The sequence below is a fragment of the Harpia harpyja genome, chromosome 10 (genome assembly GCF_026419915.1).
Source record: "Harpia harpyja isolate bHarHar1 chromosome 10, bHarHar1 primary haplotype, whole genome shotgun sequence".
Classification (NCBI taxonomy): domain Eukaryota; kingdom Metazoa; phylum Chordata; class Aves; order Accipitriformes; family Accipitridae; genus Harpia; species Harpia harpyja.
This window is the reverse complement of record NC_068949.1, coordinates 17371132-17492648: the sequence shown is the minus strand read 5'-3', so window position 1 is coordinate 17492648 and position 121517 is coordinate 17371132. Positions and strand designations below refer to the sequence as shown.

General features: G+C 38.6%; 1 protein-coding gene across 1 annotated transcript; it reads left to right on the top strand.

Annotated features, from left to right (window-relative positions):
- Window positions 1-23524: 23524 nt before the first annotated feature.
- SH2D4B (SH2 domain containing 4B) lies at window positions 23525-94927 on the top strand. Its single transcript, XM_052800089.1, has 8 exons — window positions 23525-24369; window positions 38013-38172; window positions 39283-39430; window positions 50918-51062; window positions 59461-59671; window positions 63104-63231; window positions 88722-88942; window positions 92330-94927. Exons 1-8 carry the CDS (start codon window positions 24186-24188, stop codon window positions 92420-92422), a joined length of 1290 nt encoding a protein of 429 aa, XP_052656049.1. The 5' UTR covers window positions 23525-24185; the 3' UTR covers window positions 92423-94927.
- Window positions 94928-121517: the final 26590 nt, after the last annotated feature.

The window sequence follows — 121517 nt, the reverse complement described above, 5'->3', positions numbered from 1 at the left end:
TTCCACTTCTCACTCACCTTTCAAGTTTGTGTCTGAAACATATGGGAGTATTCTTTTCTCTTCCATAAATATAACATTAGAGCCTGAAGCTGCCATCTCTGGTTTACTATTTTTGATCAAGTGGAATTTTTTTTTTTAATATTCTCCTTTTTTTTGGTAATTGTTATGAAAAAAATGCTGTCTTTCAAGCAATAGTTTCAAAAATGTACTTTTTTTTTTTCCTGTTGCCTTTTTCAGCCCACTTTATTGGAGAGTTGAACCTATAACAAATAAGAGCCGGTTATAGGATGGCTTACGAGGTATGTGCTGTGTTCTATTCAGGATGCATTACAACCCCCTAGCGTTGCTGCAGTATGAGTTAGAGAAAACACTGTCTGCCAGTTAATACTATTTAAAGATTGTTCCAGTAAGCAGATTGAGCTTCCCAGTGTGGTGCTGCCTGATGGTGGCTGTGTGTTGCGGTGTTTGTGGTAGTAGCAGTGAGCTCCAAGTCTGTAGCATTCTAAAACTTTGCTGCACTGTGGAGCCATAATTGTTGTGGTGATTATAACACTGGAGGGAGTTTAAATTGCTGACTCTTAAAGAAAAAAACGATCTGATAATGAGTTTGGAGCCTGAGGATCCTGTTAAGGAGGTTGGGATGTTTTACTGACTCTCTTGCTAGATAATTAAAAAGCTAGTCCCTTTGGCCGGACTGATGGAGAAGGAGGGTGAACTGAATGCTTTCTGGCATTTTTTTTTTAAATTGTAATGGTGTGTTTTGCAAAGTTGCAAATTAATTGGAAAATAAAAGTCCTAAGATAAAGATTGCTACATTACATCCTGTAATGGGGAAAATGGCTTATATGTTGTCGTGGTTTAACCCCAGCCAGCAACTAAGCACCACGCAGCAGCTCACTCACTCCCCCCGCCCCCCAGTGGGATCGGGGAGAAAATCGGGAAAAGAAGTAAAACTCATGGGTTGAGATAAGAACGGTTTAATAGGACAGAAAAGAAGAAACTAATAATGATAATACTAATAAAATGACAACAGTAATAATAAAAGGATTGGAATGTACAAATGATGCACAGTGCAATTGCTCACCACCTGCCGATTGACACCCAGTTAGTCCCTGAGCGGCGATTTGCAGCCCCCAGCCAACTCCCCCCAGTTTATATACTGGGCATGATGTCACATGATATGGAATATCCCTTTGGCCAGTTTGGGTTGGCTGTCCTGTCTGTGTCCTGTGCCAACTTCTTGTGCCCCTCCAGCTTTCTCGCTGGCTGGGCATGAGAAGCTGAAAAATCCTTGACTTAGTCTAAACACTACTTAGCAACAACTGAAAACATCAGTGTTATCAACATTCTTCTCATACTGAACTCAAAACATAGCACCGTAGCAGCTACTAGGAAGACAATTAACTCTATCCCAGCTGAAACCAGGACATAGGTGTATCGATTGTTTGCATTGTGACATTCAGAAAACATGTGCTCTACAGATACTGGAGAAATATAGCATGTGTGCTTGCTTGAAAGGGGCCAAGATCAGTTGTGGATTAAGCTGCATGTCACAAAATGGTGAGACCTTCCTGCCAGTTCAGGGATTGACAAGATGAATTGGTTCTTGACCACTTCTGGGTATCAAAGGTACTGCTGTTTATTGAGGTTAGAGTGCAGATCAAGTCCTAAGCAGGATTGCCACATGCTGTCAGCATGGGCAGAGGTTGTGATATTTCTGAAAAACAAGCAAGAGGTGTAAATGTTAGCATTTTATGGGCAGACATGGTAAACTGTGAAGCCCCAAAAGAGAGTGTATTGGGTCTGGCTGAGATGGAGTTAATACTCCCCATAGCAGCCCTCCTAGCGCTGTGCTGTGCATCAGTAGCTAGAAAGGTGTTGGTAACACACCAGTGTTTTGGCTACTGCTGAGCAGTGCTGGCACAGCATCAAGGCTGTCTCCAACATTTTTGCCCCCCCTCAACAGCAGGCTGGGGCAGGGCGAGATCTTGGGAGGGGACATAACCAGGACAGCTGACCTAAACTAACCAAACAGATACTCCATACCATATGATGTCAGCTTAGATATAAAAGCTAAGTAAAAGGAGACAGAAGGGGGGCATTTTTGTCTTCTGGAGCAACCACTACGCGTACTGAAGCCCTGCTTCCCAGGAAGTGGCTAGACATCGCCTGCTGATGGGAAGTAGAGAATAACATCATTTGTTTTTCTTTGCTGTCGTGTGTGACCTTTGTTTTCACTTTATTAAACTGTCCTTATCTCGACCCACGAGCTCTTTGTTATATTTTCTCCCCCCGGTCCAGCTGAGGAGGGGGAGTGATAGAGCGGCTTTGGTGGGCACCTGGCACCCAGCCAGGGTCAACCCACCACAGTCCTTTTTGGCGCCCAATGTGGGTTGACCCTGGCTGGGTGCCAGGTGCCCACCAAAGCCGCTCTATCACTCCCCCTCCTCAGCTGGACCGGGGGGAGAAAATATAACAAAGAGCTCGTGGGTCGAGATAAGGACAGGAAAGATCACTCACCAATTACCATCACAGGCAAAACAGACTCAACTTGGGGAAAATTAACTCAATTTATTGCAAATCAACCAGAGTAGGGTAATGAGAAATAAAACCAAATCTCAGACCACCTTCCTTCCACCCCTCCCTTCTTCCCGGGCACAACTTCACTCCCGGATTCTCTACCAACCCCCCTCAGTGGCACAGGGGGACGGGGAATGGGGTTTACGGTCAGTTTATCACACGTTATTTTCTGCCGCTTCATCCTCCTCAGGGGCAGGACTCATCACACTCTTCCCCTGCTCCAACGTGGGGTCCCTCCCACGGGAGACAGTCCTCCACGAACTTCTCCAACATGGGTCCTTCCCACGGGCTGCAGTTCTTCATGAACTGCTCCAGCATGGGTCCCTTCCATGGCGTGCAGTCCTTCAGGAGCATGCTGCTCCAGCGTGGGTCCCCCACAGGGTCACAAGTCCTGCCAGAAAATCTGCTCTGTGGGCTCCTCTCTCCACAGATCCGCAGGTCCTGCCAGGAGCCTGCTCCAGCATGGGCTTCCCACGGGGTCACAGCCTCCTTCGGGAACCCACCTGCTCTGGCGTGGCGTCCTCCATGGGCTGCAAGTGGATATCTGCTCCACTGTGGACCTCCCTGGGCTGCAGGGGGACAGCCTGCCTCACCATGGTCTTCACCGTGGGCTGCAGGGGAATCTCTGCACCGGCGCCTGGAGCATCTCCTCCCCCTCCTTCTTCACTGACCTTGGTGTCTACAGGGTTGTTTCTCTTACATGTTCTCACTCCTCTCTCCGGCTGCTGTTTCTGTCTGTCCCAACTTTTCTTCCTTTCTTAAAAATGTTATCACAGAGGCGTTACCACTATTGCTGATTGGCTCGGCCTTGGCCGGCGGCGGGTCTGTCTCAGAGCCGGCTGGCATTGGCTCTGTCGGACACAGGGAAAGCTTCCAGCAGCTTCTTACAGAAGCCACCCCTGTAACCCCCCGCCGCTACCAAAACCTTGCCACACAAAGCCAATACAGAGACAAAATACAAAGTAAGTACAGAGGGGATGAGTAGGTGGTGTTACTGCAGTATTAGGTATGCCAGAAGCGTTTAACCTCCATAGAGGCCAGTTCCGACGTCTTTTGAAGTCAGTGGGAATTTTTTCAAAGGAACACTGGATCAGGGCCATGGATATGTAGAAAATGGTAATAATGAAAAAAAAAAACCAGCTTTCCTTTGTAAAAGACTGAAGACAGCAAAGGAAACAAAATGAGGTATATAGTAAATGGGTGAAGACAAGTAAGAAATCACATCAGATAAACTCATCTTCAGTGTTATTCATCATCTTGCTGCAGTGAATACTAATGGGAAAACAGGGGTTCATAATATTGCACAAAGCACTGACAAGCAGCCAGGTGTGGAAACCCTGTGCCAAATGAACTGTGGTTTTATATGGAAACTAATCAGTTACAAAGATTATGGCAAAATAAGGCAGTATGGGAATCCAAATTTATAGAACAGCACTGTCAAGCTAAAATGCTCTTTCTGTTTGAATATAATCCTGCAAACCTGTAGTAAGGGGTACTGTAGAAGGTTCTTACCAACATCAGGTGCTGATTACGGTAGGTGCTGTACAAATGCACAGTAAGCAATTTTTGTGCTGGGAAAGTTTACAACCAAACTGAAAAATCAGAAAATACCTTATCAGTAACCTGGTGGAGGGTCAGTGGGAGAGGTGGTGAGAGGACCCAGCAGTGTTCCTCTGGTGAGGAAGGCCCAAGCTCTGCTCTGGTGATGCATTAGCTAGTCTGCACTGCTCAGAGGGACAATGTGCTTGGGTCTGAGACTGACTGTGTGCCTGTACAGCTTCTGAAATAAAGCTTGGTCATCAGGGACTCTGCCTGGGGAACCTGAGGTATGATTATGCCTCCTCTTCTAGGCATGTCCCAGGACTGACAGACACAGAGAAACTATTTTCTCTGCAGATGCCAATGAGAAAACTTCTTTGCAGCAGAAGAAATTAATCTACAATAAATGCAGGAGTGTTTCTGTCTTAGTTGATGGATTGCTCTAAGTTAAATTAATCTAATATTCTGCATTGTGATGTATCTCTCATCTGAAGGTTAATTTACTGCTTTTACTGCTTGAATTTTTTACAAGGTGGAAATGTGATGTATTTGATCATGGCTTCAAGTAAACTGGCCTCTTTTTAGAGTGGACAGTGGATACCTATGTTGATCTGAGAAGTAAAATGACATAAAAATATTTATTGGAAAGGACTCTCTACACTGGGGAATATACAGTGCTTCCATATACAGTATTGTTTTTCTTCTCTGCCTTTGAATGCTTGTGAAAGGATATTTTAGTCTGGTTTACAGGTCTAGTAGATGCAGTTATTTTGGGAAAATCAAAAGATTTTTAGAAAAGGATCTATCATCAGTTTAGTTGCTCAGCATGGCATTTCTGTAACTATGATGAAAATAAACCTCACAGAACAGAAAGGAAGTGGAGGAGTTAGAGCAGAGGGTGATCATATTGGAGAGTAGAGCTAGGGCCTGTGGTTGTGCTTCAGCAAACTTTTTGGGGGAAAGAATTGGAAATAAGTTAATCTACAACATCCTGTTAAGATCTACAGTGAGTCCTATTCTTTTCATGGGGGCATATCATCGCACAGAGAGTAGTGCACATCTCAGTGCTACGAGAGATGTGGCTGCAGTTCTCCCAGTGTGCTGCAGTGCTGCTCTAGCTATGTAGAGGACATTAAAGATTTATTACTCTCTGCAATTCAGATTACTCTGAAGTACTTTGATGGGGAATCCATATTAGTAAATGCCATTACTGGGCTTAGAGGTACACTTTTGATTTATTATGAGAATAAATATTTATTCTTATTTGTAAAAACAAGTAACCACAGTTACCAGAGTTCTGTCCAAGATTTCCTGGAAAGAAGCGTACACATCTGTTACAGATGCACGACTAACCAAATCCAACAGGTGTTAAAACTCAGATTTATTCTTCAGCAAAAGTTAGTTAGAAGTCCGGTAACATTTTGTAAAACCACAGGCTCAATGATGTAAAGAGGATTAATACTACACGGCCGACTTAAGAATCCCCAAGATTTAAAGTGGTGGCTCAAAACGCATGTATCACTCACCTAAAAGCTGAGGGCTCTCTCCCTCGAGGAGTTACCTCTGGCGGTGCCTCGGCCCAAGGGGGAGTCCCCAACTGCAGACCCGCTGCTCCGAGGAGGACTGCCCATGTGTCCTCCAGCAGGACCCCGTTTATACACCTGTCGAATCTGACCTGTGGTCATTTAATCCTGTTGGCCAGGAGGGTCACCTCAGTGTACCTGGCGCATCTCGATTGGCCAGTTCAAATTTCAACCTGCGGCCTCCAGGGTTTCCTTCCCCTTCTCCCTTCCTGGAGAAGTTTCGTTTCCTGCTGGCAGGATGGGGGGGGGAAGTACTGCCACAACATCTACTGTGCTTTGGATTTTCTGTACATGCTCCTGTGCACATTGGACGTGAGCTGAGCATGCTTTTTGTCTTGGATTTCTTGATGTTTTACAATTCTCTTGTAACTCCAGCCCTGAGTGGGCTACAGATATCCCCAAATCCAGAACAAATTGACCTTACGTATCTGGAGCATTCTGGTCCTAATGCACATGCTGGAGACCCAATTTGTGCATATTTAGGGGCCATGTTTGGAGTTCTGGCAATTTGGTCAGGGTTGTATTGAGATGTACCTAATGGTCACGTTCTCAAATTAAGTACAGTACTTCCTGATGGCAAAAAAAGGACTTCTCAATGAAAGAGTGTATGAATTGCTGCTGTCACTGCTACTTCTTTTCAAGCAGTTTTTACCAATACACCTTCAATATGATGAGAAGAATTTGGCCACCAAAAGCTTGTCTACCCATTAAGAAGTCATGGCTTTATGAAACTGAGGCAGTGGGCCATCTGAATACTGTTATTTCACTTTAAGACTGACATAGGTTGGTATTCCTAATTAATTAAAAACAACAACTCTTACGCTCATGATGGAGACACTCCTACCAAAGATTTTAAATGAATTGCTTAAAAATGGATTGCATTAAGTTGGAGCCATGGTTCAGCATAAACAAGTTCAACTGGTCATGGCATCTCTTTGGACCTTTTTTTCTTCCTTGGCTGCCAAAAAAAAAGGTGATTGCCTTTCCTTCTGTATGTGTAATTAAGTGTCCCACTCAATTTAGGGATATGCTCTTTAAACTTTGGGTCATTAAAGTTTTTCTCTGGTTATTTTCGAGTTGTGTTTTTGGCGGTTTTTTTGGTGTTTGGTTTTTTTTTGTCACATGTACATGTAAGAAGTTTTATCTTTCTCTGGATTAGGGTCTTCCCATCATAGGAAAATGTGCAGGTGATAAATTTGTAGTAATATGGTTTCATCTTCTTGTGTTATACAGCTGTACTTTTTCTATAAAGCATCATCCAGGGTCCAGGATTCATTTAATGCCGTGCAATTTTAAGCAGGTTAGTAATCATATTTACTTATAAGAGATGGTGTCTATATCTACTGTAAACTGAGAACCTTAGAGAATACATCTAGGCAATATCTCTGCTGAAGATCAAACTACTCTTGAAAGTCTGCTTATGAGTATCTGCTGAAGAGAGTAAGGGCTGATGTTATAAACTCTTTTCTAATCCTTTCAATGTTCATGTTTTGACAATGAATAATCAGGAAACTCTACAAGGAAAAGTGTACTGACCAAAATGATGAAAAATAAGATGTAGAAAAGGGTGATATCTTTTAGTGAATAATGTGTTAAGTGTGAAAAGCTGGATTTACTACTCAAGTCAGTCTTTGTTTCCTGTCCCATCTTTACTACTTGAATGCAATCTGTAGTACTTCAGGGACAGGAGGGTTGTCCTTTTCTACGCATTCATGAAGTACCTAGATCCTTCAAGCCTATTCATTTTTCGATAGTTTTGTCTGTTCTTCTGTGCTGCAATTTTCATGTACCACTTCTTGCTTCCTGTTTTGTGTGGTGCTGGTGCAATAAAAATATACATACGCCCACAGATTTTTATGCTTTTTAGTACAGAATAAAAATATCAAATAGAAAAGCAGCAGATGCCTGTCAGTTAGCCTGAATATCTTCAACTGAGAAAAAAACACCACCATTATCCTGCCTTTTCCTTGACTCGCATTTCAAAGAAGCTTATCTGGAGTTTTTCGACGACGGACAGAGACCTGAAGGAATTGAAGTCTGTGATTTTGGGGACCAGAAAGAAACTCACCTTTTTATGAAAAGGCAGATGAAAAATATGAGTCATTTCAGTTCTCATTTTAAAGAGGTGCTTCTGGAAGGCAAAGATATGACTAACAGGAATAGATGCGATATCTGAATTTAACTTCAGTCAGGAAGCTTGCATGTGAAGATTCAAGTTGGTGGTAGTGATTTAATGCTCTGGTTTCTTATTTTGTGTGAGTCATTTTTATGAGGCCCACATACTAACGTTTCTCAGAGTTGTCAAAACACTATTCCTAGCCTTGTTTGGTGCTGTAGTGCAGTTGTGGAAGAAATTCAGATTAGCTCTAAGTCATAAGCACCATTAGTCTCAGGATGATGGCCAGATTACTGTGTGCTAAAAAGTAGCTCTATTCCACGCATACTGGATTTGGATTTATTATCCTTCACTCCCATAATGTTTTAAGGAGTGGTGTTGGGACAAAATGGTTGCTGTGATTTCAGTCCAGAAGGTCATTCACACTCTCGAGTTCCACTTCTGATTTGGCAGTCTTGTACTTCTGTTGTGGACCAACACAAGCCTTTATTGTGATACTGTTTCTTGCTATTGTGTATGTTTATTTGGAAGTCTGGTGGTTTTGTACAGGGGCTGCCAGTGGAAGTCCTCAGGCTGCTTGAAAGGCCATTGCATACATTTTCACATATGGAGCTGCTTCTGACCTGCTCTGTGGTAAGATTTATTTCTTTACAGGTTTTAGTTAAAGGGGTTAAAACAGGGTTAATACTTTCCCCTCTCCCTGGAATATTGAGGCCTTACTAATTAGGCAGTGAATAAGCTGACTTGTAGTGAGTTAGAAATCTGTGAATTGCATTAAGGTAGAGAACCTATTGAATCTTAATGTGCATGCTCTTGAGCTCTGCTCAGTGGGGAAGAACTGTAGATCTGTGTGACCAAAGGACACTTATTAACTAGTACAACCTTCTTTTACCTAGGAATCCTTTATTATCATGAATACAGGTCAGATTTCCATTCCTTGGTTCTCTGGCTGTAATGTATAGCATAAGTGAAATCCTAGGCTGTCATTGGTTCACTGTGAGAGTTTTTATTCATATAAAAAAGAAAAAAAAAAAAGAGAGAGAAGGGATTTTAACTTTTCTATAGGTTCCCTAGCTTTGTTGAGGCTGGGAGATGTCATGACCTTCCATATAACTCACTTTTAAATCCTTTTTCCCTCAGGACATTGGTCAAGAAACTTTCTGAGAGAAAATTAATGAACTTTCTAATTCCTTTTCACAGACTAAGGAATGGTTAAAGGAATATCAGTGATGATCTGGAGGGTAACTGAGCAAATCCCTTGCTTAGGACAACTGTTCTGCCACTATGTATCTGCAAAACATTGTAGGTGGTGTGTGTACCAGGCAGATTTTAAATTAGCTGTAGATTTTTGATTCTTCCCATCTGGTTCAGTAACAAGATAATCTGCCTTGTAACATGTGTTACAGTAACAGCTGGCTACACAACACCAACTTGGTTTCAGAAAAGTTTTTTGAGGTTTTGACATTTCATTTTCTACTATGTTGGGAAGATTTTGGCTTCATTTTTACGTTTTCGCAACCAGAACTGTACTGGGGTGTCATGTCTGGAATCTAAACCTTGGGATTTCAATTAGAAGACTGTGCATACATATCCAGCTAGGCTGCTAAAGCTGGCTTGGGAATGGGAAAATATACACCTGTGTTCTGCCTGCTGTGTGCTGAGAGTAGGTTTTAAATGAGAAATCACCCAGGTACATCAAAGACTTCAATATTAGGGCCGGTACAATGAGAATATCTGACTTTCATGAAATGAAATGTTAGGTGATAAGTCTCTGAAATATTTATGCTTTCACAGAACTTTCTTTAGTCAAAACCATTCTGATAATCTCTAATTATTTCCACCCATGTTCGACAGCATGTACAGCGCAAAAGGAAAGCTGGATCCTGCTTTCTACAATTAGTACCTTTATTGCTCAAGGAGAAGCTTTAAAAGCAGGCATTAGATTCAGTTTTTTGTACTTTTTCTCTATCAGGCTCAGAGAACTCAAACATTTGTCTCCAGAATCAAAACAACACTGTAATAAGTAATATTAGTGAAATACTCAATATCTTCTATGCGACTTTTTAATTTCCTATTGTTATATAAATCCTGCTGTTCTGTATTATTTTATAATGGAGATCAGAGGAACTTCTTCACTGCTGAGATTAATATTTGGTGTCAATTCTTTTCTTAGGTCCTCTGAGTATTTGAGGGTTTACTTCCTGTAATTTTTATTAATAGCTGGTTTTTTTAGACTGGTTCTCTTTCAGTTGCACATGCGGATGTTCAGGAGACGGTTTTCAAAGCCCACAGAACAAATTCGGACTTGAGGAGCTCTGTTCCCAGCTCTCTGCCTCGTGAGGCAGAGAATATTGTAACATCAAGGGAACGAAACAGATAGGTCCTACAGCTCAGCTGTATAAAAAGTGACCAGAGTCCTTGCTTAGGGATATTGGAGGATCATTCAGCTGACCTTTGGAGAAACTGTAGAAGATATGGAACACCCAACCATGCTTGTTCTTTGTTATAACTTTCTGACATGAAATACTCTTCAAATCATTTGAGAGAAGAATTGCCTACTCTTAAATAAGTATCTGAAGAACAATAAAGCAATCCAGTAGCTTCTTTGTTCAGAGAAAACAGCTGGTGCATTATGCTTATAGTATTGTAAAATTGCTCGGAAATTAAAAAATTTGCATTGGTATTGTTGTGGTTTAACCCCAGCCGGTAACTAAGCACCACGCGGCTGCTCACTCACTTCCCTCCAGCCCAGTGGGATGGTGGGGGGATGGAAAGGTAAAACTTGTGGGTTGAGATAAGAACAGTTTAATAGAACAGAAAGGAAGAAAATAATAATGACAATAATAACAATAATGAAATGATAATAATAATATAAAATAATTGGAATATACAAAACAAGTGACGCACAGTGCAGTTGCTCATCACTCACCGACCGATGCCCAGTTAGTTCCTGAGCAGCGATCCGCACCCCCAGGCCAACTCCCCCCAGTTTATATACTGGGCATGATGTCCCATGGTATGGAATAACCCTTTGGCCACTTTGGGTCAGCTGTCCTGGCTGTGTCCCCTCCCAACTTCTTGTGCCCCTCCAGCCTTCTTGCTGGCTGGGCATGAGAAGCTGAGAAAAAATCCTTGACTCAGTCTAAACATTACTTAGCAACAACTGAAAACATCAGTGTGTTATCAACATTCTTCTCAACTGAATCCAAAACATAACACTATACCAGCTACTAAGATGACAATTAACTCTATCCCAACTGAAACCAGGACAGGTATTAATATATTTTTTAAAGAAAACATGTGAAATGATTGAAACTACCTGAACCTCTGGCTTTGTAGGGCATAGAAGAGCCTGTAAAATGCATTGTAAATCCACAAAAAAGATTTATTGCTGGTACGTATGAACTTAGAAAAGGCAAAGGAAGGATATGTGCAAGTATTTATGATGCTCAGAACTGCTTTTATTCTTCTGAGATTGTGGATTTACTTCATCTCATTCGACTTTGGTGATGACAATATATCATTAGACATAAAAAGTTATGAGATTAGGGGTTTTCTTTTAGAGTGGAGTTGCATATATAATTTTTTACAATACTTGTCAGATAAAGGAGTGTGTAAACACAGAAACATATCCTTATGTATGATTTTGCTTATTGAACATTTAGCAAAGACCACAAAATATCTTTGCTCACAAGAAGATCAGGTATCATTAATGGTACAAGCTATTTTGTTGAAATATAACAGCTGCAAAATACAAAGATATATCAGTAATGGAAAGCCACCTTTGTGTTAACCTGCTGTTGAATTTTAAAAAGGAGAACTTGTTCATAATGGAGAATAGGCTATAGTAAGTCTAAAAGTTTATGAATTCTTGGGAGGCAAACATCATGGAAGTCTGGATCTTGGTTGCAATTTCAGAATTTCTACCTGTCCAGCACCTGTAGTCCTTAACCACACAGGGATCCCTCTAGTAGAAGAGTTTCTGATTGCAGATCCAGATTACAATATTATTTTTGTGGTTAAAATCTGGGATGTCGCTTCATTAAACCAGGGTGTAGTCTGTTTATTTTATTTTATTTTTAGTTTGTAACACTGTTAGCTCTTCCTTTCTCCCTCTTGTTTTTTAATGCAGCTCTGACTTAAAAATTACTTTCTATATCAACCGTCTGCATCTTCCTGCAGCTGCTTTTTTTTTTCTAAATATGCAATTTAGTCCCTGTTCTACATACTGAATGCCCGTGGTATCACTCATAGAGAATACAGATACTGTCCATCTTGCTCCACAGTGGATTTTATTTCTAGAAAATAAGAAGTTTTAATGCAGCATTTTTGTAATGGAACAATAACAGCTAAAGAAATATGGTCTCTGAATATTTTTGTTGAATTGTGTGAAAAGACGCTGAAATAGAAAGGAAGAAAATGCAATAAATGACAATCTCAAGGACCTAGTCTTCAGTTTAGCTGAGCCAAACTCTTTATATAGCCTTGGGGTCTGTGGGAGGGGCCTGGAGCGAAGTTGGGGCAGTTCAAATTCCTGTGTAGCCTAGAGAAGCCTCAAGGTTGTTATAGTGCTCTACCTACTTTTTCTTGGCCCAAAGGGACCGGGATATATGCATCTTTTCTCTAAATAAGCCACCTGTTCTATAGCATCCTGCAAATGCCTTGTAGCTTGCCCTTTAGCTGATGTCTGCTTGTTTTTGTGAGCTGCCATATAGACTGTACGGAGCAACACAACCTATGGAATGGGGAGTCCTTTGGAAACTAGTGAAGCTGGTTGTATGGTCTTTGTGGCTTCCAAAGAGCTATATCGGGGATAAGAATTTGGCCTGTATTTCCCTATTCCCCTACATATCACATAATATTCCCTTGTACTTATTGGACTTTTTTCATGGAAGATGCAGTGTCTGATCCCATTTCTTCAGTGACCTACAAAGCTTTTTAATATTACACACTCTGTCTAATCCCATTGATTTTACTAGAGTTGACTATACAGCATAAAGTTAAGTGCCTGCTTCAGTCTATATTTTCATTAACAGCTGGGCCTACAAAGAAAGAAGACTGCTGGTGACAAATCTGCAGGCAAATACAATAAATTTTAGAGAGGGATAGAAAGCTGCTTTGTTTTGATTTCTACAATAGTTACATTTATAAGGATTATTACTTTATATGATCAAAGTAAAGTCTAAATAAAATTATCAGCACAAGTGCTGCATTACTCCAGTGCCTTCTGGCAGTTATCATGTTTAAGTGCTAACTTCTTTGTGCTATTTGGTGACAACTCCACTTGGGAGCAGTCTGTCTCACTCTTGGGTGAGTTTATAGATTCATAGTAAGTAAGCCAGAAGGGACTATTAGATCATCTTGATCATCATAGGCTATTAAAACTTCACTCAGTTATCCATGTAGCATTTGTTCTTAAGGCTGGATATAACAGGTCTGTGCCTTTTCTGAATTCCATAGGAGAAAATGGAGTGGCTTCATGGGGATTGCTGGAGCACTCTAGCACTCAGAATTGATGGTTAATTTAGTTTGCAAAGAACTGTTTGTGGTGCCAGTAGAGAAAAATGAAAAACTTCCCGCTAACCTGGGCCTTCAGCTTCATGTGAGTGTATGACTAGTCTGACTGTGAGACTAATGATTATCAGTATAATTTAATCAAAGGAGCTGCTTGTATCCATAAGATGTAACCTACTGTATGACTCAGTTGAAACTCCCAACAGTATTAATGTAAAAATTTCCTCCTCTAGTAAATAAATCACATTCCACCAGTCAAATCAGAGGGACCAGGTCTTCCTCCATAGTTCAGACTCTGAGCCAGATCGCAGTTCGTTATGCTAACTATGAGAACTTAGGAATGACTAAATTCCCTGGTGCCTCGCTCTTACTTCCATAAACTGATCTCATCTACTTGCTTGCTCTTGTGAGGAATAAATGATCTTTTCTGCCTAACAAGTTTAGCTGGGAGGTAGCAACACACTCAAGGGCAGCGTAAACCCAGCTTCTACGGAAAGGCCAGCCTTGTGGCTAGTATGGAGAGCTGGGCCACAGGCTGCACAGGCAATGGTCATAAGATTGTGTGCCAGCCTGGCTTGGGCAATGGAGTTGTGAGGAGCGGAGTGAAAGAAGGCTAAGGAAAAAAACAATGAGTTTCTTTGTAGTTTGGAGCAGAACGGTTAGTTAAGGCTTCCGGAGTTCATGGCAGTGTGGATGGAGGAGATCTCTGAGCTACCTGGTTGTGCAGTTAGGGCAAGTGGTCTGTGGAATAGAAGACAGGACCTATTAGGATGGCAACTACTAGTGTGGAGTATGGCAAGTGAGCCTTGGTATGGAATATCAGAATCCTGAAATATCACAGGAGCTGAACCAGTAATGTGCTAACAAACTTCAAGGAGTTCTAGTTATTCCAGCTGTAATGAAAATGAACCTATAGGCAGCTGCAGTCAACTGTGAGTGACTTTCAGCTGGAGACTTTAACCATTGCAGGCATGACTGTGCCCATGACTAGAGTACATTTTGACAACTGAAGTGCAGCAGCTAACTGAGCTCTACTCCAGCATTCTGAGGGGAACTGACAGCAGTTTCTTTCATTCAATACTTTGCAGAGAATGCAAGAGATCTGAACTGCTGATGAACTATACAAGTAGCAGTGAGACAGTAGAAAAATGTGAAACAGTAGTGCACTGTCTCCCACCTGGACTGCACACTCACTGCCTGATGGTAAGATAAAGAGGTACTTAAAGAATTCTAAGATGAGCACATGAAAATAATCTTGTTTGGCAATTGGAGATAGTATTTTTTTTTTTGAAATCTCAGAATATCCTCTTGAGAGTATGTAGGTGGCTTAAGATGACTTAGTAAAAGGAAAGAAAGACCTGGAGCAATAGCCATAACCTGCTCGAATCCATTGTTACTCAGGAATGGCTAGAAAATTTGGCCAACATATGGTAGTTGTCTCTTTGCAGGAACTAGCTTGTATAGTACAGTGGCAGTTTTTCCAAAGCAAGAGTTTCTGTAGGAAGAAATTCCTCAATCACCTGAGTACTTTAGTAATTTTGTGGCCATGTTGTGTAATGTATTTAATACAACAAAGTGTATTACTTCTGTATATTTGCATCATGGAGAATGTAGAGGGGCTCATCTTCCTGTTGGGAGAGAGGAAAGGTGGGATACCACAGGGACGGTACAGTCCTCTGTTGCAGTGAGAGAAGCGGGGATGAATTTACTTGAGCTGGTCCTCTTTCTCAGGAGGTAGCTACTGACAGTGGGTAGAGGCTTAGCGCAGGAAGCAGCAGTAGAAATCTAAAATGCAGAGGCTTAGAAGAAAGGAGAAAATAAACAAAAGCGTGAAGAAGCACTATGTGGCACTGTTGGAAAAGAATGAGGAGGTAACTATCATGACTGAGCATACGACAAGAGAAGAGAGAATGAAGAGAAATAGAGCTGCTCTTACTTCATAAGTCTGCCATAAGGGATTGATAGGGGCACATCCCTATTGTGAAACTTGGATCCGTCATGACTTTGCAAATAGCTTTGAAGAGTGTATTTTCTGTCAGGTGAATGGAGCACAGACATGAATGCCAAAGCTGCTAAGGCTCGTATTGTGAAAATGAGTCAGTGGGCTTAATCCAGATTTTGTGATTTGAAACTGTGAAGGTGATTAGAGGGGGAAAAAAAAAATCAAGTAAGTTTCAACAATGTCCTGAGCTGTTCTTTGTCCCACAGTATGACAGGAATGGAGAAGGTCTTAAAAAGGCTATGAAGAAAAAGGGAAGGATTTTCAGAATACTTTAGGTACTGCTTTTTAAACCTTTTGAACAGCACCTCAGTGTCAAGACATGGAAAGTGCTGAATATGATCTGCAGCAGAAACTTAGGGGTCTTTTGTGGCAGAGGTTTTGCCACCTTAGGAGGTTGGCAGCAATGAAGCTGAAAATTAAAGGGCTTTAAAGAACAATACGATGCCAAAATGATGTTAAAGAACAATGTGATGTTTGTGGATTTTTCTACGTGATCCTTGAAAACAAAGAAAAGTCTGGCTTCTTATGGTGAGTGAAATATTAAAAAACCCCCACAAAACAAACCCACAAAAAACCACACCAGAAACAAACCCCAAAACAGAAATCATCAAAAGTTTGTTGATGTGATTCACAATGGCAGCTAGCTTTGTGTAGCTGGATTGTTGATCAGGTCTTGCAAACAAGAGTCTGATAGTCAAGAGAAATCCTATATAGCCTCCATGCAGAATATGCTCTGCCTTTTGTAAATCTTTAGGACTTTATTGTCAGCAAAGATGATGAGAATAAGAAGTGGCTTAAATGGGCAAAATGCTATGCCCTGAAAGAAAATCACTTGCATGATGCCACTAAAGCAAGACATTTTGTATATAAAACTGATGAGTCATTTAAATGATTAAAAATTTTCCTATTGGTGGCTTTCAATTACACAAGTAATCAATTTAGCTGCCATAATGCAGTGTCTAATATGATGTGAAGTTGATATGATATGACTGCTACATTATACATAATGCCGCTAAATTGTACCATGGAGTATATTAAAGAAAATTAGCTCTCACGTGATATGTTTTGATGCACTTGTGGTTAGATGGAAACAGGTGAACTTACTGAGCATCTTTGTAAGTTAATATATATCTGAGAGAAGAAACTCACATAATTTAGAGCATGATATCTCTTGGGTAGCTTATTGTAATGAATTTCATTGAAAATGTACCAAACGCTGGAATAATTTCATGTAGCAATTAGGTCATGGGATCCACAGGTCTCTTGGACTTTGCAGATACACAAAGCGAATAATTCATGTAAAGGAGAATATTGAACTCCTGCTTGAAGATACGTATCCGGTAGTTATGCAGACAGGTGGGTCTTGGAAAGGTGTGTGCTGAGGGGCAGGGGCAGAAGAGCAAACTGTGCCAGTATTCTTTAGGTACCTGTCTTTACTTGGAGTTTCATCCTAGGTTAACAGTTCATTATAAAGATCAGATAGAGGTAAATCAATAAAAAGGCAAGGTGTGTAGAGTCTTAAGAAAAGCCTATCACTCAGGAGTTGAAAGGCAACCAGTTCTGCTTTGAAGAGTCATGGATGGCCTCCCTCAGCTACGGAGACTTCTGCTGAGAAACAGATGGACTGAAGTATTTTGTACTTAAACAGCACAAAGCTGAACTGCAGTGTGCAGTGTAAGCACATGCTGTGTTTAATACAGTGAGGTATAACATCAGGATCTGACATGAGCAAGGAAGTGTAAGTAGGAGAGCAGGGGGTAGTGCATTCTGCATATCTTTTTGAACTAAGAAGTTCCTTGGAGACTGTTGCCAGTGGGCCTTTTAATCTATGTTAAGGCTAGATGCCTACAGACACTTAGTGAGCTGTAATTGCTCCCTAAGTAGAGCCTGCTGCCTGCCAACCAAGTACACCCCATTCATAGCTGAGGGTCTGACCTGAAGAGCTTGATTACTGTTTTGTAAATAAGATACACACCAGTTGAATTAGACAGCACAAGCCAAGTGAGAGGATGGTGGAGTACCGAGAGCTCTGTTGTAGTTAACTGCAGTGTGTGCGAGTGTTTCGCTGCCTTTTTCTGCCCCTCCCCTGCGAAGTATTTCTCTACAGTGCTTGGCTTACAGGACACTAGTTGTTGCTTGCAAGCCTATGTACCATGTTTTCTCAGATGAATTCTCTCAAGGAAGCTTGAGTTTTTTTCTGTTTGGTTTACTTTACTAGCTTTCATTCTGAATTATTTTAATGGTGGATGTTTCATTCTCCGTTTGAAAAATTATGATGGGACTTGCCCAGCTCTTTGATGTATTTTGCTATTGTGAGTGTATTAATAGCAATAAACATTAAGTATGTGATCTTCTAGTTTGGGTTGCATCCATGTCTATTACTATAGAAGTATTAAAATTAAAACAAGTCTAAACTTAAAGTTGACAAACTGGTATTGACCTCAGACCTTTGTAATGTAGGTCAGAATTTCAAATATCTACTATCAACTTGAAGAAATATTGGAGTGCTGCCCTTTCTACCCAGCTTCCCAAATCTCTGATAAATTGTGCTGAACCATGCAGGCATTACAGGCTCCGGTGTAATTCTGTGTACAACAGCTGTAGCACAGAACACAAAGGGATAGACCTAAAGTAATCTTGCTGGGTAGGATTGCCATGCTGCCAGGCAAAAATAATCACTGATGTGACATCTTCTGAAGGGCAAGTAGTGTTGCAGAGTACAGAATTAACCTTGGGAGAGTAGAGTAATGACAGATCACTCTATTGTCTGCAGCCCTGAACTTCAAATACTACTTTCTCTGGGTTAGTTCCCATCCCTTTTCTGTCCTTACTGTTAGTGCTATCTATATTTGTGATTGTCTAATTTCTGCGAGGAGCTGAGGAGTAACAGATTTGAATTTTGGGAAAAAAAAAAAAAATCTGATGAGACTCCTGCTACTGTAAATCACCATTGCACCATTAAAGTCCCAAGTTAGCATCACTTCACTTACAGCTATGTGACTGACAGTATGATAAGACATCTTTTCTCATTAATTGGTTTATAGTTCTTCTGCTGCATTTAATTTCTTTAAGATGGGGTTTTAATCGATTTCATTCCTATTTTGCTATACAGACCTCAAATTTTTTCTTTTTTTTTTTTTTAAATTATGGCAGTGCCTTGTAGAAATACCAGTCTTGAAAGAGTACAGAGAAGGTGACAAATACGCAAAGCCAGTCCATGCTCCAAAACACTTCGTAGTCTGATTTACTGATACTAGCCCCGTATGGAAAAGGAAGGTCGAGGAAAACATACCCTCATTCTTGCTTTATGTGATGCTTTGTGATGGAATAGCAGCTTCAGGGAAATGATCATTCTGATCCAGCTGCAGATTGTGCTGTTGAGGAGCTCATTGTAGCCCTTAGAGGGAGCTACAGACTTAACTATGGAAAAGGAAGAAAACCAGGCAGGTTTTGTTACATCCATCTGTGATAGAGGAGGTGGGGAGGGGATGGTTCTCAATTGTTTTTGGTTTTTTTCTAGTTTTTAATTGAACAGCAGTGTGTAAATCAGACACAAGACTGGTTTGTTGTGGTGACTGCCCTAATGTATTTGCTTTTCTAGTGACAGTTTTGTAGAGTTTAGAAGGCCTCAGACAAATGTTAATTTTACTTTTCTCCTTTCACATTGTCAGCTCCCTCCTGCACCATTCAATTCCAGATTCCACTGTTCTCCTTTTGATGCTGACACAGCAGGACTTGAAAAATTCAGATACCGAACATTGCTTCCTCTTAAAAAATGAAAAACATAAAAAAAGACACAAACCACAAAAAATTTATTAAGGCTATGGAGTTCAAAGTCTAGAAAACATATGATTGCCTTTAAGGAGCGAGGTTCATTACCCCTCTCTCTTTCCTTGTAATTCGTAGGTTATGGCAGAACATTTTTATGTAAATGGCTAAAGTAGGTTATATGACTGTGTTGTAAAATCCAGATGAACGTGCTGTTCTGCTGGCTCAGCATTCATCAGCATTGCCAGTGAGCTATTCAGTTCAGGGAATGGAGGGTGCACATGCTCGGAGGAAAATGGATGAGGAGATTTGCAGGCCTTGGCCAATTAAGCACTTCCCCTTTTCTTAAAAGTAAAATTAAAATGTTTTTCTCTGCCTTTTCCTCACCCTTCCTCCCCCTTCCCCAGCAGATGAATTCTAGTGGCAGTGCTGAAGACTGCTTAGCCAGAAAGATGCTATACCGGCGATGGGACAGAGTGTGTCTAGTCCCAGAAGATACCGTTAAAGATTAAAGGAAACTCCAAACTTAAATTTCAAACAGCTCTGAGCTGCTTGCAGGGACTGCTACTAATTAGAGCATTGAGTTGTGTGGCAGTTACCATAAGGTAATGACTGCCAACAAAGAGGTACATTAATAGTAATCTCTTATTTTGTGTATAGGCTGTTGACATGTAATGTCTTTCTGTAATGGTTTTAGCTTAGTTTGGACTGTTGAACTAGGGGTAACCAAGATGGAAGAGCAACGGAGAGGTCATTGTCCTTCTAAACTATTCAAAATACTTCCTAGAAAGGCTGGGAAGATGCTGAATGTCCACAATCAGGAAGGGGCACCCTTACTTCAAGTTTCCCTGCTCTTCTGAGTCATTAATACATCCATATCTTAATCAGGTCTGGGAAAGGAAGGGAAGAGAGAGAATTTTTATTTTGCAATAGAAAGTTTTGTGTTTTGTCTGAGTTATGTCCGGTTCCTGGCTGGAACTGCAAAGCTCATCCATTGCAAAATATGAGCTAATCCTAGAAGTGGCAAGAGTTTTTAAAGTAGATTTGGTGTTTCATCGAGGTTGCCATTTTATGTTTTGGACCTCATAGATTTTATGAATTTTCTGAGAAATCAGGAGAGTTCATGATAATTTCTTTGTGATAACTCAGACTATTCATTTGGAATGTTTATGGAAAAGTGAACTATAATGAGAATCAGTGTCTACTAGGTTAAAAATCCAGTCTTGGATTTGCATAGGATACTGCTGGGAATATTTAATATACAGACAAACCAGTTCACTGAGATATCCAAGAGAGAAGCAGCCCTTTTATCTCTTTAACAGGACCATGTCTTCAATGAGGAGAAAAATCCTTTTCTAGTAGACAGGTGCTTTCTTTCCCTCTGACAGGAGGTTTAGAACTGGAAATTCTGTTCTCATTTATGCAAGGAAATCTGTGACCTCTCATTTTTTGACTTTAACTATGGTGAGTGAGTGTTTTCTTTGAACTTTTGATTGTCAGACATCTCGCTTATCAGAATCTATTAATTTTTACCTGAGGTCATTCTAGAGATCGTCATTCATAGAGGAATCAAGTGTCTAGCTTTCTCTTAGTGAATAAGGTGAGCAGGAAGCAGACCTACACAGATGCCTGTGTCTCGCTGGTCATCTGGTCATCCTGACACCTCTGTGGGTTATGAGAGTGGGCTGTGAAAACAGTCTATTTTAAAGATCACTAAAGGCCAGATGTGAGGAGGGCATTAACATCTAAAATGATGCCTCCCACAGGAGGACAAGCAGTGTGGAAGGAGAATGTTTTTACACATATGTTCTTTTTCCATCTTCCCCATGATGGTTATTACAAGGGGGCAGATGACTACATTTTGTGTAGTCAGGTTTTTTTATTCCTTGTAGTGTATGTTTGGGGTCATTCTGCCTGTATCAGAGAGATCATTTAATTGTTTTCTAATAGTTCTTCAAGAGTATTTCTTCAGAGAGGAGAAATGTGATTCTGAAAGGATTTGTGTCAGATACAGAAGAGATTTGAGGTACTGGAATGGTGGTTAGTGGCTACACTTCATTGTCTGAATTATTTATTGCTCCTTAGCACTTTTAGTCTGGCGAGGGTATATGGAAGGTGGACCTGCTGTCAAATTCTTTCATACACTGCAAGGTGCTCAGCATAGACAGGTTGGGTGTTGCCAGCTCCTGGTGAAGGAGCTTTAGCTCCTGATGAAGCCAACAGGCTAGGCCTAGTTTGGGCCAAATACTTCATTGGCCCAAAATATTCAAAGCTTGTATTTCTGGGAACACCATCCAGCATTAGTCTTTTCTGATAAGTGGAACATCAGATGGTTTCTCAAGCATGCCTAGTATTTACTTACATGACTGAGGTTCTCTATACCTTTGGGATCTGCAGGTAGGTAACCATCTCTCTCCTTCCATTCACTCCATTCACAAATTGTTATCAAATCAAATGTTAATTAGGAAGGGACTGGTGAAAACACTTGATTCTTCCCATTGGTCCTCTCGGATTTTCCACCCCATAAAGAAACATAAGTCTTAAAACAAACATAGCTACCAGTGGAAGCAAAGGGAGAGATTTGATGAAAAACTGCCACCCGTGTGAGATTTCAAAGACCAAGTGTTCTGAGGCAGAGTATTTTTCTCTTGGACAAGAAACTAATGGAAGACTTTATGATGTATCTTTCTACTTCTGTTGCGTGTTGGCTTATGTCAGATAGAGTATTTCTTTATCTTCCTTATTTCTCCTTTGCATTTCTGCAATTTTTTGTTTTTGGGTTGCTACAATCCAAAGAAGAAAAGCTATGACAGAGGAGGTTGATCAGATTTATTGCTGTGATTAGATGATAACACTTCCACATGTGACTTTTATTTTAAAAAAAAATTCCCACACAGATTAATTCCACTTGATCATTTGGTTACCATTCTTAAATATTTTTGGTGAATAATCTTAGGCAATGGTTTGTTCGTGAAGTATTCATTTCATCTCCTTGTTCTTGCTATTTTTGTTGTGTGATCGCTCGTTGAACATTACCAGTAGTTTCCTGAAAACTTGTTTGTATGCCATCTTGTATCTCCATCCTGAGCTACTTCTGCAGCTAAATGCAGTTCAGAAATGGTTCTTCTTATCATGCTTAAATGCACATAATCCTTGATGAAGAGTTTTGTTCTTTGCACTGTGATCGCTTCTGATCGGGATTTGATTTCTGTTCTGTGAAGTCAAGTAAAATAAAATAAGAAAGATGGCAAATGGGTAGAACAGCAAAACTGCTTGCCCTGAAGCCTTTGCAAAGGCGAGTCTTTTTCAATTAGTGCCAAAATGTGGAGCCACAGCTCTAATATAATTGAATAAAAGCAGAGATACAAAGGCCGAATCCCCCAGGCTCTTACCTTTCTATACCTGACCAAGTAAAATAGAAGAAAGAAGCAGTAACAAAGTCTTTCTTACCCTAGTTTTTTTCTTGCCAAACTGTATTTCTTAAAAAATAAACATAAAAAAATTAAAGCATTTTATTTTAGGAGACAAAATCTGTACATAAGAAGAGATCCTGAATTGCAGAGTGGCATGCATTTGAACTGAGCCCTATAAAGCCCAAACCTGATGGGTTCTGAAATTCTGTTTCAACTGAAGGCATCATTCAAGTATAATCTTTGGATTCCTGCTTCTAGGTGATACAGTGTCTTGTCTTGAATTACAGTTTAGGTCAGAGGTATTTTATGCCTAAATTAAGATGATAGTATTTTGCATACATCAAAAGAATGTTACATGAATAGATGCATTAACAGTGTAAGGTTTTGAATATGAGGATCATGGAAATCATTTGACAGATACCTATCTATAAAGAAGGCTTCTCGTGAGGAGATCTCACAGATCTGCTTTCGCTCTTCATTCTTGTGTAAACACCATGCAGTGGGATGCGGCTCAGCCTGCACACGTCATCTGTGTTTTGTTGTGACTCCAAATGGCCACATCGTGGTTCTCCTGAGAAGATGTCCCCTTCCCACAGAGTACCACTGCTCCCCGGGGGAGCTGGGCCCCTGCCCAGTGCAAGCTGGCTCCGGAATCCAGAGGGTTTGGGGTTTGGTTTTTTGGTGTGTTGGGGGGTTTTTTGGACACAATTAAGTGGCTGTTGGCCCTGGTGCTGAAATCAAATTATTTTACTGATTTTGGTGAAACTCTCTCACATAGTGAAAAGCCACAGTTGGCTTGAAGAGCAACATTGTAACTTTCTCCACTCACAAAGTGGAAAATAAATCAACAGCAGGACTTGCATAGTCTGCATGAACTGCTGAGAATTTACTCTTGTTTAATTGATATTAATTTACTATTTATAAAGTGATAACAAGAGTCTTGTGGCTTTTGTTACATCTGCTTTTAATTTTAGAGGCGTTTTAATCCATTTGCTGCGTAACAATATTTGTCAACACCAGGTAAATAGGACCTCTAATATGACCTACCCTGCTGAGACTAGTTAACAGGCTAGACTGGGAAATAATATGCCAACTCATTTCTTCTCTCTTATCAGAAGAGATCAGTTCCCAAAGTGACATAGATATTGTTGGTATAGGTGATACCTTTAACCATGACATCACTTTAAACCCCTGGGCAACACTTACGCCCTTGGGAGTGTATTGCTGCTAAAGGAAACCACTTGAGCTGGAAGTCTGAGACTTTCTCTACATTGCAATTCCTTCCGCTCAAGGGAGCAAAGCTGATGGGTTCAATCAAGAATCCCTTATTTTTACCAGCTTTCAGTCAGGAGCACTGAAGTGACTTTTTTCCTTATCCTTGTTTGTTCCTCCCCCTTCCTTTCACTTGACACCTGTCCCTACCTTTGGAAGATGAGATAAGCAGAGAACTCTGTCCCTGTAAGAGACGAGGAGCAGAATATGCCTACACAAAGAGGGCCAGAGCAAGAATCAAACCTCTCCTGGGCAGGCTGGTGTGGGAGAGCTCCTTTGCTGCAAGTTGCATTCTGGAGTGCCGTCAGTGGGCTTTTGCCACTGTAGTGAGTATAATTGGAAGCAGGTTTATCTTCTTGTTTTTTCTTTTTTTTTCTTTTTTTTTTTTTGGAGTCACCATGCTGCAGCAAATTTTGCATGATATGTATATTGACCCTGAACTCCTGGCAGAGCTGAATGAAGAGCAAAAGCAGATCTTGTTCTACAAAATGAGAGAAGAGCAGCTGAGGCGCTGGAAGGAGAGGGAAGAAAAAGCACGAATGGAGGAGGCCGTGCTGAGAAAGACAGCGAGGCGCAAACAGAGTAAGATTTGTGACCTCCTTCTATACTTAAGAGCTGGGGATGGTGGGTGTGCAACTGGCTATGGTGCAGCATGCATCTGGAAGAGATTACAAGGAAGAGTGCCAGCTGTCCCCATAGGCAAAAAGACAGTCTGAGGCAGCAAAGGCACTATGTTCCTGCTCCTTGTCTCTCAAGGCTGGTTCTTTCTCCAGGGGAATAGGTTAGTGTGGGAGTAAGGGGAATTGTTTTGAAGTGCCTCTTTCAGTCAGGAGTCACTGCTCCTATTCTCTCAGTGGTAACAGATGTATCATGACCAAGTTTCCCCTCCACTCCTAAGGCTTTTTTCTTCACCTACCATCCCCACCCCTCACCCTCAGTCAGGCAAATGGCAGTCTTGCCTGTGCTGTTGAGGTTTCTTGACTTGACATTAAATGTTTCCAAGTGGCTGGAGCAGGAGATAAATTCATGATTTTGAGCTTGTTATGAAGGGCTGTTTGTGAATAAGATGTGGCATCAGAACAGCCATACCATATGCGACTAAATTTCCAACTGTACTAGTAAACACTCTCCAAAGATTATGGCTACAGAATAGGATAATAGTGGGGCAAGCATGTTAAAAAAACCCAAACAAACAAACAAAAAAACCCAATAAAAACCCAACCAGCAGCCCAAACCAAAAAAAGAATAAAACAGAAATGTGTTTTCATGTAATATGTAGTTAAACTGTGGAGCTCCTTCTACAGGCTGCTATGGATGCTAAATGTGTGTGTTGACTTAAAAAGCAAATAAGCTAAATCATGGAAGAAAACATCAGAAAAAGAACTCCAAAGGTGATTTCCAAGTGTCTGGTCTTGGGTCCAAGTGGTTTGGAATAAACAGAAATACATATTTCCTTGCTCTCTTCTCTGAACAAGTGGCTTCCAGCTCTTTTCCCATTCACAGGATGAAGTTGTTAGGCTGATGCAAGATAGAAAACATTTTCATCTTGGAAATGTAGTTGCAGTGATTCCTCACTCAACAAGGAAATGTCACAGAGATATGCCAAACATTCCTTTCCCTGTGAAATGCCAAAGACCTTATCCTATCTTTAAATCTATTAAAACTTGAATATTCAAAATTTCTAATAATTTGGGGTAGCTGATTTTGAGAAAGCACTCTAATAGCTATGTGACTCTGCAGTCAGTGTTTAAAGTGTTGCTCATCTTAACACACCCATGCTAGAAAGCTTTGCTTGGAGCACCTCAATACAGATAGATTATTGGATTCAGTTGTCAGGCTTCTTAAAATATTTAGAGCCTCTGAACCCTACAAAGTGCCCATTAGATAGTTAACAATTCAAAGACTATCATTAAAGAAACGTGTTTCAAAGCAAAACTAGTTTCCAAGACTCACTTGAAGCAAAGGCCTTTATGAAATTATTCTAGAGTAAGTTACAATGGTAGCCTTAAAATAAAGGGTGAACATTCAGAACACCCTAATCAGCCATAAAAGGAGTTTAAAATGGCCCCTCAGAGATGGCAAGGTGGATGTTGGAAAGCCTCATCCTGTTTAATTTCTATTTTCTTCATGTTAGTGTACTTACTGTGAATGGCACTATCCTAAGAGAGATGGCATCAAAATAGCTTCTCTCATACAACACAAAAACCTTGTTCATTTTGATTGATTTGTAGCCGAGAAAAAATTAAAAATGCAGTTCAGCTCCATATACCAAAACAACATTATATCATTGAGATAATCTGTATTATGCTCATTCTTTGAGGAAGACAGATGCAGAAAAATATAACTGCAAAAATATTTATGTGATGATTTGTCACAGTGTTGACACCTCAATTTCCATATATAAATTATACATGAAACCTGTTCAGCTTCCTACTACAGGAGACCGTTTTCTAGGTAATTAATTTTCTGATTTATAAAGAATAAGAGAAAGGAGAGCAGCAGAGTAACCTATAGATTATATTTGCTCTGACAAAAGTATTCACAAATACACATGGAGTTAAATTTCACAATAGCTCATATCCATTCTACCTTCTTAAATTGCCACTTTAAGGTATCGCTTAGGTTTGACTTTTGCCCACGGTTAGAAACTTTCGACTTCCTTCAGAACTGTATGAAAGAACTGATCTTACCGATTTTTTTATAGAGAGTACCGTTGGAATTAGATTTGCAAGTCAGTTATTTGGTTCTGCTGAAAATATATTTTGACTTCCATGAACTGATGTGGGCCAGAGTTACAAAAGATAACTTCCATCTTTCAGGCATGCTGGTCATCAACTGTACAGAAAATTGTAAGTGATTTCTACTGTACAGTTCCATAATATGATGGTAAATGGTCTCATAGTGGAGCTAGTTTCTTGTAAAAGAAAAAAAAAGGTGAAAAAAGTCAGCCAGAAATTATGGTGTAAGATAGGAATTACTGTGCAATAGTTTTGCCTATATGACTCAAAGGGTCGGAGTAGATGACTGTAATAATCCTTTCTTATCTTAAAATATGTGAATTTTTTTTTTTTCTAAAAGGCATTTGGCATCATCAATTTTTGGACCTTGAAGCTGCTTAGTTTTCAGTTTCTATTGGTGTATAAGCAAATTCCCAAACATTGTCCCCCTGCTACACAGCATAGAATATGTGGTATTTTTATTCCTGCTTAAAATTAGTGGCTACCAGGAAATGTAGAGATACTGCAATTACATGTTCTTTATTCCTTTGAAACTGAGGGATTCGAGCAGTTTCATCCACAAGGTTTTGGTTTTGACTCTCTACTGCATGACACAGTTTTTATGTTTCTGCTATTTTGTTGAAGCCAAGAGTTACTCTGGCTTTACAGAGGTCTTTGTAACCTGACATATAGTAGAAAAGAGAGATGAGACTTCAATATCTCTAATGTTGTGCCAAGTTTCTGAAATTTTCTAGTTGACAGAAAAAATGTATATGTTGTTTGTGAATACAACATAACATTTGTATAAAATAAGTTTTTACTAATTTAATCAGAATTATCTTTATAGGACTACCTTTCAAATCCTTCTGTTTTCCTCATAGTTTGAATAGCTACATATGAAAACTTTGCCCCCCTTGTTTGGGATGGGATAGGGTGAGATAGAACAAAAGGAATTAATGACAATGGGCGCTTCTTTACTTAAAAATGCTCAAAAAAGTGCTTGGGCTTGATCTGATTCAAGAGCTTACCTGCAATGGTACATGTGAACCCAGCAGCATAGCAAAAGGGGTGGATTTTTTGAAACAGAGCAGTGATTGTGAATCCAATTTTGATTTTCTACAGTGACTTGAGGATGAAGGGCTCTTGTGCAAGGTTTAGATGTGTTGTCTTACAGAAACCACAAGTGCACAGTTGGGGAGGAAAAAAGTGGCATATGCAAGTCAGATTGGCCTTGTGCTAGAGTTAAAATTATCATCAGCTTTAGGAAATGCTCGTTAGTGTGATAATTTTTTAATTTCTTGGAAACTAACTAGCAAAGGCCCAAAATCTGCAGTGGTTTTTACAGAAGAGCCACCGAACACAGATTGTCCGTAAATGTCTGATTCAGTACTATGAAATTTGCTTCTTAGAAAACAAAAACAAGTCCAAACCATGAAATAAGATGTAAGTTGTTGAGAGTGTTTAGCAAGCCAAATAGTGCAACAGTCTATGTGTAATTAGTCTTATTCTTCATTTCTAAAGAAAATAATATCAGTCACCTTCAGTAAATGCTGATTTGTGCCTTCTTTTCCATTTGGATTGTTTAGTTTCATGAGTCTTGAGGAGAGGTTAAAACTGAAATTTGTATCAGAGTGAGTCAATATTAATGAAATTATTTCACTTTGGGGAAGAATGAAATGTTTTGAGATTATTCAACAGTTTTAATTTATTCCCTTTTTAAAAAACACAGATCAATGTCTAAAAGGGAGCAATATCTAAGCATCACTTCAGAATGAGATATTTTGTTTAGAAGATATTGAATAAACTGTTCCCATGTTTTTGCTGTTTGCACCTAGCTTATATTTGTACCTTGCCTAAAAATATTAGTAGAATTTGAGCATCATTTGGGTCCTCCCAAAACTGCAGTGTTTAGTGAACTTATTCCAGGTAAAAGAAGTATTTCGTAGCTTTAATTAAATCATGACTACTGGCTTCTACTGAAATAGCTTCACAAGTGAGTTGAATTCCTGGACGTCCATCTCCAGTTCATTTACAAATTACTCCTGGGCAGATCTTTCAGGAACATATTTTCATTGTAATAAAACAGGTTGCCTTTTCTTATTGTGCTAAAATCACTAAGGGAAGTCTCCTCAAAATTTCAAGATCCCTTTGGGATTTGCTGAGAGTTGACTGACAGGCAGCTTTACAGTTTGCAAAGAAACATATTTATTTGATTAGGCAGGAGCCCTTTAACTCAGCTATATGCTGAGTTGGGAGTAAGTGAAGGATCCTGCCAATTTGGATTTTGACTCTGATGCAGTATCCAGAGCTGTCAGCATACCCAAAATGAGATCTCAAAAACTATTGAGCATTAGGTAGCTGAAGGACAGCCATGTGGGAGGGAAGACAATGCTGGTCTGCTGCTGCTTATTCTGACATTTATTGATTGTGAACTGGAGCTCATGATGTTCAGACAGGAGCTATTTGTAAACACTCTTATTTACCTGTCCTTAACAAGAGTAGCTGGGAGAAAATTAGGCAGGCTTATCACAGCATGGCTAGAAAATAATTTCTTTATCTAAATGGCATTTGTGTTAGAAAATCATTAGAGAATAGATGAAGCTGTTTGGAAGCATGTATTTCAAATATCACAAGTGGATGGTTAAAGGATGCATCAGTGTCACATGTGAAGGCCAGTGCGTGGGCGTGTGTTTCAGTTTATGTATGAAGGGTGAGTGGGTGTACATGCAGTGACATTTTTTCTATGTTTTTGAACTCAGAAATGTATTCCTTATTTATACTAAGGCCTCTAGACACCCTGGTAGTGCTTAGCTAAGATTTCCTCTCCTACGGAGACATGCTCCTGGCAGTGTTCATTCTCTTTCTCTCTCTTATTGGATATGGGTCTAACCAGAGACATCAGACTTGAGTATTTCTGAAATTTCTGGCTTGAATTCTGTAGAGCCCTGTCTTCTTTCCAATTCAGATACAACTGAAAAAGTAACAGGACAACATTAGCGAGAACGTTAGAATAATTTTTATTAGGGGACTGAGCCAACTAATTTGAAGTCATTGGAAAAGTTTTAATGTAATATTCACAACATGTATAGCAGCTTGTGACATGATGCAATTTTGTTTGTACTGTATACCTTGGGGCCAGAACTCAGCTGCTCAGAGCTCGAGCTCAGTGTGGCTGTGTACTGAGGTATGGTTAAACAGCAGCTTCTAAACTGTCTGTTCGCTTCTCCGAACCTGGGGCTAGAAAGAGACCTCCAACCGCCATATGACCTAAATATGTACCAGATGGAACAAATCCAGAGGGAATTCTCTGCCCTCCTAAGATTAGCCATAAGTCTGTGCTTTTTAGTCTCATATCTTGCCCTGCAGCCGGCTTCCATGTTTTGCAGAAAAGGGACAACAGAATATCGCTGAATGTTTCTCTTGCACGTGTGCGATCCTCAGCGCTCCTGTTATCTGAAGCATCTGGCATCAGCCGCTTTCTGAGAGAGGCTACTGGGTTAATTGAGCCACTGGCACGGAGAGCATTCCTGTGTTTCTCTACGGCATTGTGTTCCTCAGCCTGTCTGGACACAGTGGTGTTAGATGGGCTTTCTTGTACATACTAGTGCTCTGGTAGTGATACAAGGTTGTGACTGTCTGCAGGCTCATGAATACTTGATATGGAAAGAGATCAGTACTGCGGCCAAGCTAATTCAATATTTCCTTGCCAATTTTGCCAGGTTTTAGCATAAATGACTAAAACATTCAAGGACAGAGGCAGCAGGATTGGGAAGACATGGGAAAACTCAATGTATTCAAGTCAGCAGTGGATTTAGCCAGACGCTGATGGTGGTTCATTAACTTTCGAGTCCACTCATGTGCTGTGGCACTGGAAAATCTTGCTGTAGTGGTATAGTTCTCCCTGCTTTTGTGGTCCTGTGTGCCTGACAAAAGGAGTCACGCTGCCATTAAGTAGGGGAATCTGGTGCAGAACGTGATCCATAGTTCTCTGTTCATTCTGTGACAGAGAACCCTTATCTGACTGCTTTGACTTACCAGCAGACCCTGAAGTAGCCATGCAGGCTTGTTTTTGTTTATTCTTCAGCAGTGGGAAAATCTGGATGCTTTGTGATGCCTCTGTGTGAGAAAACAAGCCCTGTATATAGCTTTTGCTCTTTACAAGAGACAATTGGGATCAGGAATCAGAAATTATAGTGCTGTGTTCTTGTCTTCATTTTTTTTGTGAAGAAAAAAAAATTGAATGAACGATACTGATGAGAATTTTACAACCTTCAACTTTGATCTGATGTTTACCTGCATTTTTATACTGTTTACAGTGAAAGGGTCATTACAATGGACAGAAAGAGACTACCTCTAGATTGTACAGAGTTAGAACAATGTCTTTAAGAGTGAGTTTTGAATGTTATCTCCCAGTTGAGAGTGGGCAAATTACAAAATTTTTATGCGTAACAGTATGCCTTGGCCAGGGAGCCAAGAAGATATCTGGGACATACTAGACAGACACCACATAAATGATACTTTATTTCTCTGTTTCTTTTTTTTTTTTTTTCCTTCTTTTTTGGTTTACAATATGCAAACCTGTATATATGTATTGTATATATACATACCAGGTGATAATGCAAACCCACTTACCTTTGAGAGTTATGTACGGTTATCTTTGCTACATTTGTTAATTACCATAGTCTTATTTGAGTAACTGTTTCCTCCCTTAATGTTTGCTCTCTTGCAGTCACTCTTCCTTTATTTGATCCTGCAGGGGTATATTGCAGCATAATTATTTCCATGGTAACATTCTGTAATTCCATAAACAGAAGATTGAGTTTGTTATATGATCAGGAAGCAGCTGGAGAGCCATGAAGGCTGATTTTTCAGCAACGCTGAGATCCTGCAACCCTTATTGATATAGTAATGTAAATCAGCTGAATTTCTTTCTCCCTCTGCAAATCCTTCTTTAAACAAAAAGACACAAAACACAGTGTTGAAATTGGAGGGTGTGTAAACTGAAATTTTGGGGGAATGCTTGAGAAGTTCAGAATTTTTCCCCATTTTCTTCCTGTTTTAAGAATTGAAGTAACTGGGTTTTTTGAATGTATTCTTGGAAGAAAGGGGTTCATGGTCCTTTGACTATTAGCAGGGGCAGACCACAGAATTAATTATATCAGATCTTCAGTTTATTGTGGGATTATGTTATTTTCATTACTTTCATCATTACCACCTAATTATTCTATATGTATTTTAATGGATTTATGGCAGTTAATGTTTGGAAAAGTGCATTCTGTCCTTTGAACAGTCTGTCAGAAACATTCACAGTAATTTCCTAGGTTTTGTCCTTAGAAAAAAGTGAAATTATGTGTGTGTATTTGTGTGTTCATATAAAAAAAAATGTAATTAAATAAAATACTTGTACTGGGTAAGCTCAAGGAACTGAGAACAGCCTACAGCTCACATTCTCATTTTCATCCTAATCAATGTGCTTCTAACACATGTCCTGCAGCTAATGAAACTCTGAACGGAACCTCATCTACCCTGCAGACTATCAAAATTCAAGCTTCTACTTTGTCCTGGTTTCAGCTGGGATAGAGTTAACTGTCTTCCTAGTAGCTGGTACAGTGCTGTGTTTTGAGTTCAGTATGTGAAGAATGTTGATAACACTGATGTTTTCAGTTGTTGCTCAGTAGTGTTTAGACTAATGTCAAGGATTTTTCAGCTTCTCATGCCCAGCCAGTGAGAAAGCTGGAGGGGCACAAGAAGTTGGCACAGGACACAGCCAGGGCACCTGACCCAAACTGGCCAACGGTGTATTCCATACCATGTGACGTCCCATCCAGTATAGGAACGGGGAAGTGGGGGGGGGCAGGGATTTGCCGCTCGGGGACTGGCTGGGTGTCGGTCGGCGGGTGGTGAGCAATTGCACTGCGCATCATTTGTACATTCCAATCCTTTCATTATTGCTGTTGTCATTTTATTAGTGTTATCATTATCATTATTAGTTTCTTCTTTTCTGTTCTATTAAACCGTTCTTATCTCAACCCACGGGTTTTGCTTCTTTTCCCGATTTTCTCCCCCATCCCACTGGGTGTGGGGGAGTGAGTGAGCGGCTGCGTGGTGTTTAGTTGCTGGCTGGGGTTAAACCACGACATACTTTAAGGAAGCCATTAAAATCATTTGCTCAGAAAGTCAAGGGTGAAACCTCATGTAAAACACATTGTGCTTAGACCAAAGTATACCAGATATCTAAACTCCAAAAGAACAAAAACCCCTCAACCCTACAAACACACCAATCTCCACAAGCTACGTTTTGTCTCTGAATGACAAAAGTAGATCAGGCTGATCAGCTTGATGTCAGCAGTGAATGTTCATGCAGCCTATTTCAAATACAGAATAAATTTCAGGAGCCTTTTTCTAGTGCAGAGAGAGAAAACAAAAGGAATATTTTCTAAAGAGAGAGTCAAAGGATGTTTGTATAACTACATAGCTTTCCAGCGAGTAAGGAGAGTCAATTGCTGTTGCAGAGATCTGTGGCTTCCAAGCAGGAGGACTATGGTGGGAAGCCCAACCTCAGAGAAACAAGACTTTTCATGGAAATAGCAGGCTCTTTTGAGAAAGTTTCAGGAGACTTTGAATGCCATTCCATGTTTCTCAGATTATAAATCAGTGATCTTCTGATTTTCTGAATTTACACTTGACACAGCCTGTAATATTCCCTATGACAGAAAGGCAGTCAGGGTTACTTGGTGCTCTCCATCATTTGGCTGGACTAAGCAGGCAGACGGTGGTCAAGTGACAGCACAGCTGGGAGTCGTGACACCAAATGAGGCCTCCAGTGGTCCTTGGAGTAGTTTCCATGTAAACACGGGAGATGGATGACAAATGGGAATTGTTAGGGATTCCGTAACTGTTAAAGCAATGGTGAACAAGCTTGGAGGAAGGAAGCTGGCTCCAGCAGTATTCCATTTGATTCCATTCCATAACCTGATCACTGTTATTTTTAAAGTGCTTTTAATTAGAAGTCTGTGTGAAAATGAAGCCAGATAGAACCCCAAATCACAAAAACCAACCCAAAACCCCAAACCCCATAAAACACCCAAATGCGCTCTGTGGTTCTGCTTCTCTGTCCCGGTTAGCAGAGGCAGTGTAAAGGCCCAGTTCTCCTTTGTTTAACTCCATTTGTTTTTAAGCCTTAGTCACAGTGTGGAAGTCTGAGCTGATTGGAATTGAAGGCTGATTTAGCCTGAGCATTGCGCGCAGCCAGGATTCCCCCTGCCATGCACCTTCAGGTGCTGTTTTTCTCGTTCTCCTAAGGTGGCTGGCAGTGTTCGTATTTTCTGGCAGCATTCAGCCCTGACAGTAATGGTACCGTGCCTACACCAGGGACTTCCTAAGGGTAGCAGAAAGGCCAATAGCAGCCTGTGGTGCTATATAGCACAACTTATGGTTGCACTCCAGCACTCTGTGTGTGTATGAGATTAGTAGTGCTGCTGGTAGAGACTAATAATTCTTAGAGGAGAGCGCCTTGAGTTTACTATTGCTCTCTAGGGCATTGTTTTATACTTTCATTGCTGTTATAGAATTGACTGCGTAAATACAAACAAATAGTAAACATGATTTGGTCTTATTTTTGATTGTGTGTGTTTATACGTGCAAATTTGTGTTGCTATAGGTTCGGGCTGTAGGTCTCCAAGAAAGTTTTCACTGTGATCCCTTTGTGCTGCAAATTTGAGATACCTGATTTTGTATTTGTCTGGAGTAAGGACCAATACCCAGAAACCAATTTACTTGTCTTAAAGCAGTATAGATGTAGGTTTAGGGGAACTCCATGGGAGATACTAACTCGTGGAAGAGCTAAAAGTGAAAAGAACTGCAAGAATTAATGTTGCCTTCTTGTGGTGCTACAGAGTTGTTTTAGACAAAAAAACTGGTAGAATACTACAGCCAATAATCATTGGTCTGAAGAGTAGAGATGGAAAAGACTTGGTAAATTATTCAGTACATTTCCCTGATAAAGCAGTGTTTGTTTCTAAAACACTTTCATTTCTAGTCTCCAATGTAGACTAATTTTGATGTCCACTACTTCCTAATGGTAATTATTTGCAGCCTGCCACAGTCTCTCCGGGAAAAGAAAAGTGCTTTTGTGGTCAAGGCACAAGACTGGGGCTCAAGAGATTTAATTTTTATGTCCTGACTCTGCATTAGGCTTTGTGACTGGGCTCAGAAGCCTGCTTCTGAACAGGAAACACGAAGTTCTCTTGCCTCTTTCTCACCTAGATTTGTTTAGTCAGGACCTGTCTCTTCCTTTTAGATTTAGTTGAATTTTCCTATTTTTTTTTTTCTATTTCTGTTTCATTTGGAAATGAAGTGTGTTAACAGAATATCTTGTTTTGCAGAAAAATGTAATACTTGAGAGGCATCTTAAAGCAGAAATTATTTTATTATAATCAGCCCTCAATGGTAGTCATTCTCTGCTCGCAAAGCAGGCAACACTAGTTTCCTAAAAATATTAAGGAAAATAATGTTCTGTACTTTCAGCTCAGATCTTGCAATTGGTTCTACAGTTTAAAAGTGCAAGTCCAGTATCGTTAGCCTAGAAGAGCTGACACTGACCACTGTGAACTTGATTCTGCAGGCTGCAAAGACTTTTTCTATGACGGGAATTCCGTTTTCACATTGCCAGATTTTCTCCCTAAGCTGCTTTTTTCTCCTGCACACTCATTTTTGAATGTTATTCTGTGCTAAGAATCTATCAAGTTTCATGATCAGATTATACAGTAAAGCCCATCTCCAACTTTATGGGAGCGTGAGTTTAAGGGAAGATTTGCATGGGAGTCATCTCTTGAAGTAAAATAGAAAGGGTGGTTGGATGTGAAGGAGGCATTCTCTTTTTCTAAAGAAAAACCTGAATAAAGGCATATGTGCTCAAGTTGAGTTGTTTTAAAATTGTACATCTGGAGGTCTGTCTGTTTAATACTGAAGCTTAAAATTGCCAGATTGTTTGATACTGCTATTATCTTTCAACTTGAACTATGGATGCATATACAGTAGTATACTGTACTGTTGCAGACAGTAGTTAGTGCTGAATCAACAATATGTTACACTGATGTTTTCAAAAAAGTTTATACATCTACTGTCCATAGCTTTAGAAGAGGCATCCATTGTTTTAAAAGGAAGACAGAGAATAATTTCTCAAGACATGTCTACAAATGAACTATTTGTTTTATGGGGCTGGGTAGTAATGGATAAGTTGTGCCTCTGAGAAATATATGAATGAGTAACTCTTTGGCACAGAAAACCTGGAAAGAAGCAAAGATAAAATTTGTCTGCTTACCTGAAAAAGGTTTTTTAATTCTCTTTCCATCTGGTAAGCTCATAAATGAGCAATAGTGGTAAAGTTGTCTCAGAACAGTAGAAATATTTGGTATCTACCACTTATGATACAAGAAAATTAACATGAGGCATGTTGTTTGCAATGCTTCTTTAAAGTACTAAATAAAGGGCAACAACTAGGATATCCAGATTCCTCCCAGAGAAAAGGACATGGGCCACTTTTAAAACTAAAGCTGCCATTGGTTAGGTGGGATCAGTACTCCTGGGAAATCATTCCATACTTTCCAAGATACTTTACTATAAAATGCATTAGGAGAAAACCTTGCAGGGAAATACTGATATGGGCAGTCAGTTCTCAGCAGATGGTGTTCAAATGCTGTATCCAAAAAATACGACATAAATGTTGTGCTGATAGGAACACAGAAATGTACACACTAGGAACCAGAATAAAATACATTCACATTTATAACCTGAGACATAATCTGATAGACTGTGAAAGAGCAAATGCTTTTGAGACTTATTGAAGGAAAACATTATTAGCTTAAATTCCCTCCCGCCCCCCCGTCTTGAAGTCAGTACCATTAGGCCAACACTGGGAATTCATATAAATCACATTTTCAAATTTCATATAGAATATTAGCTTTCATTGAGAGATCTGATATGTTGATTGCCTGCAGTTCATATTGTCAACACTTGTGAGTGTGGGTTGGCACTGGCACTGCCTGCTGTCAACAGCCCCGCTTCATTCCCTCCTGCAGTTTTCTTCTTTCAGCCTGGGATGTCAAAAACACTTTATTGATTTTGCATTGGGAAACTTAATCTGGTTAAATGGATACTGTCCTATCACAGGTAGTTGAAGGTGAGAGTAGCTAAGCTGATGCTTGTACAGAAAGATGTAGAAAGAGCGGAAGCAAAGACTGGCCATTCAAATAGGACCAGGTTTCTTCTAACTCTTATGGGAACATCAGAGAAAAACAACCTAGGAAAATGGCAGACTGTCCATTTCTTCACATTTTCAAATGAGAAAAAATGCCTTTTAGAAGCTATGTGGCAACGCACAATTTACTAACCTCAATATTTGGGTAAGAGGGTGAAATCTAGTGGACTGTAATATACAAGAAGTGAGATGAACTGCTGAGCCTTTATGGCCTTTTAGTCTGTGTTCTTTAAAATAAATCCATTGTTTATCTTGGAAATGGTCTTTGTGGTAGAGTCTCCTTTTGTAAAGAACAGTTTCACCAAATTTACAAGAAATAAAACATGAAAATGGATGCATAAGAGCTGTTTCTACCAATTCCTTATTATGAACCTCTGAAACGCATAAAATACCTGTTAGTTATACATATAAAAGGAGAAGGAAAAGACCAAACCATACTAAGGTAATGTATGTGACTATTAAAATGTATTCAGATAGGTTCTAATCTAGTGCCTTTTGTAGTCAGCAGGAACCCTATAGTTGGTTCTTGGACATGAAGGTTCACCAAATGTAGTCTATTTTGTAACGAGCACTCAGGCTTTTCTGGTGTTTTTAAAATCACTCTGTCAACACAGTAACCATAGATTTTTGCGTGGTGTCTTTCATGAAAACTGAACCAGAAACTTAATCCCTTTCAATTGCCGACCTGAACAGAAAAGCCTCTGCAGTGTTGAGTGGTGTGCTCCGAGTATGCAGGCTTTCTGAAACTCCCCCTTTGCACAGTGGGAGCAGGAAATTTCTGGATTTTTTGCAGGGGTTCCAGTGAAGTCTCTATATGCTCAACAATCGACATTCTCTGTGCACTGTAGCATTGCTAGTCACATAAAGTCACTGGTTATTGTTGTTGCTCCATCTCTTTTGCCATGCTCTTCATCTGCTGAGTGAAGCAAGAAAATAAAACAATTAAAAAGGGATCGTAATACCTAAATTCTGGGAAATACATGTCGGAATTAATAATTCCATATTTTTGTGGGACAGTGAGTCTTTAAAGATTGTGTGATCTGGAGCGTACAACCCCCTTTTTTTTGCCACAGCATGATAGATTGGTCAAATCTGAAGATTTCATCCAACCTCTCAGTAATGTTTTATTCTGAATGGTAATTGCAAGCTTAATGTTTCTAAATTGCAGATTTCCCATCTTTTCATCTATATTTATGTAAGAATTTGAACCAGTATTTATATATCTGGTTTGTGCTTGGTGGCTGTTGCAGGTAATGGCAAACATGTGCAGTGGCTACGTGGGAAGGACGGTGAGGTCTGGGTCTGGGTTATGGGAGAAGCCCCAGGTGACAAGCCATATGAACAGATATCAGAGGAGCTAATAGCAGAGCGAGCCAGGCAACAAGCACAGAAGGAGGCAGAAGAACTATGGTGAGGATTTAAGAATCTGAATTCAGGGTCCACTTGGCATAATGGGAGACATGGCCTTGTAGAAAGGCAGCAGGTAATGGTGGGTAAAACGGGTAAGTATGTTTTGTGAACATTTGCTTTCATTTGTTTTGGTAATTTTTCAGCACATGAAAAATGTAATTTTATTTTTATTGAAAACTGAAAAACAAACCCCCTCTTTCACAAAAAAAGTGAGGCAAACCTTTTTCTTTTGGGAATTTTGCTAAACCATTGACCAGTTTGTAAATAAATAAAAATGAAACAATCTGGTTTTGAGATGATTAGATTAGAAATGTTTGTTGTATCACACATCTATGCCCACAATAGGCATTTGGTACATAAAATCCTTTTTGAAATTGGTTTTATCTGCATATCACCTGTATTAATTCTTATCCCAGCAGTTCAGAAACTGATTACACAAAGTGCTATGCTGGTGTTTCCAGCAGGGCCTCTTCCAGCTTTGGGAGAGAGTCAAAAGTGTTTTGATGCTTGATATGGTTAGGAAGTAGGCCACCTACCTCCTGCACTTCCTTTTGTAGTCCAGCACTGAAAAGTGACGGTTTAAATATCAGATTATTCTATATTATTCCTTTTCATACCAGATTTTTCTTGCTTATGGTGATTGCATATTTAAGCAGGGATTAAAAGCTTCAACCTGTGCTCTGCGTTCCTTTTACATTGTCATTACTAATAAACAATCTATTGTAAGAATTTGGCAGACATTCACATTGATATTTGAGAGACAATAAATTCCCAATCATGCTTTGCTAGACTGACAGATCTATTTTTTTGGCCAGGGAAGGAAAAATATAGGGTATGACTCAAAGACATCCAAGAAGTGCTTCTCTAATTTAGGAGGTGCTATTTTAATTAGTCAGTTATCAAAAATTGAAAATGTCTGCTTTCTGGATAGTTTCCTCAAATCTGATTTGTGGTAGGTCTCTTGTTAAATAGATTTTAATTCTTTCCTTGTACATTTCCATGAAGTCTTATGCTAATTATTTGTTGCAACCAGTGAGCAAGTATTGATCCTTGATTTAAAAAAATAATCAGTGTCTTAAATTATTTTTATTTTCAAACTCTTTTCTGAAGGAGACAAAAGGAGGCTGAAATTACAAAGAAATTCCGGGATGCTATGGCTCAAGAAAAAGCCAGAATAGTGGCAGAAAAATGGAAAATAGAAATAGAAGATCGGAAAGCTGCCAAATTGGAGGAGGAAAAAATTCAGGAGGAACTGAAGGTTTGCATAGAGTAATTTAGCTTTTTTAGTAGTGTTTTTATAGAGATTCAAAGTTCTTGTCACCTTCAGTGCATGTTTATTAATCAGCTTTGAAACCCAGAGTTGTAATTTTTCATCCTGGAATATACAAATAGCTACATGGTGTTCACCATAACAGCTGGGAGAGTGATGCGAAAAAATTACATATCTTGTTCAAAAGTGTCAGGACAATCAAACTGGTTATTCAGCTCACACATTAACAGAATTGTTCAGTCAGCTGTGCTGAGTGAATCATACTGGGGGAAAAAAACGTACAATTGTGAAATGTCTCATTTTAAGTTAGTTTGCTTGAACATGTTTTGTGTATTTTGGATGAGTTGTTCACATATTTAACTTGAAAATTCTGTCACTACTTTCTTTAAGATAATGAGGGGGGAGGATCCTTCTGCTACTCAACACATGGGATAAGTCCAGTTGGCTTTGCTGGGAGAAGTTCATGGCTGATTTTTATTGACTTCATAATGAATTTTCTACGAGCTCAGTTATAGTATTTTAATGTTTGTTTGAAATAATATTTTTTTCACATTCTCTTGTTGAAAATAACAATTTGAAAACTAAACAGAAAAAGAAGGCCTCTCTCTACCCTTTTCATATTACTTTATAAAGATAAAAACTTGTTTAAAATGAGAAAACATAATATAATTGGTTTAGCATGCAGAGAAATTATCTCAGTCTTCTGAGTCTGGGATGTGCACTCTGGGACTGCACAAGATTGGTGAGGCTGGGTTTCCATGGAGAAAGCCTGTAGCAAAATACGACTCCTAGGAGATCTGCATCCAGTAAGTTCTGTCTATACGCCTCTCCCCTGCTGACAGCTTGCTATGTCATTTTTCCCTTCCTGGGATGGTGATTAAAGGTGTGGAAAGTGCAGATAGACTCCCCCTTTGTCCCTCTGTGATGGGAGGAATGCTGAAAAACTCAGTGTTAAATTTATGTAGTTTGATTACAAACTAGAGTCAGCAAGTTACTTGTCATTCTGTAAACTGCGGGCCTGGGATTTGAGGCTGGTTGTACAGCACAAAGCAAGGGCGCTTCCTGTAGCCTCCTCTGCACAACGTTGTGGATTCACCTTTGCACAATTAATTTGAATTCATAGGAGAGAACAGGGCCTTTGAAATTCAATGTCAATGAGTAATGAAACTATACCTTTCAAGTGCTTTATTAATGTATGAATAATGAGCAGAGCAACTAATTAAATGCTCTTTCCTCTGCTTTCCAGAAAGCAAAGCCCTCTTGAACAAAGACTGATACAGGCCCATTCACTTACATCTCTGTGGCTGATGTACAGTGCACTTGATGGGGTAAATGTCCACAAGCTCACTGTTACTCTGTTTCAAAGAAACTTTTTCAAAAAGCAAACTGTGAGACTTCAGTGGCCAGCAGTCCTAATTTTCTATTATGGAAAAGTAGTCTTTCAGTTACTGATACAATTTGAAAGGAATGGCACCAAATTCTGCTCATTTTCATATTGATGGAAAGGTAATGTCAGAGTGATCTGTGTTCTCACTGTTTCTTGGGAAGTGAGCAGGTATCCTCCACCCAGCTGTGTGCCTGGTAGGAGCAAGAATTGCACTGATGAGATGAGAATTTGGTTCAGTTTCTACTTTGAATTTCACGTACTAACTTTTGGCCAGGATTTCTTTAGCCCTATTCATAAAGTTGCCAACATCTTTATTTTATCAAAGAAACAGGATCCTTTAAATCAAGCATTTGAAGAGAATATTTGCAAAAATTTAAGAAATGGACCAAAATTTTTAAGACAAGACCCAGCAGAAATGAACTCTTTGCCTTCAAAAATGAGTTTGGAAACAAGATATTATGCAGTGGTTATTTTTTAAATGCCCCTTCATTGAGTGTGCTCTCAGCGTTTGCTGTATTAATACAACAACATAGGCTAATTAAACTTCCAGCCCTGGGTCTTCAATTAGGTCTATAATTTGAGATCTGTTAGGAGGGACTTGGACTAACATAGGGTTCCACCAGCAGAGACCCAAATGCAGGATTGATCCCTGGTACTATAATACCACACCTTTGCTGCTCAGAAAAGCAGCTTATCTATTACTTGGTCTTGAAAGAGCAGATCTTGTATATAGTGCTGTAGAACTACTTAAAAACAGTAAAGGCATTTCAAAGACAAGTGAATCTCACAAGCTAATATGGGGGAGTTGTTAACCTCTCTGTCATGTACAGGAAGTACATGAAATATTTACAAGTTGAATGAGTGGAAAGGTACCTAGACAGGAAAATAGGAAAATTATGTTTCTGGCATCTCCCTCCAACTACAAAAGGTGAATAGAACTAACGTGTTGGGAAAAAGATGAATTAATGAATCTACTCATGTGTGACTGCGATCATTGAAATCATGAAGAAATGTACCTTTTGTAAATGATTCAGGGTGTGGAATGAAATGCAGATCAGCTAGCAAGCCCCCTTTAATAGGTTTAAAATATTTAATGCGTAGGTAATCATCCTTCTGTGATGATGACCAGACCGTGTTTAAAGTGGTCTCCAGACTGGGGTACAAAAAGTTCAGTCTCTGCTAAAGCTTCATCCTCTTGAGGCATTTTGACTTGGGAGATTGAAACGCTGTTCTTTCTGCTGATGTGTTTAATTTCTAACTAGATTGTATCACAAACACTCTTTTTTAAAATGCTTTTATTCCCCTTGACCTATCATGGAACTTTAGGGCTGTCTGTACTAGATAAATGGTATCTCACATATCAAAGTGAATGATGATCTCTGTTTCCTTTTCCAGCGCTATTAGAAAAGTGCTGCTTTCCTTGGTGTTTCTTAAGCAGAAATGCCTTTAATTTATGGTGCTAGAATATAAATGTTGACTGCTCTATTTATGCAGTTTAAGGACAGCTATTCTTTTATGCACCTATTGCAAAGGACAAATAAGAGAGCCAATTACTATCATTAATCTTTTTGCTAATTCACAAAGGCTATGAGATCATAGGCATAATTTCCTACTGTTATCAGTTTCTGTCACTAAAAGTCTTGAACAATGTGCAGAGCTAGGGCAAATTAAAGGTATAAGTGTCAGCCAGCCAGGGGTGGGTGTTATCCTTCAGCTGCATTTAGAAGTAACAGAGATACTCTCTCAGCTGTGTCTCTCTTCATGTTGTTTACATAAAGCAAGAGAATATTAATAGTAAAGTACTGTGTGTATGACAACACCAGATACCTGCCAAATTTAGTACTATAAGCACAGTTGACAGTAAAGTTGGATTGCTTCTTAAAAAGTCCTTGGGAGATGAAATGTGTGTTAACCAAAAGCTGCATATAAACTTTTATGGGCATTGTTTTTCTTCATGCATCAAAAAATATTTAGTAGGAGTTTTAATGAAAGTGGCACTTAAGGAGAAATAATCCTTATTCTCTTGATAGGCAACAAGAGAGTAACAGTGCATTATAATTCCTTTCACAATTTTTTTTTTTTTAATGCAAGTTCATGACCTTTAATTCCAGTTGGGATTGTGGTGAGTGAAGTGAGCTTTTTTAAGGTGTGGATCCAAGAGTTTCTATGTCCTGGCTGTTTCCATTCTCATCAAAGAAGACAGGTTTAGAATCAGCCTTCAGAGAAGAACAGAATAATTAGTGCTTCAGTTCAGGACTTCAGTCCTGTGTACTTGGATGGGCTTTCAATGCATATCTGAGTGCTTTACTGTGCCCAAAAGTGCTGTGGACCTGATTCTTCAGACAATTGCTGCCAGTCTAGAGTTTAGGAATACAGTAAAATGTTACCATCACCACTTACAGTACTATGGGCTTCTTATGATATAGCAGTGAGCATTCTGTCCTGATCTGAAAAAAAATCTTGTCTCCCAGTAAGCATCAAGCACTTCTGAGTGGGCCTGTTATCTTTAAGTGCAAATAAGCTGTAAGTTCAACTCTGTGCTTTGCTGTGCCAAGAAAACACTAAACTCTTTCCCAAGGACAGCATATTTAGAATCCAGGAATATGACAACAGCTTCTTCCTGGGGTTTGGCACCCAGTTCATACTGAAAATGCCTCTGTTGGGTTCATTCAGCTGCAATTACAGTAATTCAGTAATACTTCATTTTGTTTTCCTTTGTGCGACCATAGTTCAGAACTTGGTTTTTTCTATGCAGTTGTCTCTTAAACAATGTTGGAAATGAGACAGCTGTTAGCTTCTGCTGGGAATCAGGTCCTCAGGTTTTTCTGTCCTACTTGTGAGGAACTGTGATATTAATTCTAAAGAAAAATCTTTTCCCCGGTGACATCAGTGATGATTGTGCTGCTGCAGCCACTGTCTTTATTCTGGATCGCTAGTAAAAACTAGGAAAGCTCTGATATTTTCCATGGGTAAATGGGAAGATCAGAGCCACTAATGAGGATAGTTTACATATCAGGAATTCAAGCCATGAAGAGTCCCTAAGATCCAGAGACAAAGTTTTATCTATGGCAACTTGGATCTATGGCAAGTTACCCAAGCAGAGTCTGCTCCAGCACATGCAATAAATCTCAGATCTCTCCCAATCAGGAATAGTCCTTAGCTTTGTTTTCTGTCTCATCTAAAAGAGGATCTTTGTGAATCAGAGTATGTTGTTATCTCCCTGTATGAGCCATGTGTGAATAGCATGTCCTAGGGCATATCCATGCCTGAAACGTAACTAACTTCTTCTGCCTAAAGCTTGACTGCATTTCATACAAATACATGCACAGTGAAGTGATGCAAACCCGGTGTTCCTTTTGAGACGCTGGTAGTAGAGAAGAAAATAATGTCTCTGCAAAAAATTTCTTTTCTGAGGCAATTTTCTCAGAAAATGTTGGGAAGGAGTTGGACGTATTTCTGCTGATACTTACTCACAGCCCTGTTAGAAACTGTCAGGTGGGTTTGTGGAGAACTCCAATCTCTGAATTTGGCCTGCTGCATCAGCCTTGCTGAGAGCAGGCTGTCCTGGAGCTAGGGACCCTGGGACTTCCAGATTCCCTTCCTCAGAGCAGGGAGTCCTGCGGGCTCAGGTCTGAAGAGGAGCTGTGCTCTCAGCTCTGTGGCAGATAGCCCGAGTGTCTGCCCTGGCTCAGGGGTGATTGCTGAGGGGTCTCAGGAGATTCACAGCAGCTGTAATGCAGCCGACGAGCTGCAGCTCTCAGGGCTGCCAAAGACACTTCCCGCCTGCCTGAAGCACTGAGGGAATCCCAGGCATCCTTTGCTTTGGAGAGGACTGCTGTAACAAATACGTCTTGTAGGTTTTGCCCTGAGCAGGATGGCAGTCATTCAGCTGCCCTGCATCCCGCAAGACTCCCCAGAGAGACCCCAAGGGCCATGGCAGCCAGAGCTCCGTTTTCCATTGTAAAAAAATCAACTGCTGTATTTTGGCTTTTCCTCAGTGTATTTTTTGAATCTTTCTGGAGCAAAAACTAAATGCTGACCTAATCTCCTCTCATCTGCACTGGACTGAAACATCAGAAGCTAACCATGGCTAATATTAAATATTATTTAGAGCTGGCTGTAGTAAAGCTATCAAACATTGTGAGACACATGTTTACAGTAACAAGTAACAAGTTTGTGGTAAATGGTCAACTGCCAGAGGCTAGATAAGATTATTTAGCATGTTCAAATTCTCCAGTGGAGTTAAAGCTGGAGAGGATTACTGCTGCCTATTGAATTGCCAGTGTGATTTGTTGCAGCAGGTTGGTTTTTCTTGGCAATTCGCAGCTACGTACTGAATTGTCACCTTTCTAATTATTCTGGAAGAGCTGAAAGGGTCATGGCACACAGTACAATCTCTCTCAACTGTCAGGCAGAAGGTGATGTTTGTAGGTTACTATAGCTCTTCAGGGCCATTAGCTCTGATGTGCAGGATTGGGTTCATGGGGAGAAGCAGATAAACTGGTTGCTGTATTCTTCCACTGGAGTAAATGTGAGAAGATCAGTTGTTGTTCATTTTAAATACAAACATATACTTTTTACTCATACTTGCCAAAAGGATGACTTTTCTTTCCTGTGTCATACTAACAAGGGTTGGTTTTCCTCACACATACTTTTAAGGAGTTGTAGAATATACTTGCACATGTATCCATGTGCTAATTTGAGTAAAGAGAATTTAAAATTTTTCTTCCTTTAAAAAGGAAAATCATATCAAAAAGTTTTGTGAATTCAGAATCAAGTGCCAGCATTAAGGTTTTTTTTGTAGTTGTTGTCTCTTCTTTGACTTAAATCTCCTCCTTCTCACAAAAAACAACGACAAAAAAAATGGTAAAGTTTTCTTAGTAGGTATTGCTGGTTTTGATTAAGAACTCAAACTCTACCTGAATTCTAGTTTGGGGGTTTTTTTCTTTAGATGCTTTCACCTTTTTACTACAAATGCTTCAGCAATAGTTACATTTAAAAAACCCAAACTTGTGATAAAACTCTTGTGTGATTCAGGGAAACTGCTGTGAGTTTGATTGCCCACCCCCCATTAAACCTTGTGGTTTGAGATGTTGAATAGAAAACATTTTGATAACCTAGGATTACCCCTGTGTCCCTCCATCTTCCTGGAAAGATAGCCTAGAGGTATTGGATTTTTTTAGGTAGTGAAGCTAAATGAATAAATATTCTCCTCATAAGAGTAAAGAATAGCCGATTGCATACTTTTTCCAAGAAAGGAATAGAGCCATTTGCTAGCAACTGAAATATGGAATCCCTAATTCTATGGGGTATTTAAAAAGATAATTTATTTTTTAATTTATTTTTTTTTATTCTGAAGAAGCTGCTGGGGTTTGAAGCGAGTACTTCCTAAAAGCACTGACTTTTCAAAAATAATGAACTGTCCACTCAACTAATCTTTTTAGGACTCAGGAGATAACAATGGGAGGATGATGTTAGAAATAATCAAAGATACTAGGATTAAAATTGACTGAAGAACAATACTATGCTTTTCTTTCTCAGAAATAAGAGCAGCCTGATGTATTGTTCATCATGTGTGTTATGGAACTATTATTCACTACACAGGTTGTCATGGTTTAACCCCAGCCAGCAACTAAACACCACGCAGCCACTCACTCACTCCCCCCCCACCTAGTGGGATGGGGGAGAAAATCGGGAAAAGAAGCAAAACCCATGGGTTGAGGTAAGAACGGTTTAATAGAACAGAAAAGAAGAAACTAATAATGATAATGATAACACTAATAAAATGACAACAGTAATAATGAAAGGATTGGAATGTACAAATGATGCGCAGTGCAATTGCTCACCACCCGCCGACCGACACCCAGCCAGTCCCCAAGCGGCGATTCCCCCCCCCCACTTCCCCGTTCCTATACTAGATGTGACGTCACATGGTATGGAATACACCGTTGGCCAGTTTGGGTCAGGTGCCCTGTCTGTGTCCTGTGCCAACTTCTTGTGCCCCTCCAGCTTTCTCACTGGCTGGGCATGAGAAGTTGAAAAATCCTTGACATTAGTCTAAACACTACTTTGCAACAACTGAAAACATCAGTGTTATCAACATTCTTTGCATACTGAACTCAAAACACAGCACTGTACCAGCTACTAGGAAGACAGTTAACTCTATCCCAGCTGAAACCAGGACACAAGTGCATCACTGTTAATACCCAATATTTCAGGTGTTTTGATTTGTTGTATTATCAAGAAGACAGATCCTCTGCTGGTGTAAACTGGTGGAGTTCAGCTGTGCTAAATCAAGAAATGTTGATTTATGTTACTTAGGGAAATGGAAAAGTGGTTGAATTGGAAGAGTGGTTGAATTTGAAAAGTGGTTGAATTCTTTCAAAGGATGGAGATTTGCATTTGTTCTGTTTTCCCACTCTGAAGATGGTGTTGCTCGTCACTGCGAAATTGCTTACTGCTCTTCAGTCTTTCTGTCATTCTTCCTTAAACGTGCCATTGTGTGATCCATGATCAGAACAACCAAACAGTCCTGATTTCTTCTGCTGCTTCTGGCCCTCACTGAGCTGCTAGAGGTTGCAAACAGCAATATTGTTTGCTTTGGAAAGCTGTCTTCTGGGAAGAATTGGAATTACCTTCCTTTAATTCTAGATGTCTGGTTAACAACAGATAACTTCTGCAGATCTAGAGAGAACTAGGGTGAGGGGAGGAGAGAAAAAAGTGCCTTTCCTTCCCCATGGTGGACAAAAGTTTTTTTCTGTTTCCCAGATAGATATTCCAGACACGTGTTTCACCATTGGGAAAATGTGCATGAGTCCCTCTTAGGGGCATTAAACAACAACATTGTTTGGACATTCATATTACTGTACTCAGATTGCTTTTGGTACTTGTGCCCTGGCAGGTATTAAGATAGGACAGACAACCTTCAAATGAGTACTTTTGCAATGTATTATAAAATACGAACTATTTACTGTAGGGGAAGTGTTAATCAATTAATATATACTTTACTGAATTAATATAGCTTTTGGATAGTTCAGCCCCTTTCAGCCTAAAAAGAGGCTGAATTATAATGAACGTATATACATAGTGTGAACTTTCATGTAAGTAGCATCTTCAAACACTGAACAGGAAGAACCTATGTGTTAAAAAAAAAAGACATGCAAGTTACTTTTTGCAGGCTTATGAGCAACATCATGAAAGCTCAGTTTTGCATGTCCTGGACCCACAGACTATGTTTAAAGAATAATGGAAGTCAGAGTTTGGCCCCGTTTTTTAAATCTCTCCACTCATATTTGTAGTACTTACTAAAATAGACCATGGATTGTTTTGGTCATGCTGTGAATCTTGCTGTGATGAAAGTTTGTTTTCAAACTTAGTAAATATGCCCTTCCATAAAGTTCACAGTGCACAAATATGATATAATAAAAAGGAAGCTAAATATGTGTGATTCCCCTTTGAAAGCATGTATTGGTTTTGTGTGGCAAGGTTTTGGTAGCGGGGGGGGTTACAGGGGTGGCTTCTGTAAGAAGCTGCTGGAAGCTTCCCCTGTGTTCGAGAGAGCCCATACCAGCCAGCTCTAAGACAGACCCGCCGCCGGCCAAGGCCGAGCCAATCAGCGATAGTGGTAACGCCTCTGTGATAACATTTTTAAGAAGGAAAAAAAGTTGGGACGGGGGTATTCAGCAGCCGGAGAGAGGAGTGAGAACATGTAAGAGAAACAACCCTGCGGACACCAAGGTCAGTGAAGAAGGAGGGGGAGGAGGTGCTCCAGGCGCCGGAGCAGAGATTCCCCTGCAGCCCATGGTGAAGACCATGGTGAGGCAGGCTGTCCCCCTGCAGCCCATGGAGGTCCACGGTGGAGCAGATATCCGCCTGCAGCCCGTGGAGGACCCCACGCCGGAGCAGGTGGGTTCCCGAAGGAGGCTGTGACCCCGTGGGAACCCCGTGCTGGAGCAGGCTCCTGGCAGGACCTGCGGATCTGTGGAGAGAGGAGCCCACAGAGCAGATTTTCTGGCAGGACTTGTGACCCCGTGGGGGGCCCACGCTGGAGCAGTCTGTGCCTGAAGGACTGCACACCGTGGAAAGGACCCATGCTGGAGCAGTTCGTGAAGAACTGCAGCCCGTGGGAAGGACCCACGTTGGAGAAGTTCATGGAGGACTGTCTCCCGTGGGTGGGACCCCACGCTGGAGCAGGGGAAGAGTGTGATGAGTCCTGCCCCTGAGGAGGATGAAGCGGCAGAAAATAACGTGTGATAAACTGACCGTAAACCCCATCCCCGTCCCCCTGTGCCGCTGGGGGGGTGGTAGAGAATCCGGGAGTGAAGTTGTGCCCGGGAAGAAGGGAGGGGTGGAAGGAAGGTGTTCTGAGATTTGGTTTTATTTCTCATTACCCTACTCCGGTTGATTTGTAATAAATCAAGTTAATGCTTCCCCAAACTGAGTCTGTTTTGCCCGTGACGGTAATTGGTGAGTGATCTGTCCTATCCTTATCTCGACCCACAAGCTCTTTGTTATATTTTCTCTCCCCTGTCCAGCTGAGAAGGAGGGGGAGTGATAGAACGGCTCTGGTGGGCACCTGGCATCCAGCCAGGGTTAACCCATCACAGAGCAGGAGCATTCCCATCTGAACATAATTTTCAGAATTTACATCATACCATGTCTTAAGAAAAAAAAGAAATTACCAGTACAAAATCTGTAGTTAAGAAACATCTGCTCAAATATGTCAGCTCAGCTGACTGATAGAATGTGTTGGTGCATTTGAGAATACTGTTTTCCAATTTAAAATAAGCTTGGGGTTTTGTTTGTTGTTTTTTTTCCTGTGCCCAACTCTTGCTGGTCCCCTTGTAATGAAACATTAAAATCCCACTGAAAGGGAGCAAAGTTAGGAAAATGCAAAGATCTTATGAAATACCACTTCTGACCTTTAGTAAACAAAAGTTATTTAAGGAAGACCCAAAGATCTCCCCCAAACCACCTAATATAAAAAGCATAGTTTCACCAGATTTTATTCAACTGGATGTCAGTTGCTTCACCCTAGAAATCTGATAGGGTTAACATTTTGTAACAAGTCACAATCTACTTTGGGCTTCCCTTACTTATAGTTTAGGTTAGGTAACTAGGTTAGTAATTCAGGGTGATTTTATTCAGTGACTTATAACAAAATTCTTATCCATAAGTTTGTTACCCAAAAGGGTATAGCGTTGGTTCTGTTACAAAATTAAATAAAAGACTGTTCTTATTCATAATTCAAGTTATTTCAATAATATGAATAACATTTCATGAAGTTCAGTTTTGGGGTTTTTGGGGGGTGCCATTGAACAATGAATTAAATCTGCTGCTTTGCTACCTAAGGAAATTGGGAAGATTTATTAGAAAACAGATATGGACTCCTATTTCTGCACTAATCAAGCTCCTATGTTATTGCTAGTGTGTGGAAGGCCAGCTGTAGAGGCAATCTTTATCAGTTTTCCATCTCCTTGAAGGTCTCCTTGGAAGGGAACTTTTTTGTATGTTACTCGTAGCTACATTTTGCAAAGTGACTAGTGTGTGCTGAAGGATCTGGCTTTTCTTCTAGAATGTAATGATCTTGGTATTTGGAAAATATTATTCTCTGTGTTAGTTATGATGACACATAGTGACAGTTGCGAAACTAAGAACACCAGTAAATCAGTTACCGAATTCTACAGATTCTGTAGATGATGTGTATACTGCTTGAGTGACAGTGATAACTCTCGTGGAAGTACGTGTGAACTTAAAATGAGCATTACTTATGGATTGCAGGATAGCACAGGCTTTGGTGCCATGTAATAAAAAATGTTTTCCGTATGGATTTCAGGTCTTAGATACTTACATGTTCCTTATTCCTGTGATACCTGTGCAGCTCAAAACATACCTCCCTCAGAAATTCCTAAGAGGTAGGAAACTTCTGTTATGCCTGTTATGATAGGTGAGAAACCCGAAGTTGGAAGAGACAGTGATTTGTCCAAGGTAACATAGCTACTCTGTGGGAGGAAGCAACTGAAGCAGTGTCCTAACTTTTGGCACGTTCTTCCTCCTTAGTCACCTCTGTTTTACTTCATTTTGCCTAGAAAAGAGAAGAAGAGGAAAGACAAAAGGGCGAAGAACAAATAAGGCAGCAGGAAGAAATCCGAGCAAAAGAGTTGTATCTGAGCCTCAAGCAAGCTCAGCAGCATAGTCAACACAGTGACGATGACCAGGAGTGGGAAGAACAGTGTGAGTAAAATTACCTTCACAGGATTAATGTATTTCTAAAAGCAAATAAAAGGAGACCTGTAGAATGGAAAAAGGAGCTGCTGAAAATCTCTTCTACCTAGAGCAATACAAAATGCTATATTATTTTGCAGGAATTTACCAGCTTGACCTTACAAACAGAAGTTACTGTGAGTTTACCAATTTCAGATTTCTTTCTGAGTAAGAATCCATGTCAATGCCTTATAGAAAATTTTTTGTGTACAGTGACTGAAATAATTAATTTTTGTCTAATGTAATTAATTAACAGTTTTGGCTTAGTAATAATAATTCTGGACACAGTTATTTCAACAGCTTGTCCTCAGCTGTCTCTGGAGAGGTAAAATCTGTCTTCATCTGTATTTTAATTGCTTCCATATGGTGATGGGGTCAAGCTATGGTAGCAGCACTGAAACTCACTTAATTTCAAAAGATTACAGTAAATAATACTTAGATTGTTGCCCTGAAAAAAATGCTTATGATGATGATCTCCCTCTATGGAGGTACTCTTCCTTTTTAGCCACCCTGTAATTCTTTATTAATATCATCATTGTGATTAATTTAAAAAAAGTTAGTGATTTTTAAAAGCCTATAAGGAACAGAACAAATATATTACTATATATGTATACACACATACTGTAGGTGAGTAAACTTCCACATTACTAGTAAATAAGACTTAATAGGTTATTGTGAATAAAATGTACATCTCCTCCATCTGGAGTCTATTGTATAGTTGGCTTTAGAAGTAGGAAATTTGTTTGCAATAAGAATTGTGCATTTTTGTTGGGGGAAGAATATTTTTTATTTCCCGCATCTATACTGATCTGATTACTCTGCAGAAAAAGGAAATGTAATGATTGGAAAGTTTTAGCTCATGTGGGGTTATTGTATTAATTATATATGACACAACGGTTCATCAACTAATACTAGAAATGGAGTTTTAGGGAGCTGATAGTCAGTATGTGTTGCATGAAATACCTCATGAAGTAGGAAAAAAATATTGCTGTAGTGTTACTTATTTCCTGACAGAAGTAGAAGAAATGTTTCAAAATATGCAATGAGTTTGTTTTATGGTTTTAGTCATCACTTCAGGAGTTCCTGAAGACTAATTACTGAAGTCCTATTACCTGGAATTGATGTGATAGTGAATCATTCTGTACAACATGAATTAAATCTGTATAAGATACACTGGTGCCATTTTCCAAGCTCATAGCAGGCTACGCTCATTTTTGATCAATAAAACCTCTGTATATTACACTATCAATAAAGAGAAGGTAATTATTTTCTGGAGAATTATCTAAATCCTGGTGTATGTGTTTATTCGGAAAGGAAAACTAGCTTTCTGTATTTTGGGTGTTTAAGAGCAGAACGAGTTGGGGAAAAAAAAGCCCTTTAGTTTTGTAGAAAATGAGGCATCGTCAATTAGCATCAGCTGGCAACCTAGCAGAGAGGATGGTATTATGTACTTTAGCATTTCTTTGATGATAGATAAGGAAAGAAAATATATCTGCAACCATGTTGTTAAAAAAAAAAAAATTCAGCCTATCTTTACACTGAAATTGGCAATAAAACAAAATACTATAAACATTACTAAAACCAGCTATCATTTTCTTACTATTGCATTAAAGAGGTAACCGAGGTTTTAAATTGTTGTCTCAGTTTTCTCAAGGAATGCTGGTTGTTCAGGGACAGATACTAGAAATGCAATAGAGGAGTTGTGGGAGAAGGCAGAGAGGAAAAGAATAAGCTACGAAAGGTTTTGACCATGATTTCTGTAATGGCATTCTTGGTCTGTCAAAACACTTTCAACTGCATCATATGCTGAGAGATATAATCTACCACCAGTATTTTTTCTTGTGTAACCTTTGGAGTGTTCTGTATGCTCTGAAGGAACTCTGTCGCCTCCAGTCTGTGTCCCTCAATACCTATAGATCTGTTTGCTTGTGGTCAAAAGGGTGACTGACTGCAGCTCACAGGATTTCAAGCTATCCAGCCTGGTCACCAATAATAGTGCTGCACGGGCAAAAGAAAAGCTCAGCACCTTCTAGCTGGTGGCACCACAGCTGGGTTTTGCAGCATACTATAAATTCTGTGCTGCCAGAGTTTATGTTGTTATCAGTAATTGATTTAGCATTAAACTAACTGCAGACTAATGACTAGAGTGTATCACATCCTTGTTTATCCTCTTATGCTTATCTCAGTGTCTCAATTTATCCCAGTTGGTTTGAGGGCTTAGAACTGTGTTCCATTAGCAAATGAGTGTGACAACTTAAGATATGAAGATGCAGTGTTTAGTGCCTTATCTGAAACCAGTTCCTGGCTGGTTTAGACTATTCCATCAGACTTTGCATTTGAGCTTCCTGAGGAATGTTAACATCTTCCGTTTTTCTTAACTTTGCTGCAGAAGCCAGAACCTCCAGCAGACAGGCAATAATGAATCTTTGGAAGTGGGAACACCTGAAATTGCTGTGGAATGAACTAGTAGCTCAGGTTCACCAGATTTTTCACTTTGGATTTCAGTTCCAGGTTTCTTTTTTTTTCTTTTTTTTCATTTTTATGGTAATCCTTTAATTTTGTCTTCAAATACTCCTTTGGGACACCGAGAGGAAATTTAGTCCAGTTAGGCAAAGGTATCCACTTGTCATCTTTTCTAAGCAATAAATAAATGCATGAACCCATAAGAGAATTACAAGCAGATGTAATATTAACATCTTTTGTCTCTACACACCTGCAATGGAAACCATATTGCCCATTAGGAACAAGGCCAGGCTTCTTTGTGTCTTACCTCCTTGAAGTCAGCCCTCCATATTCAACAGTACTGAGGGGTCAGTACTGAAGAGGAGCAGCAGTGCTAGAGCAGCTATTGTGGAGAGCAAATGTAGCAATGATATTGATGACACTACTAATTTATTTAGTAGATGGAATTTAGAATGTGATGAGAATTCATCTCTTCTCATCACATTATCCCTCAGCTGTTTATTGCCAAGGCAATAAACGAAGTGTTGCTAATATTAGTTTCTGTTGTTCGGTTCAGTTTGCTTCTGCTGTTTGCCTGATTGTGCCAAATAAAAGCCCATATAACCACTGTGTTAATTGAAATACATAGTTTTGGTGATTTTTAATATACTAAATGACAAATGTAGAATAACTTGAGAAATCAGTACTAAAAGAAAAAAAAATGATGTTTTAAGAGCAATTATACACTTTGATTTCATATAAAGGATATATGTTGGGGTATTTTAGAGGACAGTTAGTTGTGAGTTAATATGTGGAGCAAGTATATTGGTTGGCAAATGAGAAGATGAATAGTGGAAAGACTGATTAAGAGTCCACTGTTCAAAGCTCTTACTCTTTGAAACTGAGAAGTGAGAACTAAGGCTAAGCTTGAATAGAGGAGTGTATATATTCTGTTTAGTTTTGGACCTTTCTATGGGCTGTTCCATTTTGTTAGGTTTCTAGAGTATTCAATAAACAATACCCTATATCACAGTCTCTAAGCGTGACCTCCCTCTGTGAGAGCAGAAAAGGAATCTGCAAAAGATAGTAGGAAAAACTGTAGCATAAATATTCATCTGATTGAATATTGCAAAAGGCATTCTGTTAGTACACTTACGAACCCCTGCAAACTGCGTCAAGCAGTGAAGTGCTCAGACACCAGTAAAAATGTAAACAGAGTTGAGTGACCTGATCTATTCTTATGCCTTTCCCTAAGCACCCACTTTTGGTCTCTGTTGGAAGTAGGATACCAGGCTGACTCATTATAGCTTCTTTTATATTGCTATCTTTTTATGTTCTTCTAAAAACTTTGTCTATGAATTTATTTTTGTCTGGATTTTAAAGGAATTTATGTTCATTTGGTACTTATCTTCCACAGAAATTCAAGTGAGTGAGTTTATTGGCAGGAGCATTTGATAAAATGCTGGATTTTAAAGTGAGTAGTCCCCAGTTTGGCTATGCATTAGCTAAGCAAGTGCTCAACCTTAAGTATGTGCTCACTGAACTTCAATAGGTCTCAGAGTGCGTTGTTGAATAGGGATGGAATTATTCACATGCTTTCAGATAAGAAGATTGCTGAACTGGAGCCATATTGCAGAGTATTTGTGGGAAATTATTTTCCAATTAGGAAACGGAAAAACACCGTGCGATTTGTATGTGCACTCAGAAAATTTGAAGATTGAATTTTATCTATTAAGTAGTCATTTTGAATTGCTCATAAACAAGCTTCCAAGAATTATTAACAAGCGTAAAGCTGAAACAAAATAATTTAAAAATGAGGATGCATATTCATGGCACATGGGGTTTTTTCTGCTTTCACATAGCTCTGACTGTAACTCACAGCTCTTCAAAAGCACAAAATAGATTATACAAAATGGAGAGTTCCTAGTCTTTCACAAATGATGTGATCACGTTCAGTTGCAGCACAGCATGAATTAATCCTCAACTGTATCAAAAGATTTGGTATTAGAACTTTACCAGGACTGCTAATAGGGATTTCCCAATCCTAAGTGAAAATATAAAAGGCAATCTTGTATTGTCACTCAAAAGACAACTTAGGTTAGCATAGAGGAATAACAGGTTCTTGTAAACTGTTCAAGGTAAACAAGGCAAACTCAAATTAAGACCTAGAGGATCATAAGAGCTATTGCATACACGAGCTTTGTGGTTTCTTCTTTGTTGTTAGAGTATGTTCACACTGCAGGTCATGTACACATGTCCAAGCTGGCTTTAAACTATTTATTTCTACTAATGATAACTGTATAATCGTGACAGCACAGACCTCGGTCTGGATATTTTTACCAGTTTTCCAGGAGGGTTTGGTAACCCATTTTTGGCCTGCAGCCACAGTCACATTGGCACCTAACCTATATAAACAGCTCAGGCATTTCTACAAAAGTTACAGTGCCATCAGGGCAGAAGTGTGCTTAATTTTACAAGTGCTGAAGGAGGATGTACATGTTGTTATGATCACCAACACCTGAAAAGAATACTAGTAGTGGAGACGGACTTTATGGGAACTGGTTGAACTGTAGATTTCCTGCGAGCTTGACAAATCAATCAAATTCCTGATTTCCCAGACTTGTCAGTCCGGACATTATTCTGTAATATGAAAGGAAGATGAAGAAAATGTGAATTATTATTTGTAGTAATTCTTGATGCTAGGTATATGGACCTATGGTGATGATTTTTAAGGATGGAAGACATTATTCAGTTATCTAGTCTCCCTACGGAAAATACTGACTATTGAATTTAATGCTTTGCACAGGGGTCATGCCAGAAGCACATTTACTGTAAAAGGGCAGCCAGTCAAGAAAAGTAATCTGTTCCTGCTTAAGACAGTACTAGAAGTCCTGACTACTTTTGCTTTCTTATTGTGAGAAAGGCTATGATGTGTCCTGAAATACAAGTAATGCAGAATTTGTGGCTTCTTCGATCTCAGAATATTTGTGCTACACTTGATCCAGATATAAAGTTCTTATTTCTAGGGACATAGTTCAGAGTCAGAGAGAAATATGAATATTGATTAAATTCTATTTTAAGAAAAACCTGCTACAGAAATATGTCCAGATTTACCTTCAGACTTTGAGTGACTTTCCCAGGATATATAAATTTGTAGGAGGTATCGGTAAGGGAGGACAGTTCATGTGACACATATCATCTTGTCTGGAGTGTAAGGGAAGACTTTGTACATTCCTGACCACAATGGCTGAATGAGTCTTTATCCACAATACTCTTTCCAGTCACCAAAACCAGTTATTGGTGCCAGTGACTTTGGTTATTTACCTGATACAAAGTCCTTTGACCAGTCAGAGAGTTTTAAAAGAAACTTGGGGTAACATAGCACCACAGATCCACAGTAGGAGCTGTACTAGAGAATTCTTAAAGATAGACGAATGTGAGGGAAGAGAAAGAGGTTTCTGGGAATAATTATAAGGAATGGGATAGGGAGAAAATCAGGACTCCAGTAACAAACAAACAAACAAAAAAAAGGGTTAAGAGACCCTATGCGTCCCTATGGTCAATGATACAATTCTTCAGATACCTCAGTTGGGAAATTTCAATAAAAATTCTTCACGATGTGAAAGAGATGCCTGTATATGTATATATATAAAATCTATATGCATGCATTTAGGCATCTATGGCATGCAGCCTTCCCTATCCCGACATATATACAGACACATATACACATCTATGGGTATATACAAATATGTAAACATATATACATATATGTGGATGGATAGGGAAGGCTTCATGTCATACAACCTTTCAGAAAGTTTTCTGAATGTTAATATTTGACAGTTGCAAACTATGCTACCTCTCACCATTGTTTTGTGATAAGAAATATTAAAATTTGGTACAGGTTGGGAAAATGTGGTCCATGTCACTGGCTTCTGATGGTATAGATTTATTAGCTAGCACAAATACAGCAGGAGTGTCTGTTGAAAAGAGTTATCTATTGCTGAGGAAAGTGGGGCATGAAGATACCTTGCCTTTTTCATTACCAGGCAGCCTGTACATCAGTAGAAAAGAATCCCAGAAAGCTCCAGACATTCTGCCCTCGATATGTATACTGTGATTGTGACAAACAATGACTGGTTTCTAAATGTCTTACCAAGCTGCATTACACTTATCTTCCTTGCTGTCTCTCGAGTTGTTGCAAGCACAAAGTCCACATTTGAAGCAGCCGTTACTGAGTGGCTTTACAAAGGACAAATCACAGAATTTTTGTAACTAATATACTTGACCCGTTGAAACAGTATATTTAGATGACATTATCTATGCTTAAAAATTACCTGGAGGATAATAGTAAAACCTGTTACTCACATTATCTGTGCTGTACAGTTGTTTGTTACTGCATTTAGCTAAAACTGCAGGGTATGTAGTTAAATGAAACTGAATTCCTGCCAGTTGTATACATATGAAGCATCTATGACTTGTTTTTTACGCTGTCTTAATGAGCTTTTAGTCCTGTATATCTTTCTACTTACGATAATATTATATAACTCTAAACTTAAAGGTCTTTTCTATTTCCCTTATTTGCCCAGAGGGTTTTATTTCATTTCATTTTGCTTTGAGCGCTTTTATTTCTTAATTTCATTAAACCTTTTCATAATTTGGACAAATCCATTTATACTTCTGCTTACTTTAAATCAGGAGTGTAAACCAGTGGCATGCAAACAACTTAATGAAATGCAGCTGTCTGGTTTTGTATCATGCATTCCTAGTCACAGGTACGATCACAGTAGAGTAAGAAATAATGTGTGCACTTTATGAATTGGGTATGATCTAAGCCAAGATAGTCATGGCAGGATTGATAATTGCTACTGGAGGCAATAGCTTGCTTCTTTAATATTTGCTTCACTGGATGTTAAAGGTTTGTTTTGCACTGGAATAATTTGCCTGCCTGAAGTTATTTATGTCTCAGAAAAATCATCAAAATGGGGCTTGAGGCACCAGAAAAGAGCTGATAGATTATGAATATTTGCAGTACAATTCTTGGTGCATTTAAGTTATACCATTTTGAAGACAGGATTGTTAGTACATTAGTTTTAAAATGAAGAAGCTTTAGTGAAAGATGCCTGACCTGCAGTGGCCAGAGGAGCAGCCTCATTTCAGGTTATGGAAATATGTAAATCCCTGGTCAGTGCCATTGATAGGTGTGTATTAAATTTTCCAGTACAGATTCTGGTTCTTTATATGCAATTTCAGAGACTCAAGTGTGAGACAACCCCGTCCATAGCATCAGCGTGCCCTTTCCAATGGCTGCTGAGTTCTCCATTGTTACTGAAACCATTTTTAGACTGCAATTTTCAAGATGGAGACTTGTGTGACTTTAAGTACCACAACAAAGATAGCATCTGCCTTTCAGAAAGCAAGCAACATTAGCAACAAAAAGTGTGACCTACATGTTAGTTTTTATAATTGTAAGTTTCGGGAGTAGCTCCTGCAGTTCTAGTTATGTGCATAGTTGCAGAGAATTCTGTTAAACACAGACTTAATTTTAAGCAGTAGTTAACATTCTCTCTTGAAACATAAAACTTGGTGCGCTGCCAGTGGAAAAGATGTCCTCAAGCAGAATTTCTCTTATTACAGCCAAAGCAAGTGTCAGATGTAATCGCAGTATGTAGAGGCTCAGTTATTGCCAGTGATCAACTCATTGATAGCTCAAGTCTGGCACATGTCATCTAGTGCTGGGCCTGTATTTGAAGCACCAGGGAAGCCATCCAGTTAGCTATCTCTTTGATAGTGCGTTGTCATTTATACCTTCTTAAAATCAGGTCATATAAGGAATAAAGATAGTAAGTTGTTGTATAAGGAAAGGGGTAAATGGCTGTTTGTATTTCTAAAGTCTCTCCTCCCCATCCTTCCTATTCATTCCACCCAGTGCGCCGCTCCAAAGCTGCAGATGAGGAAAGGAGCCACAAAGCACGCAGGGCCCGGGATGAATACCGACGACAATCCTTGCGTGCCATCCAGAAGGGAAGAGTGGCTGGCCTGAGTAATTTGTTCCAGGGGACAAGCCTGAATAACGATCAGGAGATAAAACTGAACAACAATAGTGCAAGTCCTTTGCTGACTCTCTCTGCAGCATCCAGGTTGGTTTGTACAGGAGTGACTTTGAAATAGTTTTTTGTTGAATTGCTCCCTCTCCAATCCCCACCATTTCAACAACCTCTTCAGTTGCTGGAGATTCTCAGTCTTGCTCTTTCATGACGACCAGAAAAAGAATGTTTAAAGAAAAATGAAAACAGATTGAATACTTAATATAAACTAAATGCCATTTATTTTTCAGATAGATTTCTTAGAGTTCACACAAAGAAAGATGAGTCCTTCAAAAGTCAATATCAGATTAGTATGCAAGGCTGTGATATGGAGAAATCAAACAGACAAATTCTTAGGCAAGTCTTAAGCCTCAAGCTTAAAACTGCCTGCTGCATAACAGCCCTTTGAAACATTTTACAGAGAGCTGTCATACTCCTAAGTTTCAGGGGTTTTATGTTTTATTTTCAGGCAAAATCAAGTGTCTTTGGTGTTTATTAATCGTTCATCTGATTATTTAGGGAGTGCCATGAATCGCAGAAGAGGAAAAGAATCCAAACTGGCAGATGGGTGATAGAAAGTTGACTAGTCGCTCTACTCTTTTCCTGATTATTTCTTATATCATTAATTTGGTTTCATGTGGTGATAAAGGCAATGTAAGCACTGGCAGGGTAGTAGCATTAAATGCTAAAAAAGAATAATAAACCCAACAGCCAATATCCAGGCTCAGAAAGGAAAGAGCCCCATTACATTGTTTTTCTTTACCAGTCAGTGTGGCACCAGAGAGAATTAGTCCCTCATTGTTTGGAAATGTGTTCTGCTTTGACAAGTTCTTTGCTCTACTGTGTTGAGACACAGAAACTCTCTGGTAACAGCAGACAAAACTCCCAGTTTGAGGAGGAATCAGACTTTCACTCTCAGAGAGAGCAGGATCTTTAAAGTTGCCATCAAATCAACTTGTCAAAGGAATTCTCTCATTATTTTTCCAAACTACTTAAAGTCTTCTTCAAATTGAAGTAATAAAAACACTAGTAAAAGTGGCAGATTTTGAAAAAGATGGTCCATAAATTTAAGCTGAAGTTCTGAGCTTCTGAGGTGAGGTTATTTACTCTAGAATTTGGTGGTGGTAGATGTGATCCTTTTCAAAAAGAGCCTGAAAAAAAGCTGAAAAATATTCTGATCATTATCCAGCTCATATTCAATACTATTTATCTGTTTCTAAGCTATGCCTATACTACAAAAAACCAGGCAGTATTTATTTTTCTGATCTCTTAAGGCTCCTTTTTGCCTGTCCATGACTTGATTGTGAAGTTATCAAGAAAAATGAAAGTTGCTTTAAACATGTGCTTTAATAGTGAATATACATAAATATATATATAATTCAACTTCTCACACCTAACACTGGTATGGTAAAGCAGGAGCAGATGTGTATCTAAAATTTTACTTTGCCAGTGACCTAGGAGGTCAAGGAAGAGATGCACAGTATGTTGTTATTTACCACTAGTGTGAGACAGATTTTATGCCTCAAGGGAATGTGGGTGCAGTGTTATGTCTCTAAGTTTTTCAGCATGAAGCATAGCTCCTGTAGTTTTTACCTTGCCTTGCCTTTTCTTTCAAAAGTGACATGAAAATAGTATTCTTTTATTTTTACTTGAGATCTCTCTTTCTTATAATTTCTATATAGTTTAGAAAGCTTCCATTTAATTTTTTTCCTACTGTCTGTCTTATTTTGCTGAGTGTTCTCTTCCCGATGAAACTCTTTGGCCCACTTACTCACTTTTATCCTTTTTCCTACTGTGTTGTTTGGGTTTTTTTGTTTTTACTTTTTTGGTTGTATTTCTTTCTTCCTGCCCCTACAGGACAAGCTTGACTACAGTAGCTGTATAGAAACTGACACAGTAATTTTGAGATTTGGCCCAGGGCAGAAAAAATTCTGGATTTGACAAGTTTTTCAAATATGAACTGAATTAGAGAGAAATGAGTTAAGAAATGAGAATGGATTGTAGGGCCCTGGAATTTAAATGCTTTTTTGTTTCTGATTTTGAAACAATTGAATATTTGAAAATATTCAAAAACAGAAATAAGAAACACATATGTAGTTTGGTTTTTTTAACGTGTCTATAACTGAATATCACTTTCTCCCCTCATGTTTGTATCTTCAAATTTTATGATGAATATTGGTCAGATCTACTCATACGTGTTTGTGTAATTTAGCAATAACTATTACATTCACTGCTGGCTTCATCACTTGATATCAACAGAATCAATCACTAGTTTTAGTAACAGACGTGCTGAAAGGGGGACTCAGTTGCATATCATCGAGCAGACAGCATCTATCTTTTTGCTTTTATTCCTTTCTAAAGAGCACTTTGCTGTTATGAATTGCAGAACCTTGATTGGTTTTGAGGGTGCTTGATTATCTCACAAATTAGTTTAATGCTGTTTGGTGACTTCTGAGCTGACATTCTAATTATAGTAGTAGTTCTCCATTACATTGTCTAGAAATATACAACATTAACTGGCAGCTCCATGGCAGGTGGAGTAGGAAAGCTAGAAGTATGTAGCCAGCTACTGTACTGAGCACTGAGAGTGTATGTCTCACCAAATGAAAGTGAAATTCTAGGACAAGTAGACATACCCGCACTAGCCTTCATCCTATTTATCTGAAGAAGAACAGCGATGAAGATTTTGTAATTTGTGCTAACAGTTTAAGCACCCAGAAACCCATGGGATTTCAAAGTGTACAGAAATCCATTGTAAAACCTCCCTTTTACTACTGTTATCAGGGTAAATGATATTGTATGCTTAATTGGAATGCAGTCATGCTTTGATTTGATACGATATACTGTAGTCCTTATTTGGGGTAGCTGGATGGATTTTCCACATATTTTACCTGATTTGCCTCCTACTAGCTAAAATAATCTAAAAGCATAGAAAGTAGTAGAAACAGTAAGGGAGGCTGGCAAGTAGAGAATGCAAAGGGAACATAAGAGATTAAACAAAACGTTCCCTCTATCATGCTCAGTGGTTTGGATACACAACCTATTATAGCTGATTCTGATTGAGAATTTCTTGTCAGTGAGAAGGAGTATACTCTAAGCAAAAAAATAAACTTTGCTTTGTCAATATGTACATTGGAATAAAAACAAGGTGGAAGAGGAAAGCTGACTGAAATGTCCATTGCATCTTTTGTGGTAAATTGTTTTTCAATATATGTTCTGTGCTTAAGAAAATGCTTAAGGTTCCATTGGAAATATAAAATGAAAATACTCTGGTTTCTGTAAAAACTCAGAATAGTTTTAACAAAGTTAAAAAAAGGTTAAAACTTTTCAGTGAGCTATACTGCACAGCAGTTATACTGACCATTTTGTAGCTGTATGTTTTGTAAATATATAAAAGAGAGATTAATATTTACATTGTCCCTTGCTTTCATACACTGCTAATTCTTTGTATGACTCTTTTCTGTAATTACTTGCCTTTCAATGCAGTAACATCTGGGACCGTCCTTCTAGACCCTTTTCCCAAGATGTCATCATTCGCTGGTTCAAAGAAGAGCAGATCCCTCGACGTGCTGGGTTTGAGAGGAACACGAACAGGATTGCTCAATGGTTTCATGGTAATACGTTGATCCTTCATTTCTTATATAATAGATCTGTAAGCATACACTCAGGAAATAAATCTTGCCAGCTTTCATCACAAAAAGGAATGTCTGCTGACACTGTGAAACCTAGTGCCTGTTAAAACAACATTTTTGCCTCATTCCTCTTATTAGCATATTTTCCTGTTTTCTTTTTTCTGATTAAGTAGACTAATTTGTGACTCATATCACTGAGTTTTTTTCAGGAATATTTTGACCAGTATATACTTGCTGTAAAATAGCAAGCCAAGCAGGAGGAATGAGACCAAGATAGGGTGAGGAGGACTCCAAAATAAACTGGCAAATACCGTAGTGATATGGTATGTGGATGACTGACATTCAAGTTTTTGCTTTACCTGATTTGCAAGAAGGACTTGAACCTGCGTCTGTTTAATCCCTGTTGTACTTTCTAAGCGGGGGTAGCATTTTTTCTTTCTCACTTTCTTTGCAAACAAAAATTATTGAAAGATCTTGACTTTTCTCAGGAAGTCTTGGGAGTGTATAATTTTAGGCAGTTTTCATGAAACAGGAAAAAAAATTCCTGTACAGATCCATAATTTGCTGTCATACCTGATGGAGTTCCTAGCATCTCGGAGGATTTTTTGCTCTGTATAGCATTTGCTATGCAGCTGAGTCTTTGATATCAAATTCACAGGTAAGACATCTTATTTTCATAGGTATTAGCAATGATCTTTATATTTGTTATACGTAAACATGAAAAAAAAGAATCCTGGCTTAATAGCTGACATAATTGAGGGACTGGAAAGACTTTAAAGTTAAATCTCAATATTTTTTCATTGCTGCTTTTGGTGAGTCTGGTATTTCTTTGTTCAAAGCACTAAGCTCTGACCTTGGTCCTATTTTCATGATTCTCTAAGCATAAGATGAAGATGTGTGGGTGTTCTAAGCTGAACCAGGCAAGGAAGATTTCTGAACAAGTTTAGTCTTTCATGTATTTCAGATTTTTTTTTATGATACGCAAATCCTTATGTGTTAAAAGACATCAGCAAGCTGCTGTTTTCATTGGCTTAATTAGTCAAAGACACTGAAGACAGTCATGAATAGCTTGCAAATGCTACATACTTCCATTTCTAATGAACAATGATGCAGACAGGGTTTTTTGTTTTCTTACAAAAGACATTTGGTGTGGTTTCTTTCTGAGAGACAGACTGATTAAAATTTCATCTGTGGACATTTTTCAAAAATATTTTCAACCATGATCTTTTTGTGTGGTCTAATGGTAAATGTTTTCCCTGCTTGTGGGAAGTTCACATCCATATAAATTGACATAAGCAGTTATGAACGTAATTCACGCCTTAAGTTAAGGCGGCATCTGGGCTTGAGCTACTACCTGTGCAGTCGTTCTGCTGACTTCAGTGGCTTTTGGATTATCTGTTAATCACTGCTAGAATTGAGGAATTAATGATCTTTCTTTAGTTTCTCAGATAATGCTGTTCATATCTTAAGAAACTGTGACTATCCAATGACATTTATAAAAGTGAGCAAAGTACCTCATTTGTCCTCCTCCCACTCAAGGAGCCTGACAAAGATAATTAAGATAGATTCCCAGCACAGAGCTCAGTGGTTTCTTTGCAGAGATCCACACGAATGCTGCTTTGGTACATATTTGCTGTGTTAGCTCCTTTAGCTTCTGCAGCTCTGGTCAGATTCATTGTAATCTCAGCACAACTCAGCTGCCTTGTAACTCTTCTGGAGTGGTGGAAGCTAAACATCAGGTTGTTACAGATGTAGTAGTCAATGTTTTGTAGTGTTATGTGGTGTCTAATCTACATTTTGTAATGTACACAAACTTTGAGGAAACACAAACAAACAAACGAGAGCAGAATATTAGAAAGTATTAACATACTTTAACTTCTTTTTTCCAGAAAAAAAACCCTTCTTCATTGAATTGGCCTCCAATTCGGGGGCAGGTGGGAAAGGGAAGGCAACCAAAACCTTTTGATCCAACCAAAAATCTTTTTTCTACTCTTTATTTACTTCTTATTAAAATAAAGATCGTGACTTCTATTGTATAGTCCTATTTAGGATCTTCTGTGTGTTGTTGTTTTGTATTGTATTCAGGGAACCAGGACACATATATACATTTTTTCTGTATGAACAAAAATACAGCAGAATGTATCTGGCTTGTATAAGAAATTGGCAATACAAATGAAAGCCATTCTGCAAAGCCCAGAATTATGGCTAACCACTTAAGTCAATGGAACAATAATATGATCATCATTTGGATAGGTGGATGTTTCTGTGGAAAGAACTGCTGCCTAGTATTTAATGTTATCTGGTATTATGATGACAGGTTCTTAAAACCTCAAACATCTCTCAAAACAGGTATGATCAGGTCCTTCACATCCTTGAATAACTTCTGTATTTTCTTATATCCCAGTTTTGGACCATAAAATGGGAGGATAATATTCTGCCTCACGTTAAAGGCTTTTTGAATGCAATGCACTAAGAGAGCTATTGCAGCAGTACTGAAAAAGTAGATATCAGTTTGTTACAGAATTACATGTTTCTGCCGAGGTCAATAGACCTTTGCTTACCTGCTATGACTGTCAGGTTGTTCAGTTTTTTAGCTAAAGTTAGGCGTTAGCTGATTCACTGTCTTCAAATTGTACTATGGACATATGATATTTTGTAATTATGCAGAGATGAAGGTTTGAGACAGATGTGTTTGGCTAAAATAACAAAGTCCAAATAATAATGCAAAAATGTCTTTACCCTCATATATTTGGCATATTTCCCACATTAAGTCATCAAACTGATCTGGATTCTGTTTTAAAATTTATATTGTCTAGTGCATTTTCATGATATGCGAAACAGGGTAACTTATGGCATACTTAATGTACCTGAAGTTTTCCTTTTGTCTTCATTTGAAGAATCACTACAAAATGTTTCATTTGAAGTGGAGTGGTAAAATCTGTAGTAAAGAAAAGTATTTTCAAATCTGAGCATTTCCTTCCTTATTCACAAAAAGTTACTTCTTAAATGAATATCAGCTTCAACTTCATCCATCTCTATTTGTCTCTTGAAATTATCATGTTATCTGCACTTCACTAATATGTTTTTAGCTCATTTTGAATAGGTTTTTCTGGTTTTCTTGATTGAAAAAATTACCATGTTAAAGATACAAACTGTAATGTTCAGCTGAATTTTGGATGTAAATTCTATTATTTTTGCTATGTTTGAATAACAGGTCCTTGCCAAAAACTGGATCATTCACCCCTTCAATAAAGGATAACTTTTTTTAAAATTTGTAAAGAAAAAAATGTTATTTTAAAATATCTCTTTTAAAATGTTATTTATAACTTAAAGCCATCTTTAAGCCCCCCAGAAACCATAACATTAGATGATCTTTAATTCATTTGGGTTGGGAAGCAATGAACCTTTTTTCAAAGTGGCTTATGCTCACTTAGTGGCCACAGTGCAATGATACTCAGTTCTCAAACTGCTAAAATAAAGGAGAATCAGAGCAAGCGATTAAGGTGTCACTGAGACTATCCTGGGATATAAGGTAATTGGTGTCTAAATCTTTTGTACAAAACCCAGCTGTTTCTTTTGTATTGTTTAATAGTTGCCTTAGGTTTGAGTGAAAAGAATTATGCCTTCAATTTTTTGACTATGAAAACTAAGAAATTGGTCTAAATTTAGTTAAAGGTAAATTCTCATCATTTTGATAACCAAGAAGTTAATAATCATATTCAGATTTCTTACCTGCTAATTGATGAATATGGGCAGATGAATCTAATTTACAAGGCCACTCTAATGTTGTATCAAGATGTATGAAACGTTTTTGTAAATCTGAATTCAGAACATGCTTTGCCAAGATTTCAGTTGCTGCTACACTTTGAAAGCTGGGAAGTAATTTGGTGTTTAGGATGGGAGGTCTGTCTCTCAAAAGGGCTAGAAAGGGAGACACGCTCTTTCTTTTGGCCAAATTTAGCTTTGGACTTGAATTTTCTTTTCAAACCTCTGTGCGACCCATGCCAAGTAAAGGGAAAGTTACCAGCCTTCCCTATATGTTGAAGAGTTTTGCCAAACTCTATCACAGTCATTAGCAAATTGTAGTTTTCAGTTTACTACAGACATAAGACACTGGGAATAGAATTCCAGATGGCAACAAAACTAGAGGCCTCTTCCTTCCATAAGTATTTAACAAGAGGATGCTGGTGGCTGAGACAGATAATATTGCCATTTGTTTGCTCTGTCTTTCATTTGTCCTTTAACCTTTCTCTTTTGCTTGAAATCTGTTTCAGCATTATTTTTTTTCCATTCCCACTGGTTTGTCAGCTATTATTTTTGATATTTTTGATATTTTTTTAACTTCAGATGTTAGACTTTTTGCTCTCACATATTCTGTTCTGCATTTGGTTATTTTCCATTCAGATCATAGGAGTGTTGCTGTTTGCAGGAGGGCTGATCTCTAAATATTTCCCCAGCTTTAGTTGAGACCAATGTTTTAGGATTGTTGATGTTATTTATCCATGGTATAAAAGGGATCTGTCAGATGTTTAGCAAGGATAATATGGTATGAGAAAATGAAGAATTTATTCATTGCCAGTCTGTGAGGTGGCTGTATGCATGTTCTACTGCATGTTCTGCATGTTCATCTACTGCAGCACTATCTGATCTCTGCTTGCCTTCAGGCTGAAGGGAAAGTTAAGAGGCTGATATCACAGATCTGGAAACATGAGGTAGTTGCCCTAAAGGTTGTACCTTTAAAATGTAATTGCAGTAGCATGGTTCCTATTGTGGAGAACTATTTTATCACGGCAAATCAGCATGGCAGTGCAGTTACTCGCTAAGGGAGTGGCAAGCTGTGAAGCAGCTGATCAGAGCAAGTTGAAGGATGGATTGAAAAATGCTGAGAGGAGGAGAAGCTGAGTAATCCTTGAGGTCAGGGGAGCCAGGGAAGACAATTTTCAGTTTAACAGGATCATGTTGCAAATGTTTATAGATCAAGTTATAATTTGAGGTGGCTAATATTGTTTTCAGGAAGAAACTTGTTTTCAAGAGGAAAATCTAGCAGACCTAAATAGTGACTGGTTCTGCAAATCACATGCTCTCAATAAAGGATTCAAGACTTAATATTTCTGAAAGTCTACTAATTTTGAGTCCTTGAACAGCAGCAGCAACACTGGGCATATTGGTAGAGCTGAACTGTGGGAAATATAGCTTATAAAATATAGCTTGTATAGTAATATTTTCTAAGGGACACAGAAATCGCAGTGGTTTGAAAAACATCTAACAGTGAATACAGTTTGCTGCTTCGAACATAAAAGCATACTTTTTCTTCTGCTCTTGAAGAAGAACCTTCCAATCATTCATAAATGCATGTTAGGAAGATGTAAAGCAAGTGTTGTAAATCCAGCAAAAGTACAGCCTTCTTGATATTAATGTTCTATTTTCTAATTCACTGCTTTATCGTTATGTAGCTTTTACTTCTCTCTGAGAAAGTGCACAGATAGATTCTCTGCTTAAGTAAACTGAGCCCCCCTCAGGGGTCTGGGATTTTTTTTCACTTCTAGAATTGTTGTTGATAGGGTACTCTGTTAGGAAGAAGATACAAGATCTTGTTAAAAATCTCCTGAATTCATTGAGGGCTTTTCCACTGTCTGCCACAGGCCTTGAAAGACGCATCCAAAAAATAGCTATATGCAAAGCTTGCTATCTAAAACATCCTGTGACTGGGAAACACCTGGAATGGAATCAGAGAATTCCTGACTCGAATGATAAAAATAGCTAAAATAAAAGTTGTCAATTACAACGTAACTGTTATCTTGCACACATTTGCAGGACAGCTCTGGGTCTCTAATTTATGCAAGTGAATGAAGAAGGGGAAGTGTGAGATTAAAAAAGAGTTACAGAATATAAAAATTTATTTTGAACAACTGTCTGGGAAAGATTAAAAAAAGATGACTTTCGAGATGATAGATTTAGAAGAGACTATGTCTACTCCCTTTATCAAAAAGGTAGATTTCTGTTTTCTACTCTGCCAGCCTGTTCTCAAAGAAAGAGGGCTGACACAGTTGTGAACAGCAGTTCGAATGTCTGTAGACTTTGTGGCTTAGGACTGCTGCAGGGATACACCCAGGTCAAGACAGGCTGATAGTTATTGCCACCTGGTTGATTTTTTGTAAAACAAGTAATGCCACAGTCATTTAGTATTAAACACCATTCCTAATCTGTGTGAATTTCTCCAAAAACATCGTTAGGAATGAGTGTTACCTTTGCTGAGAATCTTGGGAGAAAGAACAGATATGGAATAAGTTTGGACACCAAATGATGCTCTCATTATGTAACCCTACATTAGAAAATGGGTTGACACATACTGTTAGGCCTGAGTGGAGAGGCATGCACTGCTGTCACCCCTGTCGTCCCTGTTCTGTGCTTAAACAGAGCACATTAGTTTCCAAGGCTGCTTAGTCCCGTGCTTTTCATCACTGCTGAATTCAGACACAGAGATGAATGTGATTCCTATCACGGTGGTTACGCAGGATGAATGAAAGCCCTCTGTTGTATTAGATAAAGGGGTTGCTAAACACTGAAGGAGACAAGTCAGGCTGGAAAATCTCTGTCTAGCATTTGAAGGACTGATGATAGGCTCACTCTGGTTTTATACCATGGCCTTTAAATAGTAATAATACTGTTATTTTACTTTACTTTGAAATAATTATAAAGCAGTAATGTTTATAACATACACATACAGATTTTATTGGGGCACTATACATGAACCAGTTTGTCCTTGCAATTTATATAAATCCTCTATATGGGTGGTTTTACACATAGTTATTAGAGCCATGATCATCAGTTTACTTGCTGTGAGATGGAACGCTGGTTTTTATATTTCCAGAACATATTCCTATCAAACATCTACTGGACGTTCTGATAATATTTTTCAAAGATAGTGCAGTATTTGGAGTTAAGCAGTTAGATCCTTTGGTTGATTCTGGTACTTGACTATGGATGTCTCAAGTCAAGTCAGACCCATAACATACGACAAAATCCAAATACTTCATCAGCTCTAATTCAGTTCTCAGCTTCTTCCTTAAGAAACGAGAGGTGTTTTGCTGTTTTCTAAGAAATAAGGTAATCCTTCATATACTAAGTCATTCTACTTAGGTCATAATGATTGTTTCAGTCTGTCAGTTCTTTTGAAGCCTTTGGAATTGTTTTTCTAGTGCCATTACAGTTCCAAAGTGTCTACGCGGACAGGTTATTAGCAAACAAAATAAATGTTTTAGACTCATGGCTCCCCTTGGAAGGGAGCAAAGTATCAAAGTAAGGTAATGTGAGCTGTAACATGCTGCAAGGAGAAAGGAAGCACAAAAGAACAGCAGGGAAATTGTAGAATGAGGCAATTGAATAATTAATGTAAATAGGCTAATTGCTAATGTGAAATGAGCTTTCTTACTCTTTTACAATACCTTGTCCTTCTTGACTCCTTTTTAACTGGAAGCTATATTCTAAAGATTAGGCATGTTCTAAAGATAGAAGGTAGCAATTTTTCTGAACAGGTATTGTAGACGCTAAAAATGAGAGATAATAAAGAGCGTGTGACCACACAGGGGAAACAGGTTTGATGAAGTGTTAATGGTTTCATGGATACAAACAGGTCAGGTGCAGTGCCCATACAATGCACTGCTAGTCAAAGATTAAAAAAAAAAAAAAAAAGTAAAATATCCTTTCAAGTTTGAAGTTTGTGCCAGACAATTCTTTGCACTTGTGAAGAATATGCACCAGCTTTTTCATAGAGTTTACTTCCAGGTTAATTTACTAATCTCTTAATGAAAAAATATTTTGCTATTGAAAATCAAATTGGTTTACGTTCTGAAGACTTCTTGCCCCCTTTATTTAAAACACTTTAAGATTTTCTTCTCTATGTGCTACTATTAGAGCATGACATAGTGAGCAATTATGATTTCATTTAGTAAGCCATCGTGGTAGCTTAATGCATTTACCTGTAATTTTACATTACAGTTCTGTGTTCTATCTCCTTATTGAACTGGACTGTGTGTGAGTAGATTTCTCTATTACTGCACCTCCTTCAGTTCTTCAGTTAGGCTTTCTTTATCACATTACAAAAAAAACAAAAAAGAAGAGGCGTTCCTGAAAAGAAAGCTCTGCTCTTAGTCTTTGGAAATGAAGAATCATTTGTAAAAAACAAGCGATATAAAAGCATGAGTTACTTGGAAGAAATCATATATAAAGACTTAAAACTGACCCATTTTAAAGAAAATCCAGAACATTAGATTCAAATAAAAAGCCCTGACATCTGCCAAGGTTGTTTATGCTAAGACTGGAAGAAATTATGATGACTGTTTATGGTGACCAAAGTGAACACAGAAGGCCTTGTTCATCTGTCCAGCAACCTGAATCTGAGCTATAGTATCCTTTTACATATATTGTAGTCTGTTCCTTACATGCTGGATCATGCTTTCTCTTTTCAATGTCAATTGTATATGTATTAATTGGTTGGTTAGTTTATCCACACACAAGGTGCCCTTACATGTCAGTCACTACCAGCACAAGACATTCAGCTCATACTGCATATCTTTAAATGCAGTACCTGGATGTTTCCTGATCACCCCCTCTAGTATACCACAGGTGTCCTGCGTAGAACCTTGTTAGTCTTGGATGAATTGCTGATATCCTTCTTATTGTTAGTCCCTATCTAACTGTTTATCAGCCATGCCTCCAGCTCTTGTTCCTTTGCCTGCACACTTACAATAACATAATATATTTTCATCATATATAATATCCATATATTTTCTTCAGCTCATGCTAGACTGAGTTATATTTATTATTTTATCTGCAGTATTTCCTGTTTAAAGCACAGCAAATAATTGCAAACCCAAGGTCAGAAAATTTTCCTGGTTTCCCAGCAGATGACCTTCTTACTGGTCCTACTGTCTTGCTACGCAAAGTATTGAAACCACAGTCCTATTGATCCAGCCGCAAGACAAAAGACTACAAGTTATTATTTCAACAGCTCCTTTGAAATAATGGTATTTTCATGCTAAGCAAACACAAGTCTCTCAAACAGGGTATCAGCAGGTATGGTGTGTAGTCATGTAGAGGAGAAAAGCATGCAACTGCGCAAAATTATGTTACTGGTTTAGCTCAACTCCAGTTCACCCAGTTAGGAGCAGATTGTGACATTTAAACCACAGGAGATAAACATTAGGAGATTATATGAAAACAAAGGGATGAGATTTCTGCAACTAACCTGTATGTGCAACTTCACCATGTGACACTGGCATGGAGGCAGAATGAGGTGGAGTGTGGGAAACATAAATTTTCCCTTCCCCTGCAAAAGTTAAGGGAATGACAGCTCCCTTTCTTCCCTCTTGGATTTCAGAAAGGTCAGTTCTTCCTTCTGTCACAAACTCATTAATCTTTTTAAGAGGTAAAACTCTAAAAGAGCTATGTGGATTAGCACACTGATTAGCATTGGCTCTGAATGGATCATACCCTACCTCTCATGGCCTTTCAGTGAATGGGACTGTCAATCTCTATCCAAGATTAGCATCTCTAATGTAATACACAACAGTTCTTAATCCAGGATAGGGAGGACTCAGATCTAAATTATATATAATTCCATGGAACATTCTGCCACTGCTGTTACCACTGCTTCTCACAATTAAACACAGCACGGGTCTTTCATGAGTGCATGTGGTTATTGCAAATTCATTCCAGTATGCTTGCTAAAAAGAATCTTTTGTACTTGAAGTGAGCTGCAAACATTTATAGATATTTCAATCCAAGATACAAGAAAGTAATAGTTCATTAGTCATGGGACAGAGCTCCCTCTCCTATTTTCTCTCTTAACCATGCTACTGTTTGCAGGGTGGGGACGGAAGCTCTGAGAGCTAAGATGGTGGTAGCAACAAATGATTCTACACACTTGCTGTCCGTGTGCAGATCCTCTTGTCATGTAAGGTGGAATAGTCCCATTGATGAAATTTAGCATAAATGAAAGACTCTTTAATTCCAGACTTTGTATTAGAAATTAAGTAAAAAATTCTGTTTGCTTCTGTTTGTAACTTTTTCAGAACCTCAGATGAAGTTGGTCCCTCCACTGAAGACATTTCTGCTTACTAAGTAGTGGCTTCAAACACCTAATTCAGATTATCCTGCTGTGAGTTTGAGCCTAGCTGCTAGCTCACTTACCTTAATTCCAGTGCTGGTAGGAAATAAGGCTATTTAGTGGCTGGTTTTTAGTGGCTTAATGGAGAACTGGGTCAAACCCCAGAGGATGTCCAGAACTGGATCATTGTAAGAGCTTCACGTGGTTATACTGCCGCTTATTAGGTGTGAAGTTTTTACTATCCCAATGTTATTCTCATTTGACTTTCAAGAGTGCTTCAGTGTCTGGTTCACTTTATTGAGTGATTAAAGGTAACTTTTTCCCCTGAGGAACAGTACACTAAATCAATATGCAAGAATGTTGCAAGCAGCTAGAAAGCCCTGTAATTAACAAAGTTAGCTTAAAGTTCGCAAATCTAGCCAAGTGTGTGAGAAGAAAAATTAGTTATCAATATTAACCCTAGATTTATTTTTCTTTGAGCTGGATAAAGAAGCATAGTTTCTTAAGTACTTACAGAAAATACCACAATTAAACTGCTTTGTAGAAATCTATCTGGAACTGCTATTTTAATTTGAGTATGGGAAAATACTCCAGATATAGCATGATTTAAATTTGTATCCCTTTTAGCAATAAAAGTTCTAATGATTACTTGATTAAAAAACATGTAGAAAGATTTCTTCTAAGCTCAGCGATGTCATCTGGAAGATTCTCACAGATGTAAATAGATTTCAGATTTGACTGCTAATGTACCTAAAAAATGTACGCATTCTTAAACCTTACACAAATGGAATACATTTGAGGCAAAACCATTTTCCTTCACCTATGAAAAAAGAACGAAAAGCAAAGACCACAGTATATTTTCTGCTTAGTTATCTGTTGTAACATCAGCTGTAAAATTTGAATTCCAGGGCTCCATGTTAACTGTGACTTTTATTTTTCTCCTTTTATTGAGTGAGCTCTGCTGACACTGTGATTTGCATTACAGTTGTCATTTAGGTTAATGGAAAATGTATCTTGACAGCTTCTTTAACACCTATGAGATTATAGTGTTCTAGGTAAGCTGTAAGATACATGTGTTTTTGAAGACCATCATAGGCACATGTATTTGTATACATGTAAAGTTTTGCTACTTTTTGGATCTATTAACTTCATTGTAAAAAGAAGAAGGGCTGATTGGTTATTTTTGAGTATGGGATGTATTTTTGTTAATAACCAAGGGGTTTTTTTAGTATTTAAAAACAAATTGAGAATGCATTCAACTGCTTTTCTTCTGTCTAATTCACAGTCAAGAACGTTATCTTTAAAACCTCCTGAAAAGTTTTTATACCTTCTACTCACAAATTGTTGTGATTGCAGAGCTAACTGTGCTGTATAACTGCTATTATCAGCTGATATCTACTCAGTGTATTCACAGTAGCGTGTCAAATTGGCTATAAACTGTGGGCCAAATTTATGACAATAGTCTACGTTCCTCCTGAAATTAATAGTTTCATGGTGGAAGCATACAGCAACCTTCAGCTATGTCATAAGGTACAAGGAAACATACTATGGGAAGAGAGAAGCTGGAGCTTACTGCACCCTAGTGATGATGCCATTCTGGTCCCTACCCACCTGAATGAGCCCTGGGCTGCCTTTCTAGGGCTGACGTAGAATGGACCCCAGAATCAAAGAGTCAGCTCTTGTTGTGCATGGAGCTGGAGGTCGAACTAGAGGTTTAATGAGTCTTGTTGGATGCAATGAAGAATCAAAATCTAGCTTCCATATGCTCAGATAAAAAGCAAATTCAAATAGCATAGGTACATCAGTACAAATCAGTATCAATATAAAAAGGCTAGTGGAAAACATTAGCAACTCTAGCAAATTAGCAGTTTGTCAGAGGCTGTAATGTGATATTTTGTTTACTACCATGTAACTCAATTAACTTCTAGACATTTCAGTGTCCATTCATTGGACAAATGCTTTTACAGTGAGACCACTAAATTAATGAAGTTGTATTCATATTGCATTCCCAGCGTACTGAATGACTAATCAATACTAGCATAAAATAAAGCTATTTAAATTAACAGTATACCAGGAAGACTCCCGAAGAAGGCTCTGAACATTCCTAATGCCCAAACCCATGATCAACCTAGATATCACCGCTCTGTTGTTAACCACTAGAATTACAAAATCTTTCCCACACAGCTATGCATTTTGTATTATGCTATTCAAGATGTTTTTTCACAGAAATTTGACATTTGCATAAAACTTACTAAGTATGGATTTATATGGAGAGATTTGGTTTTCAGTTTACCTACAAGCAGATTTTGAATATCTAATGGTCCTTACTCATGTCAAAATCTTACTTCTCTGTTTCACAGTAGTAATTGTGAAGCTTGTTTGTTTTAGGTAGAATTGCAAATTAATTGCCTTTATGGAAAGTAATTTAAGTATTTTTTCAATATTATTTCTGCTGCAGAGATGCATCATATAGAGAACTATTTAAATCCATGGAAGTAGCAGTGACATCTGCTAGTCTAAAGCCAGTCCAGTTGTCTCCCTTTTTATACCACTAGCAGGATCATTGCTCTTCAGATGTTCTTAAAATGTGCTTTCATTCAGTACATCTCATTTATTTTTTTTAAGTTTTATTCTAAATAGGATTAGGGTACATTTACTGTTTGCCTGAAGCTGTAATCTATATTTTTGGTTGCTTTATTGCATCCAAATGAAATATGTCAAGCCTCTAATAAAGACAGTAAGTTCAGTTTCTAAGTCCATATTTGAAGTTTTGGGCTTTATCTTAGTTCACCAAGATTGTGAAAAAGTTGTGAAGATATTTTTAAATGTACTTTGTTTTTGTAGTGAAGAAATTATACTACTTTTATATAGGACATATTGACGAGCTTTATGTCAGTTTGGAGAAGGAAAGAATGCCTGAGAATGACTCCTTTTTTTTTTTTCCATTTTCAAGGGGTGAGCTTGAGAAAACAGCACTGCTGATTTTCTCCGAATTTTAACCATTAAAAATTGCAGGCTTTTTAAAATTTAGCTCATGACTGAATGCGCTCTTTTTCCCTTCTGGGTTTTTTGTATGGTTCTTGGAGAAGCTCTGATAAAGACAGGAGTACCCATAAAATGTGGTGATATAGATAGGGCTGCTTTGCTTTTGTTTGTCTTTTTATAGCCAATCTCTGCATCATGCAGCCTCCAGTGCAATTAACTCCTGGTTTAAAAATCTTGTTCATTTTGCTACTTCTTGCTTGGCTTGATGAAATTTGCCAGTAGCTTCCTATTATCTAAGTAATTTGTTCCTTTTCTTCATTTAGTAAATCCAGTGGCTATGTTTCATAGGTATTTACAGCTATGGCAATAGGGGCAGAGGAAAACTGCACTAGGAGTTAGTGTTGGTGTCTTACTTATTCCATTTAAAATGAAATCATAGCATATTACAATTCTCAGTAATTTATTACTGTTATTATTAGAAAGCTTTTTGGCAGCTGGTTGTCTCAGTCCAGTCTGTGTGGACAAGGGCCTGATTTTTTAATCTCTCTGTATTTTCTTTACTCAATTACATGATGGAAAAATGGGTATAATGGGTCACAAGACCACCCCAGAATAAATGACTGCAAACATACGAGGCAAATGCAAATCAGGCCCTAACTGTTCTGCTAGAGTTTATGTTGATTTATTATATCGTTTATTCAGTATAATGTCATAGTCACAGCCTAGACATTAAGAATTTCATGGGCACTGAATTAAATCCCCTGTTTTCCTCTAGAAGTGGCATATTCATGATAGAGCATGCAAATGGTGGGGTAGCCACAACGGACTTTTTTAATGAACGTGCATTATTGCTCTCTGTTCTATACATCCTTAAGTGTGGCCACGTTTTTAGAAGAGGGGCTGGTTACACGAAAGATCCAGTCTGCATTTGGAAACATAAATGATTGTTTGCCTGAGCATCCATGTATTCACAATTCAGAAGCACCAAAAATGTTTTACATATCAATACTGTAAGACTATAAGTGAAACCATATATAATTGGTTTTAGCATATTGTGGTTTTCTTATATAAAAATTATTTGAGAACAGAAAGAAACATCTTACTCCTTAAGAAACATCAATATATTAAGATGTGTAGTACAGAAGCAGAACCTGGTGCCAAAATGAATCTATTGTATAATTTTTAGCATTTAATTTTTTAAATAGTGCTTATGGAATTACATGTTTTATAAAGTATTCCACACTCCAGTCAATAATGCTTATTTCGGAGCTAGGAAAAATATGTATGAATACACATGCTGTTTTAAAGGATTGCATAGTTTATCCTTCTAGGTAGAAGTTTTGTGCTTTACTTGTCTGTCTTGTTGAGATTAAACACCTGTTGATTTGCAAGTACAAGTATTTCTTCTGGCACTTGTTTTCAAAGAAAATCTTGGTGGTTAAATGTACATATCTAATTCAGTGACAGGAGAAGTGGCAAGCTGATAAAAATGTGATGAGACATGTTTTTTTCAAAAGTGCTCTCTGAGACTGACAGTAGTTTTAACGCTTGCAATTTTTCGTACTCGTCTTCCACTTGCAGAAAGTGGGAAATGGTAACATTTACACACACTAAGTGAGCAGGTGTGTAGAGTTTTAAGTTCCAAATGCAGCTTTCATGGCAAATCAATAAACTTGCACTCAATTCTGATTCTAATGCCTTCAGCATCTGAAGTGTTCAGCAACTGATGATTTTGAATTGCAAATAATTTATACTTTTATACGAATATTTCTTCAAGCCTTTGATTCAAGAAGAATTCCCCCCAACCTCACAAACATTTCTCAGTTTCTGTGTGTTCAGAACTGTACCTCCCAACTCTCCTTCAGCAGCTATCCATCAGCCAGTAATGGGCTCTTTGAAACCATGTCTCTGCAGGAATGTCATCCCAGCCAAGGCTATTTAGTAGTAGTGCTATTCCATGCGCTATTCTTGTCTTCGGTCCATGTGTTCCCCCTGGAGTGTCATCTAGCAGTGTTGCCTCAGAGTAGGTTGTACAAAGCCAGGAAGGGACTACAAAGAGACTACCTTTAACTAATTCTTCTACTTTGCCATTTTACAGAAATCTAAAGCAAGCAAAAATGTCACTGTAGGCTTCATTTTGTTTTGTGCAATTGGTTTGGTAAAAGTTCAGTCTTCCATGTTTTTTCATGTCCATGCTGCCCTCAGAAGTATTTAGGAGGAACAAGGACTTATGATGGCTGGAGTTATGAGAACATAAATAGATCCCAGGAGGGCTTTTGCTCTCTCATCTTCTCCTCTCACAGATCAGGTTTCTCATCTTTTTCCTTGATTTAGATCTCATTTGCATACCAGAAGATTTTCTCTCTCATTTTCAAATTCAGCAAAATTTGAGGATTTAAATGAGAAGTAACAAGGTGAGTAATGTAAACAAGTGAAGTGGATAAGAAGTGCTTGCAAATGATGCCCACAAGCTAGAATTTCCCTTTCTTTTCCCTGTGTTGCTTGCAAGACCAAGACCGAATGAATGCAAATATTTTGTCTGCCTGGAGAAAGGATGGTGAATACTGGCCATTAACCTTCTAAAAATCTGCCATGCTTTTCATTTTTCACAGAAAACACAGTATCAGTGACTGCTGTACAAGAACAGATGTGTTTCTCTTTGCTGGACCAGGATCAGAGCTTAAATCAGCTTCTTTGCTCTACAGTGTTTTTGTATTACACCACAGTACTATTTCTAGCCCTGTCAGGCTGCTCTAGTGAGGTATTTCTGTGTGCTTTACTGATAAAGCAAATTTTAATGTTTCAGAAGATACACTAAGGTCTTAATATCTACTTTGCATGTGCCACATCGCACATCTATCACAAAAGTTTGTTGATAGAGTCTGTATAGTTGTCTATCTTTTTCACACATAATAGAAATAAAAATTCAATCCCATCTGTATTGTAAGGAGGTAAACACAGGAATAATATTTGTAACAAAGTTCCCTATTTGGATTAGTGTACTGATATTTTCTTGAAGCATGTTTGTTTCTTATTTGGAGTTTCTAGACATCCTCATGAATATGCTTATTTTCCATGCTCTTTGCAGGAAATGTCATCTTATCTGTAACAGCATCTAGGATGCTTATATAGGCTTGGAAGTATTTACTGTTTTTTTTTTTAAAAAAAACCCAACCCAACACTTTCTTATTTTCCAGTCATCCTATCAGCAAAGAAAATTCATCATTATCAAGAATATTTGTACTGTTTATGTCAGGCATCCTGTTTAGGTGCTTGGAACCTCCCTGTTGTTGATCTTCCATTGACTTTACTAGAACATAGAAGCTTCCAACTTTAGTCAGTGAAAATAATACAAAATTAAATATTCTTGCCCCTAAGTTTCTGTCAATTTACTCATCATAGATAGTAAACTACACACAGAGAATGTAGTTTGAGAAAACACTGAAAATGGAATGGTTAACTGTTCCATTTTTGTAAATGAGCTTCTTTTCAGAAGCTGTTCAGATGAGAAGAGAAAACTCACAAAAATTAAAGGGTAATAGCAGAGGTTTAATGCGGGGATTTCAGGTCAGAAAGCCCATCTCTAAAGAAAAAAACCAAGAAATATATATATGAGATAAAAGGTTAAAGGTCTTTTGTGCTACCTTTTCTCCTCTAATAGGTGACAATTAATAATGTACAAAGAGAAGAGAGAGTTTGAAATCTTTGTTTTCCTCCTGGCTAATGCATTCTATAGGCTTATCTGAAAGGAAGGAAAGAAAGAAACCAACACGATGCTTTGAGGAGACATTAACAGAAAAAATTATAGCTCTATTATACTGGTGGTGTATTCAGACAAGTAATGCAAATGCATATCTTTAACTTGCTGCAATGCTTGTTAGTGAATATGGTGTAAATATTTTGACAGTGAGTATAAAGGGTTTTACAGTATTTGATAGTTTGGATATAGAATGATCTTTAAAGGAGACAATTAAGGGGTATATTTTCTGCAGAGTGCATAGGGAATTAACTGTGAGCCACACTGGCAACAATGGATGTAGTACATCTGATTTTCTGTAAACCTGAAGAAAAATATCCATTATAACTGCATTACATGTTTAGATAGGATTTTCAAAGATTCCCAGGGGAGTAAGGCACCCATTTCCTTCAGAATTTCAGTAGGTCTTTAATTGCTTTAAGGAATCTCAACCTTAGGGAATTAAGAAGGCTTCTGAGGTCTGAGTTTTCTTTATTCTAAGAACTGCTTTATCCTGACAGAACAGAAAGATGAGTCCATATTAGTTAAAAAAAAAAAAAAAAAGGAAAAAAAACAGCAAAACAGGCCTATATATTTTTACATATGATACTTTTCCTTCCTGTGTATAGAGGCTCAAGACAGTCCTATGTACCATGTAAGTCTTCAAGGAGAGCTTGTTTAGGGCATGGTGCATTATCAATATGCCTTATCCTTGCCTGAAGGAATCTCTTGCCATCAGAAAAACATTATTCCTCTGGGCCTTGGTTTTCTATACATGTCTGTAGGTAGCCCAGAGCATACTTTCCATACTGAGCAAGGCCCACTGGGGAGGTAGCTGAGATTCACTGATGTGGTGTTTCCCAATTCTGCGTATATCTTAAATGTACCAGCATGGTTACAAAGGAGAGGAATGGTGAAGAATGGGTAATGGACTCCTGCTCACCTTTCAACAGCACAGATTTATCTCTATCTTAGGTATGTTACTGCATGCGTTGCTCCTGTGCTTGCACAGAAGAAAAGGTGGTGAATATGGAACAAAGCAAGGTTTCTCCAGAGGCTCCCTAACCACTGTCACTTCACTTTGCCTATGTAGCTGAGAGAGGAGGCCAGCCCCATACTGACCACGGAGTACTCAGATAACCTATCTGTGACATGGCCAGTGAATTTCAAATGTGTATTTTACCTGTTGATTTCTAAATACATCCCAGCTTTGCCTCCCATTGCAGTTCTATGCAGACAGGAAGGTTTCACTTTATTTGCTCATATTTTAGGTTTTGCTTTTTGTGACCTATTGCACACCTTTTCTCTATTATCAGCACAGAGGTCTATAGCCCCTTACTTAGTAACATTTATGGATACTGTGCTATTTACTAGGACTTAAATCAGATTGCCAACATGCAGCACAGCATGAAATATCTGCATTCTTACCAGCTCTAAGTAGCAAAAGCATTTTGTAGGAACTCAGCACCCCATGGCTCTTGGGCTCTTGCCATGACACTTGTGGCCAGGTTTTGGAAAAAAAAAAAAACAAAACCAAACCAACAACAAAACAAACTAATCCCAAACCAGTTATTGTACTGGTTTTTTTGGTTGGTTGGTTGGTTTTTGTCTTTTTTTTTTTTTAAACCTGGCCATTTATTTTGATGCCTAAATGGGAACAGACCTCTTTTGAAGATCTAGTCCCATGTGAGTTCATCCTGCATTAACAGCAGATGGTGAATAGCTTCAACAGCTTTGTTTCTATTACCGGCCGTCTTTGATTTACTCCCTTGCTTTGCTTTTCGGTCTTTATTGCTTCTATTCTGAAATAACAGAGGCAGAGCTATTGTTATCTCTCAGCCATAGCTTTTCTCACACAATACTGTTGATCTCTTCTTTCACTATTTGTTTTGTTGCACTACCCCAAAAAGTATTGTGACTAAAAGGAAGGAGAAGGAGAGGATGAAACGTTTTTAATAGAGTGGCACATTGTAAGATCCTATTGCTGCAAATATTTGTGCATGTATTTAATTGTGCATGCTACTCCTGCTGTAAATGCCGGAGAAATTACAAGGTATGACCTAAATATATACATTAACCTTTGGCTATTTCAGCTGCAGATCAGTCCATAAACCACCATAACTGATAACAGTGCTCTTTAAATTATACGTGACATCAGTAGTCTCAAGGATAACATAAAGTATTCAGTCTAGACATCATAGTTTTGTAGATTAATAGTGTCCTTCCCAATGAACAACCATAAGTATGTTCAGTCAGCTTAAGAGTCCATATATAGACTTGCACCTGTGGGAGAGAATTGGAAAAGTCAACCTGAGGAAACTATTGCTTTGAGTGATGTAAAGACTGCTTTTCCCTGAGAGCATAAACTATAGCTGCTCTAGTTCTTGCACTGCAGGGAAGCAATCACTTCGTCTTCTCTGCTTTTATGCTTTTGATCTTTCTGAGTGGTTGAAGGAGCTGGATTTTTCACTTTCTCTTAGACCAGAGCTGGTTGCTAGTGTCATGCATTCGAACATTTGTTTCAAGCCTTTACTGTCCCACCTTATTATGGCATCTAAAAAAGGTCAGATTTATTCTAAACCTTAGTCCCCCAGCTTGAGTTTTCATCTTAGCTTGTGTTTGTTCCTCGTGTATATCTTCCTTTGCTGTGGGCTCTGAAATCTATGACTGCCTCCATTAGGTTCATAGACTAGTGTTCTAATAAGCTGTTCTTGCACTTCCTGACAGTGCTTTATGTTAATGCTGGCATGCTAACACAGGCTGTCAGTTCTTCCTAAACCACACTGGCTGCAGTTGGATTAATTCCTTCTGAATTTCTGTTTACTTTTCTGATTATTTCCTTCAAAACTGATTACCTTTATTCATATTTTGGTCCCAAGTAGGTTGGGTCTTTACTTCCAACTACATGATTTTCATTATTATAATAATGTAGGCAGAAAAAACTATGACGTATTTTCCTCTCCTCAAACCAGAACTTTTCTGTTTTAATTAAAAATACCCAAGACCCTAAAATCTGTTCTATACAAATTTATTTTTAGGCTTTTATAGGGGTTTGTTCTGAAATTTTTTTCAGCTTTTTTTGCAAGGTGAGGTGCAATCCAGCTTTTGTCTCTCAAATTAAGTCTAAGAGAGAAGAAATTTATTTGGAAGTTTTTGGAAAATTCGCTTATTTATTTCCCTTTGGGAAACATTTTATTCCAAATGGTATAGTTACAATAATATGTCTGTCTATTTCAGTTTTTGAGTTCCAAAAAATGGAAGGGATTGGCTGGTGCTTTGCAAACTGATCCTTCTAACCCTTGTGCCATTTTATCACTATCTTTCAAATTACTGTTTAGATCTGCCTGTGTAATTAGAAAAATAAAGTCCTTTACATTATTTGGGAGTTACCTGCTAATTCCTCATAATTCCTTGTGTTTACTCATTTCTTTATTGTTTACACTTGCTCTAGGTGTAATGAGTCTGTATGACCTTAACATGTGAATTATTCATGTAATGATTGCCAGGAATATTTGTATTCATATGGGCTTTGATCTAATCCCATTGAAAACAAAAGAGATACTGGTATTGGCTTCTCTGTGTTTTGGATCCTGCTCCTAATTTTGATTGGTAACCTAAATCACACACTTCCCTGGTTAGATGTCTTAAGTTGTATAAGCAGGATGAGTCTCTTTCCTCTTCATTGATTACTTGTGAATATTCATAATTGTTCAACAAATCAATTTTGCATGAAATAGAAGGCTTTTCATAATGGTCACGAAAGCACTGTTGGCATGAATGCTCTCATTAATATTTATTCATGCCAGTATTTGTGACGCTTTTTCTCTGTGAGTAAAACCTCATGCACTAGAGTGTTTGAGATCAAGCTAATGAAAAAATATGAAAAGAGAGAACATCAGCTAAGCAAATAGCTTCTATTGCAGAAGGGTAAATGAACGCTTCTGGGCAGTGTTTGTACCTGCTGTCCCTCTAATCTTAGTCGACCTCTTGGCATATATAAATGCACATATGCATATTAAAAATATCTTGATCATTAAAGGCCAAATTATCTTAATATATTGACATTGTTATTACACGTGGTACATTAGACCACTGGTAGATTACAGCAATGGACATGATGTAACTTTATCTGTATAATCAAAAAACTAATTTTAGACTTCTAGTATATAGTCTTGCCTTGTTGGCAAAGTTTATCAGCTTTTCTAGTTTGCATTCATGCTTGTTATGGCATTCTCTTAGCAAATATTTATGTATTTCATCTCCTGAGTTTCACTCAAGGATGTATGTAGGATAATGCTGAGAGAGGAGTGGGAAGCTGAAGTGTCATTGCATAATATTTCAGAATAGCATTTTCTGCTATTGAGGCTGCCGTAAACTTGGAAGGCAGCATCAAGATTTCTTAGCTGTGCCCACTAAATTCATAACGGACTCTCCAGTTCCCACGTGAGCTTAATATACTCTAAATGTTAGGGTGTTCTTTTTCCTTTTTGGAAGATTGGTGGCAGTAAAAAGAACATAATTACAACAAAAATGTTAAGACTTGCCTATCATCTACAAATTTTCATTACAGGCGCTGTATTTAAAAATGAAGCTGTTAATTAGGAACATGTCAGTTGGTGATGAATGCCCTATAATTTGAAATAACTGTCATCCAAAACGTTATTCTCTTGCTAAGAATCAAAAATGTTAATATGTATAAGCATTGCAAAACTAGAATGTTTAAGGTGGACAGGTAGATACATGTAACATGATAGATGCATGAAGTGAATCTGGGGGGCAGGGGGCTAAAACTCAAGCCAGCTGATAGTGTTTCCCTGCTTTCAAGAGGAGTTAGTTACACCTTTGATCCTCTCCCAGTCAAAACCCTACTGGTCTTTTACAGTTTGTTATGGACAACAGCAGTTTGTATACTCTGAGAGAAATTATTTGGCATGACAGGTAAAAGATGTAAGTGAGTTTCAGTGGGGTAGCTAATAGCTGTCCAAATACACTATTGTGTATTTGGACACACAATGAATTAAATGATACTGATGATAGATTAATTGTGAGGTATTTATTTAAATGACTGATTTGCAAACTGGTGCTTATGTGAAAAGATTACTGCTTTTGACACAGTGTTGGTTTACAGCAAGTGAAGTTGTTGCCTTTTTTTTTAAGAGATTAGCGAGAATTAAAGAGAGGGGAGAATTACCTTTCAAAGCATCAGTGGTTTCTCTTCCAGATAGTATTTCCAATTAATATCCTAACTAGCACAAGTAAGAGCATCAGTGATTCTAAACCTCTCACCAGAGCCTTGGGAAACCAAAGTTTCTTGACTTCAGTTCAAACAATTTTAAATGTTCATGTAGGGGTTTCACAGATGTTGTGTATTTCTCTACAGCTGTCTCAGGAGCGAGCAGTGCTACTCTTTTTCTAGTTGTCTTGAGAACAGTATAATGTTTTTTAAAGGGTGGAGGGAGACTTTCATTGCTGCAAACACCACCCACTGAAGAACTGAACCAGAGAAAAATAAAATAACTGGGAGGCAGAGACAGGGAGGAGGTGGTGGGCAGAGATGGTTTCTCATGAGCTGTTAACAGAATCAGGAGAGAAAAAAGGAAGAAAGCAGCTGGCTGATAATTTATTACACCATCTTTAACAGAAAAGAGAATGAAAACAAAAAAGAACTTGGCCGTGAGCAATGTAGCATTTCTCACCTACTCAATGTTATAAAGCGCCCAGAACAAAAATAAGGTCTGGCAAAGAAGATAACATCATGTGGAAGCCTGCAGTGTTTTAGCTCTACTGGTGGGAGTTGAGAGCAGGTGAACAGATTGTTTAGCATTAAACTAATCGATGTTAAATGAATTTCATATTATATGCCTGATAGTGATGGTCATTGAAACCTTAGACATACCCTAAGAATAATGTTCACCATATAATACAAACCGTCTTTTTTTACAACTCTCTTTTTTTACAAACCCTCTATTTTTATAGGTGCTAAATTGTCTAGGCCACCTCATTCCCTAGCAGGCCTGCATAACAGTTCTGACACTGCTTAGAGAAGGGGTAATTGTAACAGCACCCAGTTCCTATCCCAAAAGTTACCAGCATGGTTTCAATCTAGAATTACAGTATAAATATTGATTGTTGGAATTAATATAGTATTTGCTGCTGATGGAACTGTTTATCCCTTCCTCTATTACTGAATGCTGTGAGCTTGTTTGTGTGGCTCATGTACATGTATTTCTAGCAGAGATTTGTCAAGGAAGTTGGCATCATAATCACTAATAAAAGCTTTCATTGTATATTTAAATTAGGGCAATTTGAGAGAAGACTGAATTAACAAATAGTGTGATTTCAGAATCAATTTTTGTGTAATTCTTGGCATGTGGCACCTGGTATTGGGATCTAGTGATACAGCTTCACATAATATGATGTACCATATGGATTCATGTTAGTACTATCTTTTCATTTGAACAGAGTTCAAGACTTTTTAACAATTCATCTTGGAATACTTCCAATAAAACTGTTTTTAGTTTTGCAAAGTGCAGCAATTGACACTGTTGGCTGAGCAGTTGCATGCTGTTTCTAAACAAATGCATATATTTCCATGCTTACTGCCTGTTTTGCATGTCTGGTGCAAAGATGATGCAATATCCTCCAGAAAAGAGAACTGTACATCATTCAGCAGAGTATGTATGTGTATGTTTCTCCTCAGTACTGAGGATATTTCAGTGGAGATCTCTGAGCCCCACTGAGATTGAGCCCTTGTCGTGTTCATCATTGCACCAAGTAAAACTGTAAAAGAAATTCATTGTCTCAAAGTAGAAAAAAACTGAGAAAAGGAGATGTTTTTCTATCTTTCCTAAAATCACCCAGTGCTTGCTTTTAGGACCCAGATCTACTCAGTCCCTTCCTATGTCTCCCAGAGGCATAATTTTCCTTGTGGGCTGGTTTAATTAGAGCATCCCAAAATTTGGTCTTTCGGGGAGGTCCTTCTTTGTATGAATTGGTAATCCCTGGGCTATGGTTATTATTACACTAAAACAATGTGGCTTTTCAGCACTCGGACTCCATGGAATTCTCAGTAGGACACATGTAGGATTCTACGATGACAAGCAGTTCCATTAAATATTACATGTATTGTTTTGAGTAAGTTTAGTTTTACAGAGAGTAACTTTGGAACATGTACATATATTATTTATTGACATTTGTGCTGTGTTCACATTCAGGATGGCCTAATTCAACATCTGTTCCTAATTGAAGTGAGCATCTGGTATTTCACAGATAATTATGAGACATGAGCTTACTGTCCTCTAGGCCCACCAGACAAATTGGAACCAGGCTCTCTAGATGGATGGTAAGACCTGGTTCAGTGCTGGGTGCAATTCTGATCACACCTTTTACGTGGTGTGTGATCAGATTAGGCTTTATCTGTTATACCCTGTTTGCAAGCAGAAGTACCACAACCTGTTGTGTCCTAGGATCAGAAAGAAAAAGAAAGTTGAAGATTTTTCCAACACAGAAGAATAAAATGGGAAAGTTCTTGAAAGCTCTACTCCTGTTAAACTTTTACCCCTGCTTATTCTGAAAATCTGAATTTGTGATCCTTCTTTTGCCCTGACAAATACATTTGTCATGCAGCAAAGGAATGAATTCACCTATAAAACAACTGTTTGGTGACCAGGATATAGGGGAGAGTTTGTTCCCTGATTGAGTTTGTCCAGAGAGGTAAGTTGCCTCACAGAGAAAATGACCACAGGATGATAGTTATGTACTACAAAAGCCCCAACTAATTTTGTAATCTCTTGTCCCAGAGCAAGGTGCATAACTCATTATTGTTCATTATGAATTGTAAAGACGAGCTCACTTCTGATCAACAAATACAATATTCGATCTTTTCTTTGTGTTGGTACTCTGGTTAGCTCATGACTACAGTTTTTAACTAGAGGAGACTATTACTCTGATATTAAGCCTGAAAGGTCCCAGAAGGAAAGGACTATGATCTTTGTTTCTTGTTTTCCTCTGTGACAATGTTCCCTAGAAATGCAAGCCTGTGAATAAGTAATCTAACATACCCATCTCTGTTAGCAGCTCTGTTAGCTGCAGGTTTTGATTTCTTTGTGCTCCAACTTATCTATATGCATCTATGGATGTGTGTGTATGAATGTACAAATGCAGGCAAATGCTTTTTCTCCTGGCACTTTCTTTATGTTCCTTCTTTAGGACCTATAAAACAGTTGTAAGGCAACACAATCAGAAATACTGTGATACAATTGCAAATATCAGCAATGTATTGCAAATTCAAATTGCGATGCCAAACCATGCTAGTCTGCTAATGATCACTTGTACAGAATTCTCTGGTCTGATAGGCCAGTTGTGTTTGGTCACTTCCTTTGAAAAAGCAGTAATGATGGGAAAAAGCAATTCGTAATCAGATAATTAAAAAGCATATCCCACCAGACTCCATCAAAACTCTTACAGCTATCCTTCAGAAGCAAATAGCATAAATGTTGTCTCCATAGCTCTAACTCCTCCTATAAACATTTCAATCTTGACAAGTTATGCCATTTTAATTTCACTTCTGCTCTGTATTTTTTGCCTTTGATTTACTGTGACAGACCCATTATCTGCATAACCATAGTTTTTTTTTCTTGCCAGGTATTATCAGCCGCCAGGAGGCAGAAGAGTTGTTGATGAATAAATCTGAAGGAACCTTCCTGGTGCGAGTCAGTGAGAAAATCTGGGGCTATGCATTGTCTTATCGCCAGCAAAGTGGGTTCAAACACTTCCTGGTTGATGCTTCGGGGGATTTCTACAGCTTCTTGGGGGTAGATCCAAACCGACATGCAACACTGACAGATCTTATTGATTTTCACAAGGTAACACTTGCTAGGTAGAGATCAATAACTGAGTGGAATGGATTAATAATTTAAAGAGAAACTGTGTAATTTGAAACCACAGTGGAAAGTAGTAGTAACCATAGTGGGGAACAGAATATATGCATATATTTTACACTAAGCCTAGCTGTAACATTTATAGCTTGTGTCTTTTGTTGCAGTGAATCAGAAGGCTTTTCCCCTTCTTTCAAATGCTTCAGCATGTATTTGTGTCCCCTTCTAAGCAGATTCTTATGCAATGCCTGCTCTTCTGGGCTAAAAATAGACTGATAAGGGCTGACAGAGCTAACACTTTTTGAGCTTCTTTGCTGTGCAAAATTGAATTGGAAATACCATAGAAAGGTCTTACAATGAAATTTCAGCATTTTTCGACCTTCAATGTGAGGGTTGTAACATGCAAAAGCAAAAGAGTGGGGCCCTGCAGTAAAGAAGGGAACATGGAGGGGTTCTGTTTTAGGGATGTGCTAAGGGTCATTTCTTATTGTCCAAAACAATGCTACAAGTCTAATTTACTATTCATCTTTGACTTTAGATGGGTTTGAATTACTTTGCCTCTAACTTGTGTTTCTTGTTGCCAGACTATGACTAAGCAGTAGCACTGTTTCTGATAGCATAGGTTGTTTTCATCATCTTGCATCTCTTCCCCATCTTCATCAGTTTTAATTCTGCTTTTTTCTTAGCCACGCTTACAATTTCTCTTCATCCTCTCTTTTCTAGTTCCCTTTCCTTTTTTCATCCTTTTCTCACTCTTGTCTCAAACGAATTCTATTAATTTTTTGCTCCTCCTCTTCTTCAAAGCTTTTATTTTTTTCAGTATTCAGTCTCAGAAACACTATGCAGACATTATTTTTCCTCTAATTTCCCTTTTCTTTTAAATCTTTCTTTTATTTCAGCTAGTTTGCAACATCTCTTCAGTGTTGCCTTAGTGTCCCCACAGAGATCCCTATGACGTTATATTTCCACAAATTACATTTCCACATGGGAGGATAGTAGGTGTCACGTTTGACCAAAAAAACCCTCCTCCCCTAATTTGGTGAAATTCTCTCTCAGTGGCTACCTTGGAAGCCAACCACCCCCCACACCTTTCTTTCTCTATCACAGTTTTTATTGCTGAGCATGACATATAGTACAGAATATCCTTTTGGCCAGTTTGGGTCAACCAGCTGGGCTGTGTACCCTCCCAACTTCTTGCTTATTCCCAGCCTACTTACTGCCAGCAGGTCCTGAGTGGGAAAAAGAGAAAGCCTTGATGCTGTGCAAGCACTGATCAGCAACAGCCAAAACATTAGTGTGTTATCAACACTAGTTTAGCCACAGATTCGAAACACACCACTATACAGACTGCTGTGAAGAAAGTTAACTCTATCCCAGCTAGACCCAGTACAACTGGAAAGAGCCTAACCAGGGCCTTGTCAGGGAAAGAAAGGCACACATGTAACACCTCAAATGCAGATTATCAGGCATTCGATGTAGGAGCTCTGGCTGAAGTAGTATCCCCTGTGCTCCTGGAGAGAGGTGATGGTGACAACCAAATCCAACCATCTCTGCTCCAGCTATGTTCCGATATTTTCATCACAGCTCATCCTAGGCAATCACTGTGCTAGAAACACATCTATTTACAGACAGCAGAAGGGCACTTGTCAGAAGCAGAATGTCTTTTAGTTCCTGACATTTTTTTAAAGAAAAAGAAGTTTTCTTAGGTGTCCCCTGATAATAGTTAATAGCTCCCACTGTAGTAAGACTATCAGAGAAACTGGTTCACCTTTAATGTCACCACACAATTCTCTTTTAACTCTCTAGTTTAATAGCTATATTAAAACTGTTCTCTTTGGCAATCACTTCAGGAGACTTCTTATCCTGTCTCTCACATGGTTTTCTTTGAAGATTTTCTGCCTGCCCTTTCTGGTTAAGTCCATTGTCAAGTGTCCCAAAGCCTTCTGGCAACCAACTATGCAGTCTTTACATAAATGGTTGCGCTATGGGCACACTGTCTCTTGCAGCTATTGCTATATTGTTTGGAAAAGTTGCTGCTTCCTCAGCACTATTTTTGGCAAAGGTATGCTTCCCCACCACAAAAGTTGCATGGACTGCTCTTTGAGGGTCCTTTTCACTTTCGATCAAAATGAGCAGGGCTGGCATAACTGGCATAACTACTATTTTAGTTGCTTAGACTTATTCATCTAAAACCGCTTCATTTTGATTTAAAAAAATTAAGAAGAGGTCACTCAAGCAACTCAGCTGACAGATACAAGGGGGCAGTAACCATTAGCTGGAAGAACAAACTTCTTACAGAAGAGGGTGTGAGTGTGCATTTTCTCTTATTACTATTTGCATTTAAATACTGTGTGGAAAGCAGCAATAACATATCCAAGATCATTGCTAAATCTTTTTATTTACTTCCTCATAACCTTTGCGAAAGCATTTAATTTGAGTAGTAACTTTCTGAGCTTATTCTCAGTCTGATGTACTGATTGGGAAGGGACCACGACAGGGAGACTGCGTGTGTTCTGAGGAAATCAGGCACCAAATTTCCATTGAATTTCAATAGAAATTAGATAAGTTTTGAAAATGTTAGGCCCATATATAGATCCATAACTTGGATCTAAACTTTCAGATGAAGGATTGCTATTTTAGTCAATATAATTCTGGATTCTGGCTCATTTGGTGCATTTATAAATCTTAAAGTTCTACAAAAATAAAAATGAACTATCATTACTCTAAGAATAAGTGCAAAGACCAAATTCTCTACTTTTCCAGTAAGTTTTTTTGTATTCATCTTGGTAATCAATTACTGGAATGACAGACTTGGCATGTGGGTATTTAATTAATGAGAATAGGTGCTATTTGTAAAGACTGTCTTTACCCTAGCAAGGTTAATATCTTTCACCTCTCTGTAGTCAGTCAGAAAGCTGTTACTGTTGTGTGTGAGCACTCAACATTGAGCTCTTGTTCAGTCTGCCTGGGGAAGCTTCTTTCAACCCAATGACTATGGAAGTAGAATAGTAGGACTGGCATATGTCTGTTAAATTAACCCTTCAGAACATCCTTTATAGGCATCCGTAGCTGTTTTTTAAGTAGCGTAGCAACTTACAGGTAGTACAAATCACCACCTTTTTTGTACACCAGCTGTTTGATTTCACTGTTTGATACTAGCACAAGTTACTACTGGCATAAGTATGAGATAAAGCAGGAAGAAAATGAATGGTTGATAGGATCCCTTTGCTGGTCTGTATTTATTTTATCAAAGGTTTATTCGTAACTGGTTACCAGTTACAGTGGAGAGATGGTCTTTATTGCTATCAGCTGCTTTTCTTAGAAGATCGGGAAAGGCTTAGACCTTTGATATTTTAATTGGTTTTATCTTTCTAGGAAGAAATCATCACATCCTCAGGTGGGGAGCTACTACTGGAGCCATGTGGACAGCAGAAGAATCCACCAGACTACAGCCCTTTATTTGAATAACTGACCCAGGACTAACAGGAATGCATTCTGGATAGCTGTAGTAATAGATAGCTACAAAAGTAAACATTGAAGAGTAGTTAACAAACTTCCAAAGCCACTGGTCTTGTGGCCAAAAAGTATTCTCATTAGAAGGACCAAAATATTTCTGTTTTGCATCTGAATTAGCATCATTATTCATACTGTTAGCATATTAAAGGTGAGAAACTACTGGCAAATTACAAATGAGGACTATTCCCAGGAATTTTTCAAGGGATTGTGGCCAATTGCACTGAACACTAAGTTCCTCACTTTATTTTCTTAATGTCTGAGATTGAAAATGCAAAAAGCCTCAAGAAGTATGGGCAGGAACTATTCATAGATTATTGTACAAAGTACTAATATTGGTGAAGATATTCTTTTTTCCAAAGCAAGGTTTGTCAGTTTCTGTTGACGATCTCATTACTCAGTGGTGCACTTTTGATAACCAGAGGAGCAGTCTTAAAACATCCTTTTGCAGTTTGTGATTGCTGAAATGGTTAGGTGTAGCTGGAAACTTGCCATTGTGCTTTGGAATTCAGGCCTACAAAGTTCACCACAGCAGAGACAGAATGAGGTCATTCATATTTTATTTACAATTTCATGCAGTCCCACAGCCTTGGAAAGAATTTTACTCCTGTACAGAAAGTGGTCAGTTTATTCTAAACTAGTTATTCTAATGAAAGCACTTTGATTTGCAATAACAACAACTCTCACTGGCCTTGTCATGTTTTCTGCTTTCTGATGTGCAAGATACATGCTGGAGATTTCTAGCTTTACTTTGCTATAGGACCAGGTATTTTCCTTAGCTGAGCTATGGGTGAAGGTGGGGTTGGTATATTTATCCACAGAAAAGATACAACTAATTACATGATCATCATGCTATTTCATGTTTAAAAAAAGATGCACACAATGTGTTCTTGATCCATTTGTTATATATAACATGAAAATAGACCTGTAGCCTAGATCTGTGGAGCAGTTGCTTAGTGTTTGGACTATAAAAAAAAAAAATCTCATCACAGTAGTTAATTTGCCCTCCTGAAATTTGTGTCTTAGCAGTCCTTGCGCTCTGGGCTGTCACAAGGTATAGATGTAGTCTTGTGTTGTTTCACTGGTAAGCTGGATACTACTGAGGCAGCCAGTTCAGGAAATGGAGTGAAATGAGTTGGAGAACTGTTACTATTACCTTCCTGTGCTCCTTGCTCTATTCCCGTGAATGGCCAGATAGAAACTGCTGGGTATAGAAGTGTTCTTTTCAGCTCCAAACATTCATTCTGCAGGGCAATATTTCAAATAACCAGGTTGTGACAGTTTTATATGCAAGTGATTTTTTTCAAGAGTGAAGTGGGACATGAGGGAAGTAGCTGCGTACCTGTTGGTTAGCCTGATAGTCATGCCTTTAATAGCCAGTTTCTCAGTACTTTTTCTTATGTGATATGTATTTTGAGATGTAAAGTGGACTGATCTGTATGTGTTACTGTACCTCCATGGTGAATTTTTTCCTGGAAATCTCTGAACACATAGGGAAGGCACACTGAGTATATTTCTATATGCTACTGCTTTGAGCAGTCTCTGAATTCCTATGTGATTCTCTTCCAAATCCCAGTGTAGACTTCCCTCCCAACCCCCATGTAAATCCAGCTCTCCTCAAATAGTCATGTCTCTTGACTCACTGTTACCTTCTGTACTTTGTCTGACCTAGATGGTAAGCTCATCTAGGAAAGAAACTTGTCTTGTCCAAGCTTATAAAGCACACTATATATTTAAGGTGCTACAATAATAATAAATACCTGTGGTAATAATAGCAACAATTTTTTCATAATTAATTCTACAGTTAGCCCATATTAAAGTACAGATTTTTGCATACAAACTTCATTGTTGTTCAGGAAAATTTTCTTTTGTTAACATTGCTTTTTGTGTGATTTAATCCATCAATGTTTGTGACCCTTGAAAAGAAAGTTCTAATGAACTTTCCACAGAGACTTAGCTGGACAGTTTCTGTATTAATCACTTGGGACACTGGGTCAGGAGATTTTAAATAGTTACTGTTAGCACCTCATAACAAAGCAAATCAGGACACAGCAAATAAGCAATGCTTACTAGCTGGAGCAGCTGTTCTTAGTGCACAGTGGTCAGATAAGATGACAGCTGGGCTTTTCACAGCAAGTAGGCTTACAAAGGTAGGACATCTTTAGCTATGTGTCTGATACCCTGGGAAACAAAGTGGCTTGGCAGCTAGATAAAGGGTCAAGATACACAAGTGGTCTTGGAATTTTGTTGAAGTGTGGTCCTTTGCAGGTCACCAGGGGCTGGATTCTCAAAATGAAATACAGCTCTGCAATTCTGAACATAGTAACACTTATGTAGGCCTGTAGTAGGATCTGTAGTCTCCATTAAATGAGAAGCCTGGTATGTGTGATCCGGGATCAGAATACGCCTGGTACAGGTATATACAGACATTGAATCCAGCTACCAGAATGTGGAGCTCAGCACAGGGTAATTCACTGTGCTTCAAATACGGAGTCTGTAAAATAATCACAGAGTAAGTTGCTTTTTTCCAATAGAACATTCAATAGTGCAATTTACCTCCCCCAAAGAGTTCCAGTATCTACTAGCTGCTTCCTCTGAGAAACTAGCTCTGCACTTGCTGCCTCTATATAGACATCTCAAGAACCACCTCAGCCTCAGGTTATTCACAGCTGCACATGTTCCATCACAGAACATCTGGACCCCTACTTTAAAGGAGAATGAAAAGGGACCTTTTAAAGTTAAAAAATGTAGGTATCCATAGACTTAGCTCTGAGGCCAGAGAGCAGCAGCTGGGTGCGTGGGACTGAGGGTCTAAAGGTGGTACTGAGTAATTAAGGTGGTATTTAAACACCTAGACATCTTTGCAGACTGGTGTTTTGCCTTTATGAACTGTAAACAAACAAACAAAAGGCATAAAATGCTGCCTTCTCTTTGGAAAAGGTGCTAGGCATTCTAGAAAAGAAGGCGTGCAATTTCCAAAGTTTTTGGAAGATTACTTAACTCATTGTACACAATTTTGGGAATGTTTATAGACAGAATATTGAAGAACTTGATCCATAAGGAATTCACATTCAGAGACTGATAATAATACAGCCATTTATTTCTAGTGACACACTTCCCAGCAACTCCTTGCATTTTGTTTAGCTGATAAGACGACTTTGAAATATTATCTCTTTAGCTTATGTGTCCTCTTGTGATGTAATTAACATCACAACAGCATCATCATTTTCACTTTGGAGCACATTTCTTACTTTTAATTTTCTAAATTTTTCTGTCTGAATTCCATCCATTTCTCATTCTAGGTTTTACCTGGCTTTAAAATAAATCCCTTGTAAGTTCCCCTGCAAATGAAATTACTTGGAAAACTGCAACTTATCTGAGAGTTTTATTATGCTAATAAACGTCAGAATTCTCAAGTAAAGGAATTGCTTTTTTTTTGCCATAGCCCCATAGAAATAATGAAAAATAGCCAGCCAATTCATAGAGTTACCAGGAAAGAAAAACTCAGCAATACATAACCAGAAGCAGCAGCAATAAAATACAGTGCAACTTAACTGAAGATAAATTTTGAAGGAAATAAAAGGAGATCATAGCAAGCAGAAATTAAGAAGAACAGAAGCTTTCCTTGGTAGAGATATGCAGCTGCTGCAAATACACTTGAGGGCTGTGAGTGAAGTACAAGCGTGGAGATGTTTTCTAAGCTTACAAATGCTTCTTGTTGCCTTCCAGAAAATAAGTGGACTATGAAAAGGTAGCCAGTTAGCAGGAAGAATAGAAGGGAAAACAGTGATGGAGTAAATATGGAAAATTAAGAAAATAAGAAAGGGGAAAATGTGCTTATCCCATTGTTTTGAAAGCATTTTGGACTTTTGTTACTCTGGGAGGAGGACTGGGCACTGCTACCTCCCTTTTGCTCTGCAGGTCTTCAAGATTTCAGCTTTGAGCTAAATCTACCTTGGAGCTAGATTTTACATCCTCAGTCTGTAAGAGTTGGGCTGGTCCATACTGCAGCCTTGAATGCTGCATCTGCTTCACACTGTCTGCCTCTACATTTACTGCTGTCTGAAGCTGTTCATCACTGTGTACAAAATCTTTTTAGTGCTGCAGTTTCATTGTCTGGAATGGCTAGCTTTATTCTATTACACAGTGACCTTCAAGTCTTGCTTTCTGGTCTGTTTTTCTAGTGGTAGCTACTGTTGAGTCATAAGAGGTGTGTGTTATGGATTTTCATTATAACATTTCCTGTCAATGTATCTTGTCAATGAGGCCACTGGGAATACACTGAGAGACCTATTATGGTAATTCTGTTCCATAAGGAAAAACGCTACAGCAATAAGGAAAACTTTTAAACTTCTAAATGAATTGAACTTTTCTTCATATCTGTTTCACAGCAATAAAATATGGCACAAAAGGTCCCAAGCTTGTTTCATGTATCTTTGAAAAAGCAGCTCTTGATTTATTCTTGCTTCTTGCTGGATCCACAGATGCATCCGTTCTTTCTAATTTTGTTTTAATCTGTTATTGTACATAGACATCTCCAATTTAATACTGCTCTCTTTAAAAGAGAACAAAAACCAGGCAAAGAAATTGACAGCAATCATGGATAAGATTTTCAAAGCCAGTCTATTACATCTTATAATTACTGTAATGAAATAATTATGTAGTATGAGTATTTAGATATTAGTTTTATAAAAGAATATTCCAGGGCAACTGTTAAGTACTAAATCCCTATTGTACTTAACAAGTACTGAGCAAAAGAAGATAGCTCCTGCCTCAAGAAAGAGATACCTAAAAATTTTAGTTAGATTATTTTCAGACTTACTGAGTAGAAACTGTTTCCAAAGACCACATTCAGAGTGAGAATTTCCACTATATTTCAAAGACTTTGAATCAAATTAATAAAACCTATTTCTTTGCTGAGGTAAGCCAAGATTAATATACTGACTACAGTAAAACAATTCAGTTTTGTACAAACTAGGGATTCACTTCTGCTCATTCTTCTCCTGAGTCCCCACAGACCTGAATATAGAGCGTTAATGGAGTTACACCACATTTCACTGCAGTCTAAACTCTTCTCTTTACGTAATGCCACAACACAAATCTGGTCTCAGGTGAAATGTGGTAGTTCACAGTGGGAGAAATTTTTTTCTTCCTTTGTATGAATAAATTCATTTGCGTAATTTACAGATTGGAGTTTATTTTTCAATGATTTTCAAGGACTGACTTTCTTTTCTGTTTTATTATGCGCTTGCTTTAAGATTCCTTTTTCCCTTCCCAAGAGCATAGGGTTAGTGACCTCTGTGAAGTAATAATGTGTCCCTGGCTGGGCCATCAATTGCAGAATGAGGTGTTTGCACTTGACCAAATGTTTGATTTGTGTTTCCTGAGATGAATCTTCTGGATACATACTTACTGTCTGATGATAATGATGCGTAATTGATTTTTATAGCTAATTTCTTGCCATGCAAGTGCATCTCTTCAAATATTTGTTTACTGCTAGTGATTAGTCCTGTAGCTTGTATATTTACATTATGACCCATAGCTAATGCAAATTTTCTACCAGGCTGGAGCCTTCAATGAATTTGGTTTCTTCTTGCTTGGAATTTCTTCCAGTAGTTTTAAATTAAGGTAACATCATTTTATGGTATCTTTGACACTGTCTCTCATGGCATACTCCTTGAGAAGCTGGCGTTTTGTGGCCTGGATAAGTGCACTATTCACTGGGTGAAAAACTGGCTGGATGGCCGAGCCCAGAGGGTCGTGGTGAATGGGGTGAAATCCAGTCGGCGGCAGGTCACGAGTGGTGTTCCCCAGGGCTCGGTGTTGGGCCCTGTTCTGTTTAATATCTTTATCGATGATTTGGATGAGGGGATTGAGTGCACCCTCAGCAAGTTTGCAGACGACACCAAGTTGGGAGGCAGGGTCGATCTGCTTGAGGGTAGGGAGGCTCTACAAAGAGATCTGGACAGGCTGGATCGATGGGCTGAGGCCAATTGTATGAAGTTTAACAAGGCCAAGTGCCAGGTCCTGCACTTCGGTCACGGCAGCCCCATGCAGCGCTACAAGCTTGGGGAAGAGTGGCTGGAAAGCTGCCCAGCAGAGAAAGACCTGGGCGTGCTGGTTGACAGCCAGCTGAATATGAGCCAGCAGTGTGCCCAGGTGGCCAAGAAGGCCAATCGCATCCTAGCCTGTATCAGGAACAGTGTGGCCAGCAGGAACAGGGAGGTGGTTGTTCCCCTGTACTCGGCACTGGTGAGGCCGCACCTCGAGTACTGTGTTCAGTTTTGGGCCCCTCACTACAGGAAAGACATTGAGGTGCTGGAGCGTGTCCAGAGAAGGGCAACCAAGTTGGTGAGGGGCCTTGAGCACAAGTCTTATGAGGAGCGGCTGAGGGATCTGGGGTTGTTCAGTCTGGAGAAAAGGAGGCTGAGGGGAGACCTTATCGCTCTCTACAACTACCTGAAAGGGGGTTGTAGTGAGGTGGGTGCTGGTCTCTTCTGTCAGGTGGCTGGAGATAGGACAAGAGGAAATGGCCTCAAGTTGAGGCAAGGGAGATTTAGGTTAGATATTAGGAAAAATTTTTTTACTGAGAGGGTTGTCAGGCATTGGAACAGGCTGCCCAGGGAAGTGGTTGAGTCACCATCCTTGGAGGTATTCAAAAAGCGAGTGGACAGGGTACTCCAGGGCATGGTTTAAGGGGCATGGTTAATGGTTGGACTTGATGATCTCGAAGGTCTTTTCCAACCGAAATGATTCTATGATTCTATGATTCTATTAAACATCAATAAGTGATTTTTTTTCTTACGGAGGAGAAATAGCTTCAAAAGAGATTGGACATTTAGTTTAGTCCTAATTGTGTTAGTTTGATCTATGTGCAAAGAAAACACTTAGCATGTTAATGTCTTCTTTAAAGTTTAGCTGCCATTTCTCCCCTGTTCTCAGTTTTAATGAGAACTGTATGTGGGAGAAGGTCATACGCTTATGAGCAATGGAGAGAAAAGAGAGGAAGTAGGACTGTCTTATTCCATATAATTTTACATATAACAGCAGGCAAAGTCTTGAATCAAGTATTTCCTGAGATGCACTATTTTTTCTGCTTAGCATTCAGAGGATCTAGCCTGAGACCTATCATCACTACTTTTCCCTTACCTAAGAGCAACAGGAAAGTATTCATACCGGGTGTGAAAAGGGCCCGAATGGAATTGAATGAGTAACATTACAGTGCCCCAGGAATGGTACAGTAGTAGTGCAAGTCAAGAACATGGTAAAGACATATTTTGTATATAGGTGTGTAGAACTAGGAGTGCTTGCAAATTCTTGTTTGTTAGAAGTTAATTCTTTTAATTATATGATTGTCATTAATGGTCAATGCATGGGAAGACATGGCCAATCTTAATGAACTTCCTATTCCACAAATTCATAGAACATAGATTGCCTCAAAGGAAAATCAGAAATACTTGTCTTAGACAAGAGTTAATATGCATTACTGTATGATATTTGGGGCAGAGAATTTTAAAATGTGTTATGCATCCCTATCAGGATATGAGAATGTACAAGCTAAACACTGCTTTCCACATAAAGCATAATGAACTTCTCAATGTAGTTTTTATAGCACTTAAAAAGTCAATGAAGAATAAAGCTATCCCCAGTTATACTCCTCTCCTGTAGGAAATGCTGTCACTACTGTAAACAAGAAAATGTCTTCTCATCTAGGAGTTTAAGATTAATAATGGACTTAAATATTACAGCAAATAATTTCAGAGCGCTGTACACTGAACACTGCACTCCAATTAGTAAAATAGCCTGTTGCACTTATATTTGTTCTTGGTTCTCAAACTTGTCTTGCTTGTGATAGCCTGATGCTAAAGAGAAGTAAGTTTTTAGTAAGTCATTCAAATCCAACTTTATGGAAGATGTATTAAGGTATATGTTTCATTATCATTTTTATCATTAACAGTTTCTCTCAGGGAATCCCAGAAAATAAAAAAAAATTCTAAGAGCGATGACTAAATGCATACAGCTCTGGTCTGACCGCTAGACAGTATTTAGTTATGTTTTATGGGCTGTACTCACAGCATGCTGGTTCATTCATTTTGAATTTCAGTACCCTATGTGCTACATTGGAACCTATCTACATTTTTTTAATAACAAAACAGTAAAGAGCAGTGCATGTGAGCAAACTGTTCTATGGGATGAAAATGTTCACCAAATTCCAATGCTGAGCCCCCACAACATCCACTGGAGTTCATGTGGCAATCCCTAGTTGATAAATATGAGAATTTTTGTATAAGGATTGCCTGTCAGAATCACTTTTCCCTTCCCCCAGAAAGAAAGTGAGATACTCTAGAATCTTCCATTGACACTTTTTAATGGAGAAACATTCTGTTTTCAAAATGCAAAGCTTCGTGAAATTGTTCCTATTTTTTAGAGTAAAAAAGATTAAAAGTATCTAAAGGCATTTTTAATTGCAGAAAATATGAAAAGTATGCACAAATTTAACACCAAAAAAATCTGGGTTTTATTCAGCCCTAAAAGAAAATGTCCTGCATTAGCCTCCAAAATCAATACAGATATTCAATGTTTTTGACATTACATTAGGTATCCATTCTCTTCTTTAATGCTAGTTTCCTTTTAAGGGAGAATGGAAATACCCAGGGAACAGTTATTCAAAATGTCAAGCCCATTAAATATCTGGTTTGACAACTGAAATAAATTTATGAAGGTTTAAATAAGACCCCAGGTAATGTTTTCTCCAGAAAAAAAATCAAGCTAGTGAGGTGGGTGAGTTCAGAAAGAACAACTGACGTATATTGCTCACAATTTTGTGTATTTTGTGTTATATGCTAGGATCCTTACAGTATGATTTCCATTTAAACACTACTAAAAAGTGTGAGCACTGAAAAATAATTAATTTAAATGGAAAAATAAATAACATAATGGAAATTGTCTGCTATTCCAGTTTCTCTGAAAAAGGCTAATCCTATCAACACTAAGGTTATGTGAAAGACTAAGCCTATTCATGAACTTTTGCAGGAAAAAGGATCTAATTTTCCAAGTCATCATTGGGACTAATCACAACACAAATCTCCTCCTGGTTGAAGGTCTTTGATTAAGAAATACAAAGTTCTGACTGCACATTCAAATACTAAATGGAAACATTTGCAATGAACCAGTTGCATGCAAATGCAAACCATCCCACAGAATAGCCATTGTCATGTAGGAAAAATGAATAGCTTGGACTTCAGTTGTTCACCTTAAGCAGGACTAGAAATGTTGACTTAATCCAGAGATCCAGGTCAGTGTGGTATCAGCTCCTCTGTCAAAGATCACTGGTTATTTGAGGAGACATGAGGTCAGGAGAGAGTGTGAAAACTTTTGAAACCTTGAAATATTTCTGTGATAGGAAAAAAATTCTTCCCCACCCTAGGTAAGAGTCAGTTTGCAAAAGAAAAAGAGGAGGCTTTGTGAAACTGTTGCAGACATCTTTTTTCCTGTTGGTGAGTAGACGTTTAGACAGTTTGTTGAAGTCAACGAGAAGTAAGTGGGGAATAAGGATTTCACAGCAGGGTCATTTTTTATTCATTCTGTTCTACAGCACCGCACATACAGTCATGAAGTGCTAACCCATCTGTTCTCGGAAGTTGTTCAAATCCAATGGACTAAAAATATTCTGTCTGCCAAGGAGACAGTCAAGGTGGTTTGAAAAGGCTTGGATGCTTTTACTTTGGGCCACAGTCTGCAGATAAATTAAGAGGCATCAGGGCTTTTTTTTTGTTCCCTCTCCTCCTCACCCAGACCTATTAATAATGAACCAAATTCACAACAACCAAGGAGAAACCTGCCTGCTGGCTAATATTCTGTTTGTAATACTGTGTCTGCACCTGCCCATGGTGCTAAAATTCATTTCGAGTTACACTTTAGTAATTGATGATCACTTGCCATATCCCTTTATAAAGCTTTTTTATCAATGTCTTTGGTGGTTCATTTTGTATCAGCAGCAGATCAATGAAATTTTAATGGAGCAGAATGCTCTACTTGAGTCTGAATTAATGTTGCTTTACCTGTTTCAATATCAAGTGAAGTTTTCAATGACGAGAAGGATAAGAGTTTTTCAGATTTTTTTCTTCGATAACTTTGTTTCTGCACAATGGTGGCATCCTTGTGATCAGCTCTAATAAAGATTAAATGCATGAATGAACTTAGTTTTACATTAGCAATGTGCTGTGAGAGACAGTGGAAAAATGGGGGGGTTTGAAGCTGATACCTGAATCCTTGTAAATGTAAATGCCACCGAGATGTAGCAGGGAACACATGAACTCCTAGAATACTAGCTGGGGAGTCTGGGAGGATCTGAAATGGTTTAGAAATCTCCAAGGTAATGCAGTAATTAACCACGCACAGGGAAGTATAACAAGGCCATGAATTGAGTTCCCTTCTTTAAAACTGCAGGAGGAGCCTGTGTTGTTATCAGAATAATCCCACATCACTGCAGGAATAATATCAACCACTGCAGCCACCTCAGAGCAGCCTGTGAAGTACAGATGTCTTGCCTGTGAACTCAGCACAGGGGGACTACTGGGGCTTTGAGTGCATGGATCCTGCCGGTCTATGTCTATCACCAATTAAGAAACTATGGATCTTGAGAAACTTCAACAACTCTCACATTGTCTTGGAGCCATCTGTACAGCAAAGTGATTGAACTATTTTATTCCCTTGTAGAAATGATTTCTTTCTGGTCCTCTAAGCCACATGAACTAATTATGTGGTATTTCACTTTATTTTTTGCTACTATAGATGACTAAAAAGCATACGACAAAAGAAAATTACTTCCACTCAAGCTTAAATAGACTAGGAGGGAATATAAGCCTTTTCCTGACGATTTAGCTCAAGGCTTGTGCTGCAAATTGCCGCAGCCCGCCTGCTCCCTCAGGCCCCCCTCAGGCCCTCCCTCCCTCAGGCCCCCCCTCAGGGCCTCCCGGCCTCAGGCCCCCCCTCAGGCCTCCCCTCAGGCTGGCCCCCCCTCAGGCTGGCCCCCCCTCAGGCCCACCCTCAGGCCCCCCCCCAGGCCCTCCCTCCCTCAGGCCGGGAGCCCTGCAGCGAGCGGCGCAGGCAACCGCCAGACGGCAAGCGCGCTTTGCGAAATGCCACTTGGTTTTGGCCTTTCCGAAATGGGACTGTTAGACTTCATGCTTCAAATCAGGCAATTTTTAGCCATTCTAAACACAAACTAAAAAACCCTTTGCAAATGAGAGAAAAATTGAGGTAAGTCTCAAGCAAACAACATTTCTTGGTTTGCGTTGGAGAAAATTCATTTAATTGATCTAAATTCACCTGAACTGGTCTGGATTCATCCCCTGGCTTGGCTTTCGTCACCGGTTTTGACGGACTTCCCTCTTTTTCCCCTCCTGCTCCCCTGTCCCCGGTCTCTCAGTGTGGCAGCTGGACGGAGGAACTGTCCCCTAGCCCAGCCTTGTCACCGTGTGGGTTTGGGGACGAGAGGTGCTATGGCGAGCTGGGGTGGCTGGAGGAGCTGGCAGCTACAGCAGCTGCCGAGGAGGACGCGGGATGGAGCTGTCGTGGCATAGTTCGCCCATCACTGCTCCAAAGTGAAGGCTTGGAGGTTGAGTGCAGCTTTACTGGAGGAAGCTTTCAATAGCAGTTTTCATCTGCTATTTACTGAGTCGTGTCTGAGCCTGGGCCTGAAATGCAGGCCTGATAAAAACTTCTTCCATGGGTTGATTCTCCTCAGGCTGAACATAGCAGATAATTTACAGACTGACAAGATAAAACTGGCAATAGGAAATACACGGGGGAACGCCGAACTATCCCGGTTTAAGGACTCTTCATCTGCTGAAGAGGACTTAGTTGTGCTCCTTGTGGCTGGACAATAGAAATGGGAAGACCATAAGGAAGGAAGCTGCCATATTGCCTTCAAAGACAATGGGAAGAAGCCCTCCTCTCCAGTAATATTCACCTGATGAAGGCGGACTGGTAGGTAAGATGCATTTTTTTGTTGTTGTTTGGCTTAGCTTCCTGGAATTGCCAGGTTGACGGTGCTGGAATGCAGGAAAGATATTGGCTGATTTTTGAAATAGGAAGACCGACGCTGATTGCTAAGGAGGTTAGCATTCACTGGCCCAATTCTAGAAAGAATCTAAAGGAAAATATTGTCCAACATGTTTGTATCTCCATGAATCAGTAAAAGAAAATAAAATATTAGTTCAGTATTAAGGATATTTAAAAAAATGTAAATGTTTTTCAGTGTTTCCAATGAGTGTTGGATCAAGCGTTGAATGCAAAAGAAGATAAATCTGCCTTCTCACCTTCACAGTCACAGCTGAAACACACATTACCGGGGCAGCTTGTGTTTCCCTTAATGGAACTGTTTCTATTCAATGAAACAAAGTGTATCAGTCTCTGAAACCGTAAATTTAAATCTTATCACTGACACCTTTCTCCGTACAGCACCAAACACAATTTCAGATACAGGAGAGGGAGAACTTTTTGAAGACTTAGAAATGTCAAAATAAGAAATGTCTAAAATGGAATTCTTGTGGTAGAGAAAGCAGAGTGGCAAACCGCTATGTTCTGGTTGATTTGATGTGCTTTGATAAGCACAGTCTATAAACTTTCAAAAACTGGGACTATTTAATACATACTGAAATAATGCTCAGTAATGTAATGTAATAAAGCTTTTGCATAATAAGGAATGTTATTAATAGCTACCAAGAATACAATGATGCCTGTTTTTCACAATGAAATTATTCTGGTTTGATTTCTTTTTCTAAAGTAATCTAGGTATGCATACTTTCACTACAGAAGAACAAGCTAGAGAATATCTAAATGAAGTTAACACTTTCTTAAATAGTTCAGATGAAATGTTTATGCTTATTTAATATTTTGTGGGTATTTTCCATGGTAATTTAATTTTCAACAAACCAAGGAGTCCAACAGAGAAAATAAAATGTAGACATACGATATTGTAATTTTAGTTGATTAGAAGCAACAGGTAAAAGATGAAGAATCTCCTGCCCTCATTCTGCACAGCACAACACTAGGTTAAAGAGCCACTTCATGGCATGAAAGAAAGGGAGCTGCTTTAGCTCAGAATGGAAAAATTGTAGAATCATAGAATAATTTGAGATTTTAGGGGGTCTTTGGAAGTCACGTCTGTACTAAAATTTGAGGATGGCTTCCCCTGGACTTGTGTGGAGTTTTTCCTCAATTTTCTTTGATCTTTCAGCCTCTGGGATTTTTTGGTTTTCCTTCCTTGTCACCACACCCTCTGGAGAACCATAGTTGACTAATTTATTGGTCCAACAAATAAATTTTCAGATCTGTCCTTATATTGTAACACATCTCTCTCAGATTGCCATTCCTGGAGCTCATCTTTCAGTGAAGTTTTTGCCATGCACTTTTTTTTTTAATCTTAGATTACAGCAGAGATGCTGGAATTCATTATGTGTGAATATGGACAGAAGTTCTACTGAAAAAGGCTGAAAAGTATTTTATGGAAGAAGAGAATTCTCGCCCATGTTTCATTTTTGCAGTATTAAAGTTCTTAATATGTATGTAATAGAGCTATAGAGAGGGTGTTGTTGTTGGGGTTTTTGTTTGTTTGTTTGTTTGTTTAAAAAACTATTTGATGGGATACAAGAGGATGTGTTGAAGACTTCATTTTAGCCTAGACAGCTGGAGTTTCTTCTTTAAGCTTTGTATTTTACAGTGACTGCTGTTGTTGCACGTCTGATAAAATGCTGTTGCTGTGAGTTCTGTAACAGCTGCAGATATGACTGACAAAGTGTCTAGGGTGTTGGGAGCTATACAAGAAAAAAATAACCCCAGGCCATTTCTAACCAAAGAATGCAAGGCAACCATTCATCGCTATTGACAGCAGGAAAATGAATAAATATTGTAATAGATATATGTCTACTCAATGAATTTATATTAGCATCTGAGTGATGTCCTGTCTCAGGAAGGCTAGTAGACCAGTGTTATTAACTTCCTTGATGGAGATCTTTCCTTTCAGGCAGTGAATTTGTGGTGTGAAATCAACATCTTGTTTTTCTTGTATTCTTTTACTTCCTAAAGGAGTATGCATATTATTACATTATACTATGTTTAAAAGAAATAATAATAAAAAATGTCTTAGTTGCATGTCCAGAGCTAGGCTCCAAAATTCACATTTTGGCACCACAATAGAAGTGGCCAAACTGAAAAGTCTCAGATATTTTACATAACTTTATATGTACAATGTATGTTCATCATATTGGGAAAATTATGATTCAATATAGATGCAAAATAATAAATTTGGAGCCTATGTTGAGGCACAGAAAGTTCTGACAGTTCTTGTCAACCTGTTTAGACACAGATTATAAGAGTCCCTCATCATTAGTAATCATAAGGCTATAAAAGGAGTCAATGGATCATGTTTTCTGGGACAATAAACATCTAATTATAGCACAGCTCAGCCTATGAACTGGTTCAGTGTTTCTACTTCATTCTTCTTGTTGCTCAGTTTTCCAGGTCCAGGATCTTCTGCTTCTTTTCAGAGATATAGCTATCTTCCCCTTCTTGATTTCTCCCTCCTGCTTACCTTTTTCTTTTTTTTTTAGTCTAGCGTTTGCTGGTAAGTTGTAGGCACTTGAGTGCACCATTAAAGTGTGCTTGAATCATTCCTTTAGCAACTTTGCCAGAATAGTTATTGTAGAAAAGTTATTGTAGAAAAAGCAGAGAAGAAAAAGTCAGATAAACAGTTTAGTTAAATAAAGGAAAACAATTTCAGGCAAACTGAATTCATTCTGGTTTTATACGTAACAACCAGAACTCTTTTGAACTTTAAGAAAAGCTCAGTGCCTTCACTTCCAGTCTCCCCTTAGGCTATCCTGATTTCCTGATTCTTACTAGTTTCGAACTGAGTGCTAAAAGAATGCTCTGTTAGTGCTCCCCTGATCCGAAACTCCTGGAAATCCATGCAAGTCTGCGTTTATCTTCATTTTCCAACTTGTTAAATGTCTGATTCAAGAAGATATATAAAGAATGGGAAGTCTCAAAAGAAGAACTTTCTAGGAATAAATCTGATGGATCCCAAAGACCTGAATTCCATGAAACAATTTCAGATGAGTGTCTGAACTCTTGTGCTTCATCTAAAAACATCTGAACTTTTTAAGAACAGCCAATCTCTAATGAAAATGTCCTTATGTATTTTTTAATCTATCCTGCTACTTTGGATAATAAGTCCTTTAATAACTCTTCAGAATACATCAAAATGTCATGCTGTGCCAAACGCCTACTTTTTTCCCTCTGGATCCTAGCTTGAAAATGAATGCTGTACAGTAGGAGATCATTCTGGATTACAGAACAACTTCTCAAAATGTCAGTGGTAAATAGTCAGCAAATCCCTCATTATCAATAAAATGGCACTGATATTCAGTAAAAAGCCATTTGTAATACTTTCAAATCCATGTCCTCACAAACTTTTTATCTTGTAGCAATCCCACCAGCACCAAGCAAAATACAGTTTAATGCAAGAGGGATCTTTGGGGTTTTTGCTTGCCTAATGAACTTGAGTAAAGGTTTTAGAAACTGTTGCTGGACAAGGGACTTTGATTTTAATAGTGTTTTAAATGAAACCATTTAAAGATGTTTTTAATTCCCCATCTTTCATCACTGTAATAGACATAAAATCCTTCAGTATGTGCTCAGATACCATTCATTTTCTGAATAAGAGTCTATTATTGTTTATGAAACTGCTTTGCTTTAAATACTAGCTTGAATGTCACTAAATTAATCTTGTTGAGGGCTTTGGTCTCTGACTTGTGTTTAGTTACCTTATTCATTTACATATATTCCTTAAAAGCTCTCAATCTTGTGTGAAGTGAAAAAACCACCTCTCTAGTGTTACTTTTGTGGAAATTGTAACTCAATAGCCCTAAAGCCAGTATTTCTTTGATGTAAGTCAGCTGTAAAATTCCCATTGACTTCATTGGCAGAAGAGTTAGACCCATATGAGAAGCAGAGAAAGAAAACAAGTCAGTGGAAAAAATGCTATGAAAATTTTATACTGTCAGAGAAAATGTGGTGATGTTCAAGGTAACAAGCGTGAGCATAATGGTAGGCATTGGTGTTGAAGAGTGCAACTTGGTTAACTGCAGTGCTGGGCTTTCAGCACCATGTAACTGTACAGTTCATCTTGGTTCTGTAGATTTTAAGACTGGGAAGATGAATTTGACTCTATGCTTTTGACTTACCTGCTGAGATTTCTGACTGGTGATTAGGTAGCCGTTTACTGGGAATCGCACTAATGTAAGACAGCTCATCTTATATTAACTTCTATAACACATCAGCCTGAACTGAGCTGTCCTTGAATAAATGACTCACAAGGGCAAGTCTAGGTATCTGGTTGCATGCTGCTAGCCAGTCAATCATATGTGAAGTATTAGGAGAGCTCATAAAATGTAACTAATAAAAAAATAATTTTACCAGGAGATAAGTGGATCTGTAAAATTTTTGCCAAAAGAATAACAATGGAAGTGACCTTGTAAAATGCATCTGCTACACCTTAGATATTGTTGCTTACAAGTAAACATTCTTTCAATAACATGCAGTACTAGGTCTTCAAACAGAGAATTTTTTGAAAGGAAAATCTCTCAAATTTTTGAATTAAAATTGGCTAGATTTGACTTCCAGAAATGATCCAGTCTGAGTAAAACAGTGCCACAAATGTGTGTCAGAGTTGTTCTCAAATACCAAACCATTTTAAAATCAGATTCATGAATAGTAGGTGTAGCAGGGAGCCATCTGGAGACGTGAGCCGAGTAACAACCGGACACCGATACAGTTAAAGTTGTTCTCCCTTTATTGCCCAAATAGCGTGCTTATATACCTTGTCAAGCTAAACATCAGCTGTCCACGCGCCAAAAGCTAAAATATAATTGGTTATACTATCTCTGTCCACGCGCATAAACATAGGACACAATTGGTTATACTAAATCTGTACACGCGCCTAAACATAGGACACAATTGGTTTTACTAACTAAAACATGCGAAACTTGTCTCAGCCTAATTGGTTAAGATAAACTGCCGAATTGAGGTTCTTCGTGCCAAGTTCCCTTTATCTTGGAATGTGCACCTGTGTTCTTCTAATTGGCATCTTTCATTTTTTGTCTTCTTGTTTATTCTGTTCAAGACCTTCTAAAGGCGTCTGGAATACTTTTGCGACCGTTAGCTAAATATGTGTCCGCAACAATTCCCCCTTTTTTGTTTTTTCATCAATTGTTTCCATCAATAAGTTCTTAAACTTCGTTGATGCCGGTGGAACCCCCTATTAAACCTGTGAAAAAGGGATTGCTTGGTGCTGCTGTACAGAGGCATAAGCAATCTTGTCCGGTCACATCAGCCAGGGTCATCCAGATGTTTTCTTTGGCTTGCAGCAGTATCCGTGACTACATCCAACCGAGGACTGTGAGGAAGATGGACCATCCATACATTCTTGTGCCGTCTTGCACCGCAAACTCAGCTCAGCAATCGGTAGGTTCCAGCTTTACGTGGGCGTCCCCACGTAGGCAACGATGGCCTTTCCATACACCAGCCCGATGCTCTTCGGAAAATCCCGGTATTTATACATCTGCAGAGGAACGGATTTCAGCACACGTGGCCAGCGGGTGCCAAAATCCGCCTCGGTTGCAACATGGGGAGCCTATGACGCATGCGCTTGCTGGCCAGGCGCACTGCACGAGTCGTAGCCACCCTGTCTATTGGTTCATGGGCTTTGTGATGCAGTTGCAATGCACAAAGAATCTTGACCCTTCACGTTGATCAAGGTAACCTACAAGATCTATGAACACAATTAATTAAACACAGTAAAAGCAACATTATACCTAATAAAATACACAAGAATAAAAGAAACCCCGATTTTTAACAAAGATACAAACCAACTCCTAAATCCCCATCCCGCAGCTAAATGCTCTAAGCCGAAATGACAGCTTTCTTAATTGCGTTAAAGCTCTTGGAGCTCCTTCTTGCCTCTGCAGTTCTGTTATCTTGTTTATTAATTGCTCCACTGTCCAAGTTCTTCATGTCCATTGTTTTTCTGGTGGTTCAAAGTCCGTTCATACTGCAGCTGTCACGTACTCTGGCCCACTCACGCTAACTGCGGCCTACTTATGCTAACTCTAAATAATCAGGCTCAAAGAAATGTCCCCCATTTTCCATGAAATCTCCCACAAGTAGCTAAGTTTCAAACATACATTCTTTTTTATAACATTACTCACATGCTCATGACAAAAGTTTGTAGACCTCTGCTTGACTTCACTAAAGCCTGGACTGCCCACATACCTTTGCTTCGTCAAACTTGTGATTCCTGAAAGTATTTTATGATTCTTTCTCCAGCTTCTTTTTCCTTCTAAACTGCCCATCATGGTCCATAATTGAGCAGTCAGCAATGTTGACAGTTAGTGGATTGCATAGTTGAATCTCAAAGCACTTTCTGCTAGGACTATGGATTAGACTACTGCAGTGGTATGCCTCATTTAACACTTGAGCAGAGTTGGAAACAGCTAGGGCTGAACTTACTTGAATAACTCCATCCGAAAGGGAGAGAGAGTGTGCAAGCTCCAGAGGATAATCTAGACAGACTTCAAGATGTAGAAAGCAGAGCTTTAAGATGTAAAAATGGAGCTCTAAGGTTTGGTGATCACCACAACAGCCCCTCTAAGGTAAAAGCAAGTAAATGCACATCAAGCGGTTTCCATAGTCTGTCTTGGGTATTATGACTCTAAAGAACGTAATCCTCAGCTTCAATTCATTCTCTACATGGGGATTTAGATGATTTTCTTCCCTTGACATTGTCTAGTCCTCTTGTCCTACCAGAGAAAAATTCAGCCCTATTCAGAAGACTGCCAACACAGATCTTAAGTACTGTTTTGAAGTTCCCGAGTGGCTGTGCAGGGGGAGCTGATGTACTGGGAAAAGTGTAATGGTGCCTTGCCATGAACACTGTGTTTCTACAACCTGTAGAATAAGGCAGTTGGATGTGGGCTGGAGACAGAACTGGAAAGAGCGTTTGCTACGTGATGGGCTGCATTCCAGTGAAGGTCCACCACAGCAATAAGTTAATGGTGGAACAACTTAAAGCCAAACACTAAATACTTCAATACAAAATGTTAAGTGCCAAATGTTTGCTTTGCTGAGAGGTTTTTTTTAATGTTACACAAACAGTACACCGAGTTTGTGAAAAGATATGCACTGCCCAAGGAAGAGAAGAGTAATTAAAACCCCTTTAAAACTGACGTAAAGAGAAGGGCTTTGAAAAACTGACTCCCTCAGAAGTTCAGCATAGCTAACTTCTTTCCTTTTGAGCCTAGTGTACAGAATCTGAAAATGAGAATACGGTCTAAATAGTCTTATTCACACAGATATGAGTGAGTGCTTTTGCTTTGCATATTCCTGCTGCAGGCAGACGTGAATGTATTCCTCCTGTGCTCAGAGATCTGAAGTCAGTGAGTATAGTGCTGAGTCAAGCTAATAATCCCTGAACCGCGTGAGTATATATTAACTCAGCTCAGACACTGTGCAAATCGTTAAACCTAGCTCATCATTTTTGGTGTTCAACTTGATGATCATCTATAACTCGTAATGTTGGAGTGAGGAAACTCCTGATGGCCCAAAGATGAAGACAGAAGAAAGGGGAAAGAGATCTTGCCACAGTTGTTCCATTTTGCTTTCCCTTCCTTTTTTTAAAGTGTTTCAACACGCTACTTGATTTTGCTCAACTTACGTAATTCAACCATGATAATTATTCTCAACTCTCTGTTACCATATTTCTTGTAAGCTTTAGCCTTCTTCTAAAAAACATTTTTGTGTATGATAGTATTTATTCAAATGTTCAAGAGGTTTAGTCACTAGGACAAGCCTGCTGAATTGGGATTGTCCTGCTCACACAATCCCAGTACTTTGCTAGTTGCCACATCTTTTAAAACAGTGTTTTATTGAACCAGGCTGTCAGATCAATTTTTTTTCCCCATTTGTTCTTGGTATAATAGGAGATCTTTGAGTGACTGTAGCATCCCCTTGCAGCTGGCTTAGTTTTGTAAAATATATATTGGAATAGAGCCTTTCTCCTTGTAAGTTAGGGAACCCCCTGCTGCAATATTCTGCCAAGATTTGACAAGAGTGCATAACTCATCATAAATATATAACGAGAGTAGTTTTGACAGGCATGGAGTCAAGTAGGTTGCATTCTGGTTTTGTCTGGACATTCACAATTAAACTCTTCTCAGGGTTTGGCAGACACAGCCAACTTAAAATGTTTCTGATTACACTAAAATTGGAACAGGCATGAAATCCTCCTTAGCTAGTGTGTTACTGTCACTGCAAAAGGCCTGAGTACTGAAATGTCAGTGAATTCACTTTCTCATCACCCTTCGACCTGGGAGACGAGCAGACAGCACACTCTTTTAAAATAAATATTTTAATAGTATTTGGTACTTTGGCTTGCATGTGGTGTTACGCCTTTGAAATTAAAGCCAGAGAACAAGACAAAAATTGACTTGTTTTGTAGAAACAGTAGCCATTTATGAACTAGGATAATTTTATGCTCTTCCAAGACATATAACAGACAGGGTGGATCATCTTGCCAGACAGCACTCTGCAGTTCATGTATTTGTATCTCAGTGTATATTTCAAGCACAGACTTGGTTGGGAACATACTGCAGCCCAACTTTTCAAATGTGATGAGTGGTTTTGCATTGTCTTGTTTTGTTAGTTAGAGACATTTTGTAAGGTTTTATACTTGCTAGTGCTTTGCAGAACAAATCCTTTCAAAGGAACTCAGGCGAAAAATTGAGGCATCCAAAATCATTAGTCATTTTTGAACAATCTTTTTTTCCTTGTTATTTGATAAGGTGCTTCTCAACAGTTCTTGATTAGAGCTTCTAAGGGAAATTAAGGGTCTGGAATATGGTTATCAACAAGAATGCTCAACTGCTGGTCTCCATTTTGATGGGTACTTTTTATGTATGTTAAATATAGTACACAGACACAATGCTGTAAGCCAGCCTAATCAACAGAGAGAGTCTAGCTCCTACCTGGCCCACCACCATCTTTTTGAGGAGATATGGGGATGTGTTGCCAAAACAGTAAATGCTGCTCCTGATCCAATGATGTGTAGAGAAGAGGTTGTTTGTGCAGGAACAGAAATGTGTTTACCTACAAAGGAGAAGAATGCTAAGAAATACATCAGCCCTTTTGGCTGACTCACCCTCAGTTAGATGTTGAACAATTGGAGGATAACAGCTGCTAAAGCCCTGGTACTCAGGTGAAAGGAATGATGAGTGCTGTTTTGCCCCACCAGTCCATTGGTATCTCCATTGGTTAATGAAAACTTAGGACCTCTTTTCATTCTCTCTCCCCTTTAATGGGAATGTATGGGAAACTTCAGTGCAAGGTAAAAAGCCTTACAGACTGAAAGGAAGTGGAAAGAAAATCGATCCCTCCTAGCAAGTCCCTAGGCAGTAATTCATCTAGGAGTCATGCTAAAGTTCTTGTCCCTTTTTCATGATTTGTTGCTACTGCTTCTTTTCTTCTACGTTATCACTGCAAAGAGTTGTCCTTTCAACTGTATAAGCTTTCAAGGTCTCCAGGTAAGTGTTATTAGGATACCTACTTCTTTTTTTCATGAAGACTATGATGGACTAAAAGTATGATTTTTCTTTTGACATCTCAAATGTATTTCAGTATTTGAAAGTTTCATTAAAAATGTGAAAGAAGATTACCCAGAGCTTCACAGTTGTGATTGCTATTGAAAATAGTCAACTCCATGAAGATCATTGAGAGCTGGCTTAAAACAAGAACTTGAATTTCAGTTTCCTACGTCAGGCTGCTGCTTTAATTAGCATGCTTTTGACTATCTTGGATAAAAGCTTTTTCTCTGTTCCTCCCTTCCCTTTCTTTCCTTCTGTATTCAGAGAAACTGAGTTTGTGTAATCAACTCATCTTCCTAATGTACCTTGTAGCCTTTAGGCTGTGCTACAAACACTGGATGAAGACATCAGAAACAGATTTGTTGTTTGTGTGGGGGTTTTTTTGTCTTTGTTTTTGGTATGTTCTCCTGATTTTCTTTCTCCCATAACTTGAGCAAGAGATTGCTAACTGAGAAAAACTGGGCTCATCAAGTTAGTCAAGGGGATAACTGGAGGATTGCTAAGCAGCCCTAAATTTGGGGAATATGTTTGTAATACACCACAGCACTGCCAAGGCTAAATTACAGACATAATGGCTTGAACAGCATAGCGTTATTAATTACATTTACTAATTAAGAAAATTGCACTATTCCCCCCAAATATCATTAGAGAGAAATTATACAGTATTGACATTTCCGTGAGAAATCAACAGTAAAACCAGTGGTTTTTTCCTCATAATACAAGTAATGAAATAGGGGGAAAACAGCATCAGCACTAGATTCCATGGGTTTCAGACAGATTATGGCAATAGACATTGTGAATAAGGGTTTAAAAAAGAACATGTCTGCTGTGAATACTTTGCATCTTTTTTGCAAGATTCACCTACAAGACACCAGGCAGATTTAAACTATTTGTTTTGAATAGCAGGAGATGGCTTAGCTGTTACTCAGACTTTTTCAATGACTTAGAAACTAAGCTTAGAAAAGCAAGCAAATAAGCTTCTTACGGTCAAAATTTCTGTTCAGGAGCAGCATATGCATTAGCCAGTCAAAGATTACTATTACCTATCATTCTCACTGTAAAGCTGCATGAATGTGTACAGTGTTCACAGTTTGAATGTGCAAAAGAATGTAGTCTGTATGCAGAACAGGTGATAATCGATACAATTTAAGCACATCATGGACCATCTGGGCTTTCAGTTATTTTAAGATGGAGAAACAACTGCTTGACATGTTGACTGTGAAACTGCAAATACCAGTATTGTACAATATTTTTCAGTATTTAGTTTTGTGTCTTTTAGTGAAAGAATGCATACAAATCTTAGAAGTGTAACATTGGAAAGAGATGTTTTTATCTAGCTCATCTCCTTTCAGTGAGATAGGATTAGTGACAGATGTTTTGTCCTTCATTGAGCAGTGACAGAACTTCCCTGGCCACTCTAATGATAAACACAGAAACACTCTGAATTATAAAATTTCTTCCAGTATCTATCTGAAATCTCTGCTGCAACCAAAGTTTGTTTATCTTTTTCCTTCTCCTAGTGAGACTGGAGAACAATTTATCACTATAGCATTTTTACCAACCTTCACATTAGAGAACTGTTGTCATGTTACCTGTAAGATTTCTCTTCTCTAGACTAACCCGACTGAATTCCTGCAGCTTTTCCTTTTAGTTCACGTTTTTAAAACCTGTTATTACTCTTAATGTACTCTTCAGGACTCAGTAATTTGCTTTTGTCTGCCTTAAGCAGACTGGCTAAACTGCAGTCAATGCTCTAGCTGAGCTCTCACCAGGATGACAAAAAGCAGAGTGATTTGCTCCATTTCAGATTTACAATATTCCTGTTGGTACAGTTCAGAGTAAGTGCCACATATGGTTGACGCTTATTCAGGTTTAATCTTAACAACCAGATTCTTTCCTGACATAATCTGATTGTTTGTTTCCCTTCTTTGTATTTATGCTCTTTATTTCCCCTTCCTATGGGCAGTTCTTTGCACTGGTCCTAACTGAATTTATCTACTGACTTTAAAGCATATTTCTGACTTAACAGGGTCATTCCAAAATGCTTGTAAATTTTCCCAGTACAATGCCATGTGGGAATTTTGTGTGTTTATTTCATTACTCAAACAATTTACAAATATTATAGCTTGAATAGTTAAAAAAAAAAAAAATCTCAGGACAGACCTCTGAAAGACTCAGTTAAAGTCTCTTAGTCTGATAATGAGTCATAAACTATTAGTTTTTGAGATTATTATTGTGCTTGCCATTCTGCAAATATTTCCAGCTTATTACAGTGTCACAGTGTCAAATACCTCCCTAAAGCTGAAGTGTGGCACATCTATTGCTTAACCTTGTTCATTAAGCTAGCTAGAAGGAAATTCAAGTGCTCTAGGAAGATGTTTTTGATAAGACCGTACATCATGGAGAGATTATTTACTTATCACTATTCTCAGAATGCTTAGCAACTCTTCCAGGATCTTCCTGGGTATAAGATAAGGCTGGGTGATCTGTGATTCTCAGGTACTCCTTTACTCTTTTAAAAATAGGTATATTTTCCCCTTCTGCTTTTGCAATCTCAGTCATGCTTTTCCCTAAAAATCAGGATTGGTTTCTGATCTTGAGGCACAAGTGTATAAGCCTGTGTTTCTGGGAGAGCTCATTCGAGCTGTAATTTTATTTACCTTGCAGGCTCATTGCATTTTTGTCCTAGCTGTCACTGGCTAGATATGCATGCATGTATTCAGGTGTCGTGGTTTAACCCCAGCCAGCAACTAAGCACCACGCAGCCGCTCACTCACTCCCTCCCCCCCCGCCAGTGGGATGGGGGAGAAAATCAGGAAAAGAAGTAAAACTTGTGGGTTGAGATAAGAACGGTTTAATAGAACAGAAAAGAAGAAACTAATAATGATAATGATAACACTAATAAAATGACAACAGCAATAATGAAAGGATTGGAATGTACAAATGATGCGCAGTGCAATTGCTCACCACCCGCCGACTGACACCCAGCTAGTCCCCAAGTGGCGATCCCCCCCCCCCACTCCCCCCAGTTCCTATACTAGATGTGATGTCACATGGTATGGAATACCCTGTTGGCCAGTTTGGGTCAGCTGCCCTGGCTCTGTCCTGTACCAACTTCTTGTGCCCCTCCAGCTGGACATGAGAAGCTGAAAAATCCTTGACTTTAGACTAAACACTACTTAGCAACAACTGAAAACATCAGTGTTATCAACATTCTTCACATACTGAACTCAAAACACAGCACTGTACCAGCTACTAGGAAGACAATTAACTCTATCCCAGCTGAAACCAGGACATCAGGCACTCGCAGAAATCTTCATATGAAAGAAATTACTTCAGAAAAAGCAGGATAGAGTCCACAGAACAATATAGCATTTTCAAAAACTATCTCACAATATCAGAATTTTAAAAATATACATAAAGGAAAGTTATTAGAGATGGAAATTTACTCGTACCCTGTAAAATGGATGAGTTGCTTGCTAAGGTTCCACATTATACATATATGTAAGTGAACATGCAAGGTACAGAAATTGGATAATTATTTTCTTCATTTCCACATCCTAAACTTATGAAGGAAATGAACAGAAGTATCTCAGAAAAATATGAGCTATGACTGTTGTCCCACAAACGGGGTTCATTTACCTGGCGTGCAAGCCAATAACACACAGAGTCAAGGTATTTTCAAATTAATTTAATTGATGACACTTAACTAATACATATTCATTGTTATTTTCTTAATGTTTGGTTCTTTCTTCTTTGCCCCTCATGTAAATTAGTGCACAGACTCTGTCATCTTCCTTCATTGTCTTCTTTTGAGTAGGTGGTCAATGAGTCGGTGGTTGCAATCTCCCCCTGTAGGAATCACCTTTTGCCTACTTCTTCCCTAATCTTGGCGGTTCCAAGCTGTTCTTCAGGTTTTATTGACCAGACCACAAGCCATTACCTTTTCTGACATAAACATAAAGCCCCATTGTCTAGTAGTTAGCTCCTAAACCCTAAATCATGTCTAGTTATTGTTTCCCTATTTTAAATATTAACTGATGGGGGCTGTACACAGGACGTTAGCAGCTCCCCGGTTATTTCAATCATATTATACATATTGATTGATATCATGACTGTGACTACCAGATAGCCAGAGCTCCTTCTCAGGATAAGAGCATGCAGAAAACCTTGGAAGCTGTTAGCACAGGAAAGCCATAGTCCCAGCCTGAATTATCTAATTACAATAATAGAAGGATTTTTACTATTAAGCAAAACTAAAACAGTTTGTGTAAATTAATTTGGAACTGCAAACACACCCCACAACCCCCCAAACAATCAACCAACTATTTGCCTGTTTCATAATTTGGTGAGAGGTGGCAAGGGTGCAGGGATGTCTGTATTTTTATTAGATATCATGCATGTGATGTAGTCTGATTACAGGTCACAATCTAGTGGGTGAATTAAAATGCTTTTAGAGAAATACATGTTACAGGAAGTCCCTGATTTAATGAGATGGTGGAAAATGATATCAAAATAATAAAGCTTGAGTTAAGAAAGTTGCAAAAGCTAACTTTGCACTTTAATTTTTATTTTAAATTAGCAAAGCATGAACATTGTTACATGGATGGTTATTTGCTAATATTTATTTAAGAACTGAAACAAGAATGCCTGCGTTATTAGACCCCAGCCATTGTCACTGGATATGTGCAAGCAAATAAAGTGAGAGCAAAGGCATAAGAAAATGTTCAGTATATTTTAGCCTGCTGCGATTATTTGGTGAAAATGATTCAGAGCATATCTGAGTCCTCAGGGGTGGTCAGGGGAAAACTGTTAAGCATATGATGTGATACATAAAGCATATCTCTGATTTCCGTGCAAGGACAATTACAAATGGAGGTCTTGCATAAGATCTCAAGGAAGCACTACAGTTGATTGACACCATTCAGCCAGGATTACCATCTCAAAATGCTGTTTCTGATGTTTTCATGTGCTGACACAGGCCAGCTCAAAGACCAGTTGAATGTAGGAGATTTTTTTTTAACGTGCTGAATTGAGTAGCACTAGTTAATATTATTATGTCAGAATGACAAGAAAGTATTCCCTTAAGAAGCTCTGGCAAAAGCCCTGTGGCTTGATTATTGCAGGTGGAGTGCAACAGTTGCAAGGGAATGGAGCAGACCTTTGTCAATGGATTTTTTTTTTTTCTGAGATACTTCTGAGCACTGCCTCACTTTCAGTGAGAATCTTTGTGTGAGGCTGAGACTGCTACAAGGTTAGACAAAAGACTCTAAAAGCAGGATTTATTTTGAAGTAATCTGAATGATTAATTAGGTGGTTGATATACAGCTTGGAGCAAGGCATCTAGAAGTAGCCAAGACTCTATTCCAAACTGAGAACTCAGTTGGAGTCTCACAACAGAACAGAGTTTTGCAAATTCTCATAATGAAACATCAGACCTTCAGTGCAAGTTGCCCAGCTTCTGTAGAATCAGTTGAATTGTATCAGCTGAGGATTTCTCCCATGGATTTGTAACAACAGAAGCACGGACAGCAAGATAAACAAAACTGGCATGCCAGGTTTCCTTTTTGGGAGCTACAGTTTATCTGGGAATTAAGCTTTACCATTATAGGAGAGAAAAAGCCTTTTAAACATGAAAATAATTAATGAACATTAAGCAGCAATTAAAGCAAACTTAAAAGTGGATAATCACGCCTTTGACTTGTAGTTCAGATATAATGTGTTGTTATTTTTCTTTCAGAATGCTCAGTCAAAAGGATTGAATTAAGAAAGCACAGCAAGATAATAATAGCCTCCTACTTTAATTGTAAATACTGATTTCTACAGCAAAGGCTCCATTTCTGCTTTTAATACTAAGCACAGAGTGTTTTGAGGATTTAATATTTTTTCCCAAGCCCATGTTTTTCAACTCCAGCATTCCAAAACCAATTCCACTCTCCCAATATGTGGTCTTTCATCACACTGTTAACTTTGAGAAAAGTCTTTCCAACATTTCAGAAATTCTTTAATCGAATAAATGGCTACAGCTACAATAACTGGTTCTTCTAGCCCATGGGGGTTCATGTTTCTGATAGCTGAGTAGCAAACATCTTTTTATACGTTGAAAGAGAAGAATGACACATTCAAGCTGTGATACGTTTTATTGCCCAAGACTTCATCATGTTCATTAGGCTTTGAAATTAAAGTTTCTTGTAAAACTGAATGTGCTTGCTTCTACTCAGATTTGCCTCGATAGATGCAAGAGCATAGTAGTACTGAAGGCAAAACACCTTTTTTTTTTTTTTTTCCCCTTTTTTTAGTAACATCAACAGTTGCAAGCCACATATGTTCAATTTTTAGGTTAAGTCAAAAGCTACTGTTGTCTGAAACATTAATGTGGCTTTAGGGATGCTAGATCAATATGATCATTAATTTTCACATGTTCACTAGAGGACCTTCTTCATGCTGGAGATGTGGGACAGAAAGCCTTGTTATATGCATTCTTTATATCTCCTAATAGAAACTTCATGACTACAATTTTACAGCATGACTTATTTTTTCCTCATCATAACAACATGGAGAATGAGAGCTGAAAAGGTCTGGTGCCATTTTTTCTGCAATATCTGTCTGAATCGACCAAACTCTCAAGAGTCCTTAATTTCAGTGATTTGCTATCAGTGCATTTTAGAGGCTGATTTGATGGCCTAGTACTGTAAAAGGACTTCAAAAATTCTTCATGCTATTGTTGTAATTGCTGTGACTATTAAGAACTTTTTTACTTGTTCGCTCATTTTTCATAACTATGAATCTAACCATGCCTAAGTAGATATTAGTGCCATGCCTTCTTAAGGTTATTTGATGCTTCTAACAAAAGCCTTGATTTTTTTGAAAAAAATAAAGAATTTCTTTTGACTTTTCTAAGTATGTGGGACGAAGAAGAAGAAAAAAAGAGGTTCCAAAAAAGCTATATCAATCTTTCCATCTTGTAGCAAATTGTATACAAATTTTCCATGACTGCAAAGTAACTTTTTCCTCTTGCTGTAGTTTTGAATTGTTTTAAACCACAAATAGTAGCTTAAAAAGGAATAGCGTTATGACAGAGGACCATATTGAGTACATTTAGCTAAATAAATAAATAAATGTTCTAATCCCCACTGATTTGATGGAACGCCAAGATTTTCTGTGTTACCACTATTTAGAGTTTAGAATATACCACACACTTTCTTTTTTTATTTCTAGATTTATACACACACATACTTGCACAACATGTATGTAAATATGTATAATCTGCAGTGACAACTGTGGCATGTGTTGGAGACATGCAAGTGGAATTACTAATTCTGTTTGTTCTCAGTCTGAAATCTCTTTTA

Excerpts from the sequence above, each read along its gene's own strand:
- SH2D4B (XM_052800089.1), top strand. The coding sequence starts at position 24,186 with ATGCTGCAGCAAATTTTGCATGATATGTATATTGACCCTGAACTCCTG. Across the intron at positions 39,431-50,917 it reads AAATTCAGGAGGAACTGAAG|AAAAGAGAAGAAGAGGAAAG; the intron begins GTTTGCATAGAG and ends CATTTTGCCTAG. Across the intron at positions 59,672-63,103 it reads ACTCTCTCTGCAGCATCCAG|TAACATCTGGGACCGTCCTT; the intron begins GTTGGTTTGTAC and ends CTTTCAATGCAG.